General features: G+C 39.0%; 2 protein-coding genes across 4 annotated transcripts; both read right to left on the bottom strand.

Annotated features, from left to right (window-relative positions):
• Positions 1 to 2,587: 2,587 nt before the first annotated feature.
• Positions 2,588 to 9,965, bottom strand: ERMN (ermin). The gene is made up of 3 exons (XM_070422953.1): positions 9,486 to 9,965; positions 8,762 to 8,854; positions 2,588 to 5,886 (listed from the first exon to the last, which is right to left on the bottom strand). Exons 1-3 carry the CDS (start codon positions 9,724 to 9,726, stop codon positions 5,390 to 5,392), a joined length of 831 nt encoding a protein of 276 aa, XP_070279054.1. The 5' UTR covers positions 9,727 to 9,965; the 3' UTR covers positions 2,588 to 5,389.
• Positions 9,966 to 55,441: 45,476 nt separating this feature from the next.
• Positions 55,442 to 118,847, bottom strand: CYTIP (cytohesin 1 interacting protein). Of its 3 annotated transcripts, XM_070422951.1 has the most exons (10): positions 118,756 to 118,847; positions 117,267 to 117,520; positions 82,025 to 82,184; positions 75,069 to 75,118; positions 74,780 to 74,834; positions 70,288 to 70,390; positions 69,981 to 70,074; positions 66,819 to 66,888; positions 59,850 to 59,916; positions 55,442 to 56,975 (listed from the first exon to the last, which is right to left on the bottom strand). In XM_070422951.1, exons 3-10 carry the CDS (start codon positions 82,178 to 82,180, stop codon positions 56,512 to 56,514), a joined length of 1,059 nt encoding a protein of 352 aa, XP_070279052.1. In that variant the 5' UTR covers positions 82,181 to 82,184; positions 117,267 to 117,520; positions 118,756 to 118,847; the 3' UTR covers positions 55,442 to 56,511. The 3 variants fall into 3 exon arrangements, with proteins under 3 accessions (XP_070279052.1, XP_070279053.1, XP_070279051.1); XM_070422952.1 differs by lacking the exon at positions 82,025 to 82,184 and having other exon boundaries at positions 118,756 to 118,846; XM_070422950.1 differs by lacking the exons at positions 117,267 to 117,520; positions 118,756 to 118,847 and having other exon boundaries at positions 82,025 to 82,244.
• Between the last annotated feature and the right edge of the window lie 682 nt (positions 118,848 to 119,529).

Genomic DNA, 119,529 nt, shown 5'->3' with positions numbered 1-119,529 from the left:
ACAATTCCTACAAGCCAAAATGTCTTGCAACAAGAAAAGGAACACTAACCAAAGCTAATGTAGAAAATATTTATTTTTGGCAAATAGCCATCTCATGGACAGGTTTGAATAAACCAAGTAAAGTATTATATACTCCTGATGAGGTTTATTGGATGGTATTTCAGATGTTGGTGGTGCCTGTATCTAAAAAAAAAAGAAAAAAAATACCACTACACTAAGGAGACTCACTGCCTCTGTTTTCAACCTAATGAGTCAACTAATAATTATCACTCCAATTAAGGTCTCTTTGCAAGTTTAAGTGAATCTTTGCTTTGCAAAAACACATATGAAATTCTCATTTTCCAGCAAATAGAGCAACTCTGCTAATATGCTGAGTCCCTAATGATGACAGTTGCCATAGAATAAGTAACAAATAATTTCTTTAAAAACAGAGGCTTTCTATTTTATTATTGATTGATAGATATTTGCCAGTTTTAGATTATTAGTCATAATATATATATATATATATATATATATATGGCCTTTATATTAGATATGGAAACTAAAATTTTTGATAGCAGATCTTCACTTGACTATTGAAAAAATATTTATCTTTGTAAAGATATGTGCATGTTTGTACATATGAATATATACAAATATATGAATATATACAAATACACACATATATTTATTTTTATGCATATATATGTATATATGAATCTCTATATTTTATGCTTTGAATTGGGAGAAAGTAAAACCAAGAGTTTCTACTTAAAAAAAAGAAAATAAAAAAATAGGTTTTGATATTTTTAACTCTCTTTTTAAGTGCATAGCTCTGTCTGCATCTGGCTTTCTGCACAAAAGTGCAGGTGGACTTTCACTCTGGGTATTGTTTTTCATACTTGAAAGGAGTAATCAAACCCTAAATCTTCAAAATGTTTGTTATTCAGGTTAGGGTTATACATATGCCTTAACTCCTCTCCTTCAAAACAACTGCCCAAATGTTGCTGGTTTTATACACATTAAGCTATAAGAGGTGGTGATAAAAATGAGAGGAGGCAAAGGTCAAATTAGTGAATTTTGCTTTTAATGATCTGAAAACATTTGTCAATGGGGAGAACTAGATTAAAACTATGGAGTATACAGGAATTTGGAGTTAACTTGAATATTTTTAAGTACCCAGTGTTTCTGCCTCTGACCAACTGAAGTTATTATAAAGAAGGAAGCAAACATATAATGTTTGATTTTGAAGTATCTAAGTAAAAATCTAAATCACTTTCCAAATTCATTTTCAAAAATTTCCTTAGCTGGCAATTAATTACTAGACATTAACATTTGATTATGTAGTTTGCCATGTATCTGACTGATTCTTACTGCTGATTTCTACCCATGTCACTGAGTTTCTGTTGATTGTATGGTCTAGTCACCTCGTGTTCTTTATGAGCTGTATACACATTTTGAAATTCATATTTATTATGTTACTAGTGACCTGGTGCATGGATTTGTGCATGTTTAAATTAATTAAAAGGTGACTGATGGGGCGGGACTGGGCGAGATGGGCTGGGGACACCCTGGAGCAACCTCCCGCTGTCCCTCCCTGTGAAGTGAGCAGGGTCCCTCTGGCAGGTGGGGGTCCCTCAGTCTGGCCTGCTGGGATTGGGCCGAAACCAGCTTTCCGACATCCCCTGAGGGGTCCAGGAGTGCAAGAGGGCACTCTGCAAAGTTGCTGTTGTACAGGGTGTGGAACGCAAACACAAGTATGCAGTAAGCCATATTCGGGGCCAACAGTGCCCCAGCAACAACATAATCCATGGCAGAAGGTGGAATGACGTGGCCCCTTCGGACTCCCTCCTCTCTGGTTTCGGGGTGCTTCACCTGAGAACCGCCACTGCCAAGTCACTGCAGCTTGGCAGCTCCTGCATTGAGTGTCTTCCCACTGGTGGTCAGTGGGCAACATAGCAACAGGTCAGACACTTAGCATATTAGCCTTTTATATATATAGTCTGATATTGTAATATTGGCCAATGTTTGCTATACCTTTTTATCTTACTTTTTATAGCCCTTTTTGTTTTTATAGAACAATAAAAGTTCAAGCTTTAAAAAATGCAGTTGCCTTTCTCATATGGTCAAACATATTTCTTCTTTATTATACTAAAGTGCTTCATCTTTTCCCATAATTCTCTATTATTACTTATTTTAAATATTTTTCATATCACTTTGAAAAACTTAAATATCCATTTGCCATTTGTAAGTGTACCAAGAGTACTACCCCATGTAAATATGCAGAAACAATTACTATAAAAGCATTAGCATAGTTTACATATATTACCTTCATAACTACAAAGATTTTTTTTTTCAAGTTTTGGAGTTAAGATGCATCTAAAACAATAGCTCAGTTCCTGTAAAAATAATAGAAAATTTTCATGAACATTACATACTAGCCATTAAAAATGTTTGCAATCTCATATACAATCATTTGAAGACCTATAGAAATAAACAATGCAAATGAATTGAAATAGCATGTTCTCTTGATTTCTGAAGCAGCATTTATTGATCTTCTTAATAGCTGCTGATATGCAAGGTTTTCTTCTCAATTTTAAAGGGCAGGAAAGAAAAAAAAATCTAGACACCAAAAACAAGGATCCAAATTTTTATTGAGAACAAGTCAGACACAGGAGTTTTTTAATTAATTTGTTACTGGATGGATAGACTGTGACATATTCTGTGTCTTCAAAATTAGCCTTATATTAAAGGTACATTTTAAATTGACAGAGAAATAGAGCTGTTATTAATTCCTGTTCATCCAGCCACTGAAGAAAATGAAAAGTCAAGTAAGAAATATCAGCATTCTCACAATAATTCAACTCTCCCTCCTCCCGAATACCAGAGTCTTTCTTCCAACCTGGAACCTTGAATCACAAAAGTGGTAAACTTTCCTGTATAGTTACCAATTTGTATTCTAATGTGATAATATCCCTCATGCAATCTGAACCAGACCCTTGTCTCTCCTAGGTTACAAAGAATCAAACAACCAACCATCACTGTCATGTTACTTATGGTCACCTAATTCTGTGGCCTTAATGTAAAATGGCAGCAGCACAGGGCAATGTCAAAGAATAGTTTCAGCCCTGGCCAGTGTGACTCAGTTGGTTGAGCATCATCCCATGCATGAATAGGTTGCTGGTTTGATTCAAGACAGGGCACATGCCCAGGTTGTGCTCAATTCCCAGTGGGGGGTGTGCAGCAGGCAGCCAATAGATGTCTTGCTCTCACATTCATGTTTTTCTCTCTCCCTCTCTCTTCCCACCTCTCTAAAATCAATAAAAATACATTTTAAAACAAGAATAGTTTCAGTGCTCTTTTGCAACTACATTGCCTCATCCATGAGCATTAAGTATGTACTCATCAAATATGCCCTGAAGAATCTTTGTTGACAAAATCTTTCATGCTGCATTGTCTGGTAAAAGCACAAAGCTAAAAAGGCCAGGGTTACTATATACATGCGTTGGAGCTGCAAAAGAGCTAGTTGCTTGGCCATATCAAAAGGCCATACACCACATCATCATCTCCCTTGGAATAATTTAAAATATAGGCCCTGTTCATGGTAGATTAACAATATGATCCTGTTCCGTGATGGCTAACGCAACACTGAGGTTTGAAGTTAAATAGAAAATTGTAGGGGTCATCAGTAATCCAGAAAAGAAACTAGGTTGTCCTAGGTTTAGAGGATCTAAATAAACAGGAAGTAGATCTAGTGCATTCATTTTCTATCTACGTTTATTAATAAAGACCTGATTTTCTTAGCTTTATCTGAAAACTTGCTTTGTCAAGAATGAAAGCTACTGGTTCTACTGATGAAGGATGGCAGAACATTTATACATTCAGGTTGCAAAGTATCTGTTTGAAAGAATAAGAGGAACACTGCAATCTTATTTCAAAATTGAGCCTTGTAAACACTAACTAAAAGTACATGATACTATGGAAATATATTACATGACCAGGAAGAATTAAAGAAATTGCCATTAAAATGGGTAGGATTTGTTACACATAAATAAGCAATAATCTAAGAAGGGAGAAACCGGGTTTTTTTACAACATAAAAAAGAAAGAAACAAAGGGTTGACTAGTACAATGAAGACTGTATTACATTCAGACAATAAGGAATTGTCTTTTTATTTGCAGGGCCAAAAAATATCTTTATCTGTGGAGACAGAAAATACCAGATAATATATATGGAAGCGTGAAATAAAAAATTATGAAACTATCTAAGAAATCTATATAAATATAGACTCTCCTTTTTCATAAATATTCAATACATTATTTGACACATTGGTTTGATGAAACTCCATTTAAGCATCTCGATTTGGGCTGAAGTCCAGTGAATCATATTTTCCCAACAACTATCAGAGCTTTCTCACTAAAAATGCATGCTCACACTCTACTTTGAGCATATTCTAAGATAATTATTTCCATTTTCATAGTAACTAGTACAGTTATGACTAGAGTTGTCTCAGGTTTCTAAGGAAAGAAAATTATTCTGAGATATAATTAATAAGGAAAAGTGTGATAATAAAGAGGGGGTATTTTTTTAAGACGTACTAAGGCACTCATTTTCATTTTTAATGACTTTCACTTTGCTAGACAATATTTTATTTTGTCACAGAAATAAAACTATCCAATATAATTCTTTAGTCTGTTGCCCACCAATTGTGTAGCCCCTCCCTGTACCAACCTCACAATGGATTTAATTCATCTTGAGAGCATAAAAGCAACATTCAGTAAACAGAATTCTCTGGACTCACAATTGCTCAGCTCCTCTAGTGAGAAAATTCAGTGAATGGTAACAGTGAGGAAGAAGCCTGTACCAAATTTTCACTCTGCAGATGCCACGGAAACCACTTAAAATCTCTTTTGAAGGTAATAGGAAAGGCAAAGTCTTTTGAAAAGTTTACTGGCCGAGTCTATAAAATAGTGCTTAAAAGTTAATAAAGGGTTAACAACAGACTTTCCAGCAGCCTCGGGGTACAGGAAGAAAGACCCCAAAATAAATACAGGAATCATATCAAATAGGTCTCTGCACTGAATGACTGTATTTCCCAGCGCTGCTCCTTTTAAAGCCAAATCATGCCAGATTCCCCAGGGGTTCCAGCTGTTCAGGGCTTATCACATGTGCTATGTTAGTGAAGTTTTAAAAAGCAAATGTCCGTAAATAAATGTAAAGGTTTTTGATCTGAAGTTACCAGACTGAATTTTGCCTAGGGTTATTTCCACATTATTCTACAGTGAAACAGAAAGGAAGTTTCCACATCTTTAAAGAGGATAACTGACATAAGGGATACAAAGATGCATTTCAGGAAAACAGAATTAGCTTTTGCTTTAGTGCGGCTGAGAACTTCTCAGATCCAGTTAGTTTATAAATTCATCATAGACTCGAATTCATCAATTCTTTGCTTGGTATTCCCCTTCCTGATTTTCCGGTAGGATATTGTGTTGTATCTTGAATAAGCATTTCTGGAAATATCACTCTTCTTCCCAAAAGGTGGCTGCTCATCAGGGGTCACAGGTTGGGAACTGGGGCTGCTCAGCGGGGAGTCCTCACTTGGATCACCTTCCTCTTTGAAGTGAGAACCCTCTACGTGTTCTTCCTTAAATTCTATCACTCGAACTTCATCTTCATCATCATCTTCATTGTTAGTTTCTTCATCCCAAACCTCTTGCTCCTCGTCATGCAACACATCAACTTGGCCAGCTTTTCGAAATCCCAGCCATTCGATTTCAGTTGCCTGGTAAGCTTTGCTCTTCCTATCCCCAACTTCCCGTTCTTCTAGAGGTTGTTCAGCAATCCTCTCCTTTTGTCTACTTATTTCCTGGTTACTGCTGCTCAGAGGAATCTTCTTCCACGGATGCCCTGTAGCAAAATCAATTGATAGCTGAGATGTGCAGAGATTCCAAAAACTCAGATGTTGTTCTCCAAATTATTTTTCTGGACAATCATTTCCCCACATTTGTTTTATGAAATACTATTGTGTGGGTTACTAATATATTTTATACCATACAATCGGTAAGTCCATCAAATTCATTTGGAAAACATTGCATTTAACACTGTTAAGTGAGCTTCCTCATCCAAGCCCTTCAAATGCTAAAGAATATTGTAAATCTCCAAGAAAGTTAGCAACTCAACCTCACTTGACTATGGATTTGTTGTTGTTGCTGTGGACTATTGTATTGAGTGAGACTGGTATTTGCTGAGACACACTTCTAAAAACATCTCTAGCTTGTCATGACTAAATGTGAATATGTAAAATAAATATTTGGGCCTATATCTTACACACACACATCATTTTCCTCAGGGAAAATTAGAAAAATATCTCACAGGGAAATGAAGATGGCTTCCTTCCAATAGTAAAAACAAGGACGGCCCCTGTCTGTCATGCTCAGAGTAGCACATTCAGTATTTGCCCCTACGCTTCTCAGAGTTGCCCTAAGGCACCAGGTATAGAAGGAGGAGCAGAGGACCACAGATGGTCAGAAGTCAAGAACTGAGGCTAAACCAAACCCACAAAGCACACACACTTTAGTCTGATACCTGCTATGAATTTCTAGAGAGCCAAGATTTAAAAATAATGTTGAGTCATATATACATAGTGCTAGATTAGCCTATTGCTTTAGACATGTCCCTAATAACAACTAATTAATTCAAGTTGTTTGGTACCATGTCCTGATTTTTAAAAGGCTTAATTCATTGCAAACTTTACTTTGCAAACGGATCATATTAGGATACTCCCAACAATATTTATAGAGAATGCACAAAGAATGAATTATCAGAGAGTAGAGGTAGCTCTGTGAGCTTTCACCCCAGAGGACTTGTGTTGGAAGCGTCTGTCTGCAGTGCGCATGACTCAGAAATACAGCCTGTGTTGAGTCCTTGTCAGGCCTGGGTCCACTATTCCCTTTCAACACTCTAAGAACCTTGACCTAAAGTGAGAGATGAGGTTTCTCTTTGCCCTTCCCAGCCACAATTTTCTATTTTCACTGAAAGATGTTCACAAGTACATTTCCATCAAATATTTTTCATTCTCTTTTTATTCTTTTGTTTTCCAAACTAGAGGAGTCAAATGGTAAACTTACAAAAAGAGATAGAGTTGAAGTTGGATTTTTCACTTCTAACTCATTGAGCACAGATACCCAGCCCATGTTGTTTACTCTATAAATAAATGTGCATGAGAATATTGAACTTTGTTTTGTTTTATTTTTTCCATAAGAACCAAATAAAATGATCTTTTTGCTCATATTCATGACTCGGGCATGGAGTTGTCATGCATGAAATTACTTCTTGAATTTAAATTATAGTTTTTCTTCAATATTTTTAGCATCTTTCTATTTTTCTTTAACCCAGAAATATTCTCTTTGGAGACTTTATAGCTGCTTGTCATTGTGAACATAAAAGGCAATAAAACAACAAAACATATACCTCTAGCTTACAGGAAAAACATATGTTCCACCAAAAACAAAAGGATTCATTCAGGGAAGGAAAAATTCACCCTTAGACCCACTACTCTGAAAATCCAGACTGCTTTTGTTCTCTATATGATAAAAATGAAAGATCCTAGAAAAATGTTGTCTCCACTAGAATTCCTGATTAGAAATTTGAAAGGGGCTCTAGATGAAAATTAAGATCCCTGCTTTCAAAACCTACATTGGAAGCACAAAGATCAGGGCAAAGAGTGTTAGTTCATTGCACAGGGGCTTAAGTGACTGATTATCGGTGATAAGGTAAGAGCTTGAGAAGGCCTGTTGTTTACTACATTCTTCCTTATGTGTCTACACAGTGGACCACTGCTTGTGGTCAGTGGCAGTCTGAGAGGTGTCCAGGAAAAGTGGACAAACCCAGGAAACTGCCAATCACATCCATGTCTTCCCTGGCATCTATTATTTTACTAGTAAGTGATGTTTAAATTCAACTAATAATCTCATCAATATTTTTCCTGTTAAGGTCCTAACTAAACTAAATTGCTTAGGTCTAACAAGCTGACTTCAGTTTTGAAATAAGAGGCTTATGGCTGCAAGAGAGGACACACATTATTAATTAATAGGTTTTTATCCTTCTCTGTATTTGGAAATTTCTTGAATATAGATGTCTCCTTAGAAGAGAAGTCTAAAAGATTGTGTGTCTCTTAGTCTCTTTAGTTTATTTGAAATACAATATAGTCACTTAAAAATCAATGTTTGTTTGTTTTTTTATTCTCACAATGCTTTTATTCTGAAAAATACAATTAAAATTACCACCTGGGAGATTTCTTTGACAAGAATTAGGTAACCATTTTGTGTTTACCTCAGAGGCTTGGAATTTTCCTTTACACCAAATAAATTTATAAAATTATTTTAAACTGTATGTCAATGGTAAACTTTTAGGATAAACCCTTTTGAAAACATTTATATTTCACAAGTTGACTCACACAGATTTTGAGATACTAAATAAATTTAAAAAACATTGATTTAGTGGACTAACTTACTAAGAGACAGATGACAGACATATTGTCAGGTCAAATTGTGACAATCAGTTACACCAATCCACGTAGTCTGTCTTGAAGCTTCTAGAATACTTTCTAAGGTGGAACCCACAGATAATCAAGACTCCCTTATCTGCCTACAGCAGCGTTGAGCTTTGGAAGGCATCGCCTGGGTTGCTTTCTCAGCATTACACTCACACAACATCCCATGCCAAAACTGTCACCCACACCCAGTCAGGCAAATTGTGTACAAAATGGAGCAGTTCCTCTTACCTTCTCTGAATGACATTTCATCAACACTGGTTTCTTGGAGAGAAAGATCTGTGATGGCCTTATGAACAATGAAGAGATGCTCTTCTGGTTTTTCTGATGTGGGGGGAAGCACACTAGGTTAGTATTTTAAAGCTTAAGTAGTTCAGGGTTAAATAAATTATTAATTCAGACTCTAACAATTGATTTTTAACTGTGATTACTAAAAATAACTATTTCACTCTTCCCCCTCATTTTTTCATTGGTTCCTTTTATCTATAAACATAATGCTAATCTTCCTTTCATATCTAAGGTATATAACCACGATTCAAACACTTTATGGTATATTTAGAAGAAATATTGGAAATTCTGAATTCCTTTTGCTCAAATAATAATGGAGTTGTCCATAAGAATAATAAATAACAGTAGCTAACATTTAACCAATACTGAGTAATCCTCACAACAACCTGACAAATGTCATTATTCTGCCTTTTGAAAACTAAGTCTTCAGGAGGCTAGGAAAATTGTCCAGGATCACAGAGCTATCAAGTAGATAAGCCTGGATTTATCCCGAGGCACAAGTTTAGTCCTAATACTATGCAGCCCCAGTAGCAAAAGGGGCCACATCTGGACAGGGATGGGGGTGGGAGGATGTACATCACATTCCTGTCATGACAATTTATCAAAAGAATCCTGGATGAGTTTACAAATCAAATCAAACAAATTGAAAAGAAGGAAAATGTTTTACCTTTTGAAGTTTTCTCATCCTTGGGCCAGTTGAGCAGCATCTTCCCTTGTAATTTTTCACTTTTCTCCTGATTTCCTTCTGTGGGCAAATCTTCAAGACTCGGTTCCACCCTGTAGTATGGTGCGGTGCCATCCACATCTCTGACCTCATCATTGGTTTTGGGGATTGGTGGTTTACCGTTTTCAGGTGGTGTATCCCCATTACACTCAACCTGGCTAAATGTCACTGGAACATCCGTCATGATGTACAGTTGAGTCCAATTTAGAGAGAGCTTTGGGGAAACTGAGTAAACCGATCCTCAATAAGTCGTCTTGCCTTCAAGTCCTATAGTTCCAACTCCAACTCTAAGAATACAATTTTTTTTTTACTTTAGTACATAATAACAAGCTTCTTTTTCTAAAGGTGCCCAGAGAGCATTTAGAATAAAAGCAATAGGATTTGTCAGATTTGCCACCAGCCCATGAGCAAGATTCGGGCCAATCGCCACCTTCTTTGCTGCTTAGCAGTCCCACTAGCAGAATTAATGGTTGCCTTTGATTTACATAAACAAACAATTGGAGGCAATCAGGCTTTTGTGTTGGCGTGTAGAGGGGGACTTTCAGCTTGTCAGTCCCCCTCTGGGAACAGAGATTGTTGTCCCTTTTCATAATGGCCTTTTGTTATTTTCCTTGTAACAGGAGCTGCAATTGTTCCACAGCTTTAATCCAGAGAGAATGACCACCTTGAGGCATATTAGTCCTGTGAAACCAGCTTAACATTTCCAAACAGATTTTGTTCAAGTAAAGCCTGAGCTATTTTGTAGGGGACAATGGCATCGTTTCTTATTTATTCAAGAATAAAAACAGCTTATCAAAAACCTGTAAACAGGACAACTTTATTAGAAGCAGTTCTGGCAGCAGATTCCATGCTTTGCTTTCAGGAGCCCAGAGAAGGGACCTAGGAGAAAAACAAACAAAAAAATTCTGCCATCTTGCTAATAGCAACAATATTACAATTTTAGAGTAATGCGTTTGGTCTATAGCTTCTTATTCTCTAGTTTATTTACGTCTATTGAAGCCCAACCCATCCTTTAAACCCCTCACATAACTTCCTCCATGAAGTTTTACCTCCTCCAATCAGAAATCGTCTCTATATTCTCTATGGATGCTACGTGATGCTGGCATTAATGTAAAAACATTCAAACCTGTAAAGAATTTTTGTGAGTTTATTTTAGCCAAACTGTTGACAATTGCCAGGAAACAGAATCTCAACAGATTGGGATAATGCTCCAGAGAATGACGGTTTTTCACCTATTTTTATACCTTACAATCAAATCAAAGGAGGAGACATAAGTGTGTTATATGAAATCCTCTGGTGATAGATTAGGGAGGTGGGATAAAGCAAAGGGGGAGGGGAACCTCTGGGATTGGATAAAAAGTAAAATGATAGACACATACTTCTTTTACTTAGGTGGGTGTAGGATAGTTAACAGTCAACAATTAACACGATAATGATAACAATGAAGGAATTTGTGGTATCTGTCCTGGCACCCAGGGCATTTGGTTGTGCCCTGAGTAGTCCTGAAAAAAGGGAAGTTACAAGTTACCCTGGCATTACAAGGATATGTTATCATAGATGCAAAAAGACAATCAACTCAGTCAAGGTAAAGATTGACCTTGTCAGGGAAGATACCAGCCTAGGAGGTGATTACCCATTGTAACTGCTTTAGTTAAAGTTTAATTTCAGACCATCCTTTGTGGTTACTTTAGGTCTCTGAGTTTGCAAGACTGCCCTGCAGGCCTTCCCTGAGCTTGTCAGGCTAGCATGTGGCCCCTCTCATCCACACTGGTAAAATTATATAGCACCAACATAGCCTGCCCTTAGGGGAAACAGGTGATTATGTAAAACATCTGCTACACCACACCATCCTTTTCAAAGAAGACATCAATTATTTTTCTTTTTTGGATCTCATCTAGTGCAAAATGATCCCAGAGCCTTTGTCCATGTTGCCCCTCGCGCCTAGCCTTGGAATGCCTTCTCTTCCCAAGGCCAAACCCCTGTCCTCACTAGGTCCTGAAATATCTTTTCTTTCACGACACTTTCCCTGACCCACAGGATTAAAACAGGATTTCTACTACACATTATCTTTGTCCTTCAGAGTACCCTGCATATTGTGATTAAATTAGTAATTGCACAATTATCTTAACGTCACTTTCACCAGCTAGAATCTAATCTTTATCTGGGCAGGAACCATTTTAATTTCCTTACATGTGTCCTTACCATGTAGCATCTGCCTTGAACTAGGTAGGTACTCAATAAAATAATATATTATTGAATATTAGAGGCCCAGTGCATGAATTCGTGCATGGTGGGGTCCCTTGACCTGGCCAGTGATCAGGGTCAATAAGGGCTGATCAGGGCAGGCCAGCCAGCCAAGGGAAAGGATAGCGGGAGGTTGGCTGTGGGAGCACACTGACCACCTGGGGGCAGCTCCTGGATTGAGTGTCTTCCCCCTGGTGGTCAGTGCACATCATAGCTACTGGCAGGTCATCTGCTTGTAACAGTTGCTTAGGCTTTTATATATATAGATTATAAATGAATAAGTTTTACTCCCAAGAGAGTACATTTCAGGTCTTTTCTAAAGAGAAGAAGAGCCTTGGCCAGTTTGGCTCAGTCAATAGAGCTTCAGCCTGCAGACTGAAGGGTCCTGATTTCAGTCAGGGGCAGGTGCCCAGGTTGGGGGCTCAATCCCTAGTAGGGGGCATTGGGGAGGCTGCAGATTGATGATTCTCTGTCATCATTGATGTTTCTATCTTTCTCCCCCTCTCCCTTCCTCTCTGAAATCAATAAAAACAATTTTTTAAAAAAGAGAGAAGAAAGATTGGATAGTAGTTATAAGTGTAACACCTTGAAAATTACATCTGAGGCTAGGCACACTAAGATCTATGTCAGGAATGACAAATAACATGGCACTGGGCTCAACTTCTCCCAATGAAAGGAATTTTTAGGGGTGAAATAGGCTGGTTTAGGAAATTTTAGGAATTAAGGGGTTCATGGAACAAGCACAGAGCTACAGAGCTGCAAAGGGTACATTTCCATAAGACAAGGGAGCTGGGAGCAGCAGAAGTTGCATTTCCATAAGATAAGGGAACTAAGAGTAGCAAAAGGTACACATTTACAGAATAAAGGGAAGGAAGCCCCTCATTCGAAGAGGGAGGAAGAAAAACCCAGAGAGAATAAGAGAACAATAAGGGAGAAGAAGGAGGGAACCTCACTTACATGAGGCTTAAGCTCAGGAGTTGTTATAGTGGCCAAATCAAAGGGGAATAGTGACCAATAAGAGGGGTTATCAAGGCACAGAAAACTGCAGCCTTAAGAAGGGGGACTCGGTGGGACTCTTTCCTCTTCCCTACGTGGGAGTCTGTGCTTGTTTCTCAATAATTTCCACCTTTTGCTATACCACCTTTCATCTGTGGTTTCATTCTTTGACTCCACTGGACAAAGAACCCAGGAATCATCCTGCTCAGAGGAACACCACGTTCCAGTCCCATTTTCTCATATCACCACGTACATGAAGAAATCTCTACAGATCCTGGAATTCTCTCCCTGTCTTCATTCACTCTTCTCTACCTAATACACTAATTAATTGTTTGTGTAGGAGAGGAAAATATTTTTCACTCTTCTGAGTTATTGTCTGAGGCCTTGTAGTAAAAACAGATAAAAGGGAACAGATATTTATTAACAAGTGTATCTCAGGTATACCTAGGACAGTGGTCGGCAAACTGCAGCTCTCGAGCCACATGCGGCTCTTTGGCCCTTTGAGTGTGGCTCTTCCTAAGCCTTAGGAGTACCCTACTTAAGTTAATAACAATATACTACCTATATAGTTTAAGTTTAAAAAATTTGGCTCTCAAAAGAAATTTCAATCGTTGTACCGTTGATATTTGGCTCTGTTGACTAATGAGTTTGCCGACCACTGACCTAGGAGATACCCAGAGAAACTGAGTAATCCTCTGAGATGGCCAAAGTTACTTAAATATCACTTTCAGCTAAAGACACAAGAAAGAAAAGTGGGGGGGGGGAGCATTATGAGGGATTAGCAGGGAAGCACAGTAAAGGAGGGCAAGGTTTGTCCTGCAGTAGTTACGCCTTCTCCATCTTCTCCATTGATGAGCTTCTGTTGTGGTTTAGAGTCATTCTTTCCCCAGTACAAAGAGGGAGATACACTTACAGAGATTTTCTTTATGAATGTCCATTCCCCATCCCAAAGGGGAATGTTCCTACATCCTCTGCTTTGCTTTCGGAGATTCTCCAGTGTCTGCTGTTTCTGAAAAATAATTGGCTCACAGTAATTCTTAGGCCAAAGAGACATATTTTGGGGTGGCATGGTCAGTTATCCTTCATTTGTTTGATCTTATTTTGTTTGACAAACACTTATACAGCACTTACTATATGCCAGGCACTATTCAAATTGCTTCACAAATAGTACACATTTGATCTGCATAATAGCCCTGTAAAGTTGGCACTATTATTATCCCCTTTCAACAGACTAGAAAAGTGAAGCCCAGAGAGATTGAGGAACTTGTTCAAGGTCACACAGACAGCAAGCCTACAAATGAGAGTTTGCAGCATAGATGAAGCCGAGTGCCTTCCCTGGCCTGGGTGCTACTGTCTCCTTCAGCCATAAGTCCCACTGGGCTCCAGCTTGATGAATGACCCCACCTTGTAGCAAGATGTACAAGAAGTAGTTGTAGCCAGGAAAGGGCAGCAGAGAGCCTGAAGTGGACAAGCCCTCCCTAAGGTGGACACCCCAGCTGCTGAGGACAGTGTTGAAAGGGCCAGGGTGTTTCTCGCACCAGGAATAGCGGGGTTAATCACTCGATTCAAAAATCAGAATCTGGAGTTTGAGGGCTAGGTCAGTCCATCCCACTAACTTGGATTTTAAACAGCCCAGGATCTAAAGTAAGAAGGAAATAATGCATGAAATTCGATGAAAAAATACAAAAACCAACACCAAAGCTAGGGACACATGGGGACATACTAGATTGTGAGATCCTTAAGAGCAGGAAGTGACACTATTCTATGGAATGTCCTGCAATAAACATACAAACAGAGAAATTCTCATATTATCCTTGAAGACCGTCTTCAATCACTCTCCATTCCCTTGAGACTGTCAAACTCCTTCATCCAGGAGCACAGCAGAAAGTTGAGTTTATCTTTTCCACCCCTAGATTTCTATGACCCTATAGCAACCTGCAGTTCATACCTTTGGCTTAGTTTTTATGGAAGTTTAATTTTTTTAATATCTTCTTTTTCATGCCATGCTTTGACATTTTTTCCTGGCATTAGATTTCAGATTTTGAAAGATAGAGAAATGATCCAGAGTTCAGCCAACCAGTGTGTTCACCTCTAGAAAGAGCAGTGTTCGTATGCTGTGCTACAGAATAATGGAGGTCAGGTCATTGGTTTGCAGCATGTATTATGTTCCTACAAGTAGTTGGCAACATGAGATACATTTACGCCAAGATGAGTCTACCCAACTAAAAAATAAAACATATATCCTTAAAGAGGCAAGTTGCCACCCATTGTATGTAACAAACTATTACTTGTAAAGTATATTCAAATTTGCACTAATGATCCTTAATTCAAATGCTATTGCATAATCTCCACAGCATGAAATATGATTTTTTTAGATGATTTACTGAACTAGTTGTCTTTTCCCCTAGTTATTATGCTTTCTAGGAAAGGATATTATATAAATGCATATAAATGTATCAACTATTAAATCTATAACAAAATATGATGAGAGGTTCTTCACCTGGGTTTATAAAATATCGAAATAAAATTATGTAAATATCCACATTCCATTTGTCAAATGCCAAATGATTAACATTAAGGCTATATTAGGTCCAAAAACAAGATTTAAGGAAAAATCATAGCTCCTGACCTTTAATAACATTTGAAAAGCCAAGCCACAAGTTCATGTTATAGCTCCAACAACCAATAAGCACTGAATAAAAACAAGAAATAAATTTAAAAGATCAGTGTTTTATCCTGGCAGGTTGGAGACAATATTTATGCAAATCTCAGGTTGACATAACAACACCACTACTTTGGACTTTCAGCACCTTTCTGAACCAGAGTGGTACCATGTGCAAACTTTCAGCTCGAAATCCTATTAATAACCCACAGAATCTTCTGTAGAGAATAAAGTAATACCTCAAGGAAGTGTGCAACCCTGAAGGTCCCTGAGGAGATAGAATAATCTGACATGGTTCACCTAAGGAATTAACATTCCAAATTTATAAGACAGAAATATAAAATATCATAATACAATAAAATCAATCAGTTTCCAAATATTTTAGTTTAAAAAACAATAACTGCCTTCCACTGGGTATAAATTAAGTTGGCACCTTGTGTTTCTGTTTATGCCTAGTGTGAAGCAGCAGCTATCATTTTGGCAATACCAGATCTCAAGTAAAGGATGGCTTCTTCCAAGAAGCCAGTAAGGTAGTCTATGGATAGCACTTAAGTTTTAAGGATTTAATGTAACAGAATTTGAAAATTTAGTTGCATCTCATAAGAAGCATGCTTTCCAAACTTAGAGGTGAGTCACTTTGTGTGTGTGTGTGTGTGTGTGTGTGTGTGTGTGTGTGTGTGTGTGTTGGGGGGGGGGGGTGTTAATCATTTCTCTAAAAATTAAGCCTTTCTTATATCCCAGGGAAGGTGTACTTGTTTGTGGTCCTAGAATGCCCTGGCCTAGCTTACCAGTGAGTCATTGCATGTCAACAAAAGCACTGGAAGAAATAGGCTGGTATTTGGTGAGGATTAGTGGAGAGTATAGCTCTGAAAGAAGCCACAATGTAAGTCCCTGTGGCCCAGATAGGGGTTTGAGATGGGGAAGGATAGCACTAAACAAGAATTAAGAGGCCCCCTCAAATAGAGGACAAATGAGCATTATGATCAGTGACCCCTATAGTGGTCAAGACTTGGATAGATTCAGGTATCAGATGACCTGGAATGAAATCATGACTCTGCTGTTTTGTGACAATCGGCAAGGCCTGTTTGCATTGCAGAAAGTCCAGATTTGGCTTCATACTTATTTGGATCCACGGATTTCAACAATGTCACATAACATTTCCCAATTACAAGGAAGGTGAATATTGGGAGGTACTTGGGTGGACCTGAGGTTCAGTCTTATTTTGAGTTCCCTAATATCTCCAGCTGAGTGTGTTCATCTGAATGATGACCAGCCCAAGGGTGGCCACGTCCTAATTCCCGTAACCTGAGAATTTTACCTTAATATGGTGAAAGGGATTTTGCAGACATGATTAAAGTAAGGATGTTAAATGAGGAAATTATTAGATGGAATATAATGTAATACTTTCAAAGGAGGCAAAGTTAAAGAGAGTAGTATGGGTTGTAGGCAAGAGGTTGGAGTGATACAAGGAAGGGATCATGGGCTAAGAAACGTGGGCTGCCTATAAGAGCTGAAAAAGGCAAGAAATTGAATTCTCCTCTGAAGCCTCTTAATGGAATACAGCCTTATCAACACCTTGATTTTAGACTTCAAACCTCCTGAACCGAAAATATTAATTTGTACTGTTCAAGTCATTAAATGTGTGGTAATTTGTCAGTGCAGTAATTGGAGACTAATACACTAATTATCCTGTCTCTGACTTCATTTTCATTGACTGGCTAGGGGCAGAAAATTCAGCTCTTTCAACCATTGCGGGGCATATAATTTTGATACTCAACTATCTTGAATTGCTTCTTACTGGCCAAAAATGCTTCTCACAATCAAGTTGTATTCGCTTCTCTCTCATCTTTCTGACACAAGTTTGACTGAAGATTGTAGCAGTTTACAAAAAACTGTAAGAAAATTACAAACACTTAGCATCTGACATTTTTCTACCAAATCTCCTAAAATTCAGTCTTAAGTAGGAAATGGTCTAAATCAAGACTTAAGGGGACTGTTTAGAGCAATGATGGTCAGTTTGACAATCAGGCATGAGTGAATTCTCGCCGCTTCTCATTGCTCCTCCATGAAGTGTATGTATTATTTTTATTATTATTTGAGAAAGAAAGTTTCCTGAAAGAATAGGGCATATCTCATCTACATATGCATGGATTTTTTTTTAACAAGCCAGACTCTGAAATTTTATTTCTGAGGCCAGACTGGTGGAGTTTGGTAACTGAAAGGTTCTATTTACTCAGTAGAAGGCAATGTGGAGGCTGTGACATGCCTACTCTTGAGATTGGTGCACATACATGGAGTTTAGATCTAATGTGTCCTCAGTCCTATCCTTCCTGTAGTCCCCAGAAAACCTTCAGTCTTTGATTGACATCCTTTAGAATGGCTTGTTGTAGGATGTCACTACAAACAATGGTGGCATCTGTTCTATCTAATAACACATACTTTGGGTGAGTACCATGGTTTCATCTTCCTTACCTTGGATAGGGATTAGTGTGTGATTAGCCTATGGCCGCAACAAACACCCCAGTGCATTGACTTGGTGGAAACTGATCCTAAGAGAGTGTGAAATAGCAGGGTGTCCGTAGACCTTGATCCATAGATTCCTCTTCACATGAATCCATGCAGTAGAGAATGAATCATGTATGAAACCATTGCAGAGCAATCGCACAGATAAGGAAGGGGGAATCCCCACAAAATAAAATCATTTCCCTCTCTTGGTCATAATTTAGAGAGTCTGCTCTCCCAGATGCACAAGGGAGTGCCCCCAATGAGCTGGGCTCTCTGGAGCTTTAAGCTAAGCAACTATAATTTTGTCTACTTACAGTGAGATTTTTCTTAGTACGTTTTAATGGAAAGAATGGTTTCTCTGTTCACGGAGACTCTGTGTCAGCTACATAGAAATGGAATTTGTGCAGGTGTTTATAAAACCGCAGAGAGGGAATTTTGAATCATATATGCACACATGCTCTTTGGTAGTTTGAAAACATTTTATGATCCTCCTGGGGGAGCAGGACTGCCTGAAAGTAATGTCATTGTCAGCAGCCTCTCATTTTGAACGTCACCAGGAATTTAAGGCAATGTGTTGTTTTTCAGTGGAGAAATGCAACAAAATAATTAAACACATTTTTCCTTAAGGAACAAAGAAAAAAAAAACAAGTTGTCTCTGATTTTGCAAGAAGGTGAGAGTGATGTGATCATGAAAAAATACCGTTCCTCCTAGGATGCCTCTGATAACTTTGCTCAGTACACTGTCTGAAGGAAAGCAGGAAAATTCGCATGCTCTCGGGGTGTGAGATAAATCCGCATGTATATTAGAAGCTCTTGTAAAGCCTTTGTGTTGAATCCAAGAAAGGAATATTGGACAGCCGTACCACTGACCTTTAGATGAAGAGAGCTATGACTTTAAAGCTCTATTTATTGATTAGCTTACTCACCTCCAAGAACTTGAAGCCAGACAGGAAATGCACTTCAGGAGCTGTGCAACTCAGAGACACGTGGGAGCAGAGCAGCACATGGACTCAATGGAGGCCCTAGAGTAAAGTAAATTTAGCCTCTCAGAATTGCTCATGTGGGCTATTGTAATAGTCTTCAACCCAGTCTCCCAACTCATCTCCAAACCCCATGTAACCCACCTCCAAATTGGGATAATATTGGTAAATCACATAGTACATTATCTAGTCATAGTAAACATTCAATCAAAATTAACTTAAAAATATTCTATATTTGTCATAATATCCTACACACACACTCACACACACACACACACACACACACACACACACACCAGAAAACAAATGAAAAAAAACCTCAGCTTTTGCCATTGACCCACTGTTGTAGTATTAAGTACAAACTCCTTATAACATGATCCAGCTACTTTTCAGGTTTATCAGCCCACAGTGCCCAGTTCTTTTTTCACCCTTCCATAGAGAACTATTCCATAATACCAAACATAATTTCCTGTGTCCATTTCTTGGCTTATTCTTTCCCCCATATCTGGAACACCTGCCTCCTCAGAGCACAGCACCCAGCATCCTCCTCACTCTCTCTTCCAAAGCCAGAGCCTTGTGTCAAGCCCTATCTCAAGTATTACATCCACTAGGAAGTATTTTATGATACTTTTACCCAAAGGCTCTACTTGTGTTTTTCTTTGAGCCTCTTAGCAATTTATGTTGTTTCAGGTTGCCTTGCATATTTAGGCAATTGTCTTACCTCAGTACCAGAAAAGCTTATGTTGTAATGAAAAGACCCTGATTTAGATCTCAGTCCTGCCACTGAAAAGCTGTATGAACTTGGGCAAATTATTTATTTTTCAGAGTCTTTGAGCGTTAGGAGAATGAATGTCTTTCTCATGGAGGTTTTTATTAAATTTCAGGACAATATACATGAGAATCAACCACTACAGTGTCTGACACATAGTGAGATCTGAGCAATAGCAATAATGCTATTAATGTATTGTCAGGTCCTTGCAAATTTTGTGTGGTTCATTTTTGTACTTCTATAGAGACAAGCGTACCTCATTCAAAGTCTATGTTGTATAAATAGGATTTGAGTTGGCAACGGAGGTTTCTGGCATTAGAACGTGACAGGAAAATTCATTTGAACACATCTCCAACCCCATTTTTCATCCTTTCTTTATAAATCCATTTCTATCTATTTAAATTAAAAATGAGGGATTCAGGATCTAAGTGTTGTTTTTTCTGGTGTAGGATTGCGGTATGATTTAGAAGACGCCACCTACTGGCAGATAGGCGGCGTTTAAGTTAGGAAGTAAATGAACACAGCTCTATGGCCCCTCAGATGTTTATTCTCAATGTTCTGTTTTTCACCATCCTCCCGGCTGTAGAAAATGCTCTTGTTAATATACTCCTCATATGGAGGGGTTGCTGCATCAGCCCTGACTAATCTGGAGGTGAATATTCTGGGTCAGATTTGCCAGAACTGAAAGCCTCAGCAGAGAATTATGTGCTCAGACAGAATGTGACTTGTTCGACCTGTTTAGGAACACCTCAACAGCTAGACCTCATCCAATCCCTCGGTGTGCCCCTCTCCACCAGATTTTGGGAAAATCATTGAACCCATGAAAGCCATAATTCCTGATCTGAAAATTTTAAATCATGATAGAACCTGCCCTCCAAGGACCCTTGTGAGGGTTAAATAAGATCCAATTTAGAGAGCTTAGTGGCGGGTGTCTACTATATGCTCAAGAAATGGACCTATTGCTGTGATAAACAAAAGTAGGGTTTTGCTTGCTTTACTCAGTTGTCTTCAAACTTCAGTTGGCCTCGAATCTTCTGGATACCCATTTACAGCAAACAGGTTTCTAGACCACACTCACAGTTTGTTTTTGGTTGAGACACAGAATGTGCATTATCAATAAGAACCTGCGTGAGTCTGGTACACTGTCTCATAAGCAATGCTGTGCTTCCTAACTTCCAGCTCATGCCTACACAAGGGGAAGGAAAGGGTAGCAGCTCTCTCGGAGGACAAAACTTTTTTATTATTATTCATATTACTTAAGAACTTAAAGCCTTGGGACAAATAAACTTCTGGGAGTAACAGGAATAATAATAATAACCAACATACACTAACACTTATTATGCACCAAGATTGGTCAAAGACTTTTTAATACACTATCCCTTTAATCTTCCCAACAGCCCTTTGAGACAGGTAACTCCTGTTGTCATCATTTTACAGGTAAGAACAGTGAGGAACAGAAAAAGTTTACGCAACTTGCCAAAGTCACCCATCTAGGAAGGGACAGAGCCAGGAGCCACAATCTGAACCAAGAAAGACTGGCTCAAAGCCTCTGTGTTTAAAGCATAGTAATATTCACTACCAAATCAGTCATGTGCACTAAACAGTTGTTCTTCAAAATAAGGGCCAAGTTTCCTGTATGGCATTTCCATTTAATGGAGGCCACAGGGGATCAGGTAACTAATATATCAGTCACATGACACCTTTTAATGCTTTCAATCTTTTTTTTTTTCTTTATCCTAAATAGGATGGTCTCAACTTCTTTTACTTTTCAGAATCTCAGTGTTCAATTTCACACACTGTTAACATTCTTTAGTCTGGTGTTCATGGATAGACTTGCAACGATCTTTACACTTATCTGCATTTCTAATTTAGAATTCGAACTCTTCCTTACTAAAAGTCAAGGTTCACAGAGACTGGAGGGATGGAGAGGTCCTAGTAACCTCAAAGGCTTAGCATATTCTCTTTCTCTGCTCTTTTGCATCCCTTTTATAAGGATCCCTGTGATTTTATCAGGTATACCTGGATAACTCAGATAATCCACCTCAGCATCCTTAATTTAATCACTTCTGCAAAGTCCCTTTTGCCTTGTAAGGTAATATATTCACAGGTTTGGAGGATATGAACATGGACATCTTTGGGAGCCATTATTCAGTCCATCACAAGTAGAAAGTAGAGTGGAGTTTCTCAATGATACATTTTTTTTTCCAGTTTCATTGAGAAATAATTGACATATATCACTGTATAAATTTAAAGTGGACAGTATGGTGGTTTGATTTACATATATTGTGAAATGATTACCACAATAGGTTCAACTAAAATCTATTTTCTCATATAAATATAATAAACAGAAAAGAAAGAAAACAGGAAAAATGTTTTCCCTTGCAATGAGAACTCATAGGATTTACTGTCTTTACAATGTTCCTATGTATCATACAGACACATTAGTTGTTCTGGAATGAACTCTGCGGAGTCACACAGAACAAGTCTAGTCTGTGTTCTAACAATCCTTTAAATAGTTGAAGACAGCTTTCAGGCCCCTCTCCTTTCCACAAATCCTCACTTTTCATGCTTATGTGAATTCCCTCTGTATAAAAATTAAAATCTGATTTTTTTCCTCTTAATCTGTTACATGTCATTTGAATTATTAGCCGGCTAAAAGAACTTAGAAGGTAGGGAAACTTTTAGGGTTTTTTTCAGCCCCCACAGAAGAGATGAGAGAAATATCAAGATGATTGAAAGAAAAAACTTCACCAACCTATAATTCTATATCCTATGAAATTATCCTTCAAAAGTGAAGACTTTAATCAAACAAACAAAAACTGGGGGAATTTGTCACCAATAGACCTGTCATGCAAGAAATGTTAAATATGGAAAGATCTTGTGAGGCAACATAAGAACCTCCTTTTTGTATGATATTATTCTATCAAGCATCCCTGTTCATGCACATATGAAATTTCTTGCAATAGGGTATTGATCATAAAATTGAATCCTTTCCCCAGAAACTTTATTAAAGCAATTATTTTTAAAAATATATATTTCATTGATTTTTTACGGAGAGGAATGGAGTTAGAAGCAGTGATGAGAGAAAAACATCAATCAGCTGCCTCCTGCACACTCCCTACTGGGTATGTGCCCTCAACCAAGGTACATGCCCTTGACAGGAATCAAACCTGGGACCCTTGAGTCCACAGGTTGATGCTCTATCCACTGAGCCAAACCAGTTAGGGCATGAAAGCAATTTCAACATGCCTATTGAATATCAGACATACTCATAGAACAGACAAAGTTTCTGGCTAAAGAAGAAAATGATGTTATTTTGTCATGAATAGTGAACTTTTGCTTAATCCCCTTCTAAGATTTTATGAATCATCTCTTTAATAATTCATTCTGGAACATTGCCTAACATTCATTTAGAGTTCACTACTCTGGAATGGCAGAATATAATCTTTTTTTTGTTCCTCTTTTTTAAAATGTGAATCTACTTTTGCATTTTCCTATCTTCCATTTTTCCCTTTATCCTTCAAATTTCTTGACATATCACTGTCCTTATTTGCACCCTAGGATATGTCCACTCACCCAGACTATGAGGGGGTGGAATAACCTAATTGTGAAATAACCCCCTACTCTTAAGCCTGTTCATTTGATCATATTCTTGTCCTAAATGTTACTAAGATCTTTTGATCACCCTTGGTTTTATCATAAGTTCAACCCATTTCCAACCTCAGCCTTTCTAAGTCTGATCTGCAGATCTTTGCTTCTTTCTCTGCTGCCACTTTACATTTTTCAACATTAGGAGCTCTTATTTCCATCGCTTTAAATCTGAGCTCATTGGAGAGTTCAGTTGACTTTATCTACTGCCACCCATGTCAAATTCTTAGCATAGGTAGCTAGATATTAATAAAATAGAAGGGGAAAACTGGCTAAGCTTAATTATGTCAGAAGCTACAGCTCCACACAGTCCAGAGAATAGCCACACTGCCCTGCCAAGGGGATTAAAACCCTTCCGTGTCCCCATGTAGGGAGGAAGGACCAGCTTTTCAATCTCCCTTGGGTACAACCAGCCCACTCACCTGGACTATGAGGGGGTGGAATAAACAATAAAGAGGAAATTCCTCTGCTGGGCACATGCCAAGTAGAAGCCAAGATGGTGACCAGAAAGGGGATGTGTCTAATCGAGCTAAAAAAACAGATTGGTTAGGGTGAGGGCCCATGAAAAACCCATGAAGGATTGGAAAAGAGATTGGTCACTTTGAAAGCCCAATATAATATAATCAAAGCTTAACAAAGGCCTCTTGCTCAATAACACACGTCAGTTTGGCCCTTGGTTCGTGCATTTTCTCTCTGTAGCAGTCATGCATGCCTAGCAGCTGAGCAGGCCCAAGCACGGGTTCCAAACCCAGGTCCAAGCCCAGGCCTAGGAACTGCAAAGGCAGTGCTGGCCAGAGTGCAGCCGTGGACAGAAACTAAACTAGCCGAACTGAGAAAGACACTGAACTAGACTAAGCCTTGCATAGACTGAACTGATGGCACAGAATTTCTGGACCCTGGCCCTTCTTCTAGACTTGATGAAAACAAGGCTGGACTTTTCCACAGCAGAACAGAGCTGAACCACCTAGCCATGGATGAGACACAGATTTCGGGCACCGGTGGACAGTCCTTTGTGTTGCTCCAGCTTCAATAAGTCTTACCACTACACCTCATTTTCCCATGCATGGTCCCCAAAATGCTTTTCTTGTGACTCTGTGGAAGAACTCCATTTCTACCGGCAACAAAATCTCTTTTTTCTCCATATATCTATTACACTATATACAAATGCAGATGAATAAAATTTACTTACTAATCAAGTTCCCTGTTGAAATAAACCATGAGGAGATGCCAAATACCTCTCTAGTTAATAAAATGCTTATCATCAGGGTACTGAAATGAGGAAAATAAATGCCCTGTTTCTTGAAGAAAAACATATTTGATAATTTCCATTGTTACTTATTTGAGACTAGAGGCCCAGTGCATGAATTCATGCATGGGTGGGGTCGCTTGTCCTGGCTGGTAATTGGGGCCCATGGGGGCCATCTCGCCCAGTCCCAGGGCCGATCAAGGCTGGCCAGCCCGGGGGAGGGACTGTGGGTGGTTGGCCAGCCATGGGAGGTTGGCTATGGTAGCGCACTGACCACCACGGGACAGCTCCTGCTTTGAGCATCTGCACCCTGGTGCGTTCATAGTCACCAGTCAAATGGTCATTCAGTCATAACGCTTGCTTAGCCTTTTATATATATAGATATTTAATAATAAAGAGCTTTAAAAAAAAGTCAGACAGAGAAAGACAAATACTGCATAATATCACTTACATGTGGAATCTTAAAAAGCTAAACTCATAGAAACAGAGAGTAACATGGTAGGTGTCAAGGGCCGGGCAACAGGGGGTTATGGGGAGATGTTGGTCAAAGAGGTCAAATCCCCAGTGGTAAGATGAATAAGTTCTGGGGGGTCTAATGTACAGCATGGTAATTATAGTTAATAATACTGTGTTATGTACTTGAAAGTTGATAAGAGAGTGAATCTTAAATGTCCTCGCTACAAAAAAGAAATGGTAATTATGTGACGTGATGTAGGTGTTAGCTAACACTATGGTTGTAATCGTTTTGCAATGCATAAGTGTATCAAATCAACAAGATGTGCACCTTAACCCTTGCACAATGTTATAGTCAATTATAACAATTAAATGAAGCTGGGGGAGGAGAAAGAAGTTTGAGATGATAGTTGGGTAATGTATAATATAACAATAGTGTATAATATAATATTATATGTTGATTGTATAATGGAAAAGGGGTTTGGTTTTCAAAAATCTGGGCTTGTGTCTGTACCTAACACAGACTAAACAAAAGGTGGGACGGAGGTTGTGTGTCTTTTAATCTGTTTGTGCCTTTGCTTCCACATCTGTAAAATTGCGTAAATAATTGAATATGCTGTTAACACCAACCGCATAAGGTTCTTGTAAGGGTAAATGAAATACAGTACATCAACTTGATCTTGGAACCTCAGAACAGTGAATTCCAGAGTGTGAAACATGATGATTTTAGATGGCTATTGTACATGTATTAAATAACACTAAATCACATAGTAAAAATATTGCACTTCTCTTTTAATCCTTCTAAGTATGTAAAGGAGAAAATGTTTGGTGCTAGTATGGTTCCCCACCTTTCTTGTTAATCTCCCTTTGAAACAAAGGGACAATAGGTCACAGGCCTCCTTTTAGGAGGTAACAGCATTTGTCTAGAATTTAATTACATTATTTTGTTTTAACTGTACATATTTTTTCTTACCTTCTTTTTATAACAGGCAACATTTCCTCAATGACTCATTGTTTTTCAAGTGATTTAAACAAAAAGAAAATTGATTTCTATTAAATAAGCAAAAACTAACAGAGCCGTGGCCAGGTTACAGTGCTGCCCCAATACGCCAAGGTTGTGGGTTCGTTCCCCCTCGTTCAGGGCGTGTACAAGAATCAAGCAATGAATTCATAAATAAGTGGAACAAGAAATCTCTCTCTCTCTCTCTCTCTCTCTCCCCCCCTTCTTCTTTCTCTAAAACCAATAAATAAAATTAATTTAAAAAAACTAGTATAAGTGAGTTAAAGTTTGGCAAAAATCATGAATTTAGTATATAAAAGACGAAAAAATATTCTGTATACCTTTTTAATGTATTATACTGGTATTATCAATGAAGTTTTATTTGTATAAATTATTACTATAAAAATAATTCCTGGAAAAATTGGTGCATAGTTACAGATTCCTAAGCCTGTTTCCCAAAGCTTATTATGTAGAATTTTTAAAAGATTCACACATAAATGATAAAAATGCAACTGGCCTTTGATATCTGATTTTTATCTCCTTAAGTTAGGATCATACCCTACCTCCTTTGCATGTCCTACAGTAACAATTGGAGTACTGAGTGCACAATTGTTGCTAACTAAATATTCAGATGTGTTAAATTGACATTTAGGTGTATCGGGAAGTTTGTGTTTAAGATATCAGAGCACTCCCAACTCTTCTCAAAGTACCTCAGATATTAGCTACAACACAATTTTTATACCTAACTCCCACTCTCAAATTTGAAGTTATAGCTCAGATGATGTAGAGTACAACAGTCTAACTCACAGAACCTATAGCTATTTGTTGATTCTATAACGTCTGCCAGTACCCTGTAAGTAGGCTGTGTGATGTCCAAGACTAGATCCAGGAAGTATATTTTCCTCCAAAGTTTGTATTTACCAGCTCTTTTACTACACTTTAATGTCTTCTCTAATCCTTTCGCAATCCAGTCCCTGCTCCCCATCACCATGATAATACATGTTGCATAAAGAGAGTTTTATCAACAGTCAGAAGGTGAGACTTTTTGATGTATCTCTTCAGAGATCTCACCCACATTCATAGTCTACTTTTGGACTCCTGACATTTTAATGTCTGAAATACCTAAATCCTATATAACCAATAAGAAAAGGAAACTGGCACCTCTATATTCTCATCACAATGGTTTCTCAAAGTCCTGAGCCAAATGGAATGCAAATGTTTCCAGGAACCTCATCATGGACCATGTCTCAATATACATGAGAAGCATTATTTACAATTAAAATATCTAAAAGGAAAAACCAAAGGCTGCAGAGAAAGGCTGTCTAAAGTTAGATTTAAAATCCTCAGGGGTGGGAGCAAGGAGGAGGAGGTCAAAGGGGGGTTGGAGGGAGGAAATGTCTGTAATACTTTCAACAGTAACGATAAATTTAAAAAATAAATAAAGAGAAGAACCTATGTCAAATGGGGAAAATAAAATAAAATCCTCTGCCTTGGAAGCTGGGTAAGTAGAGCTGAGACCAGTTCCATTTGATTAGCTCCTTCTTTCAGCAGATGTAACCCTCTCAACTAGCACTCTGCTTTTCCTTTACTTCTGACTCTTGGTCTCTAGGTGCTTTTAAAAAAGCGACAAGGATGACTGCCCACAAAACACAATTGGCTAGAATCTGAAATTCTGGCATTTGTCTGGCATGCAAGGTTGCTCATGGGCACCTCGATTTCTGAACCTTCTGAAGGCTGGGCTGGCTGGCTGTTCGCTGATGATAGCATTCCACCATTATTCTTCTCATTTAGTGGGGCAGCTTACTACTACCACTCCTCAGTTTCATAGAGAACAGGCTTCCACATCTCTCTGAAGAGACATCAGTGGCCTAAGTCCTAGGGAGCCACTATGTTCCTCACAGTGGTTTTATTATCCTGACTGAGCCTTGACAGATATAACGACATCATTTAATAAGAAGTGAGGTTGAGAGCCTAGGCCACCTGGCTTTGAGCCTCATGCTCTAAGAAATAAATGGCACACTTGTGAGGGTAAGGAAATGTCTGTCTCCTTAGATACATAGACTACCTAGGCTACCTAAAGTTTAGCTTAGCTTTGCATGGCACCTTTGAAGTCATTCTAGTGCAATGCCCTCATTTTACAGATGAGAAAACTGAGGCCTAGAATTATTGAGAGACTTGCCAGAATCACCGTGACAGAAAGTAGTGCAGTGATAATATGAGTGCAAATATGTTGGGTCACAGGAAGAAATTTATTTGATTAACCCATTAATTTCTATGTCACCACACAGAGGGAAAGAATCCTATGACTAAACATAGAGGGAAAGAATCCTACGACTAAAGGGAGAAGGGAGCAGGTTGGGATCTTGCTAAGAAAGGGAGGACAAATCTGGATGGGCCTGCACTTTACCGAGAAAATTAGGAGTAGAAGAGGATGCTAAAGATTAATTCTGTCTCCTCAAAATTTTGCCAACATAATTCAAACACACACACACACACACACACACACACATCAGTTATTTCTCAAAACCATGTCTGTTCATGGGTATAAAATTATGAGTCTAGCACAGCTTCTTTCTTTAGGATTGAAGAAACAAGGCTGCTTTAAAGTGGCAAAGGAAACTGTGAGGCATGAAAAGGAGAGGGTACTAATTCCCCTCCAATGCTTGAGGAAGACCCGGATGACCTGCACCCACCACCTGGCAGGTGAAGGGCTGACCGGTGTTGTGCGCATATAAAATTCTCCAGAGCCGTTACTCCCAGGCTGGGGACTACGGATTCCCAAAGGAGAGGAAAGGGTGGGCTTTGCCCATACACACAGGTTCCTAACATAGCGCTTTCCATGGATTAATTATTATCGGGAGAAGGTTGCAGGGGGGGGGGGGGGTGCAAGAACAAATAAAGTAAAATGGATTGTAATATTCCAAATAATTAGGAGTTATTTTGAAGCAATTGTGCTGGCTTGGCCACATTTCCCTCACACTGGCTTCCTGCCCTTGGCCACCGCGCTCTTTTCTGGGTCACCGCATGCCACAGCTGAAAGAGGCAGCTGGGACTGCCCTAGATACCTGGTGGGGAGACTCAGGGCAGCACTTCTACTTGTATGTGAAGACAGGATCCAGCAAAACAGAGAAGTTGCAGGCATGTTTCTAGTCCCTCTGTCTTTATTTCCATGTGTTTATTTAATGCTTTTCCCCCCAATTTCTACCAGAGGCAAAATAGGAAGAAATAAACAAAACAAAAAAAACCTGAAAAAGTTGTGCAAATGTCATCCAAAGTCACTTTGAGATTTTCTCAATTGAAAGAATTATTTTATTGCAAATAGCAACTCATCTCGGTAGGCAAGAGCTGTGTGTCTGATTTAGAGGTTGGGTTGAGAGGGTGAAAGAAAATCTGAACCCAAAGCAATGGCACTCAGGGAAGTGAGAAAGGGGACAGAGAGGGGCATGATGCCTCACGATGCATGGCAACGAAGGCCAGCATCAACATGTTTGGCAAGAATTCCCAAGAAACGGCTGTTGAATTGAACTGAAACTAGATAACAAAGTGGAATTGTAATTTGGTATTTAAATAGAAATGAAAGTAATTCTAGATAAAAGTGCATACTGTGAAGAATAGAGAATCAGATAAGATATCTGGTAATTCCAGTGAAATATTAAAGACAAACACATACTTTTAAAAAATATATATTTTATTGATTTTTTACAGAGAGGAAGGGAGAGGGATAGAGAGTTAAAAACATCGATGAGAGAGAAACATCGATCAGCTGCCTCCTGCACATCTCCTACTGGGGATGTGCCCGCAACCCAGGTACATGCCCTTGACTAGAATCGAACCTGGAACCCTTCAGTCTGCATGCCGACACTCTATCCACTGAGCCAAACCATTAGGACCACATACTTTTTTTTTTATTCAGATGACTAAATAAGACAATATATCAACAAAAGTCATAAACAGTAAACTACAAATCTTAAAGGAGAATACAAAAGAGGAAATGCTGTGCCCGTTCTATGGGTCAAATACATCTCCTCCTTTAATAGTCATAATGACTGACCTTACAAGATAAATATTATTATCTCTGTGAGTTAAGAGGCCATGATTCTAGAAGATTCATACTATCCCTGAGGTCACAAAGACAGTTGTGTTCCTGCAAATGTTAATAGATATTCTACAAAAATAGTTACGTGGTCAAAAAAATTTTGAAGAATAGTTTATCCTATTTCTCTCTTTAGAGATTAGGTGCTGAGAGCTCATGCAGATATAAATCTTTTAGCCTCTTTTTTTTTTTTTTTTTTTGGAGGGAGGAGAGGAGTAATCCTCACCTGAGCATATTTTTTCCATTTCTTTTCAGAGAGAGTGGAAGGGAGGGGGAGAGAGAGAAACATTGATGTGAGAGAGACACAATGACTAGTTGCCCCATGCAGGCACCCCAATTGGGTGTAGGAAGCAAACCTGAAACCCAGGTACTTGCCTTTGACCGGAAATCAAACCTGAGACCCTTCAGTGCTCAGGCCGGTGCTCTAATCACCAAGAAACAACACCAGGGTAGTCTCTTTTTAACACTAAACTTCTCAAACTTATAACTTTATGAGGAGTGTGTTTGTTCTTACTATCTTCGTGATCACGTGAATGTTCCATGGGAAGCATTTTGGGAAAGACAGCAAAAAGTTATAATATGTAGAGCTAAACCAATAAGACTAAATTTAATAGAGATAAATTTAAATCTGGCATTTGATATTTTAAAAGCCTGATTATGCAAGAACAAAATTCAGTCCCACAGTGTCTTTTAAAATGCTCAAGAGAAGCACTACCATGAGTCAAAAGATGATGACAAAGTTAAAAGTTTATGAAATTCTAGGCTACATTAATAGAGGTATAATGTCTATATCAAGGGAGGTGAAGATGAATGTTTGGCTCTAGATCAGTGGTTCTCAACCTTGGCTGCACATTAGGATCACCTGGGAATCTTTTTAAAACCCTGATTTCTGGGCCTCATCCTCCAGAAATTGTTTCTTTGTTACTAATGTTGTGGCCTCACCCCATAACAAAGAAACAGAATTTCTGGAGGATGGGGCCCAGAAATCAGGATTTTAAAAAGATTCCCAGGTGATCCTAATGTGCAGCCAAGGTTGAGAACTACTGCTCGAGATGAAACCTTGAAATAGAATGTTTACAACTTAAAGGAGAGCCAGACATAGACAATGAAGTTGAAAGTGTGTGAACTATGTCATATGACATTACTGGGGAGTTTGGGGATATTTTAATTGATGTAATTTTGTGGCTGAAGTTCTGGGGTTGCTAAGATGTGGTAGTTAAAAGATTGTCATAAGGATAATGGTGTAGACTTAATTGGTGTTTTTCTAGAGTCCCGAACTAGGACTAACAAATAATAGTTATAAGCAATTAAGTTTAGGTGTAACATAAAGAAATGATTCAATAAGCTGTCTCAGAAGAAGATGGGCTGATGAAAGAGGCGGCTGATTAGATAGTGTCTTAGAACTTGCCAAGAAACAGGGGCGTTTTTCCAGTTACCTCACTTACAAGAGTTCACTCCGAAAATTCATTAGTGAAAACAGCAGTCTCAGAAATCGCACAGCTGTGTTTAAAAAAGAAATAGAAGTTTATTTACTGATGTCCACAATTTCATATTATCTTTGGTTATCAAATAACTGTTCTGTTGACCAAACACAGAGACGTGAGTCATTGTGCTCATGACTGTGCTTCTCCTCTTTGCTGCTCTACCTGCTTTGACCTGTCCCACAACCGTCTAATTTCTTTCCTTCTCATGGCTTCACCTACTCATGGCCTCTTACGTTTCAGGGCAAGCAAACCTGTCCCATGGCTTCTCCTCACTAGTTCCTTTCTCTGTTGTTTGACTTCTGATGTCTCTGCTATCTGATGATTTTCCTCTATGACTTACCTTAAAACCTCCTTGGAGATCATCTTCTTGGATTGGCCTGTTAGCCTCTAGTACAGTGCATTGCTGTCATAGTTCTCTCATGAGGCTGTCTTACAGATTGTATTCTCCAGGTAACTGCCTTTTAGACAGCTACCCAACCACATTGGCTCAGCTGGGACCAGAGTGATGTCTACATGATAGTCAACACTGCAACCTGTGTGAAACAAGCTCTTAAGAGAGGATATAAGTGGCAGACACTTTGATGGCCTATCCAATACCGCCACTCATAGGAATGCTTTAGAAGGTGCTTCCATTTTCTATGAGAAGTTAAATAAGATCTCCCCAATAATCCCTTGCAATAGTAGTCTTCTATTACATTAGAGCATAACTCGAAGCCAGTGTTTTTCTTCATATGGATAAACTAACTCTTAGGTCTCAGGATATAATAGGATGACCGGCATCATATTTAGTACAGAGCAAAATTGAACATAATATTACTTCTTTCAATACAAGCCTATAATCCAGATCCTTTATTAACATGTGAGACAAAAAAAGGAGAAATGAGAATAAGATATAAATATACACAGACACAAGAATTGATTTTACATATTCCACCCTGACTCTTGCTGAATTTAAGCATTATTTGAATCTCGGAGATTCCATTTCCTCATTTGAAAAATAGAGAGTCTATCACCTGACTTTCAGGGTGTGGAAATCAAATTTTATAATAAGTATTACAATTCTTTATACATTGGAAACATTTCTGTAACATCCTTAGGCCATAATCCAGAAATGAAATCACAGAACCTCAGTATCTTATGTGAACAAGGCAATTTCTCCCAAGGAACTACAGAGGATTTATTTGGTGCTCAGAAGAGAATCAGGAATTTTCAAAGGGGCAAACACTCAGGCATCCTTCTAGGTGATGAACTTAGTACCAACCAGCGGTGCTGCCTTGATTCTCATCTCTCCCTTCCCCACATTTCTATCATTTGATTCCCCTTAATGATTCATAAGTATAGAATCACCAATTGTTCTATATTTTATATTAAGCTCTACATGCAAATTGAGTTACAACTTATTCAATAAATCTTAGGGGGAAAACCCAAGAGACTGTCATTTTTTGTTCTTTAGCATAAGCAGAGATAATAATTAAGATCACGTGACATATCACTAAAAATAGATTTCCTGTGTGGTTTTTCTCATACACGCATCTATGCCTTTTTTTGTTAATGTTTATCTTAATGTACTACATTTTAGCCTCTGGGAATCATTTCACTGAGTAGCTGGGAAGCTGCAATACAGTCTTGGTTACTAAAATAACAAGTGGGCGAGTTATTTAAATACCTCTATGTTCGTAACAATACATGTGTTTGAGACCAACCTTTCTATTGTGACTAAGTTATAGGTAAGAGATGCCTTGCATCTTTTTTTCCCATGACTCTCTTTAGGCATTCACTCATTTATTCAACATTTATTGAACATCTACAGTGGACCAGGCATTGTTCCCGGGGCTGAAGACACTGCAGTCAGCAAGACCGATGAGTATCCTGCTCTCACAAACTCGCCCTTCTGTGTTAGGAAGGCAGACAGTAAACATGCCAATAAATTGACAGCTAATTCTAGATGGAAATGTGTTATAAAGAAAAGAAACTGGGTAATAAAATAAAGAAAAGCAACACAGGTGGGATGAGGAAGAACTTAGTTAGATCGGGTGACTGTGGTGGGCTCTCAGAAGTGAAAACCAGAGTGGCGAGAGCCTGCCACCAGAACACTGGAAGGAAGGATGGTTAAAGCCAAGGGAACCGCAATGATGAGCACGACGTGTTTAAGGAAGAGGCTGCAGCGTGGCAATCAGATGTGGCTGGAAATGTGGTCAGTGTGATAGACAACAGCCAGATTCTGCAAGGACACCTGAACCGTGAGTCGAGATGAGGAATTTGATTTTCATTGAAATTCAATGGGAAGAAGCAATTGGAGAGCTTTTAGAAATGGATGATAGGGTCTAATTTACATTTTAGGAGCTCACTTGGGTTATTCGGCAGATGGGAATGGAAGTGGGGAAATTATCTAGGCCTTTGAAACATTCAGTAATAGAGACAAAAACAGCTGATGACTTGGAGTACTGTTGCGGGCAGGAGGGGAGAAGAAATGGTGATTGTGAGAGGTGGTCAGATTCGGGTTATATTTTGGAGGCAAAGCCAAGGGTTATCTTTTTTTTATGTGACATGAAATGAAAAGGAAGAATCAAGGCAGCAATTTCTGTACTTTATTCCTCAATTCATTTTATACTGGTCTCTGCATTGCATGGTAAGAGTTAAAGCTGATATTAAAACAGAGTGTCCATTCTGTTACATGGCCATTCTATTACATGGACATTCTATGAGAATGAGGAATCATCTACTAGATATTAGAGAATTACAGAACAATGGGCTGGGAGACCTCCACAGAAACTAAAGTAAATACTGTCTGGTTCTGTGATCAATGTAGGAAGACCGGGGGTTCTGGGTTTGTGAAATTTTCCGCCTCCTTCCTCTATTTCAACAGGTTATCCTACTTCTGTCTTTGCAGTCTATATAAGACTAAATTTTGCACAATATTTCATTAAGCACCACAACCCTATTATGTAATTTCAATAAAATTTGGTCAGCATAAATGTGGACAAAAAGAAAAGAAAACATAATAAAAGTGAAAAAATGTAGAATCAAAGAGGATGAAAGGAATAAAGGGGAAAAGCCTTAAACACGCCTGGAAAATCAAAGAAAGTTCATTTCTAATCATCAGCTCCTGTGTACTTTTGAACTGAGGAAGTTTTGAACTGAGTGAGTTCAAAAGGTGGCCAAGACTGATAACGTGTCTTTGTTAATAGAAAAATTTAAACTGAGTACTTGAGGGAACCATATTTAGAAGTCTTCCAATGAGCTGCTCAGTGGGGGGAAAAATCTGAGTCTAATCTCTTGGTTTAATAAGTTAGTTCTCTTAAGTGAAAGAGGAGTTGAGGGAAGCAACTATTATGAAATGCTGAAATAAAAACTCTAAAAAAATATCTGGGCTGCCAACACTGCATTTCAAGCCTTTCCCCTCTATTTGCTTCATCCTCTTTGTTGGCTAATCTAGGAACTGTGTATCAGGATGCCAGGCAATGTAAAGGCCTGAGTTCTTTGTAATTTGAATTTGAAATAAATGTTATGTTTGTCAAAGCTTTGCATTTATGAAGGTAAACAGTAACAATGAAGAGAAAAGGTCCATGACCTGTATTTGTATTATAGAGATAATGTCCAGAACACTTTATTCTTAGTAGAAAAATAGTATGGGATCTCAGTCTAAGTCCTTGAAGTACAAATATGAATACACAAGGCCTTCTGTGGAAAGCTTCTGCCTTGAACTTCATGGTCCTTGGTATTTGGGTAAATCTAGATTCATAGCCTGATAAATGATGCAAGGGCATTTCAATAGAAACACCATAAAAGTAGACTTGGGTTGCAGAAAATTTTATTTTATAGAGCTTTACTTCTATAAGTCTCAAGATAATTTTACACATTCAACTTTACCAGCTCATTACAAGAAATAGTTCCTTTTAGCTACGGAATACAAAGCATAAGAAATTTAAAGTTTCAGAGCTCTGAACTTTTTAAAATTCATTTTCAAACACTTACAGAAGATATTTTGTCAACATGAATGAATAAATAAAACAAAGTGGTACTTGAGTTAAAATTGGAGGTCTTGCTTCACTAAGTATTTATATAGAACTTTTCATGGTAAAATGGCCAAGGTAAATTGGATAATGGGTCTGGAGGGAGGGACACATTATTTTTGGTGATATGAAAGCAGCGAATAAGTTTTCTTTTTTATTGGTAATCAGCAAGTACCAGTGAGCCCCTGTAGAAACAATATTTTCCATTAATGGAAGAAAAAGAACTAGTATATATGGATGATTGTACAAATCTGGAAAAAAATAATATCAAAAGCAAAATCGTGCATTATAGCTTAATTCATGTATCTAGGCTGCTTTATTGGAAAGCCAGATGATATTAGGAAAAAAAAGTGCAGAGGATCTCAGTAAAAAATGACATGTTTGTAGCCATACTCTGTCACTTACCAACCAGGTGATCTTGGGCCAGTTATTTCTCCTTTCTGAGCCTCAATGTCCTTAACTGTAAAGTTATGATTCAAAAATTAATCTCATGAAGCTGTTGTAAAACATAAATAAAACAGCACCTTTGAAGTACCTGACCTGTGGTAGATAATATCTAGAGGACTTTCACATCTAGTTCACAATGCCATTACTAGCATCAGTAGCAAAACTTTAACACTTTGTATTTAATGGCAATCAGACTCTATCTATAATAATAAAAGCCTGATATGCTAATTAGACAAGATGTCCTTCCGGATGTCCTTCCTTCCAGACAAAGCTGAGGCAGGTGGGGGCCAAGGCCCTTGCATGAATTTCATGCATTGAGCCTCTAGTTCAATAAATAAGAGAATGAAAATAATTCCATATTTCTTTTCTTTTTAAATTCTGCAGCCTCCTGTGTAATTACATTGAGCCATTTTACTAGGTGGCAATGAAATAACTGCCTCTTTACACAAGTGCACTTCTTCTTGTTGCCTTAGAAGCTCGGGACAGAAGATAATGGGAAACTTGCCCTTTTTTACAGGCTTAGGGATAGAGGGAATAAAGTAAGAGGCTGGCAAGACAGGCAATTTCTTCTCTCTCAAAAACACTTTTAGAGAAAGGATCAGAGTTTCTACAGAAGAGCAATAAATATGGATTTATTTAAGGTAAATTTTATTATTTGGAAAGTAATGGTCTGACATACAATATTAGTAACATAATATATTAGTAATATAATATTGCATGTCAACTTTAATTGAAAAATGTTTTAAATAGAAAAGAAATAGTCTGAGTTATAGAAACTCAGGTAGGCTTATTGATAAATAAAGAGAAATTTGAGAATTAATAAAATAACTTCTCAACTTTCAAGAGTTGGGGGATTAGATGATGAAGTGTGGCAGTTTCAAGCATAATTAACACTTATTGAATCTTTATTATGGACCAGGCACTATACTGAGAGTTTACATTAAGGATTTTATTTCATCATCCAACAATTCTGTGAGGATGCAACATTTTGATCTACAATTTAAAGATAAGGAAATAGGCCAAGATTGTACAATTATGAGACAGACAACACCATCATCTGGTTGCAAAGTCCAAGCTCTCAACTACTTCACTCCACTCATTAACAACACTGGGAGATCTCATGAGCTTCTGCCCGAACATTTCCACTCACCAATTGTAGCCTCCTGCTGTTTAGCCATACTTTATGACAGCGGTTCTCAACCTATGGGTCACGACCCCTTTGGCGGTCGAACGACCCTTTCACAGGGGTCACCTAAGACCATCCTGCATATCAGATATTTACATTACGATTCACAATAGTAGCAACATTACAGTTATAAAGTAGCAACGAAAAATAATTTTATGGTTGGGTCACAACATGAGGAACTGTATTTAAAGGGCCAGAAGGTTGAGAACCACTGCTTTATGAGATTGAACTCTTCAAAAGGAGCAGTATGATATGGGATATAGTCTCACAATCTATTGTCAGTTTCTTAACGAGCCCATGAAAGTCTCCATTTGGGCTTCCTATTTCTTTCAAGTGAATTTATAAACAAAACTATTCCATTTTCTTTTCCATTTGCAAATATCACTAGGCATGAATTTCAGTAAACTGTTGGATTGATTTGCAGGCATTTCCTCCTCTGATGTAACCTCTTGCTTTCAATAAAGATATAAATTATGTATTGTCTTTATAGCTAGCATTTATTGGAGTGCTTACTATGTGCTAGGCATTGTGCTAAACTCTATACTTAACTTATCCATTTAATCCTCACAGATCTCCACAGGTAGATGTTACTATCGCCTGCATGTATGGCTGAAGAAACTGAAATTTAGTCATATAAATGTACAAGTCATATCTTGTACAACATCACAAAGTTAGAAAAAAGGTGCAGGATTTGATTCCAGAGTTATGTGACGACAAACCCAAACTTTTAATCAGAAAATTGGATTGGATTAATGTCACACTTTACTAGCTATGTATACCTTGTGCAAGACATATAACCTCAGTGAGCCACAGTCTCCTCATATGAAAAATGGGAGTAATGATATAACTGACTCTAAGAGTTCGATCAGCAGATATGAAATATCATGTGTAAGAGTTTGAAGAGTGCTAGAGCATACATAGTAAACATTACATACATGTTAAATAAAAATGTGATTCTACCCAACAGTGTCCTCAGGAAGCACCATGTTGCAATAACGACAGGACAGAGAAGCTTCCTGGAAAGACCTCAAACTAAGTACATACTGTTAAAGCTCTCTGATTGGTGGTGGTGAATATTGCTTGGATTTGTCCATTGGCTCAAACTCCACCCTCCATATAAATTAGTATCTAAGTTCTATGAGAGAGGAGTATATTCGTGCAAGCTTATATAGTGTTTTGTACCCAAAAATATCTATAAGATTTTCTTGGATAGAAACAAAAATGCAAGGTGTCACTTTTTTATTCTAGAAGTAATGAGGGTGGGGGCTGGGGGGAGATTCTGCTAAAAATATTTTTCTGGGAAGAAGTTAATGGTGTATGCACTCTATATCTTGCTTGGCTGTTCAGATTGGCCACCTTAGATGACATCTCCTATCACACCACATCAAAGGACTATCCCATAGGCTTACATTGAAAAAGAAGCAGGCCTTGCATTCAGCCTTATTCTTTTTAAATTGTTTGGTTTGGAATTTCAGGAAACTATGTAAAATTAAAGGCGTATTTATATTATGCTTTTCCATGCAATCTATGCAAAGTACTGAAATTTTTTTAAATGGGGAAGAAGATTACAAGTTTAGAAAAGAACTACAAAACAAGCATACAAACAAAAAATCATGGGACACACACACAAAATCTGGCAATTCAGTAAAATGTGACCCAAACTGAGAAAGAAAGTTATAAACTTTTATGTCTAAAAGTAAGCCAGAGTATCACTAAAAACTCTTCCAATGGCATTTTATACAAAATAAGGAGGAATAGGGACATGGCAGGCCACAAAAGCCTTGGTGTATAGCTCTGAAAGTGTCAAAGCCAACACTTTGTAAATAGCATAGTAGGAACTACCACAGAAGCTGAATATTTGACCTCAAAACACCACCTGGAGGTAACATGAGGAGAAAAATAAAAGGGAAACAAAGCCCAGACTTGCATATGAAGACAAATGCAACTGAGCAGAAATAAATCCAGAATGATCACTTTTAAAACTACAGTAAACCAAGAGGCTCTACTGTAACCCAAGATAACCTCTGATGAGTTCACCTGCTCCCCTGAAATGAAATGGGCTGTGAGGTCAGGAAACAATGTTGAGTTGATGAGGACTTGTGAGGCAACATTCTGATCTGAAGCTGTCCATGGCCCCAGCTCCAGCCAGTGGTGCTTGTCCAACTGCTCTTAATCAAAGCACAGGCGCACATTAATCTCCTCATTCAATAAGGCTAATTAATAAACTAAGATTCCAACGTGAGACTCTCAACCAGAAGCTACAAAAAATTGTTAATAAATGAAAGTCAAGAAAAATTAAGTTAAACAATGTGCTAACAAATAAAAGAAAATTAAGCTATACCACTCTATGCTTTTATGAAATTAATGGGATTATGAACTCTGAGAAGGGACTCCATGAAGAGGAACAATTAGATACAGAATATAACATAGCTATATACTGGGTACTTTTAAAAATAAAAGATTGATTTTTTTTTTAAATGAGCAAGGAATGAAATAGTACTAAGAAATAATGAAAATTTTAAAAAGAACCAAGTAGAACATTTAGAGAACATAAGGATTGAAATTAAACATTTGATGAGTGTATTAAATAAGAGATTAGACACAGCTGAAAGAAAATATGAAAAATTGTCAAGAATTAGTTAAATGTGAAGAAAATAAAAAAAGAGCAAACACTACTTGGGTTGATCTTAAGGCTAGTTTTACCTTGATAGTCCACAGGGTCATAGTGAGGGAAAGTAGGATGATACAGTTAAGAGTAAGGATCTTCAGCAGTACTGGAAAGTTTGGATAACCTTAAACTTCAAATGGGATGGACAGGATGGAGTGGGGTGGGGTGATTGGATATCTGCAACTAACACAGACAAGGAATGAGAAAATCAGGAAATCATTAGCATGAGCAAGGGCAATCACAATGAACAGGGGACTCCTATTAAGATCACGTTGTTATGCTAATGAGAGGAAAAAATTAAAAACATAATTACCAATTTCAAGGTGATAGCATTAAAATTTTTAAGGTTTTAGATATTAAAAACCTGATTCCAAATTTTACAAAAATAAGTGGATTGCTGAAAGGAAAAAGAGTTCTTGATTTGTAAAGGAACACCTTTATAAACAAGGCAAAAAATGAAAAAAAGAGAAATCAGGAGGGAAAAGGTAAAAAGAGTTGGAAAAGAGAATAATCAGATTTTTAAACCTATAGAAGTGGGAATGTAAGGAAAAGAGAAAAAGAAGATGGAGCAGAGGCAATAAGCCCAGAAAAAAACAGAAGCAAACCATTATTGTGATAAAAAAGAAGATGAAATGTTTAAGATAAAAATATCAATTTAGACAAGTTTAATTAAAACATTTGCTATTCATGCTTCTGGTCTGATTTATAGGCAAAATTTTTAATTTTAAGGACAGGTGTTTCAAAAACCCTTCTCAAGGGGAATCAACTGCCTACGGAATGTTTACCTGCAGAAGTATAAACCAAAAAGCAAATAATATTTATTACCATCTTGAGAAAGGACTGTGATCCCACAATGCACCATGCTACCAGTACAGCATTCATCTAAGAAAGCAAACACTTTCATATATCAAAGGCTCAGAAAATACACTTCTATTGAAATTTAAAACTTCAAATAGCTGAGTATCACATCTGGTATAATTCAGTTTATATAAATATATTAAAGACTTCAGTATTAAAAGTACAATCCTATATAATAAAGAGCTAACATGCTAATTAGACCGGACAGCGGAATGACCTTCCAGAACGACTTGCCAGAGCAACCAGTGGGCGGCGGGGGGGTAGGGGGGGGGGGCAGCAAGCCTGCATTGCCAGGCCAGCCATGGTGGTCCCAGCACCCCCTTTTCCACAGAGGCAGTGGGAGAGAGGGCTGCTTGGTCCCTGTCCCAGCACCATGCCTTCTGCAGAGGTGGCCACAGGGGAGTGGCTTCAACAGCAGTCGGACATCCCCTGAGGGCTCCTGGGCTGGCAGGTGGACATTCCCTGAGGGATCCCTGACTGTGAGAGGGCACAGGCCAGGCTGAGGGACCCCCTGAGTGCACTAATTTTCGTTCACCAGGCCTCTAGTTAACATATAAATGACCAAACAAAGGCCTATAAGAAAACTCACTAAAGTGTTAACAATACCTCTGAGGAAATAAGAATAAACCAGGAACATTTTAAATTTGATTTAATAAAAACATAAAAATTATTTTTTCAATACTGGGCTCATAACCTTTCTTCATTGAGGGCATTCAAAGGAGACTGCTGTTAAGCATGTTCCCTGTCCTGGCACCTCACAAGGGGATTCTGCTCCCATAAACATGACACTTTCAAATTCTTTTTTGTTTCCAAAATAAGCCCAAAGGGCACACATATTTCTATTACTGTCTAACATGATAACCAAGTTTTTGTCTCTTCTATGCTTAGTGATACATATACAATATTTAAAAAATATTTTAAGGCAAAAATGTTTATCTTTTTTTAAAAATATATTTTATTGATTTTTTTACAGAGAGGAAGGGAGAGGGATAGAGAGTTAGAAACATCGATGAGAGAGAAACATCGATCAGCTGCCTCCTGCACACTCCTTACTGGGGATGTGCCTGCAACCAAGGTACATGCCCTTGACCGGAATCGAACCTGGGACCCTTGAGTCCACAGGCCAACGCTCTATCCACTGAGCCAAACCAGTCAGGGCCAAAAATGTTTATCTTTTGGACCATTTTGAATGTGAAAATTTTCCCCCTCAAATAGCAATAATAAAAAAAATCTCCAATTACACAGAAGTAAAGTACATGGATTTATTTTTTTATAATCCATCCAATTGTGAAATGAACACAGATACTATTGCAAACATTTAAACACCTAAAAATGCAAAGATTTTTCTAAAAGCAATGAACATCAACTCAGCACTGGCCTGCCGATATACCATTTCTAAATTCAGTGTATCTTTTTTCCAAGGGTTGGTCCATGTGCCATCTCTGATGTCAGAGAGGGAAGAACTCATTTGTTACACTTCCCTGCAAATTCTGAATCAGTCTAAGTCTCTTGAATAGAGTACAGTGAGTCCTCACTTAACGTCGTCGATAGGTCCTTAGAAATTGTGACTTTAAATGAAACAAAAAGTAAGGAAACCAGTTTCCCAGAGGCTAATTGATATAAACAAGAGCCAAGTTCCCACAGTATATTTCTGGTCACAAAAACATCACCAAACTTCTAAATTAAGACCCAAAACACTCCTGATATTAATACTTCTAACATTGAATATTGAAATAGATGTGAGCTATACATACATTTAAGAAAAATTAATAAAACAAGTAAAATGCTAATGCTTTTTCAACCTGCTTATTCCAGTTCAGGGTTGCAGGTGGCTATCCTGGCAGCTCACAGTGACAGGGAGGAACCCATCTAGACAGCTGGGCACACACACACAAATACTCAAACTGGGACTATATAGGCAAACCAAAAAATCTCTACAGACATGGGGCATACTACAAACTCCATAGAGACAGTGGCCCCTGCTGTAAATCAATTTTTTTCCTCATCAACATTATAACAAGATGACATTGAATAAAACAATGTCATTCAAGGACCTGCTGTGTTTAAATACAATCTATTCGAAACCTCTGGTTACCGCCTGACCGGAGTGGCTCAGTGGTTGAGTGTCAAATGAACCTGGAGGACACGGTTTGAGTCCTGGTCAGAACACATGCCAGGGTTGCAGGCTCAATCCCCATTAGGGGGCATGAAAGAAGCAGCCAATCAATGATTCTCTCTCATCATTGATGTTTCTATCTCTCTCTCTCCTTCTACCTTCCTTTCTGAAATCAATAAAATATATTTGAAAAAATTTCTGATTACCAACTGGTTTGAGCACCCAGGGGAGCTGGCCAGTCAGCATTATTTGATCCCAAGTAAGAGAAGAGAGGATTTGGGGACAGAACAAAGCATGTGAGTCTCAATAGTTCCCATGTGCACATGCAACACTAGGTACTAAGGGAAACATAGATGATTAAATAAAAAAATCTGTCTTCAGAAAATGTAGTATGTTTAGAGGCATAAGAACACAAATGACTATACAGCATCACAATGAGGAATATAACCAGTGCTATTAAGAAACAGAAGCCTAAAGACCAAGAATAGGTAAAGGAGGGAGAACTCATATTAAGGTGGACAAGTCAAGAGGAAAACTGTGGGTGTGGGAATGGCCACGCATGCATATGTATGTTTGCACATACCAGTATAAGGGGTGCTGGAGAATGTGGCATTTGAGTCAATTTACAATATTGAATTCAATTTCAAAAAATTAGAATGAGAAGGGGATATATAGACCCAGGGAACAGCATAAATAAAACAATAATGTCCAGAAAGCTTGAGGATGGAATGAGGCTGCAAAATATTAAATATAATATGAGATAATTTTGACACATAGTCAATAAATCTACAAAGTCTATTAAAGCAGATAAACTTAAAGATGTTATTTACCTGAATACATTTTATTTTAACCTAAAATATACAGGTGCAGATTCATTCACCAACATTGTGACCTAAGTTTAAGCACTCTTCTTTGACTATGGGTCCACTAATTGGAATTCCAAGGTCATCATTTTTGTATAGAGACTTATCCAAAATATCCAGTCCCAGTTTCTTAAAAGTGAAAGAAATGACAGACCCTTAGGAAGTAATCTAAGTGCAGAATGTTGGATTTTTATTAATTTCTTCCAATCTTTTATATCATCTTGCCCAACTTCAGCAACAATTTTTAAGTCACAAGTACAATTGCAAACAAAAACAACCAAACCTCACCTGGCTGGCGTGACTCAGTGGTTGAGCACTGACCTATAAACCAGGAGGTCACAGTTGGATTCAGGTCAGGGCATATGCCTGGGTTGTCGGCTCAATTCCCAGTGGGGGGTTGTGGGGTGTGTGTGCAGGAAGCAGCCAATCAATGATTCTCTCCCATCATTGATGTTTCTATCTTTTTCTCCCTCTCCCTTCCTCTCTGAAATCAATAAAATATAAATAAATAAATAAATAGATAAATAGATAAATAAATCCTATATAATAAAGAGGTAATATGCAAATTGACCCTCACACCCTTGCATCACAAGATGGCCGCCCCCATGTCCCATGTGGTCACAAGATGGCCACCCCCATGTCATCACAAGATGGCTGCCCCCCCTTTGTCACAAGATGACTGCCCCCACATCATCACAAGATGGCTGCAACACATTGTCACAAGATGGCCGCCCCCACATCATCACAAGATGGCCACCCCCACATTGTCACAAAATGGCTGGCAGGGGAGGGCAGTTGGGGGCTACCAGGCCTGCAGGGGAGTGCAGTTGGGGGTGATCAGGCCAACAGGGGAGCAAATTGGTGTCAATCAGGCCATCAGGGGAGCAGTTAGGGAGTGATCAGGCAGGCAGGCAGGCAAGCAGTTAGGAGTCAGCGACAGGAATTGAGCCTAAACCGGCAGGTGGACATCCCCCGAGGGGTCCCAGATTGGAGAAGGTACAGGCTGGGCTGAGGGACACTCCTCATCCCTAGTGCATGAATTTCATGCACCGGGCCTCTAGTGAATAAATAAATAAATAAATACAACCAAACCTTGAATAGCATACACCCCAACTTGAGGAAGTAGAGATGCGTGGCCACACCAAATGTGAATTAACTTGGTGCCACCACTCACTCTTGTCCTTACACTGAGGCTGAGTGTATGTTATAAAATGATTTGTCTTTCCCTGGCCCCCATACACATTTATGTGTTCTTAATCTTTGTAATCATAGAGAGAGAAAAGTTTGTTTATTCAAAAATTTGATATGCATGTAGGGAAGTGGGGAAAAGTAAAGCTGGAAAAGAAGATTATGACTATATTGAAGCGAGCATTTAGAGCTCTGCTAAGGTTTTAATACTCACTTTGATCAATAAGGGAATATATTATGTGGGAAATAACATGATCTGAAGTTCACTTTAGCCTTTGAAAGATTAATTTGGCCATCGAGTAGGGTGAGTGGGAATAGACAGAATCTGGAGTTAGAGAATGGATTGTGGAGGGCGTTTCCTCAATAACTGAGGTTTAGGTCAGAAGTTGCAAGCTGGTTGGCATTGGGTTAAATATGGCTGGAATGTATATTTTCTTAGGCTTGCACTGTATTTTCTAAACTTTAAAATTTAGTTATCTACATTTAGAAACCAGGGGACTATGTACAACTCAATTAAAAATAAAGACCAAAAACCTCGGGGAAAAAATCACTGGAGCTGAGTAGCAACTGGCCTTCTGGCCATGCACTCTCCTTTGCTGCCACCTCTCATTCTTGTCCTTACACTGAGCCTGAGTGTCTATTACAAAATGAGTTGTCTTTCCCTGGCCCACACCACTCATTTATTTATTCTCTTTAATCTTTGTAATCATAGAGACAGAAAAGTTTGTTTATTCAAATAATTGATATCCAGAGTATGTAGGAGAGACAGTGAGAGATAGGATCAGAAAATTGGATTAGGAGCAAGGAATTCTGGTCTGGAAAAATGGCTTAGGTACACAGACATGATATTTGAAGTTGAGAGTCCTGAAGAAAAGAGTGTAGGGAGGGTCAAGGAGAGAGTAGGGGACAGAAATGGAGACTACAACTTATTTTGTGTTAAGGAAAGAACTTAAGGAATGTCTCTATTTACATGGCTGAGAGACGAATTAGAAAAGGAATAATCAAGAAGACAGGAATAGAGTATTTCATAAAGAAAATAGTCTTATCGCAGATCCAAATATTACAAAGAAGTTGAAGAAGACAAGGTTTAATAAAAAGCCATGGCATTGTTCTTTAGAAGGTTGACAATGACAAGAATGTTTTATGCTTGAGTGATGGGGCATGATCCAACTAGTGATTGAATTAGAAGAAAGTGGAGATGGTAAATGGGTGGAGCACTTTTCCAAGAAGATCGATTGCTTAGACAGGGAGAGATACAATAGCAGCAGCAGATTCAAGGGAAAATCAGTGAAGAGAAGCTGCATAGATGCATAGATGTGTAGATTTACAAATGTGTGTGTATGCATTTATGTATATACTAGAGGCCCGATGCACAAAATTTGTGCAAAGGGCTCGGCCCTGGCAGCCCCAACTGTCTCATGACCCTGGTTGCCCTGTGGCCATGCGGCCCCACCAACTGGTCATTCTGGAAGGTCGTTCCACCATCCAGTCTTAATTAGCATATTAGCTCTTTATTATATAGGATGTACATATACTAGTATATCTGTAGATATACACGCATATTAAAGGCATGTAAAATTATGACAAATTTCCCCAAGTCTAGAAATGGAGACTACAACTTATTTTGTTGTTAAGGAAAGAATCACTAATGTGACTCTTCAATTAGCTAAATGTAACACACATGGCAATCTACTATCTTAGTTGTAAAGATACAATAGGACCTTTCATCAGCAAACAACTGATGTCCTTGGTATGCAGACCTGGACACCTTTGCACAAAACTTTAGAAGCCAGAAATGAACACCAATCACTCTCTTTAATCTCTAAAACTGGATTTCTAAGACCTCTGATGAATTGAGATTGTCCTTAATAAGGTCCACTAACAGGAAAACATCACGAAGGAGATTTCACCACAAGGTAAGTAGCCTTAACTGATGTTCTTTGCTCAATACCCGGGATCTGCATGTTAATGTCTCAGGTGATTCTTATGCAGCCAGCCAGCATTGTCTGAAGACTGTTGCTTCAGAACCACTTTCTTAGCTCATGTGTAGGCCAGTGAGCTTTATACATGACTATTCACCCACATCCTGTTTTGAATCAGTGGCTCTGTCTGTAGTTTTAAAACTAAACGAAAAGTGTTGCACACTGTGGTGAGGAAATGACAACTGTATCTTCAAGTACAGCTAGAAAGGATCAGACCCATACACGTTATCATCTTTCATCCTTCAAGAATGTTATATATATATATATATATATATATATATATATATATAACTTTTTCATTCTCCTCTCCCTGTTCTTCACTTGTTTTAATACTTTCTCTCTCTCTCTCTCTCTCTCCCCCGCACATTAAGGTAATTTTCTATATCTTTAAGTTCACAAATTTTCTCAGTATCTATGTGTTATATGCTATTCCACCCATCATTAAAATTTAATTTCAATGACAATGTTTATAGAATAAAAACGTATTATATGTATTTAAATCCTTCTAATTTATGTTAATAATTTTTACTCCACTATGGTTTCTATTCCTTATTTTTATTCTATCTTTAATCAACTTCAATGTCCTTAATTTTAATAATCTTTATTTTTTAGAAAAGTTATAGATTTACAGAAAATTGTACAGATAGTATAGAGGTTTTCATATACCTTGCACATATTATATTAATATGGCACATTTGTTATAATTAATGAAAAAATATTGATACATTACTGTTAGCTAAAGTCCATGCTTTATTAAGAATTTATTAAGTCATGCATGGGTATTTTTTTTACCTAATGTTCTTTTGTGTTCCAGTATGCCTTTCAGGACACTATATTATATTTAGTCATCATGTCTAGCTAGGCTTTTCTTGGCTATCACAGTTCTCAGATTTTACTTATTTTGATGACTTTGACAGTTTTAAGAAGCATTGGTTGGTATTTTGTAGAATATCTTTTAACTGTGATTTGTCTGATATTTTCTTATTATTAGACTCAAGTTATGAGTTTTGGGAGGAAGACTACAGAGATAAAATGCCATTCTCACTACATCATATCAAGCATACATGTTATCAACATGACCTGTCACTATTGATGTTGACCTCGATCACCTGGCTGAAGTAGTGTTTGCTGGTTGTCTCCACTGTGGAGTTACCTCTTTTCTTCACTTTCTATGCTGCACTCCATGGAAGGTAGACACCATGCTTAATGGAATGGGGAATTATGCTCCATCTCCTTAAGGGTGCAATATCTATATATCTGGTAACTTCCTTGGAATTGTTCTGCAAAGGAAATTTGTCTTTTCACCCCATTTATTATTTATTGTCATCTATTTATATTAGTATGGATGGGGTCATGCATGGATATTTATGTTATCTTTTGGGTTACAATCTAATACTCCTTTATTTATTTATTTATTGCTCAAACTGCTGCATACTTGGCCACTGGAAGCTCATTCAACTGGCTTCTGTGTCCCTTCACTATACCATCATTGTGAGATTTTGCTTTGTTTTTGTTTTTAAAAATTTCCTTATATTATGGTGCTACAAAATACTCCAAGCTCTTCCGCTACATTTTCTGTACCAGTCATAGAATCAGTTATTTGTCCAAGGAAGCCTGGTTTCTTTCATTGAAGAATGGAATTAGAAACCAAAATCTTAGTGTTAGATGTGCTCATTACTACTAAGGTATCATTACTCCCAGGATCTCTCAGGTGAGAGAGCAAGTTCATATATGTGTGTATACTATCTCATCAGTGTAACATATCTATAAATATTTTCTATATAATCTGTATTAAGCTAATATTGAGTGTACACTGATGTTTCTAACTCTAATCCTTTTACACATGGATTACTCTAGCCTCCTCCCTTGCTTGCTTATTTGTAAACTCCCACTCCAACAGTAAAAACCAGGCTCCCATAACCAGCCATTCATTTATCAACAGTTCAGTTCCAATATACTAGTACATGTATAGCAGGACCAGAATGGTTAACTGAAACCCCATGGAAAACAACTTTTCCAACTACAGAACAATGTTTGTGTTTAATTTGACAGATTACAATCATTTTCAAAGTTATATAGATCAGCCCCTTTTCCTCCCACTTTCTTAAGTAGGTTGTTACGTAATTAGTAATACGGTTAGATTGTGTTGTCACATCTGCTTTCTATCCTGGGATTCCTCCAACTTCCTAAATTTGTTTTCCTAATTTGCATACAGTAAGAGTCATTTTTTGTGCTATAAAGTTCTATAGGTTTTGACAAATGCATAGGTTCATGTATCCACAATTACAATATTATACAGAATAGTTTTACCACTCTTGTCTTAGTCTGCTCATGCTGCCATAACAAAATTCCATAGACCGGTTGGCTTAAACAACAAAAACTTATTTTCTTCCAGTTCTGGATGCTGGTTCCAGTCCCAGTCCAAGATTCAGGTTTAAGCTGGGTTTGGTTCCTGGTGAGAGCTCTCTTCCTGGCTTGCAAATGGCTGCTTTGTCCTCAAATGGCTATTCCTACGTCCAAGACTCTGCTAGGTAGTTAGTTTCCAAAATTGTGAGAAAATAAATTTCTGTTGGTTAAGCCACCCAGTCTGTGCTATTTTGTTTCTGTAACGCAAGCAAACTAAAATAACTCTGTAAAACTCACCAGTGTTCCATTTATTTAAACTTTTACACACACACACACACACACACACACACACACACACTACTCCACCCTACCCTCAAATCCATAGGACCACTTTTTGCCATTCTATAATATTGCCTCTTCCAGAATGTCATGAAAATGGAATCATAAAATATGTGGCCCTTTCAGACTAGCTTTTTAAACTTAGCAATAGTAATGTACGATTTGTCATGTCTTTGCCTGGCTTGATTGATTGCTCATTTTTTAATGGTTAAATAATCATCTATTGTATGGATATACCACAGTTTGTTTATCCACTAACTTATTATAGGACATTTTTGTTGCTTCCAATATTTGGTGATTATGAATAAAGCTGTTACATATATTTGTGTGTGGGTTTTGTGTGGACATTGTTTTCAAATCAGTCAGGTAAATACATAAGAGTGTGATTATTGTATCATATGGACCACATGGCTTTGTAAAAAACTGCCAAACTGTCTTTCAAAGTGGCTGTACTATTTTTATGTTCCTACCAGCAATGAAAATCATTGCTGTTGCCTGACATTTTTGCCAGCAATTGGTATTCACATTGTTTGTTTGTTTAGATTTTAGTTACCCAATAGCCATGTAGTAATATCTCATCCTTGTCTTAATTTTAAAATCCCAAATGACAAATGATACTGAACTCTTTTAATGCAAGTATTTGCCATGCATATACCATCTTTTGAGCTGTTTTTTCAGATCTTTTGAACATGTTTTAATTGGGTTGTTTGTGCTCTTATATTTTTTATTTTAAAAGCTCTTTTTATAGTTTAAATACAAGTCCTTTTACAAATACGTGTTTCGTAAATATTTCCTCTTAGTCTGTGACTTGTCTTTTGATTCTCTTAACAGTATCTTTCTCAAAACAGAAGTTTTAATTTTAATAAAGTCCAATGTATCAACTTTTTCTTTCATAAATCATACTTTTGATGTATTTAAAAATTCATCACCAAATTCATCTAGACTTTTTTCTATATTATCTTCTAGAAGTTTTAAAATTTTATGTTTTACATATATAAGTCTATGATGCAATTTTGAGTTAATTTTGCAAAATGTGTAAAGTTTTGCATATGGATGTCCAATTGTTCCAAAAACATTTGTTGCAAACACTGTCCTTTCTTCATTTAACTGTCTTTGCTCCTTTGTCAAAGGTCAGTGACTGACTATATTCATGTGGGTCTGTTTCTGAGCACGCTATTCTGTTTCATTGACCTATATATCTACTCTTTTGCCAATACCATGTTGTCCTAATTACTGTAGATTAAAAGTCTAGAAATTTGGGTATATGATTTCTCCAACATCCTCTTACTCTTTCTTCTCCCCCTCTGTTTCCTCCAATTTTACATCAGCTATTCTAGGTCTTTTGCCTTTCCATATAAAATTTAGAAGCAGTTTGTCAATGTCTACAGAACAGTTTGCTGGAAATTTCATTTAATCTATACTAAATCTATTATATAAGTTAAGAAGAACTTACATCTTAACACTACTGAGTCTTCTTATCCATGAACACAGAGTATCTCTGTTTATTTAGGTTTTCTTGTATTTTTTCATCAGAGTTTTAGAGTTTTCCCTATATAGATTCTGCATATATTTTGTTAGGTTTATATCTATTTCATTTTAGGGATAAATGGCATTATTTGTTTAATTTCAAGTCTTAGTTGTTTATTACTAGTGTATAAGAAATCAATTGACTTTTATATAATAACTAGAGGCCCAGTGCAATGAAATTCATGCACAGGTGTGTGTGTGTGTGTGTGTGTGTGTGTGTGTGTGTGTGTGTTTCCCTCAGCCAAGTCTGCACCCTCTCTAATCTGGGACCCCTCGAGGGATGTCCGACTGCCCCTTTAGGCCCGGTCCCCCCAACTGCCCTCCCATGCAGGCCTGGTCCCCCCAACTGCCCTTCCCTGCAGGCCTGTTCCCCCCCAACTGCCCTCCCTTGTAGGCCATCTTGTGGTGGCCATCTTTGACCACATGGGGGTGACCATCTTGTGTGTTGGAGTGATGGTCAATTTGCATACTGGTCATGACTAATTAGCATATCTGGGCTAATTAGCAAATGCCTCTCTTATAATATAGGATTTGTATCCTGTGACCTTGCTATATTTACTTATTAGTTCCAGAATTTCTGTTGTTGATTCTTTGGGATATTCCACATAGATAACCATGTCATTTGCAAACACACACAGTTTCATTTCTTCCTTCCCAATTTGTATACCTTTCCCTTTCTTTCCTTGTCTTGGTGTACTGGCTAGGACTTTTAGTACAATGGTGAATAGAAATAGTGAGAGAATATCCTTAGCAGGGAAAGCATCCAATTTCTTACTGCTATGATATTAGTTATATTTTTTGTTTGTTTTTAAATGTTTTATTGATTTTTTAAGAGAGAGAGAAAGGGAGAGGGAGAGAAAGAAATATCAATTGGCTGCCTCCTGCATACATACTACTGGATACCAAACCTGCAACACTGGCATGGGAATGGAACTGACTGGGAATGGAACCAGCAACCTCTTGGTGCATGGGATGATACTCAACCAACAGAACCATGTCAGGAGGGCTTAGCTGTAGGCTTCTTGGAGATATTCTTTATTAAGTTTAGGAACTTGTCCTCTTCCTGAGAGAAACATGTTTTATATTTGTTCAAACTGTTTTATTTTTTCATATGACAATTCTGCTGTTTGTGATATCTCCTGACCTCTGCTCATCATTGTTCCTTTCTTTTGTGCTTTGTAACTTTGATTATGAATTGTTTTGTTTTTCTGTAGAATCTTTATCCTCTGCTCATAAAGATGCACCAATATAGAAATGATAAAGTCAGCATGCCAATCACTGAATTCATTTAAATACATTCAGAATCCCCCAGCAAATTGGAAAGCAAGTAACCGTTTCAGTTCACTTTTTAATATTCTTTTAAAATTTTCTATCAGCCCAGCCAGCTTGGCTCAATGGTTGAGCATCGACCTATGAACCAGGAGGTCAGGGTTTGATTCTTGATCAGGGCACATGCCCCAAGTACGGGGCATGCAGGAGGCAGCAATGGATGATTCTCTCTCATCATTGATGTTTCTATCTCTCTCTCTTCTTCTCTGAAATCAATAAAAATATAATAACAATAATAATAATAATAATAATAATAAATATTCTATCATTTCATGCACCTCTGGACAAAGTTGAGAAGTTAGTAATAGATCTGGTTTCAGTTTCCTATACTCAGCTTTTTGGCTAGTTATATAATCTTGACCAGGTTCTTTAACTTCAAGGATCTTTAATCTTACCATTTACTTATAGAAAAATTAACGATGGTAACATTCACCACTTATTTTTACTCAGAATATTTTGGAGAAACTCATTATCTTTGTATTGTCAAATCTGTGTCCTCCTGAATGGTGCTGTGAAGACTCTAAGGTAGCACACTGATCTCCACCTCCTGATGTTCCTGCCTTTGCATATCCCTGCTTCTAGGGGGTGGGTGGGTCCTGTGACTGTGTCTAAGGAAGAGAATATAGCAGTTGATGGGATGTCCCTCTGCAATTCTGTTCAGCTGCATGGAAAAAGTGAGGGGATGCCACCCTTGTGCTTGCACTCCATTATTTAAGACTCTGACTTGCTTCAGTCTTTGTTTCCATTGTTGGTTTTTAATAAGCAAGCTGCTATGAATCTTATGCCCTCAAGGAACTGAATCTGACAACAACCTGAGGGAACTTGGTAGTAAATCCTTTCCCAGTTCAGCCTGCGGGCAAGAACTCCATCTCGGGTGACACTTTGATTGCAACCTTGTGAGACACTGAGCAGACCCAGCTACGCTTTGCCCAGACTTCTGACCTTCAGAAACTTTGAGATGATAAATATGTTTTAAGCCTCCAAGTTTGTAGTAATTTGTTAAAGAACAGAAAGCTAAAGTACAAGTGCAAAGCCTCAGTTAGTAGGTAATGCCTTTTAGGAACCTTAAGAGGTGTCAAGTGTTCACCCCAGATTTTTAAAAGTTTACACTCACAACAGCAATTTATTTCATTTAAAGTAGGTAAGGAAAGAAATTAGATAGGGATAGAGAAAAAGTTCTGACACTGAATAATGGCATCCTTTATTTCAAAAAATTATCAATTTTTTATTTTATTGCCCATAGTTCTGTAGAAAATGGATATAAAGTACCAATAATTTTGTTATCTGAAGGATTTGATAGTTATGTATTATTTAGTAGTACTTAGATTACATATGTCCATAAATACTTATACTTTATAATCAGAACACATAAACTGTGTCCATGTTTGATTTCTTTAGTACAAACTAGAATTTTTAATACTGTTTGCATCATGCAACTAAAATATAAAGGTGTTACAAAGTAGAAAGTGAAAATAAAGTTTTATTTCAAAAATATAATTTCTAACTTTTTGACATGGTGATGTGCTTTAATCACATAACAATGAAATTCCCAGTATGCTTGATTCAAATTATGGTTTATCAATGCGTACTAGAAAACGCGTTTTCATAACAAATTGTCAATTAATGCTAATCACCAATATTACGTATTTGACAAGTTTGGGGTTAAAAAAAACACTTTTCAACCATTTTCTTAGTAAATTACATCAACGTGAGTCATCTTGCATCTAAGCAGGGAAATGAAATCTAAAGCCCTCCTAAGGTCACACTCAGTCTGAAAAGCTATTACCCACATTTCCACTGAACAACAGCTAGTTTTCTTACAACTTGTGAACACACGTGTCATACCCTCCCTTCCTGTATTCTGGTTATAAAGTGCTTTTCTTTTTTTCCAGAACATAACTGACTCTTGACTCTAGTTCATCTTATCACAGACAACAGTGTGACTCGCTCTGTTCCTTCCCTGGGCCTTTTGTGAGGGGTTGGTGACTGCAAGAAGGGAGAATTGCACTATACTGAACACTTAAAGCCACAAGAAAAGTAAATGACCTGTGGTCTGCTTTCCCAGATGACCCATGGTGGTTCTCAAAACATTGCTCACATCGCAGATGACCAAAGTCATCTTTCCTCAAATAAATGTGATATTTCCTTCTGCTGAACTCTGAAATAGGATTCACAGGAAATGCATTTGTGTAAGCAGATCTCTGACAGGATAATTCTAGTCTATGATAAGCAGTAAGCTCTATCCGTTGAATCACAGCCCATTTGCTAGCCCTGGTTGAAAATAAATGTATTGCTAACCATGCAGTTAGAAATGTGCCAATATCTGAAAACTTGCTAATGCAGACAGGACAATCACCCAAAACCAGTCTCTTTGTCCATGCAGTAGCTACAAATGCACTTTTTATGTATTCTTGGAGGGAGAGTGTATCCTCCCGTGGCCTGTGGTGATAAAGTAACTACACAGAACCAGAAAAAGGGTAAACAACATCTAGGGAGACTGTAATGATAGGCGAGAGACAGGAAGCACTGGCTTCCAACTTCAGCCCTGCCACTGCCTATGGGGACGCCTGCAAATTCCTGCTTCTGAGGGCATGCCTAGCACCTATCTCCAGGGTTATGTCAGGGATCGCACAGAAACCATTTTTAACCTACTAGGCAGTCTGTAACTGTAGGCAGGATTGCTATCGTCTCTGTGAAACATGCTGCACTCTGCTTTTCCTATGAGTGATTCTCAAGTAGAGCCCACTGGATGCTTCTGAGTTCAAAGAATTAATAGAGAGCAGGTCTCAATTAGAAATCACTTTTATTGTTTTGTTCTTAACTTACAGGCTTTCTTACCCTCTTCTCTATTTTTTTCTCAAATGATTCATTCTTCCCTCAGTTTATTTGAGTGTAGATTTTCCACTTAAAGTCAACTATCAAATGACTCTATTTCTCCCAAACACACACACACACAAATCAGTAAGGGCTATTTATTATATTGTCAGGGTTATTTACTCTAGAATAGAGGCAGTGAGCAGCTGTATCACCAGAACAGAAAAATTATGGACTTCAATAGGCATTGAAAAAAATGCAATTGAGTGGCTAGACATAATATGATACTAACATAACTAATAGGCTCAAGAGTGCCAAGGCAATAACTATTTAAAATATATAACATAATGTAAGGAGTGATATGGAAAAAATCTAAAGGAGGAAAATCCTTTTCCTGAATCTAGTTTTTCACATTTTAGATTTGTTTAAAAAAATTAGAAAGCTATAAAATCTTGCCAGTTCAATATTTAGATAGAATAAAAAATGAATCAAGTAAGAATAACATTGCCACCCATTTTGTTTAGGCTGCCTATAAAAAAACAAAAAACAACCAAACTTACTATAATCTTCCTCAGTACCCACCTTAGACAATATCTTTCCATGGATCTCATGAAGCTTAAACCCTCATATTAAATCTTACATTTCCCGCTTTACTGTCACTGTAGATCTGAAAAATGGCTGATGGTCATCTTTGTTTATAATCCTTCAGAGATTTCAATAGAAACATTCAAAATTGCCTATTTTTAAGCCTCCCCAGAGGTTACTGAGCTTAAGTTAACATAAAGTTTTGATACCTACTTATTTACCTACAGAAGGTATTCCAAATAATTATATTGTCACTTTCTTATTTACACTGGACTCCAAAGTTCTCAGTTTTTCACATGGATAATCTACAAAATAAATATTACTCTTGCCTTCACAGGCAGCATTAGCATGAGCAAGCATTTGTGTTAATTTGTTATATTATCTAACTTACAACTTTATTTCCTTGCTGTCTGCTTAGAACTTCAACTGTTCTAGTTAAAACATTAGATGCAGAAAAAAAAAAAAAAAAACAAGATAGAAAAACTTTAAATAAAGGTCACTATTGCCTAAAATGGGATGTCAGTTTTGCAATTCATTTGCACTTTCCCACTAAGCTGGGTGGAGTTGATCTAAACAAGTCCAGAAGGTATTTATGAAATAAGCTCATAGGAAGGGGCATCGCAACCCATCAGAAGCGACTCTCTTCCTCTTCCACAGGGCGGTGAAGGCCAGGGATGAATTTCAAGAGTTGTTTCCGGACGCTCCCCCTTCTACTTTTTCGAGGCAGAGTCCCAAACATGCTTGAGAAGTTGCTCTCCCACATGGGAGACATGGACCCACTGCTGGCAGTACTGATGCTCCGGTTCCTGGAAGATGACTTCTTCAGAAAATCGTCCCCATCCTTGAGGACAAAGCACTCATCATCGGTGCTTGTCTGCCTGCTGAAGGCTCCCTTGCTCGAGTCCTCAGACACACATGTCTGGTAGCCGTCCTCGCTGTCCATTGTCATGGAGCTCAGCCAGCTCTTACAGCTGCTCTCACTGGATAATCGATTCCGGTCCTGGAGGGCTGAGCCTGCCCCCGGCAGGGTTCCAAACAAAATTGATTCATCTATGTCCATGTTTTCCAAACTTGGGCAGTTAGCTGCATCACCTAGAATACAGAAAACAAAGTCTACTGTGGAATGGATCTAAGCACCATCACTCCCTACAAGTAAATACACCAAAATTTCTCTTCCAAGGGTAAATAATATTTTTCACTGAGTCTTGACTTGCATGAATAAATGACTGGTTATAAGGTAATTTGATAAACCTTATTGTAGGATTTCCCAAACTAGTTGCCCATGGCCTACCTGCCATGTAAAAGGGTTCATGGTCATGAAAAAGGTAAGGCTAGATTAAACACATTTAAACCAGATTCTTAATATGAGAACAAGTACTATTCATTTGACAGCATGCCTGCATGACTTGAGAATTTTTGAAAGGATCATTTTTAAACTGAAGTGACCCTGCAATCTTTTATTAAAATTCTTGATAAAGAAATGGGGCTTTAAGGAATATACTTGGAGAAATGCTGTCTTATAGATTATCTCCATTTAGTTCCTCTTATGTTTAACTACTGTCCTTTTTAGTGATTATAAACTTATAATAACATTATTTGACATGTAGGGGAAACACAGTTATAAAACCTGCACCTGTAGGCATATTATAGAGAAGTCAAAGGTATTTAAGGCAAAAAGGATATTGTTGAGTCTCAATATTCCAAGTTTCATATTAGAATGCTATAATACTTAAATGCTCTGAAATGGTACTGTACCCAGAAAATAGCCCCGTCCTCAAATAAGTAACAATTCATTTGAAGGAATTGAGTTTTATCTGCTTAGCTGAATTTTTTCATCAATCTTTTATAACCTACACCTGGGGTCCCCAAACTCAAATTTTAATCACATACCAATATCCTGTCCCACCCTCCTTGCTTCTATACTGGCTGTATAATGCAAAAAGAAAGCAGATTATCTGTAATACCAGCCTGAGAAAGACATACATCCAGCCCCCTAGTTTCAACCAATCACTGATCTAAAATATTTGAGAAAAATAATAATAATTCCAGAAACTTTCAAAGAGCAAAACTTGAATTTGCCATGGCACCAAGCACTACACTGAATCCACATGAATGAAGTGAAATATAGCATACCATTCAGTAGCCTTGCATGTAAATATAAGTTGTATGAAAATACTATGGCATTTTATGGAATACACTTGGGCATCTTGAATTTTGGTATCCACAGGGTGTGTCCTAGAAACGATCTCCCATGGATGCCAAGGGATAACTGTAATTAGATGGTAAGTACTTCAAGAAAAACAAGAGAGCCTAGCTGGCATGGCTCAGTAGTTGAGCATCGACCTATGAACCAGAAGGTCAGGGTTCAATTCCTGGTCAAGGGTACATGCCTGGGTTGCATGCTCAATCCCCCGTGGGGGTGGAGGGGCATGCAGGAGGCAGCCAATCAATGATTCTCTCTCATCATTGATGTTTCTATCTCTCTCTCCCTCTCCCTTTCTCTCTGAAATGAATGAAAATACATATTTTAAAAGATTAAAAAAAAAAAGCAATAGAACATTGACATTCAGAAATAATTACACTTTGCGTTGATTATCTCTACTGCTGCTCTCCTTTGTCCTTTGTTGACAATATAAAAGGAGACTGTTTATTTTTCCTTTTGATCTGCAAGGTTAAGTATGGCCAGGCCTCAGTGAGTGATTAATCATAATTCTTTTCTTTTTGCTAATACAACCTACTTTATTTCATTTTGCAATGCTTTGATTAGAGAGCAATTGCTTTATAGAATTTCATGCCCTGAATATTTATTCTAGGTCTAGAAAAAGTAAAAAAGAACTCGTTCAACTCTCAAAAAATTTGTACAACAATGACCTTATGAGGATTCAGTCTCCTTCATTCTTACCTAAGGACCTTGTCTCCACAAGGCCATTGCTATAGAATCCCAGAACAAAGCCCATCTCTACTCCAGAATGCTCCAAAAGTGAAGGCAAAGGTTTCCCAAATCTTCAGGTCTACAGAAACCCAAAAGGTAGCTAAATTTTGTACCTGTCTTTCTAGTAATCTTCAGATCCCCAAAAAATCTGTTATGAATTTTTAAAAGATATTAAGTTAAATACATAAAAAATAGAAGTAACTCATACAAACTTTTTATCAAAAAACAACAACTTCAACATAATTTCTAAGCCATAAGTTAAGTGCCTAATTAAAAATTAAATGTACCTTTTTTCTGTAAAGAGGTTATCACTTTTGACAGATATCTAGGTTATAAATAGAGACTTTAGACTTAGTATTATTTGAAGGAAATATAACCTATCTTTCACACCCATTCTGCTAGTGGTTTCAATGAATTATTTATACATACAAGTTCTTCTTCAGGCCACACTAGTCACATAGCAAATCTCAAACTGACAAATTTTAAACTCATCCCTTTCCTTTAGAAGGTACACAATGGCAAGAACCACGACGTTACTATTATTATGATCATTCACATTTCAGTCTCAGTGGTCATGAAGGAGAATATCTCTGCACTAATGTAACCTATACAATTTGAACAAGTGTTAGGAGCTCTACACAAAAAGTGTGCTACCATTCCAGCCTCAGTAGTTTCTGGGAACCACACAGCCCCTGAGCCATGGACGTTCTCAGGAATTTCACTCATCTGCTGAAATCAGGCCATCGTTCCTACTGCTCTTCTAAAATCTCCAGGGGCCTCTTGCAAGCATGTGCATGCAGGAGCATATCTGCATGCTTTGATGTGCATATGTGTTATGTGTATGAAGGAGGGATGTGACTTGACTTATCCCTCCTCCAAATACATAGGTCACTCCAAAGAAATACAAACTGGTATTCATTATCCATGCTGCACAATATTTTCTTATAATGATGATAATCTTAATGCAACTTAGAGGCAGAAATACTAAAAGGGTGAAATGTTAGTGTGGTTTCTGAACAGGAAATCACATTTACCATGAAGCAGGCGCTGTTCCTGTAACTGCAGAGTTCTGAACTCCACCCATTTCTTCTTCAAGGTTTGCTGAGAAAAAAGAAAAAAAAGTGCCAATATTAGGAAACCCCAGTGAAATAGCAATTTACTTCTGGGTGTTGAGATTTGTCATTAATTTTTTTTTCTCTTCTTTCTGGCACTAACAACCTCTCTTGCTCATTTGAAAGATGTTTTTCTGTATAAAAGGCAGATATTGGGAAAACTACTTTCTCAATAAATAATTGAGTAGCACCAAGAAGTTGAAACCATGACATCATTTCAATAGGAACAATGAAAACAATAGAAACAATAAAAACAATATATAATAGAAACAATGACATTTGTATATTTTTATTTTAAATAAATATTATAGAACCAGATTGCTTAGGTTTGTGTCCATTTAGTATCTGTTTAGACAGGGACTTTCATCCTAGCCTTCTCCCATATGCAGGATGAAGATAATAATAGAACCTAAACACTAGGATTGTCATGAAGCTTAAATGAGTTAATAGATGTAAAATGATTAGAACAGTGACTAGATCGTAGTAATTGTTCAATAAATACCATCACCATTCTTTAAGCCTGGAGCACTAAAACTTTTTAGAAAATAAAAAGCTGTCTTTTCTGCTGGACAGCTTTTTTATTTTCTACACCAAAAAGAGGAAGTCTACCTGTTCTGAGAGGCTTCCTTGGAAGGCTAAACTTAAATATTGCACAGCACCCTGACTTCTCAACTGCTTCCTTCCCCTGCTGCCCAGCACCTGAGAGCTGTGGCCCAGGGTGGGAATGGAGTGGCTGATGTGATGATCAAGGTGGCAGGGGAGGCTTGGACTAGCCCATGACTGGGCTGAGGGGATGGGAATTGAAAGCCAACCAGGCAAAAAGCATCTGGCAAGGCACCATCACAGGCTCATTCTCTCTCCTGCTCTTTGTTCTCTACCCCACCCTTTTCTTTGCCATTTCAGGGCCCCACAACCAGCCCAGCAGGCAGACACAGCTCAGCTTTGCCTCTGGACACCTAGTGGGAAAGGGAACCTTCACTTAACGCAATCTGGGAAGGTCAGATAAAGTCTAAAAATGAAGAGAAAAAGAAGTACATTTGAAGGGGAAAGGCCTAAAGGAAAGAAAATAATAAAATACAAGAATGTCATTAAATGCTTAAGGGAAAATGGCTGATTCCTGAATTCTGGGACTAAACCAGTGATGGTGAACCTTTTGAGCTCGCCGTGTCGGCATTTTTGAAAAGCCCTAACTTAACTATGGTGCCGTGTCTCATATAGAAATTTTTTGATATTTGCAACCATAGTACAACAAAGATTTATATTTTTGATATTTATTTTATATATTTAAATGCCATTTAACAAAGAAAAATCAACCAAAAAAATGAGTTCGTGCCCTAGCCGATTTGGCTCACTGGATAGAGCATCAGCCTGGGGACTGAAGAGTCCCGGGTTTGATTCTGGTCAAGGGCATGTACCTTGGTTGCGGGCACAACCCCAGTGGGGGGTGTGCAGGAGGCAGCTGATCGCTGCTTCTCTCTCATCGATATTTCTGGCTCTCTATCCCTCTCCCTTCCTCTCTGTAAGAAAATCAATAAAATATATTTTTTTAAAAAATGAGTTCGTCACCTCTGACACGCGTGTCATAGGTTCGCCATCACTGGACTAAACAATCACTGGGCAGAATTTTCCAATCCCTGATAACATTTAGCAGCAATCCTATGGCTGCAAATATAATATTGCAAGTAATAAATTCAAGCCGTAAAACACCTGACCCCATCAAGTTCTTGCTCTCTGTATTATAATGTAGTCCATATGGCTATAGGACTGCTGGGCTACCTGAATCCCAGCTGTTATCTGTGTACACCTTTCATCAGTCACATGGAGGTCAGAATTAGGGAACCAAGGAGTATAGTAGAACTAAAAAGATCTGGCCTATATACCAACCCCTTTCTTCTTTCTTAAAGAGGCTTATCTCCTGTAAAGGAATAGAGTCTAGTAGGGGAGCATGAAGCTGGCTTGATAGTCAAAACTAAATAGAGAGAAGAGGAAGTTGTATTTCTGCACCTACTTATCCAGAAATACAAAGTCAGGACTTGCTACATACTGAATTCTTAAAAAAATAAAGGTTTTAAATATCTAATCTGTTAATCTGGCCCAGTCATCTAAGTATGTCATCACTTAAACCAAGGAAATACCAGTGTAAAGAGCAGATATGTCAAAATGACTAAGAGTTTTTAGTTCATATCTAAGCTTCTCTATTTTCCTCAGAGTCTGTTTCTGGCTGCTATTAAATCACAGTTGTATATTTGCACCAATTTAATCTTTCACCATTAGAAGACAAAGCACATGGGAGATTTAACTATACTGGGCCACATCCCCTCACTATGCCCAGGTCAGTGCTTGGCATAACAACAGCTCAATAAGTATTGATTGGATGAACATGTCAACTAATGGCTCCGTGAAACAATGCTCAACTACCACAGATTAAATATTTTGGATTGGACATATTTCTAATGTTTTCAGTCTACATGAGACACACAGGTAAGTTAACTATTTCCATGGCATTTTACTACTTTATAGTACTTTTGTGGATAACCTGCTATTTAATTTTCCTAACTGTCCAAAACTGTCCCAGATTAGAAAATAAAGGTTCAATATAGCAAAATATTTCCCAAGGTCTACAAACCCAGTCAATGACGGAACTAGATTAAAAAGTAATTCCCCCCGCTAGCCCATTGGATGTACTATTTTCATGTTAAACTGTGAATCATAGGTCATGAGAAAGGGAATCCCTGAAAACACAGAGTCTTTGACGAAACAGAATGCACCCTTCCATACTAAATGTCATTCTGTGAAGGGGAAGACAGCCTGACCCTGGTTATAGGTCACACCCAAGAAACTTCTGGCTCAAGAGATGAACTGGAAATTTTATCATTTCAAGATTAGAAAAGAAACAGACATGCAAGAAGTAAGCAGGAATGAACCCAAAGTCCTGCTGGACCTGAAGAAACAGAAAGAGGTCGCTAGGAACGTGGATCTTATGGTGATGTATAGTTTAAATACACTTATGTGGCTCAGGACAGAGACAAGTTTCCTGCTTGAGAAAAGAACCTTGGCTGAAGCTCCAGCACCATGCAAAGGAGGCTAGGGAAAGGGTCTAATGGTGGCGATGGCTCACGTAGAGCTTGCACCTAGAGGGGCAGGAGTACATAAACGCAGCCTCATGACCCGAGCCAAGCAGCACACTGACCCTCCAGGGAAGGCATCCTAGCGGCCAGACCTGGCTCTGGGTTGATATGTATCATGGAGGCAACCGCCCAACTATCACACTGAGCAGAAGGGAGAGGCCACCATGCAAGGGAAGGGGGCAATCTAAATTTCAAAACACCTGCTGAAGTTTAGTAACAAGGACAACAAAACTGATCATCAGTATATAGATTTTCTCCAAGTAAAATGAAAATAGAAAGTGTCCAAAAAGACTTTAAAATGAGAATATTTATAATCTTCTGAGAGATGAATGATATCAATGTTAATAAGAAGAAGACATTTGAAACAAAAAGGAACAAGAATGGATCTACATAAAAAAGAGCTATTTGAAAATAAAAAATTAACTTTTAATAGACAGAACACATTCTGTACTGAACACAGACACCATTACTGAAGCTATTACTAAGGAATTCAAAAAGAACATAAAAAGATAAAGGAATACAAAATATGAAAGGGCAGATAGGCAGCCTGGAAGGCAAATCAAGGGACTCAAAAATAAGGAACTCCACAAGATAATTCTGGGGATGGTATAAAAAGATAAGTTGACCCTTGAATACTGTGGGATCCCCCCCAACTTTACACAGAAAAGCATCTGCATATAACCATATAACGTTTGACACCCCAAACTTAATTACTGATAGTCTACTATTGACTGGAAGCCTTTCCAATAATATAAACAGTCAATTAACACTTGTTTTGTATGTTATATGTATCATATACTGTATTCTCACAATAAAGTAAACTAAAAAAAATTCAGAAAATCATAAGGAAGCTAAAATAAGTTTAAAGTACTGTGCTGTATTTACTGATGCCATAAGTTTACATAGCCTGATTATAAGATGAAAAATAATCCATGTGTAAGTGAATCCATGCAGTTCAAATCCATGTTGTTCAAGGGTCAACTATCTATTCAAAGATATCAAGCTGATAGTTTTCTAAAACTAAAGACAGTCACCAGTGTTTAGATGCAAAGGGCACTGAAGTTCTAAGTTCTATGCAGTATATATTTAGAAATGAATCCATATGCAATCACATTGAGGTGAAACTTTAGATTGGTAAAGACAAAAGAACAGCTGAAAAGCAATCAACAAAAGATAAAAAATTGGCACAAATTGAAATACTGTTTTTTAAAAGACTCAACAATCCTCTAGAGAGAATTATCAAGAAATAAAAAGATGAGAAGGCATAGAAAGTAGTACAAATAAAAATGGGGACATAATCAGTTGTGATAGAAAAGAAAAAAAAAACGAGAATAGAATTTTATTAAGAACTTCATGCAATTATTTAAAGACTTTATTAACAAAAAGATAATTTGACAAAGTTGGCTCCAGAAAAACCACAACACCCCATAAAACAGAAAGCCTACGTAACTTTATAACTAATAAAGAAACTGAAACAATTTAAAAGTATTTCCACCAAAAAAAACTTCCAGCCCTGATGGTTCAGATAGTGTTACAAATATTCTACAGAGAACAAAAAGGGAAATATTCCCTAGCTCACACTGGGAGGCCAGTAAATGTGATACCAAAACTAAAGAAAGACAGACTAAGGGGGAAAAAATATAGGCCATTCTATCTGAAAGTGAAGCTACCTTCAAATATCCTTAAGAAAATGTTAGCAAATCAAATCTATAAGTTTATTAAAAAAGATTGTAAATTATGGATCAGATTGGGTTTGTTTTAGAAATTCAAGGGTGACTTTACATTAGAAAACCTTTAAATGTCATTCACCATATTCAACAGATTTTTTTAAAATAAAAAAATGAGATGACCATCTCAACACATGCAAAAACAGATATTTGGTAAAGTTTAATATACAAGCCCTATAAAAACTACCAGCAAACTTGGTATAGAAGGGAGCCTCTTTAACCTGAAAAGTATATTCACAGAGATAGCTCATTGCTAACACGAAAGAGGCAAAAAATTCCCTTTTTAAAGTCAAGAACAAAACAAGGATCCCTACAATTACAGTTTCTAATCACCATTATATTGCAGGCCCTAGTTACTAAGAAAAAGAACTAAATGTCATTCTTAACAGATAGTTATTATCTTTATAGCAAGCTTCCAAATATCTATAGATAATTTATTAGAAATTATACAGTTTAGCAAGGTGTTTGAATATAGCGACAGCATAGAAAATGTTATTTTACATATCTGTACTTAAATCTCAATCAAAATATTAATTTTAAGTAAAGAAACTATAGAAATAAAATAATAAATTATAAAATAATAAATCTAACAAAGATTTATAGAATCTTTTATTTATTCCAAAAATATTTTATAATTTATTTATGCAATTATATATATATATATGCTATATTTATTCTTAAGTTCCTTCTAATTTTTCTTTCTTAATAAATATAATATTTTGATATTAAAAGATTTTTAACTTATTGTTACTGGTTTTTAAATACAATAGTCTTGCTGATCTCTCTTTATTTTAATAAAATGTTTATAGATTTCCTTAGATTTTTCTGTATAGTTATAATTTTATTTGTAGATAAAGTTTTGTCCCTTTACCTCCAATTATTCAACTGTGTTTGAAATAAGAAAAGCAAAACTATAAAGATGTCAATTGATTTTATTTATTCTATAAATGCAATTCAATTTCTATGAAAATCTAAATGAAATTTTTTCCAAAGAATTTTACAAATTGATTTAAAAAATAACAGGAATAAGCAAAATAGCAAGATGTTGGCAAAGAAGAAAACAGGTCTTGTTGATTAATTAGATGTGGGGGAAGTGAATACAAGATAAAATTTAAATACTGTATAGTAACTCCATCCTCAATGGAGTTAATACTAATTGATAATAATTAATGGGCTCAATAATTTAGAAGTACATACTTCATAAAGAAAACTAATAAATGGCAGCTATCGCTATACAAAACCCAAGTGCGCAGCCTGTCTACAGCAAACCCTGTGATCCTTGCTCAGAGGGGCTGCAGCCCCGGAATACAGAGTCCTTGGAACCAAGCAGGGGTCTGCAGGGCTCTGACCCAGGTGCACATGAGTGAGGTCTGAACTTCATGGCCTGGCAGAATCCCTCCAGTCTACTAAGACTTTAAGACCTTCAAAGAGCCATACCAGGATGTTCAATTTTCACTGAACATCCTACACTATGCACTTCTCCTAAAAGCTTTATTTTCTCCTCTTCAAAGTTGATAGTGTGCTTGCCAGTGAAAGCAGATTCAAGGACAGTCAAAGGAGTGCAGGGAGATTATTTTTGTGGTAAGAATGAGCCAGAATGGAAGGACACAGAGGAAGACAATAGGAAGCAAAACTTCCAGGCCCTCTGCACACACACACACACACACACACACACACAGCACTTGGGAAAATGACAGAGACCAGCTCCTCCTTCTTTGTTCCCCCTCACCTACCCCACACAAAATGTAAATCAAGAGAGAAAGGTGCATTAATGAAATGTTCTTCAATTGATGTGCCTTCCTGTTGCCTTTCTGAGCCTCATAGACACACAGAGAGAGGGAGGAAATGATTTGCGCTGGTTTGTGAAATTTAATATGCCTGCAAAGCCAATTGTCTGTCTCTTGATAACTCAGCAGTTTAGACTCATCATGACATTTCATCCTCAAGGGCTATCTCAATTCCTCAAATAGATCTTCATCCTACCACTCACACATTCAAGGATGAAAAATGTTCCTCACTGTATTAAATTAAATTACCTTTAAAACTTGCAGCTTTGCTTCAAGCTCGGCTTTCTTGAGAATTGCTGTTCCATTAAGAGTCTCTATCCTGTTTTAAGAAAAAAAGGAGGGGAGGAGAAGAGCATGAGTGATTCATTCAAACAAGTACCATCCTTATGAAGTACTACAATTTAAACTCAGGCTCCTTAAAAGGCAACATAAACATTAAGATTCTCCTGGCACTATAAGTATCTGGACCTACTTCAAATCTTCTAACAACATTCAGAGAAAGAAAATGGGGAAAAAAACAAACAAAAAACAACTCCCCTGCAGAGAGTGACTGAAAGAATTTGGTTAATTTGTAAATTGTAGCTCATTTTATAGAATCCCCTGTATGACAATGGTGGTTGTTCTCTACTAGAATCTATTCTTGTGGGGTCTGGCTGAATCACCTCATCCATTTGGTGAATATTTATTGGATATCTACTATGTACCAGACTTTGGACACCATGCTAAGCATGAGGAATATAGCAATAAGAATAACAATAAGAATTTCAAACAGTGGCATCAACATGCTATTCCTCGAAGGGAAAAAATCTTTTCCTCACTAACATGTCAGGAGCTTTTACATCTGTAAATTGTCTTCACTTTGGAACTAGAACAAAGAAAACCAGAACTACTATCAGTTAGTAACCTTCATATGACTCTCTCATCTCAAAACCTTTTAAGCTCATACACTTCAATCCTAGAATTATCTACTTAATAGTGTTCTTTCTCCCTATACCTTTCTAAAAATAAAAAGACTTGTTCTATCCTGAGTGATTTGATTTGTTTTGTGGGCACAAGTTAAGGCCTTTATTTTCACTGTTAAGCCATCAATCTGAATAAGATAAATTTTATGTGTGAGTCACACACCTAAACATTTTTAAAGTATTGGTTCAAATTCCTTCTATAACTCTCTAAAGATGCAAGAATTTTTCAAGTCATGGTAAAATATAAGCATTAAATGTGGAGATCAATTTTCCTCAATTTCTAATAGCATAATACCCAAGATAATGAAATGATAGCAAGCCAAGACATTATCTGCTTCCTCATTAGAGCAGTCTTGATTGTGAGCAATGGTGAGGATCCCTGCGAATCTGTTCCATTGGGATTTTTAATGTCAATCTGACCTGCCCAAGCAACAGATGTCTATGGGAAAAACCTCAGGCCTAGATTGGCTGCTCTCTTCAGTATTAGTATAGACTATCATTTTCCTGATCTCTGACTTTCCCACTGTCTCCAGCCATTACTCCTTAGATTTCTCCTGACGCTTACATGAGGTTTAGTTAAGAACAATCTTCTGGTGCTGTAAAGGACTGAGTCCAACTCTATGGATCCTATGAGTTCAGGTAAAGAGAAACTTGAATCTGCAAGGCAGAAACCATATAGAGTCCAAGAGAAAATGCTGGTAGTTGGACTCAGTCCTCTATCACCAGCAACCATCTTCCAAAACTACTAGACACACCCAAAACATCCTTTGAAGTTTTAGACCACAATCACTGAAGAGTGGCCAGTGGATTTTCTATTGGCAGCTTACAATGAGCAGCTGTGCTGTGGCTGAAAAGAAGAGATCTTGGCATCCGGAGCAGGTGGTCAAATCCCAGCCCTGTGACTTACTAGATGGTTGATCTTAACTAAACCTCGTTTCAGTCTCAGTCACTTCACCTATAAATAGGAATAAAACTAACCTCATGAGGTGGCTCTGAAGAAGAAATGAGAAAATATAGGATCTTACATAATCAGAATAAATCCTAAACTACCTAGCCTGGTTGATAGACCCATACTCTGCTCCCAGGCCAACTCCCTGTATTTGTTGTTGTTAATCTGCACCCAAAGAAATTTTTCCCATTGATTTTTAGAGAGAGTATAAGGGAGGGAGGGGAAGAGGGAGAGGAAGAGAGAGAGAGAGAAAGAGAGAGAGAGAGAGAGAGAGAGAGAGAGAGAGATGTGAGAGTGACATATCTATTGGTTGCCTCTGGCACAAGCCCCAACAGGGGCCAGGGACCAAACTTGCAACCCTTGACCAGGAATTGAATCCATGAAACTTCAATATATGAGCCAACTATCTAACCACTGAGCACACTGTCTAGGGCTCAATTCCCTGCCTTTATCCCTTATTATATTCCCCCTAATTCACCAACCACCAATTACACTGGCTTTCTTTCTCTTCCTTGGATGTGCCAAGCCCATTTTGAAACTTAGAGACCTCTCTCTTTACTTTAAATGCTCTCTCATGAAGAATTCATATAATCATCCTTCTCTTCATTTAGGTCTCAGCTCAAAGTCCACCTCTTCAGAGAGGGCCATTTTAAACACCTAGGCTAAAGTATCAGCCCTCTTACCAAATTTTCTAACCCATACCTTATTGTACTTGCTTCATAGCAATTATGGATAATTGCAATATCAACATTATTTATTTTTGCAGGTTTTTCTTATCCATCTCCTTTCATCTCCCCTGAGCCTATCACAGTGCTGGAAACATAATATTTGCTCAAGAAATACCATTTTAACAAACGAGTGAAATCCATCTTTTAACTAAATACTAAAGTTTTATTAGGTACTAGGGATGGTATAGTTGAAAAAATAAATCTCCAATAGGGGAGACCAGTGTCCCATTATTAAGTCTGAAATAGTAGCAGGGGTGAGTGCACATGCGTGTGTGTGTGTGTGTGTGTGTGTGTGTGTGTGTGTGCAGGGTGGGGAGGACTGTCAGACTTGGTTCTTCCTTCCAAATGGAACACTCGATGAGAAAAACTATTGGCTTGTGGTATAAGATGAAAAACTCAACCATTCTGACCTTTTGTTTGTTCTAACCACAAGTTTATATCAGCCATGGAAATTGGATCATTTTTTGTCTATCCAAAGAAAAGGAGTGCCAGTTTAATTGAATTTAATGTTATTTTTTAAAATACTCTCCCTCCCACTTGGGTGTTTGGTCTATCGATGTCCTCTGACTTCAGATGTTGACAACATGTTCAAGTTCGAGGAAACCTTGAGAAACAAAAGGAACTGATAAAAACACCTGTATCCAGTTCCAAAGCTATGGTGCACTGCCTCCCTCCTTAGGAACCTGAACAATAAGTCTATTCATTCACTCAACAGGCATTATGAGAGACTGTAGCATTTCTGAAGCCCCACGGGAAGCAGATGGATAGTTACGTTAGCAGGTTTCCTGACGATCTGATCAGGTCAACAACTTGCTTGTGGGTAAAGCCTTCTGTGCCCACACCATTGATATTTGCAAGGATATCACCTGGGAGATGCCAAGAAAAAAAATGAGTGTTAATGCGGTTCGTTAAATAATCCTTCCTGACATGCAAACGAAGAAAAACAAGTAAGCCTCAAACCTTAGCAACATAAAGGCACTATGAAAATCTAAAGCAACAATACTGTCCTGACCTTCACTATCAAAAAGTTTTCTCTTCTTGGTATTTCAATAATTCTTATGAGCAAAGCTATAAGTTACCGGCTTGCAGGCCAGCACAGTGTGCTGGGCTGTCCTCCTGGATTTTGCAGATCAGAGTGCACAGCTCTGTGGTGCAGGTGTTCTGGTTCTGGAGCCTGTAAGTCTGCAAAAATTCAAGTGGGACATAATTACTATTCCAAAAACTCAAAATCTATTTGTCAAAAAATAAAATGGTGTCAGTTGTGTAAGTGGTATAATGGTAGATGCAAAGAACAATTTGGAAAGGCTTTCCTGAATATAAACTGAATCAAATAGACCAGTGGTCTGCAAATTTATTAGTCAACATAGCCAAATATCAACAGTACAACGACTGAAATTTCTTTTGAGAGCCAAATTTTTTAAACTTAAACTATATAGGTAGGTACATTGTTATTAACTTAATTAGGGTACTCCTAAACTGGCCTTTGCTAAAAACGTCCTCAATCTGAGGGGTTGACCTCAGCGAATGTACCCCCACTTCTAACACCACTTCTTCAAAATAGACTCGCCCAGGCCAAAAACTGACTTCTGCACATGGGCCACGAAGTTTCAATTGCACTGTACGTGTGCGCCCGCACGTGGTATTTTGTGGAACAGCCACACTCAAGGGGCCAAAGAGCCGCATGTGGCTCACGAGTGGTGGTTGAGCCACTGGTGGTCTGCAAACTGCGGTTCACGAGCCACATGCGGCTCTTTGGCCCCTTGAGTGTGGCTCTCCCACAAAATACCACGTGCGGGCGCACGCATACAGTGCGATTGAAACTTGTGGCCCATGCGCAGAAGTCGGTATTTTGTGAAAGAGCCACACTCAAGGGGCCAAAGAGCCACATGTGGCTCGTGAGCCGCAGTTTGCCAACCACTGAAATAGACTGATTTTGCAATCCTACCAGATAATCTTCAACCAACCCCATTCATTAAAAAAAATCTGCCTAGAGAAAAAAAGTGGGATAATACTGGCTCAAGCTTTTATATTTTCAGGCCTAAGAGACCACCTGATGATCTCATTATGGCATATTTCTTGAGGAAAATTAAGTTTCTCATTTCCCAAATGGGATAAAAAAAATGGTGGCCAATAGCAAAGAGAAAGATGCCCCTGAGGATCTCCCATGCTAAAATACTCGCTACAGGAGACGACAAAATAGTCCATGTCCAGAAATGGAGACATGCCAACAATAATTCTTTTACACTAGGGTTCTGCAAATAATGACAATCTGCCCTGCATTCATTCAAAAGTACTATAATTGACTCAGCCACCTTCATTTCTGAGCACTTGCTGGTACACCTGTCTTGAATAATCACTGGTTCATTAGTCACCCAACCAAATCAGAAAATGTTATGCTTCACATCTTGCCTCAATTTGGCAAGAGCAGGTTGTTTTTGTTTTTGTTTTTTAAATTATACCAAGAGCACTGCATACGTGTTTGCTAGATTTCTTATAGCGCAACACAGGTAAGTTATGGGGTTTAGTTCCATTTAGACTCAAAATCACCATTCTGATTCCTAAAATTAAACCACATTCCAGAACTGCCACTTAATGAAGGAATTAATGTCTGATGAGCATTCCTTCTTATATTTTAATATGTTTTTATTGATTTTTTTAAGGAGAGAGGAAGGGAAAAGGATAGAGTGATGGAAACATCAATTGACTATTTCCTGCATGCCCCCTACTGGGGATCGAGCCTGCAACTCAGGCATGTGCCCTGAGTGGGAATCAAACCAGTGACCTCTTGGTTCATGGGTTGACACTCAACCACTGAGCCACACTAGCTGGACCCTTCTCATTTTTTTAAAAAAAAGATGTTGTTATTTTTATTGATTTTAAAAAGAGAGGAATGAAGAGGGAGGGAGAGAGTGAGAAACACTGATGTGAGAGAGAAACATCAATTGTTTGTCTCCCATACGCACTCCTACCTGGCATCAAACCTGCAATTTGGGTATGTGCCCTGACTGGGAATCAAACCAGTGACTATGCTTAACCAACTGAGTCACACTGGCCATGGCTCATTTCTTCTTATCTTACAGACTTACGAGCTCTAGAACCAGAAGGTAGTCATGTGCAAGCAACTTCTAGAAATTTGACTGTTAAAATGTAAGGTTCTAGTCACTCAAGAAGGCATTTAGAATCCCCATATCTTAAGGTAAAAGGGACTTTTAGAGGTCACATAATATATTTCCCGTCTCAGTAAGAGACCCTTTAGCAGTTTTTCTGCCAGGAAGTCTTGCCACAGCCAGACCTTTCCAGCCCAGACCTTTCTGGTACAAGAATTATAGCTATAACAGACACTCCATTTGGAAACCACTGTTATACCAACTCTATTAGCAGTGAAAATGTGCCCTCCAGGTCCAGGGATGAAAGTGAGTGCAGTGAAGGAGAAATGTTTGCCAACTGCTATAAAATTTGTGGATTAGAGATAGGAAGGAAAAGGTAAAGGCCCCAAAGTTATAGGAAGAAATAACTAGTTGAATCTCTCTCTCTCTCTCTCTCTCTCTCTCTCTCTCTCTCTCTCTCTCTTCTGCTTTCACATTTAATAACAAAACCAATCCTTAAAGACACAAAAGTCACATTGCCCTTTCTAATACCCAATGACCTTCATTCTAACACTTGTCATTTTCTGATCTTCTACTGGTACAGACACATTACTAAGTATTTTGTATGGGTTATTTCATTTGAAATTCCTAAAACCCCCATAAGGCAGGTGTACCTGAATCTAATGTCCGTGCTTCTATCATACCCTATGATTCTCACTAGCAGCATATGAGTAGCAACCCATGGAAAACCAGAGAGGACAGTGAAGTTGTTCTCTCCTAACCAACCCTTCCCTTGGTAGACCAGGACCCACATAGGTGTTAACATTATGAGCACATGAGGTTCTGTCTGGTCTTCAGAAAGTTCCCACAGCATTTCCTCTATTCAATGAATATGCAAATGTTGTAGGTACTAGAGAAGAGACACTGCACGGAGCTGATAATGGAAAGCATGCACCCAAAAAGAATGTCCAGAGGAGTGAGTTCCTGCAGTACTGAGATAACACATAGGTGCTCTGGTTCAGAAGTGAAGCCATTAGCTCATGCTGAGCTACAAAGGTTCATGGTGCTGTAGCCTGTGGTCTATTAGTGACCCTTGCTCCCCATGGAATGTGTGTTTATGGTATGGGGGAGACACATGGGGGGCAGTGACATGTCTTAGAAGCATGAGAAAAAACTCCTACTTGTCACTTTAAATAAGGGTACGTGAGCAGCCACGGATCCTGCTTTCAGTAGCAATGGCTGCACATCCTTGTGCATAATTCTCATTTAAAAATAAGCAATCACAAAACGTACAGTCTCTGCAATAGATCAGGGGTTGTTTTGTGTGAATGGGGAGACAGCATAGTACTGCTTTTAGAAGCATAGTACTGATGGAAGAATTATAGATTTCCCCAAATTTTAAAATAGACGAGGTCAGAAAACAGAAGGTATCTTCTGTTCTCCTATAGCCTCTCTATGTTCATTGAAGATAGAGTTCCATTTTGTTTCTTTATTCATAAAGCATGCTTTACTTAGCAGCTTCCTGTTCCTTATCTTAAAATACACGCTGACTTTCCAATTGTGGAAAGTCACCAACGTTTTCTGAAAGCAGCACCAAAGCTAAAACCTAAAAGATGATGTGTAGTATAAGAATGTGATTGTGCAAAATACATCTAAAAGAACCACAAAAGTGTAATGGAAAAAAAACACATAGTTAATACTTAAGCTACTACTGTACTTAATTGCATTAGACTTCATTTGCCCTAACTCATCATCTTTACAAACATGGCCATTTAAAAGCAGACAACAAATAAGAACTGAAATTCTTTGGCTATTACATGGAAACCTATAGACTGTTTTTAAAAAATTTCCCAGATTACGAAGCACTACGCAAATAGAGCAATGTTTTTAAGTGTTTCAAATAATTATAAAGTGTCATCATTAATATAAAAGGGCAAATTTGTCATAAAATAATTTTTTTTCCAAAATGTAGTAGGAATTATACATGAATGCAGTCCATATATACAAGTATATATGTTTTCAAGGATTTCTTAAATATCAGAGTATAGATTTAAAACCTGACATGTAGTATAAAATCATTAGGCAAACACAGCAGACAGGCAAATATTCAAAATACACATCTATGAAGAGTATTTCACTCTCTTCTTTAAGACCTGCCATGGAACATATGCAATACTTTCAACAATAAAGATAAAATAAAAAGACCTGGATGACATCAAGCATTTCTGATCGGTCTCAGACTTTCATGGAGACTGAAGCAACTAAGAACAAATAGTTGAGCAAGTCTCAGGGGTTTTATTTTATGTGTTTCAATGTTTTCTTTCCTAGATCATCCCAAAGACAGTAAAGAACTACCAAGATAACCACACATTGAATAAAAATCAGAGTCTCCATCATTCTCTAAACCCTTACTTCATTCTTGCATTGCAAATATCATGATACTACTAGTGCCACTATCTTTATGAAAAGTTTGAAAACTGCCCACCTGAATTTCAAATCCAAATGTTCCATTATCCTGCTTCTCCACAGTAACAAGCTTTCTGTAATAAAATATTTAAAAAATGTTTTAAAAAATGATGCATAAAGATCAAAGTATCATATTTGTCACATATTTATTGAAAATGAAAAACAGCCACAATTTAAAATAGCTGACATTTATGTAAATTGTAGTATTGTGAGTGTGTGTGTGTGTGTGTGTGTGTGTAAATAAGTCTGGAGAGCTGTGTTCCTAAATATGTTGATGAGAAACCAAAAAAACAAATAAATCTCTTTACCTTTGAGACCAGGCAAAATCACCTAAAGAACTTGATCTCGTCAAAGCAAGCTGAAAAATACAACAAACACACCATTACCAAAAAGTCCTTAAGACACATCTGTAAATGTTCTAAGTCACAAAGAATTTTGCTTTTTATCACCTTCTTTGGCTCAGCTCAAAGAAGGTAAAGGCAGTAATTTCCATTCCTTAGTGGTAGCAAAGGAGAGCTGGCAAAGGGAGACCCAGGCATCCTGTTTAAAAGATTTTAAAAAGCTCTGATAATAATACACTGTGGCAAGAGTCAATGTAATGTGGCAAAACTCCAAAGCTTCCCAAAAAGAACTTCATATCTTATCTGTATTAAAATAGACTCTGAGAGATTAACCATAGCAATTAAAAATAGACTCTGAGAGATTAACCATAGCAATTAAAAATAGACTCTGAGAGATTAACCATAGAGATTAATCACACTGAAATAAAAAAAAAAAACAACACCCAGAGAACGGCATGCAAAACCCAAATACTTAATTGTTTTTGGAGATGCTGATGAAATGACTGTGTTTATAGTAATAGTTACTTTAAAATGTTACTTTTTAAAAGCAGGTTAAAGTATTCTCTAAAGAACTGATTCATATGCAGAAATATAACCCAGGTAAAACCAAACACTCAAAACCTCAATTCTGTTTATGATTTATTTTTGTAATAGTTTTGGAAGAGTGCAGTGAGATTTCCAGCCAAGGAAGAAAAAGGAACCTCGGAATGGTCTAAATGGCATAAAGAACATCACCTTCACTTTATGTTTTGGAAGAAGATCATATACACAGAAAATTCCAAAATACAATCAACCATTGTCAATTGAGGAAAAGCTGACAAAAGGTGGCATCTAGATTTTTTAAAATGTATTTTATTGATTTCAGAGAGGAAGGGAGAGGGAGAGAGAGATAGAAACATCAATGATGAGAGAGAACCATTGATTGGCTGCCTTCTGCATGCCCCCCACTGGGGATCGAGCCCACAACCTGGGCATGTGCCCTTGACTGGAACCGAACCTGGGACCCTTCGGTCCGCCGGCTGCCACTTTATCCACTGAGCCAAACAGGCTAGGGCAAGCATCTAGATTTTTAGGTGTTTTTCTAAGTGATCAAAATGAGTTTCTGTGCGTGTTTTGTTTATTTGTAGAGGAATTAACAAATGTTAATTAGCCTTTTCTCAAGTGTTGGTCCTGGGGCCCTACACATAAACATTCATGCTCCAAGCTTACCCATGATGCTTCGCTGTCAACCTATCATAAATTGTCAGGAGATCCATGCATCCTGAGTCTAAACAAATACAAATAAAATAGAGGAGAAAAACTGGAAGGAGAAAAACTCATAGAAGGAATTAATGTACGAAAGAAATCCTCATTAAGGCATTTGTTAGGAGAGAAGCCCACAGCCCTGTAAGGAACTGGAATTACCTAGTACCGGATGCCAACATTCTGACACATTTTCTGGAACACTCAGTATTAGGGCAGAGTTTGGCTGCTGGTCAGTAAAGTTAATGTAATGGAGCACTGGTTTCTTCCCACCGAGTTGATGTAAATTAATTACATCTTTCTTTTGCGTGAGTTCTGGACCTCAAATCATTTATATCATCCTGTAGTAGCAATAGGAAGGCTCAGACACAAAAAGATTGTCTTGAGTTGCTGCAAAGTATTTATTTTCAACTTATAAAGACTGACTGTGGAAGAGCTACAACAATGTGCATGGTTTATTTCAGCCTGATTTTGTCCTGGGAAGTATCAATAACAAGAGTGGGGACCATTAAGCTGTGTAGTAGGCGAACTTTTGGGGGAAGAGAGCAGGAAACGATATTCCCAAGCATTCTCAATCTTTTCCTTACATTGTTACTCTCATTTTCTTAATCTGTTTTTATTATTTGCATCTCATTGGCTTTTTTATCCTTCTTTCAAGTTGTAAATTACTTAGGTAGGTCATATCTATGTTATCTATAACCATAACCAGGGTTTATATTTAAAAATATGACTCTTGCTTTTAGTTAGCAGATTAGTCATAGCATTGATCGGAACCTCAAGATTTCATCTGGTCCACCCTCATCCTACCTTCTAAATAAAAAAAAAATCATTCTAGATAGATCAAATCTAAGATTTTTTAAATCTACATGACAACTCCAAGACCTAAAGAAGAGGGACCATAAACTCAACCCCGGGCATCTTTCTATTAGTGGCTAGCAAGGGGTTAAAGAACTTTGGGTACTCAGCAGTCTCAATTGAATCGCCAAATTGCTAAACCTAGCATTCTCATATTAGATAATGTGTAATAAGAGAAGGAAATTTCCCCACCTCTCTCCTGCTACCCTTTCCATCTAGCTAATTGACTCATTGAAAATGAACATTTTTGCCTAGGACAACGTTAGGGGCATAGCGGCTACTCAGCTCCTGTGGACTGACTGATTCGGGTTATCAGTGACACACCCAAAAATCAGACTTAGCCAAATTATAAATAAGTTTCCACTCTGGGTTAGCAAGGAGCCTGCTTTAGGGACCTAACATTTAAATAAGAAAAACAATTTAAATATAGTGGCACCATCAAATTCCCTGACACATGCCACTTCTTGACACAAAGACTACTTGCTTTTGATCAGGGCTGTCAGACGCAGGTGATGTGGAAAGGAATGTTCTCAGGGTTCAAACTTGCTCTCACCCCGAACTACCTGCCTCGGTGAAGAGAAGTCTGCCTAAGGTCTTATCAGAGGTCTGACACTTGGGAAAAAGTTTTCCCTGCAGTCCTTTCCCAATGTGAGCAGCTCCTGTTCTAGGACCTAACTAGAGGAGTCTCTACTCCCAGCCTGCCCTCCGGTGTCGTTTCTCAGGGTGGTAGTGACGGCACCAAAACTCATGAATGAGGCACTGGTGTGGAATGAACAGCATATGCTGGCAACAGCTGTCTTTTATTACACATTATCTAATATGAGAACGCTAGGTTTAGCAATTTGGCAATTCCATTGCGACTGCCGAGTACACACAGCTCTTTAACCCCCTGCTAGCCACTAATGTAGAGATGTCTGGGGCTGGGTTTATGATCCCTCTTCTTTTGGTTTTAGTCAGATGAGTTAACAATCAGGCGTTAATATTCAAGATGTAATTTTCCTGCTAGCCAGCGATTTACAATGTCCCTTTTTAGTGGGAAACCAAGACCAAATGCTTCAGCTGTCAGCTTGCCAAAGAGAGATGATCTGTAGCTCAGTCAGATAGCCTGCCGGGCTCAGAGGAGCTCAAAGGTCAGTACTGCAGCCACTCCTGCTGTTAAGTAACAGAGCGCTACTTCCTGGTCCCCCGCTCTGTGTACTCACTTCCTGAAAGCGTTGAGAGAGGAGTGAGAGGGGAGGCACTCATCCATAGGTGAGGAGTGTTTTTGTTTGTTTGTCTGTTTCCAAAGTTCCAAATCATGTGCTCTGCGCCCTTTCCTGTCCCCTGCCTCACTCGCCCCAGTTCTTGCATGAATACAGCTCGCTTGCTTTTCCCTTTGAAAGCAGGATTCTTGGTATACCAAGGCTGTGCAGATGACTCTAAGATCCAGGGAAATAAAGGCATTGAACTCAATTGCTTGACTTGTAAGTGCCCTTAAGGAACCCAAAGAGGGTGGCAGCTCCCCAGGAAAGTCTCATGATGAGCTCAACAATCCCTTTTCTCAGGAAGAACTGTTGGAACTTGGCTCCCAGCATGCAACAATATGGATCGGAGAAGACTTTCCCAATTCTTTTGTGGTGAAATTAACAGTTTTCTACCTAAAATGATTCATTCAATGAGCAAAATACCTCCAACTTAGGAGGAGCACTTGGGAGTTTTGGTAACAGATGGGTGTGCGGCCACAAATAATGTAAAAGCTCCTCACAGGCAGGACCCATCCCAGAAATACACGCATTACAGAGTTGAGCACAATAGTCCGTATCTGAAGTTTTAAGTAAAATTACCCTCCCGGAAGTTGTCTGTTTAGTAATACAATTGACCCCGAACAACATGGGTTTGAACTGTGCAGACCCATTATATGTGGATTTTTAAAATAAATAGTGTAAATGTATTTTCTCTTCCTTATGATTTTTTAATATTTTCTTTTCTCTAGCTTACTTTATTATAAGAATACAGTATATAATACATATAACTTACAACAAGAGATGTGTTAATCTACTGTTTATGGTCTCAGTAAGACTTCTTATAAATAGTAGGCTCTTTAATAATTAAGATTTGGGGATCAAAACTTATGCACCAATATTCAACTGTTAGCACCCTTAACCCCCACATTGTTCAAGGGTCAACTGTCATTGGATAACCAAGAGAAAAGCAGGCCAAGAGGTTCAGACTGTGCACCACTAGTGCATATTCAAGCCTCTCACAGGTCAGGCCTCTGGCCTCACTACAGCGTTTGGTAAAAACTGTTTTCGAGGAGCAACCCTAGCCCTTGGGCATTCCAACATTTCTAAAGATTTGCCTTATGGTCTCCAGTCTCCTTTCTACAGTGTTTTCCATTGTAGGTATTTTTCCCCCTAACATTGTGTTCAGAAATAGAAATAGGAACTGCACCGGGGTGTCTGTCACCTCTTTCAAATACAGGTATTGAGGTAAATTTGCACACACAGAAATCTATTTTTAAGTAATTCTGAGTGTAAACACCCAAATGATTCTGAAGATGCATCTGAAACGACAGGCTAACCAGATACGGCTTTGCAGAAACCAAAGCCAACAATAACGAGAAGTGTGAATTGTTGACGTCAACCCTGAGAAGGTTGAGAATAACAGCGGGCAGAGAAACACCTGCTCTTGTGGTGGCCTCCCAGAGATCTTGTTGCCTGCAATCCAGTCAGAGCCAACCGGGTAATTATTCTCTAAAAACCAGTTCAAGGAAATGGACCTCCTTTTGGAAAATTGTGTAATGCTGGGATTAACTTGCAGCAAGTCTCATTGATGATAGTTGTATAGAATCAAAAGTATCATGTACAAGAGTTTTGTCTTGCCTTTTTTTAAAAAAAGGTAATTCTCATAACAGTAAGAAAAAGCTATTTGACTAGGAGGAAGGACCATGAGAAAAGGGAGAAGAAAAGACCTAGAAAAGATGAGAACATACAAATAATTTATTTGGGTGAGAATATATGTGGAAGTATATATATTATACACATTTAAACATATACACATACTTGTGTGCATCTCATATGCTGAAATCCCTCTCTTCTTCCAGTAACCTCCTACTGATTGCCCTTTTTTCAGTTCATGCTGTCTTCATTCAGGCTTAAAATCCAAAGGTCCCTCTTCCATCTTTATTGCCTTTGGTATTCAAAACTTTGGGTCTCCTGTCCATTCCCTCCATTTCTTCTTTTTCCAACGAGTGCAAGAGTTGCTCCATCACCACTAGTCTCTGCCCACTTATCCACAGACCACAGTTCCAGAATAAGATTCCTAAGTCCCTCTACTGCTCAAACACACTCAATAGCTCCCTGTGCTGCTCAGATTGCTGCTGCCTCAGGGAGAGTGTCCAAGTGTTTTGCAAAGCAGCCCATCTCTGAGGTCTCTCCTCACCTCCCACACAGACACTGGGTCCTCCTGACCCAATAATGTGTCCTTACCTAAACATTCCCTGAAGACCCGAAGATCTGTGCTTCAGCATTAATTATTCCCTTGTTCTGGAATTCCAATATCTGGAATATCTCTCCTTCAAAGTTGTATTCAAAAACACATAGTATTTGGATTCAAGTATTTACGCTGTTTACTTTGTATAACACCTACTCATTCTCCTGCTTCATTGTAAACCCAATAAAGACAGGAAACATGTTCTTCTCACCTATTATACCTCCTATACTGTTCTTTTTCTGAAAACTAAATGAAGATTTTGGTACTTCCAATAGTTGCTTTTTTTTCATACAGGTAGTAGATTGATGGACATGCTCATCATTATGTTAAATTTAACATCATAAAAGCACTTTTGCATTGAAAAGATTGATAATCCAAACCATGGCAAATGATACCCTTATCTTCATTGTGAAAAATCCCAAGGAATCAGCTACATACATCACTGAGAAAAGATCATGACTCCCACTATGTTCTACTCTCTAATTCCAAAATTAAAAGGCTTACATGGAGAACATGATACATTTGCAACATTTAAGGGCAAATTTTATGCTCTAAAACAATTGTAAGTATTTTCTGCACAGCTCTTATGGCTAAATTCAGATATGTACTTGGGGCATTATAGCAGGTTAAATAACTAAAGAGGTGTTATGGTTTTAATTTTTTTTAATTGGAAGTCAAAGAATAAAAAATTGTTTACAATAAATCCAGTTAAACATGGGTTTTTTCCTAATGTGTTTCCCTCTCTGGGGAAATACTTTGCAGTAAAAATAAAAATAATAGCATAATTATTGAGCATATACTGCATTTCAGTCTCGGTGTTAAGCGCTGCATATTTCTCACTTAAGCAGCTGAAGAGCCGCATGGGGTGGTTCTATTATTATCGTCACTTTAGGAAAAAGAAACCTGAATCTTAGGGAGGCAAGTGACTTGTCCAAGATCCCACAGCTCTTAAGTGACTGGACTGATGTGCCATCTGCACTCACTTATCTAATACAAATATTTTCCAGAGCATGAGGCATGTGCCCATGCCTCAAAGCTGAAGATAATTTAGTCCACAAAACTTGTCCTCCAAAAAAGCACTCTATAAATAGCATCTTCAAGTTTGATGAAGATTTGACACCTCTCCAAATGAGAAAAGCAATCTTCTCTTAAGTTTTGCCATAACAAAGGAAGTTTTGTTATGGTCTTAAATTTTTGGACCAGTATACTAGTACTGTCTGGGCTCCTCACCTCCTTCCTCACTCGTTCTCTTAGAAGCCTCTAAAATAACAATTTCTGTATGAAGTCGGACAGACATATCACTCTGCTCTCAAGAGAACACGAACCCTCTAAAAGTTACAAAATAGCAATCGTACCTGCTTTCGTCCCCGAGGCAAAGTGGCCACAGTGTCGGCCAGCATTTGAATCCGTCTATTATCATCCATGGAAAAGCTGCCTGTGAGTAGGGAGTATGAGCCGCATGCTGGGCCAGCACAGCCGTCCACCAAATTGCCATTGCTGCTCTGGTGCATGAGCCTTGGTAAAGACATGGTGCACAAAGATCACTCCAGCTGGCACATGGTTGAATGGCCTTGCAGGATGGGGGAAGCTAAAAGTATAACCCTCTGACAAGTAATCAGAAGTAGCAAAGCAGAAGGAGCCCATGTGACTTCTGTGGTTTGAGGTACTTGTTACAGAAACCCTATCTTGCAGTTCACTCCCATTTCTCAGTGGCTTTTTTCTTTGTGCTCCTGAGAGGAACCTATAGCTACTTTTTACCACTAAAAAAGAACCAACTTATTTCTCCCCCCTTCAAACAGCCAGGACTCTTATGCGTTCATGTTCTCTGACAAGTTGTGTTCAAAACACCATCTGCCTTTTTTTTTTTTAAAGGAAGAAAAATTTTCCCAAGTTCTGCCATTTGTTTCCCATCCATTTTCCTATTTAATATGAGCAAGGCGATGTAAAAGCCAGGATGTGCGAACATTCAGTTCTCGTGAATATAAGCAAGAATTACAGGGTCCGGTCATAATGTTCTCTCGCAAAGTCCTTGTAATGTACTTTCCCCAAGGTACACTGTAACCCATTAATGTTCATCAGAAAGACATTATATGTGCCACTTGGACTGTAACCATTCAGCATTCTCCTGGTTGTCCTTTAACTACGTTGTCCTGGCTGACATTATCCATCATCTTTACAAGGAACAAGGGGAGGGGAAGACCAGCATACGTAGAGCACAGAATTGGCTATATTTTAGAGTGGACTTTGCTGCAGCATCAGCAAGTGGGCCTTGGGAGGAATGGAGAGGGCAGGAAGGTGACAGGCCAACCAAAGTGGCACAAGAATGTTGCCAATGGCCCCTGCATGTGCATATGGGTCAAGGACACCATGGTGAAGTAGTCAAGATCACAGGTGCTTTTTTCAGCTGGGGTTGGGGACATGTAGATTTGAGAGAACTGGTTTCAGAGGAGGAGCAAGGGATGGAAATAGAAGGAAGAATCAAAACAAAAAATCAAAACGAGAAGTTTTACATAGTCTAAAAAGTCAACTACGATTTTGAAAATCATTTTTAGGGTCAAGAGTAGAATTTAGAAAGTCTTTCAACTAAAATGAAAGTCAAGGTGAATTCAGCTCAAGCAGAACCTGTGAAATGTAAAAACAGTAAAATCTTCAGAGTTAACAGTGCTTTATAATTGGCATAGTTAATTGCCAAAGTCGATACCACCCAGGATATGGTAATTGTCATTATGGTATTACTAGAGGCCCGATGCACGAAATTCGTGAAAAAGTAGGCCTTCCTTCCAGCACCAGATTCCCTCTGGCACTCAGGACCCAGGTTTCCCTCCAGCCTCAGGCAGGCTTCTGGGACCCAGGCTTCCCTTGCAGCCCAGGCTTCCCTGGGCTTCATCTGGAAGGTCATTTGGAAGGATGTCTGGTCTAAGTAGCATATTACACTTTTATTATTACAGATGGTATTAGTGTGAGCTAACTAATACACTCTCTGAACCTCAGTTTCCACATATCTAAAATAAAAATTTTTAGTGAGGAATAGATAAAATAGTCCACACATATCACTTCGTACAAAGTAAAGAATTACCATGGAGTTTTTGTGTCAAGTAATAAGAATTTAAAAGAAAAAACTTTCAAGAAAAATGATTTTTAATGCTCTATGAACTGCCCTATCCATTACCAAATACACCTCATGGCCTCATCCACCATAGAGTCTAAAGCAAGCATGTCAAACTCACAGCCTGTGGGCCACATGCCTCCTTTATTTGGCCTGTATTAGCCTTTGAGTTTGACACGCTTGGTCTAAACAAGGCTAAAATGCATGTGAAAATCTTTGCTGTCATTCACCAAGGCATGCTTGCAAAGCAGTCAGAGCCAGTGTCTGAAGTTTCTGGATTACCATTAGCCCGACTCCTCTATTCATTAGGGTAGACGTGGGAGTCAGTGGTTAGCTCAAAAAAATAAGGACACCTCTCTGTCCTTCTGATATTATGATAGTTATTGAGTTTTTGTTCATTTTCGTTTGGCTATTTGCCTTTATTTGCATAAGAAGACTTTATTCGGTTTCCTGGAATATTACAAGGTTTTGTTTTGTGGTTTGCTTATTCTGTTTATTTTGGCTTTTTGCCTTTATTTCCACAGAAAAACCTTTATTTAGCTACCTGGACTGATGTAGGAAATGGGGTAAAGTCATGGAGATAATGTTTGAATATTTTATGTTTGAATTTGTATAAGGTAGACTTAATTTATCCCAGAGAGCCCACTGACTGGGGTGACTGCTTGTCCTATTTTCACTTTATTTGAGTGATTGGCTGGTGGATGGGTGTCTCCATCTTCCCCACTCAGTATGGATTATTGAGACTCTCAGAGCAATTCCCAGAGAGGAGTAGTCTTTTAGAAAAAGGCAAACTAAACTCTATAATCAGGATTGGCTCTGAAAAATAGCCAGCACAGGAAAGGGCAATAAGGAAACAGAGGTTGTGCGGTCCCTGTATTAGAAATCCCAACGTAGATGCAAACCAAGTGTTAGTTTAGAATTGTGGCATACATATTTATTTATTTTTTAGTTTTTCCATTTGACCTTCCCCCCAGCCTCCTCTACCCCTCAGCACATGCCCTCGCCCCCCTCCCAGTGTCTTGCGTCCATTGGTTATGCTTATATGCATGCATACAAGTCCTTCGGTTGGGGGGGTGACATACATATTTAAAACAGCATACACACACAGCTTTAAACCTAATATAAATAATAGCTAACAATAAATCATATCCATATATTGATAACACATATACAAGGAAACAATTTTCTGAACTATTAAAGTTTAATGCAGTCAAATCATGACCTATGAGTAGATTACAATATCATCCAAGATCTTAAGAACTGACTTCATCTGGGGCCTTAAATAGATTATCTAGATTGGCTTTTCAGGAATCCACTTAGGTAATTTCAAGCCTTCTTTTATTTTTTTTTTAAATATATTTTATTGATTTTTTACAGAGAGGAAGGGAGAGAGATAGAGAGTTAGAAACATTGATGAGAGAGAAACATCGATCAGCTGCCTCCTGCACATCTCCCACCGGGGATGTGCCCGCAACCCAGGTATATGCCCTCGACTGGAATCGAACCTGGGATCCCTCAGTCCGCAGGCCGATGCTCTATCCACTGAGCCAAACCGGTCTCGGCTCAAGCCTTCTTTTAGATGTAAAACTAAATGTCTTGATACTTTCATGTTATGCACTTATCACATAGAATCATCATTAACTGTATTTTTAAAAATTTTACTTTTTAAAAATGTTTTTCTTTGCTTTGAACAATCCCAAATAAGCTAGGAATTGAAGGAAATATTTTTAACATAATAAAAGGTATCTGTCAGAAACACCCACCAAATATTGTCCTGAATTTTGAAATGTGTCTCCATTATAGTAGTGAGAAGGCAGGGATGACAATAACCCTCACCACCTGTCACTGTTTTGTTCTATATCATAAATAAGAGGTATAGAGTTTGGGAAACAAAAAAAGGGAAAGAAAAGGGAGAGAGAAAGAACTGTAAGGCTTGTTGATAATATGGTTGCATGACTAGAATATCCAAGACACTCCCCTGAAGAACAGACTTAGTAAGACAGTTTTTCTAAGTGTAGAATTCAAAGGACGCATATAAAAATAAATAAATTTCTCAAACACCAACAATGATGATAAGGAAGGAGTTATAATAATAGAGGAAAGGAATACTGTCAAAATAACCAAAAAGTCATAAAGCAGGAATAAACCTAGCAAGCATTTTTAAACCCTTTATAAGTACCACACGCTAACCGATTGCGCCACTGGAGCTCCATATCTTGCGCCTTTATAATAGGTCCTCATGCTTCTTTCTATGATTACTAATGATAATTGTTTGTCTATCGACTGGATGTTTGGTGTTTGTTTATAGCCAAAGATCTTGCTTAATGGGATTTTTAAATCCTTTTAGGTAATTCTTTCAGATCTCCCTATCATTTTCTTCCAACCAAGTAAAATTCCTCCTCAAAAAGGATTGCTGACGTGTCCACAAAATAGTATAGCAAAGAAGAGTAACACAATTACGGGCCACTAATTTTGTGGAGGTAAAAGACATTGGTTTGTCCTGTTGAAATCCACTGTTTCTAAAATAGCAGTTCTCAGCTGTTGAATTCTTTCTCGTTAGCCATTTATTACCCCTCCCCTCCCCCACCACACACACAGTTCCATTTCAAAATTCAAGTCTTTTATCAAAATTTAAGATAAACAAGTGACAGTGCTCCTTCCACTTCCCTTAGCTAACACCCTGCGTCACCCTCAGTGATCAGCTTTTACTGAACTTGCCCAGTGGGTCTGGGCAGTGCCACCGACAAAATTAGGAAGAGCTTCAGGACTTTGGAAAGAAACTTCTTAGAAAGCAAGAAACCTGTTTGAAACTGGAATTCTGTGTAATTACTTGGAACAACAAAACACCCACATGCTATCTAGGTGATTTCCCCCTGGCCTTTGAATAAAATCCAAACTCTTTACTTAGCCTATTGTTTGAGGTCCTGAATGTTCTAGTAGATCCTATGATATATCATACCACATCCTGGTCACACTGTCCTTCTTCATACCCCTAAGAAGTTTACAATCTAGATAAAGTGATATGATATGTATACATTTAACCTTAAGGAAAGGAATAGTGCTAATTATTTGGTTTCTATCTGTTAAGGCCTGAATTATGCCTCCCCCAAAATATGTTGCAGTCCTAATTCTTGACACCCATGATCTTGACCTTCCTTTGCAGGTGTAATCAAGTTGAGGTCTTAGGGGAAGTCCTAATCCAATATAATATATAATTGGTGTCCTTATAAGAAGAGGAAAACACCATATTGACAGGCACACAAGAATAGCACAAGGTAATGACAGGCAGATTTTGACTGTAAGCTTTGCAGAGGCACACCAAGGGACACCAAGGGTCGGTGGTCACCACTAGAAGCTGGGGAGAAACAAGGAAGGAGTCTACCTGAAACTCAGAGGGAGCGTGGCCCTGCTGAAACCTTGATTTCAGACTTCTGGCCTCTACAATGATGCGGGGGGGGGGGGTGTTGTTTTAAGATACTAAATTTGTAGTAATTTGTCATCGCAGCCCTATATCCATTCTTCCTTTCATTTAGAGGTCTTATGACAAAAATAAAGGTGGGAAGTGTTGTCAATCTCAAGAACAGATGATTATTCAGCACCTCTTTGGTCTGGTTATTAATTCAAAACACAGTGGAAGATCTGAAATAAGTATTGAAATTTTATGTACAAATACAGGATGTCCCAAAACACACTTTGACTAATTACTAATTCCAATGGGTTAAATATGGAAAGAAGGAAATATCAACTGAGCTATCAGCTGTTAAAGAGTGTATGCATGTTTGGGGACACCCTGTATATGACAAAGAATTGTGCTGAATTCAGAATCAGTGATACTTTCTCTTTAGCCCAGTGAACAGTCTATTTTACTAACAAACTGGGGAGGGCTGGGGAGATGGTGGAGCAAAAAGGTTGTGAAATGAAGGGTTTAACCTGAGGTAGTTTGACAGTCGGCCTACTTCCCAAAACAGAGGCCTGGGGAAATTGCCATGAGAGCTTCCAGAGGCAGCCAGCTAGGACTGCTCCCTCCTCACCAATGGAAAAGTACGGGAGCTACTCCCTCCCTGGGCAAGTACTTGACCGTGTGGTCCTGCCTATGCCAACCAGAGAATGGTCCATTGCTTTTGTCAGGCAAAAATTCTACCTAGAAGCATTGCTCTCCAGTGTTGAGCAAACCTAGCAATTACCATTTGTGTGGCCATTCACACGTCTGACTGCAAAGAGGAGTTAAGACAAAACCAGTAAAAGGAACAGAGGATTGAATAAAAGACAGGAGCAATGATCTAGACCCCAGGTCTTGTTTCCTTCCCCAGCTCTACACCTACCAGCCCTAGGGGTTTGTCAAAGTCAGTGCCCATTTAGGGTACATTTCTCCATATACAGGGAGAAATGCCACACCATTGTAAGGATCAAAATAGATAACATACAAAACAAAATCAAAATTAAGAATGTAAAGTATTATAAAAATTTAAGGGTTTTAAAAGATACCTATAGGATGCTATAATTGGACACACTACCTACACTCCTCAGGTACTATATTTCTAAAGACCATTATTATCCGATTCCATTATACACACTAAGAGGGTGGTGAAATCGCCTTCCAAATCCAGATAATGCTGTCATTTCAGCTACAGAATAAATTTCAGACTCCTTCACGGGGCGTGCAGCACCTCCCCTGACCTCTGTCCAGCCTCCTTTCACAGCTGCATATCCCTGTGTGTGCGCCTTTCCTTGGATACTGCTTGTGAAAGGAGCAAGGCAAACTGGTTCAGCTGAGCTTTTGGGCCCTTGATCAAGGAAATTAACTAATCTGTGCTTAGTTACAAAACAGGACCAATTATACTACATCTCACCAAGTAAAACATAACACTACTCAGCACCTAGTAATTGCTCAATAAATGCTTTCTGTAATCATTATTATTAGTCATACTTTGCCCTCCAGCACCCTTGGACGGTTGTTTCCTGAATACACATGGTCTTTTCCGACCTCTTACCTTTGTCCACACACATTGTTCACCTGGATTTACCTGCTCCACTTCTATCTGTAGACATCGTACCCATTCTCCCAGGCCCAACTTAAATGCCACATCATTCATGAAGCCTCGCCTGGTACCTCCAAGCAGATATGAGCATCACCTCCTCAGATCCTCCAAAGCCTATCTTGGGGCTCTCTCTTATGATGAATCATATTGTGCCTTGTTAAAATTACCTGTACCTGTCTTTTCCTCCTTAATAAATTGTGAGCTCACCTCCTCCACTCCCACCCCAAGACAGAATTCTTTGTCATTCATCTTCGTATCCCTCTAGCACTTTGACGAGTGACTTTCTCATAAAAGCTGCTCCGTAAGCATTTGATGAATGCATTCATAACCTGCCCAAAGCTCTGGAAGTTGATTTATTCTCCTAGTGATTCTGTACTTTGGGCAATGCAGGTGTTTGATGAATAATATTTATTGTGTTTTTAATATTTTAATGTAATTTATGTTTACTGGATTGTTTGGCTTAATTGTAAGTTGTACAAAATAATTTGTAGTTTGAAAGGAAAACTTAATACAATAATAATATACATTTTATACTTTAGTTATTTGATGATAAGGTGCCATCACAGCAACATGCACCATTAATTTACTAGCTACTACTTTTTTAAGGAAAACTTCCCCATTAAACGTACCCATAGGTCATAAGGAGCATCCCAATTTCAGAAATATAAAGTGGGAAGATGTGCATCAGAAGTGAAGAAATGCAGTCAGGGCTCTCATCTCCCAGGATAGCCCCTCCGTGTCCCCAGGTGGACACACATTAAACCAGGCTTGCCCAGCCACTCCTGTCAGGCAGAACACAGACTCCCTTCTTATTGTCTCAGGCTTCTCTTTTTCTATTTGATTGGACCTCACGTTTTGTTCCTTCTGCTTCTAGAACATCCCACATCTGGCTCCTCCTTTCCATGACCACTACATCTTCCAAGCCCCAGGGATGGCCCTCAACACAACACAACACAATTGCAGGCAACTGGTTTCCCTATATACAGACAACCCAACGCTTCCAATCTAACCATGCCATATGTCCTGCCTAGTGAATTACACTTAAACTTCTTAGTTTTGCATTCAAAATCACCCATAATGTAATTCATACCTAACTCTCCAGTCTTAGCTTTTAATCTAAGTAAATTGAGTTAGAGGCTTCTAGATATAATAGCCTTCCTCCTGAGAATATGCCTAACATTGTCAAACCTTTGCACCTTTGTTTCTTCCTAAAACCCCCACCCCAATTTCTATTCATTGAAATTCATCCATTGTTAAGACCTGAGCTCAAAGGCCACCTGCTCTGTGAGGCATTCCCTGACGACAGCAGCTGGAATGTCTCATTGCCACTACTGAACTCCTATCCAGTTTAGTATCTACCCCACTCATTAATCCCTTAACACATTGCCATATATCCTAGTTATTTTTGGGTATGGCATTCTCCTATTAGGCTGGGAACCCCATCTTATATATATTTGTGACCCTCATGGGCTTAAATAACATCTTGGTTTAGTAAAATATATATGTCAAGTAAATTAATATGATTTTGGGAGCAGATATTTCTGTCAATTGGATGTCACATGGAAGTTACTGAGTAACACAGAGGGGGCGAAAGCAGATAAAAATGACTGACATTAAGAATTTTATTTCAAACTCTTTCACATGCGCATTCAGTGGAACACTTCGGACACGGGGCATCTGTAGGGATGCACTAGAAGGTAAAACAGCCATTATCCCTGACCAACTTGCTTGGTTCAGACCAAGTAGAACAGGTGCAAAGTGGAAATGATCAAATGTTAAATATTCTTGGGGATAGGGAGGAGGATCACCAGAGTGCATGCAATCACCTAAACACCATGGTTTTAGGTTAGCAGTGTCAGAGAAAGGCAGCACCACCATTCTACAGGAAAGAGGGAAGGGGAAACATGCCATTCTACAGGAAGGGACAGGAAAATGTGTCACTCACTGGCTTCTAGCCACTAGCTAAGAAACTGAATGGAGGAAAAGCCAGATTGTATCGATCTGTCGCTCCAATCCATGATGTGATATCCCACTCCATCATCAGGGAGGTCTCCACTCACTGCCTGGGAAGCAGATTGTTAATATTCCCAAGTCTTTCTCAGGCTGCTGTATTTCATCTTTCTGAATAATAGCTAGCATAAGGGCAAAGTGTGTTTGTCACATATTTTATCTCACTCACACACCTGGCAAAACATTCTGTGCATATCACACACCAATTACGTAACCAACTAGGGAACGTTTCCTTGCCTCTTCACTCCAGAAAACAGGGTTTGCAACATGGTGGGGTTTTTTGTTTGTTTGTTTGTTATGTTTTGTTTTTGGCCAGGCTATTGACTCCCAACTCTCCCTGGCTGAGAGAGTCCATTTCCTAGCTGGCTTTTAGAGCAGATCTTTAAAAAGAAATGTTTTTGAAATAGTCTTTCTGAAATGCAGAGATAACATGAGCAATAGTGTTCACTACAGTTAACTTTGATTTGTATTTCAATTACTACAAACTGATGACTTATTATCCTCGTGCCTCTGAATTCCCTTAACTAGTAACAAATAGTTTACAAATGCATACCATTATGCACTTGCCACTCTCCACTGTATTCCTTACTTGCTGTTTGCTATCCTTTGCTTAATGGTTTAGCTTTTGGGATATGGTTCATTTTCTCAAGCAACTGAAAAAGCTAATTCAGGGGACTCCCCAGTGTATGGGATGCTGGGAGTGGTTAGACACACTAGGAGGTAAAATAGCTTTTGTCATTTTCAGGTGAACTACCTTGGCTTTGTGTAAATTTCCCTTTTCCTCCTCTCTTGAAATGTGATTTCCCTGCGGGCAGGAATCATGTCCTGGAATCTTGGACTGCATGGGACTTGGAAGATCATCGAGTCCTTGCTCAACAAACCCAAGGTCCTCTTTGTCATTCTCCAAGTGAGTCGTAGTTAATGTTTTACTTGATTCCATGGGCTCCTGAATGATTCGATGCAGACAGGAATGCAATTCTGTGTTATTTGCTTTTAAGTACTGGCAACCTGTCAATTTTATTTAGTTTTATCATTTTTATTTTTCTTCCTCTTTCTCCACTTATTTGCAACATCTCTAACAAGGTTTACAAAGAAACACACAAAATTGGCATGCAAACCAGGTGTTTTTGTGGTTTATTTTTTTTTAAGTAGGGCAGGCTGAGAGGAAACCAGTGGACTCCCTAGAAGAAATTGTACTTGGCACTGATTTTTCCATTTACACACTTGTTTTTCTTTTATGCAGCTGGTATTTGAACACTTGCTAAGAATAAGCAAGATACAATGGGCTTTGCAAAAAAAAAAAAAAGGAAAAGAAGATAAGAATTAAACCCAAATGTCAACAGTGTAGATTAAATAAAATTTCCCCCAATTCTGAATGGTTTATCCTTAGCTTAAAAAGTATTTTCTTTTTTTCTTACCAAGGTGAACTTGGTCCATACGCTGCACATTTTTTTTTTCTCATTCTGCATTGCTGGTAGATGAAAAGCTATTATAAAGTTTGAGCTGAAGGACCTTAATAATCACCCAATATAATGCCTTCATTTTGCTGATAGGGACAATTTGACACAAAGGACTGAAGCAACTTGCCTGGGGACACATGGTCATTGGGAGCAACTGTAAAATGTGCCACAGGCTTTCTATTTCCCAGGCCAATGATCTTCCCATCAAACCATGCTACCTTTTAGAAACCACTTTGCCTTTTTTTCATCTTGTGTCATAAATTCAGCCTTCAAAACTTTCCATCAGTTTTATGGTCTTTCAAGAAATCTCTAAAATTTCGACATGACTTATGCCAGATAACAGACAACTTTTCGACAAAATTTAAGATAATAAGTTCATTTGTCCATAATGATATCGAAAGTTCCAGCTCTCTAACCTTACTATTTTTCTGTTCATCCTTAGTAAACAGAATTTTTTTAATTTTTATTTTTATTGATTTAAGAGAGAGAAGAAAGGGGGGGGGGGGAGAGAGAGAGAGAGAGAGAGATCAATTTGTTGTTCCACTCATTGATGCATTCATTGGTTACTTTTTGTATGTGTCCTGACTGGGGATCGAACATGCAACATTGGCATATCAGGATGGCATGCTAAACAAACGGAGCTACCAGGCCAGCGACTAAAAATAATTCTTTGCTGCTATTTTCTTACTTAAGACCAAATTCTCATACATATTTCTGTTTTTGCTCTTTTCCTACTCCTTTTCATTGCTACAGATCACATTGCTAAGATTTCTGAAGCCTGACACAGAATTGTTTCGTACTCAATCCTTCTGCCTACTGCTGTCATCCATCCATCAATTCAAACATGAATATGTAGGAACGTTTTTCAGTCTTGGTAGGACAAATTTTTTAAAGACTCTGACTGATTTACAACATTTTACTAAATTGCTAGAAATATACTCTGACAAGAAAAAATCCTCAATACTAAAACATAATTATAGGAAAGCAAAAAAAAAAAAAAGGTTTCATTCTATAGGTATCTGAAAAAAGTCCGAGATAAAAGAACACTAGATGAAATACTGATTTTCTTTTTGTCTGTTCTAAATATAAGACACTTTTTTGTGTTTGATTATTTGAGGTAAGGTAGAAGAGGAGATAGAATACAGAGGCAATCACTGTAACTGGAATTTCAATGGGAAATCAAATTAATATATTAAAGCAATAAAAATCCATTGTACTAAATGTGCACACTGGATGAGCATGCCCTTTTCTCATGAGAAGGAAAAATATTATGGATATGGAAAGGACCTCACACTCCAATACGTATTCTCTCTCCTGAGCCCTTGCTGTCTCAGGTGGGAAACTAGGGAATTGCAAAGTTAATTTAGCATAAAAATAGCACAGTTTAAAAGCCACACGTGGACATTGCCACAGATTATTTTGTTCAATATCAGTCTACATTACAATAGGAATTTGGAGAAGTCATTACATAAACATCCTTAAAAATTGTCTTTTTTTCCTCTTGAAGAATCAAATGGAAAGAAAGAAGAGCATAAGAGGAAAGAGGAGAAAAATAAGGGGGAAAAGGAGAAGGAAAGCAGCAGGAGGAGAAGGTGGGAGACTCTTTCTGAGTTATGTGAAGACTCTCTCAGAGGGAGAAAGATGAATTTGACTCCAAATTTTTAAATTAAATTTATTGAACCAAATTTTATTAACTGTATAATTCATGTCTTTCTGTTAAATATCCCTTCAAGTCATCTTTATATCCACAACAAAGTTTATCTAGAATCACAAAAATTTAAAACTATGAGTAGAGTTAAAAACATGCTTGGGACAATCCCCTTCTTCTGCTTCATCTTACACACAAGGACATGTAGATAATTATTCTAAATGAATTAGAAGAAAAAAATTGACTCCAAAACAAAATTACTCTGGGGAACTGGGCAGGAGAATGGTCATTTAGATCAGTTTACCAATAATTCATAACTGAATATTTAGAAAAGATATACTGTCTGCCTCAAGTGTTCAATCCATGCTTATGAAAACACTCCAATTAAAGGCTAAGACTGTCCTTTCATTAAAACTAGTCAGAGGAGTAGTTCTTCCTGGTCCCTGAATTTCTTAACTAGAAGTAGAGCTGAACTGGTTGGTGAAAAGCAAACTTCCCCCACTGAGCTTATTTTATGTAGAAAAAGCTTAAATATGAGAACACACTTCAGAGTAAAGAAAGGCCCAACTTTAGCCTTTCATAAACTGTGGGTACCTGGAAGGAGGTTCAAAGAAGAAATCAGGAGGAAGCTAAGACTTGAATGACAGGGTGTGGCAGAGCATGAGGACCGATCTGATGTGTGTTTTATCTAAAAGAGGACGTGACTGACATCGTCAGAGGTCCAGACAAGAACAAGCTGGTTATTGTTCTTCAAGTGACTACTTGAGGTGGTGCTATCCAGAAAGGAAAGACCATTCAACGCTAGCATGTCTCATCAAGGGAATTTGTGGAGTGTCTTTTCCTGAAGTTTGACCAAGTTAGGCAAGGCATAGAGGCAAAGAGGGTTGGATGAATTCCAGTGACTGCACATAAGCACTGAGTGTATAACAATTTAGAATCATCAAGCGCCCCTCTAGCTCTAACAAGTCAAGCAAAGGACCAAGCATGTGTGGACAAAATAAACATATCAGATTCTTTTTAAAAATACAGGTGCTACAAAGAAAATTGCCTTACTCTGCCTCCCGACATTTGCAGAAGAGAACACATTGTTTGTATGTACAGGGACTGGAAGATACTATAAAAAATTATCAGTTTGTCGTGTCACAGTGCCTGCCAGAGTAACCTAATTGTCTTTGCTCACTTTTCATCTGGGTGGATGTGGTAAGAATGGCTGATGTTGCTTAACAGTAGAGTTGGTGTTAAATATAGAAAATTCACAAAGAGATTCTTATCTGCAGAGGAGTGGAAAACTTTGTTACACATGATGAAAGGGTCAGAGAGAGAGGAAGGTGGGAAACGGTTCCCTTCCTGCACATATTTCATCTGTGAACAAAGCTCCCACTGGCTTCAAAGGAAGATCTGTGCCCAAAAGAAGTAGTTAAATGTGTAGTGAGGACTGAAAAGCAAGTCCATTATGAATAACACCAGAAAAGGGGTATATATGACCTGAAGGTAGTGATGGAAAAATGACAGTATTCAAAACTGAAAACAGGATAACTAGATATTGTTACAAGGTGCAAAGAGAATCAGTTGTGAACACTACAACTTTTAATACAGAAGAACAATAATTTGGGGCAACAAATTACAAGAAGAAAAATTTTTTTTTTTGAATAGAGCAGTTTCATGTCTTTAATACCCAAATTTCTGTGACCCTAATTCTCAGACTGGCCTACACCTTAGTTGGATCTTGTTAGTACAGATGAAGATGGAAAAACACATTGGTGGTCTCACTTCTCATAAACGTACCACATAATAGAGCTTACCTCTAAAAAAGATGAGGAAAATAAAGGCATAGGTATATAAATTAAAATATTTAAAGATTTCTTATGGCAGTACATTGGGTAAACAGCCATTGGTGTTACTATTTGTGTGTATGCAGGCGGTTAGAATTGAGAAGCTCTAATACACAGATCAAGCACTGCACATCAAATTTTTTAAAATGTATCTTTATTGTTGAAAGTATCACAAGTGTCCCCTTTTCTCCACTACTGTCCCCCTTCACCCACCCACCCCCGCACTATTGTCTGTCCATGGGCTATACATATATGCATATAAGTTCTTTGGTTAATCTCTTCCTGCTCCAATTTTTGAGAAAAGAGTCCTAGTGTCCTTCAACAATTATATCTCTTAAACATAATAAATCACATTTAAAAATTTTTATTTAGAAAACATAATTAGAGTAATTAGACACCAAACCAATCATACATTTTCACCACACCAATTTTACACCCTTTACAGAAAACCTTGAGTTAATGGTTTGAGTTAAATGTAACCTTTTCCCAGAGAGAATCTGTAAAAATTAAATTCAAAACAATAACTATTACTAAAGCCCTACTACATATCTGGCTCTGGGCTAAGGGAAAGCAGTGCTGACGTTATTAAAACCTCATCTCTGCCCTGCATGAGTCTAGGAAGAGATCAGCCTGCCACTTCCACAGAGTACACGGAGGCCGGGGTCGGGGATGGGGTGAGGGAGGGGAGAGAATAACCAAAGAACTTACATGCATATATGCATAACCCATGGACACAGACAATAGTGGTGGAGGGGGTGGGGAACGACAGGTTCTGAGTAGAGAGGGTCAATAGGGAGAAAAAGGAGGACATATGTAATGCTTTCAACAATAAAGATACATTTTTTAAAAAGTGGAAAAAGGCCAAAACCGGTTTGGCTCAGTGGATAGAGCGTCGGCCTGCGGACTGAAAGGTCCCAGGTTCGATTCCGGTCAAGGGCATGTACCTGGGTTGCGGGCACATCCCCAGTAGGAGATGTGCAGGAGGCAGCTGATCGATGTTTCTGTCTCATTGATGTTTCTAACTATCTATCTCTCTCCCTTCCTCTCTGTGAAAAATCAATAAAATATATTAAAAAATAAATAAATAAATAACAAATAAAAAGTGGAAAAAGAAAAAAATCGCACAAAGCACTTCAAGAAGACAGAACACAGACTGATTTCTTCTTGGGATGGGGGCAAGAGTTGCCTTTGAAGGAGGGAGACAAGTTTAGAGAATCAGTAGAATTTCCACAGTTAGATATGGCAGCCAGTGGAGAATAAACATTTTAGATATGAATGAGTATAAGGAGAGTCATCAAGAGGAGAGAACACAAAGATAACTGATCAAAGATTGATTTTAAAATGCTGGTATTTCAGGAGGGTGGGGTATTTAGTAAAAGATAACTACCAAGCACCTTATTGGGGCTGGATGGGTAAGGGTCCCTATTTTCTCAATAACTTGGACATGATTAAATAATCACCAGGGTCAGGTGTATGGTGGCAGAAGATTTGAGTTTGGGTGGTGGGCACGCAAATCAATATACAGATGATGTATCATAGAATTGTACACTTAAAACCTATATAATTTTATTAACCAATGTCACCCCCAAAAATTTAATAAATAATAAAACTAAATTTTAAAAATATTCACAGGGCAATCACTAATATTTTGAGCAGTGACATATAAGTCACTAAATAAAAAAATTAGCAGTGGATTATAAGTAATTGTAGGGGAGAGAGCTACAGTTTACTAATGCCAGAAACTTATAAATAAGCAATGTTAGTGAGGAGAGGGGAAAAGGAAAGAAGAGAAACCAGAAGCACTGGACATGGCTAAGCAATCGGACTTGGTGACTCCTAGGTATAAGGAGAAATGGGAGACAGAGTTGATGATTCTGAACCATCCTGGGCAACAGACAGATGATGATATCATGGGCAATGATGGAAGGAAGCTATTTCACTACGACAACAGTAGTCAAGCTCGTGTTCAAACTCTAAGACCCCAAAATTAAACCACATTGGAAAATCTTATATTTTCTTTATTCCACACTACAGAAAACATTTACAATGGCAGGTTAATAAATACCAACATTCTGTAGCTTTCCAAAAATAACAGTTCTGAAAGTCACACTAAATGTACACCTTGAACTCGATTTGATAATTTAGTGTCTGACCATCCCTTCAGACCAATGTCCAGTAAGAGAATCTCACCTGAACACCAAAGGTTGTCATGAAAGTCATGTTTCAGCTGCTTACTCTTCCTATATTAGGCAACCCCCATTAGACGTCATACTCTACCAGTTAATCTTATCAGAAGGGGAGGAATATGGACAGTGATGGGTATTCAGCTAAAGGTTGACCTTTAATGACCTATTCAAAAGTAATGAGTTAAAGTAGTTTAAATGTGCCCTAGCCAGTTTGGCTCAGTGGATAGAGGGTTATCCTTCGGACTGAAGGGTCCCAGGTTTGATTCTGATGAAGGGCATATGCCAGTGTTGTTGGCTTGATCTCCAGTAGGGGGTATGCAGGAGGCAGCCAATCAATGATTCTCTCTCATCATTGATGTTTCTCTCTCTCTCTCCCTCTCCCTCCCCCTCTGAAATCAATAAAGCTATATTTTAAAAAAATAATATCTTTAAAAAAAATAAAGCAGCTTAAATGTTAAAAATAATAAACTAAATTAAAGGGAAAATGGAGTTAAGAAACACTATGAATACCCACTTGGGTGGAGAAGTCAGTATAGGCAATGTGACAGAAAGCTCCTACAAGTAGCCAGAAATATTAGCAAAAGATGTGCACACAAGCATTTTTAAAATTGTATCTCTGGTTCTAAGCTCTGTAAACACATCATCACTGAATCTTAATGAGTGTTTGCTCTAACTCTATCAGGACAAAATGGGAAGAAAAGCAGAGCAGTTGGAGCTTGAATGCCTCTTTTAAGACCCCTATGAAAGAAGACAAAGAGTATGCACATTGCAGTATGTGAACGTGGCGGGTTGAGGTGTGGTGGAGACTATTCCTTGGGCCAGTTGGCTTGATTCAGGGTTATCAGGTGTGTGTTTTTTAAATATGTTTTTATTGATATTTTAGAGAGAATAAGAGGAAGGGAGAGGGAGAGAGAGAGAGAGAGAGAGAGAGAGAGAGAGAAACATGTGAGAGTGAAACACTATGGGCTGTGTCCTGCATGCCCCCTACCGAGAATTGAGGCTGAAACTCTGGGCATGTGCCCTGACAGGGAATCAAACCAATGACCTTTTGGTGCATGGGACAATGTTCATCCAACTGAGCCACATAGGCTATGGCAAGGGTTATCAAGTTTAAGTGATGCAGTGCCATAGGAAAACAAGTGTTTCAATCAATGTCTAGTGAGCAGAGGAGCTTGAAAACTGACTCAGGAAACAAGAGAAACAAAACCAGAAAAAAAGACAAAACATAACAGGAATGAGTTCTGAGACAAGTCCTGTGAATAGGACCTTCCCTTCTGTCCCCACCTCACCTTTCCCTTATGTATAGCTTACTTTGCTTTGCTTGGCCAAGAGGTGAATTCTTCTATACCAAACCTCCACTGGTGCTAGAGACCTGGTCTCAGACCCAGAGGACCAACATCGATACTATCAGCCTTTCAGGCTCTGCTCTGATAGGAACCTATGATATGTATGCCCATAAAATCTAAGAGCACACAAAGTTCACACTCCACTTTCATCTTTTCTACCCAGACTTTCACCTTCATACTAACTTAACCACTGCCAAATACACAATAAAGGCGTGTGAGCAATTCAGGTGAGCTTCCCTAGAAAAGAGTAGGGCTTTAGCGCTGACTGTGGTTCTTAGAAGATGCAGTCTCAATGCACCTGCTCACATGAAACCCAGCATTGTGCTAGCCCATTTCCCCTTCGCAATCAAAATGGCACTTCTCAGAAACCTCTTGGACAGAGAAGAAAGCTCAAGGCATCTGCTAGCTACCCCAGGGCAATAGCTGTAAGGACACTTTTTATATCCACCCCTAGCAATTGTGCCCAGTGAGGTTTTATATCCTGCATCTTGTTTTTGAGATACCCAGCAACGTCTTCCCAAGCATGAGCCCCACCTCCCCTCCCTTGTTAGCCTAGCTCAGTACAGAAAGCCGCCTCCTTCTAACCCTCATTCAACAATTAATTGTCTTTGGGCATTAATTGGGCATCTACTCCATACAAAGCTATGAGATAAAGACCTAGACTGTAGAGACATGAGCCCAAGATGAAAAGATACTGTGGTAAATAGTATTTTCTAAAGATGGCCTCATCAATCTAGCCCAACCCACATGCTTTTCTTACCATATGATTTTTTGAGAGTTGGGATATACCTTCTCCCTATGGATTTCTCAGTAAGCCTGTGACCACTGCAGAAATAAGACTGTGACATCGAAGGGTAAGTTATAAAAGGCAATAGAGCTTCTGCCCAGTTCCATTGGGATGCTTGGAATCCAGTCACCATGCTCTGCGGAAGCCAAGCAACTACATGGACAGACCATGCATAGGTGTGCTAGGTGCTCTCTCACCAAGGTCCCCCTGAAAGCAGCATTGAACACCACAATGTGAACGATTGAACCTTCAGTCTCTGAGCCCCGACGGTTGCTTAGTAAAACAAAGATGAGATGTTCCCACTGAGCCCTATCCAAATTTCATGTCCTTGAGCAAAATAAACGTTCTCATTAGTTAAAGCCACTAAGTCTTGGGCTCATTTGTTACTTAATAATAGCTAACCAGAACAATATATGTAGCATGAACTCAGAGAACTTATGGTCAATTCAGGAAAATAAGCACGTTCACAAAATGACTATAATATGTCAATGTATAACAAGTCCTTAAGAGAACCACAAGCTAAAATAAATATGTATTCATATGTGTATATAGCCTGGTTTATGCATAGATTGTTTCTAAATACATTATAAACTGGTAATAGTTACACCTCTGTGGAGTAGACCTTGGGTATAGAAAAGGAAGAGTTCTGTCTACCTGTTTGTATGTTTTAATCCTTACCTTATACATGTACTTCTGTAACTTCAAAATCAGTTTAAATTTCTAAAATAATTATAGATTAAGAGGGAAAGAGCTAAAAAAGTGCTGCAGGTACCACATGAGGACTTACTTCAGGTGCCCTATGGGGACAGTATACCAGTTATTGAGTCTAGTGCATTGTCTCCCTCTGTGCCTGTTTTTGTCTTTTATAATAAAGAGGTAATATGCTAATTGACTGTCACAACCTCACAAAATGGTGGTGCCCACAGCCACAAGATGGTGGTGCCCAGTCCCCTCAGCTCCGCTGGGGGGTGGCAGGCACTGGAGTCCCCCAGTCTTCTCAACCCCATCGGCAGTGAATTTTCATGTGACCATTACCTTTTAAAAAAATCCTTACTCAAGGATATGATTATTTCTTTTAGATCATCTGTTTTTGGGGAGCAGGCCTAATCCAGCAGGTGGGAATCCCCCAAGGGCCCCAGACTGTGAGCAGGCACAGACTGGGCTGAGGGACCCCCCATGTGCATGAATTTTTATGCACCAGGCCTCTAGTATCTATATAAAAAACTAGAGGCCCGGTGCATGAATCTGTGCACAGGTGGGGTACAGCCGGCTGGCCCAATCGGGGCCAATGGGGATGGGGCCAGCTGGAGGGAGGGGCTGCGGGAGGTTGGCTGGCCGGCCCCATGCCCATCGGGCCAGTTGGCCAGCTGCAGTGCATGTCACAGTGACTGGTCATTCTGGTCGTTCTGGTTGCTTGGCTTTTATATATGTATATAGATAATACCAAGCTCAGAGAGTTTTTTGTGAAAATTAAAGTGCTTTAGAAGTACCTGAAAAATACTAAGTATTCAATAAATGTTAATTAAAATATCTAAGAAATCCCAAGCTCCTGAGCACTGGCATGGCATATGGACCCAGAGACCCAGGGGGCAGAAGTGGACTGTTGCTTTAGAAAGGGAAACATTCTCTCTCCTCCCTAGATTTAAGGATTAAAAGAAACCAGCATTTCTTAGGTAATGTTTCAAGAGAGGGTATATGACATCTTTGACAACATTGTGAGAACTTCTGCAAATACCACACTGACTTATATGTTCCAAAAGGCTACAAGACCACTAAATTAAAACCTTCATGCCTACTTCTCCATTCTGCTTCCCCTTCATGGTTTTCATTGGGCGTGACAGTGGTCTGCGTATTACACATGACTGCCATCCACAGGAGGCCAAAGAGATCAGTGTTTGCTTTTGCACATAATGTTTAGCTTGTCCCTGCATTTTGAGAAACTGAGCACTGTCTCTATTATGTCAAAGGAACACTTGTCTGTCCATTTGTTCCCATGTATAGTTTTCCCATTCAAATTATATAGAATGGGGTACATCATTCAAAAGATGGAATGAGGTTAAGCTGTCTTCCCCAAAGTGCCCCATCATCTAAAAAGTTGGTAAAAATATGATCTAGTTCTAGAGGTCTGAGGGGTTGGAGTGATCTAAAAAATGGATAAGGCAGTTGCTCATGGGATTCATGATGCAAGAGCATAGCCATAGGATTTTCATAATCGACAATGAGTTATCTTAAGTTTTGTAGATTTTAGGGTAATGGCATCATCATTCTGTCTGCAAAGTCAAATGAGTAATGAGCAGTTCCTCTCTGACTCAGGAACTTCTGTTTTTTCCTGTTTGGTTTAATTTACCCAAGTATCTTAGAAACGTGAAATATTTCAGCTCCTTAAAGGTGGCTATACCTGATGTTTGTGGGGGCTTTTTTTCTTATGTACCAGGCATTTCACCTCATCCAAATTTATGGCATTTTAAGAATAATCTTGCATCTCCATTTTCCCTTTTTTAACTTAGAGATGATACCAGTCTCTCAAATATAAGAGATCTATTTAAACTCACAATGACTTGAACAACAACAACAAAATGAAAGTATTCCAAAGACAAGAAGAATCATGCTAAATGTGGTCAAGAGCTAACTTGATGAATTTTACTAAAATTTAGCCTATTGATAGAAACTGGGTGACAATGAATAAACCAAGAGGTTGACTAAACAACAAACAAAATCTTGCTGATTCCACTTTGGGTGGTGAACACACAATGAACAGATGGTGTATTATACAATTGTACACTTGAAACCTGTACAATTTTATTAACCAACTAGAGGCCCGGTGCACAAAAATTTGTGCACTCAGGGGGGTCCCTCAGCCCGGCCTGTGCCCTCTTGCAGTCTGAGACCCTTCAGGGGATGTCCACCTGCTGGCTTAGGCCCGCTCCCAGGGGGATCAGGCCTAAGCTGGCAGTCAGACATCCCTCTGGCAGCCCAGGAGCCCACAGGGGATGTCCACTTGTCAGCGGGGAGGCAGGAGAGGCTCCCGCCACCACCTTTGTGCTGGCAGCCTTCAGCCTGGCTTGTGGCTGAGCAGAACTCCCCCTGTGGGAATACACTGACCACCAGGGGACAGCTCCTGCATTGAGCGTCTGCCCCCTGGTGGTCAGTGTGTGTCATAGTGACCAGTCATTCCCAGTGGTTCTGCTGTTAAGTTCAATTTGCATATTACCCTTTTATTATATAGGATAGAGGTCTGGTGCACGGGTGGGGGCCGGCTGATTTGTCCTGGATCAGGGTGGGGGTCCCACTGGGGTGCCTGGCCAGCCTGGGTGAGGGACTGAGGGCCATTTTCAGGCTGGCCACACCCCCTTCAGGGTGGGGTCTCCACTGGGGTGCCTGGCCAGCCTGGATGAGGGGCTGATTGCTGTTTGTAGGCTGGCCAAGCCCCCCAGCAGAGACCCTCACTCCATGGGGGTGTGGTCAGCCTGGGTGAGGGGCTGATGGCTGATTGCGGCTGGCCATAGCCCCTTCAGGGTGGGGGGTCCCCACTGGGGTTCCTGGCCAGCCTGGGTGAGGGGCTGAGGGCTGTTTTCAATCTGGCCACACCCCCTTCAGGGTGGGGGAGGTGTCCCACTGGGGTGCCTGGCCAGCCTGGGTGAGGGGCTGATGGCCGTTTTCAGGCTGGCCATGCCCCCTGGAGACCCAAGCTCCTAGCCTCTCCTTTTTTTCTTTTTTTTTCTTTTTTTTTTCTTTTTTTCAGTGCCTCCTTGAGTGGAGGCCAGGGCGGGTTGGAAGCAGGTATCTGGGATTTATTTATCTTCTATAATTGAAACCTTGTAGCCTTGAGCAGAGCCCAGGGCCAGCCAGGGTAGGCGGGAAGCTTGGCTTCCTCCATTGCTGGGGCAACCTAAGCCTCCTGCTTGCTCCAGCTCCGTGGCAGCCACCATCTTAGTTGTTTTAATTTGCATACTCACTCCTGATTGGCTGGTGGGTGTGGCTTGAGGGTGTAACAGAGTGGCAGAGTGATGGTTAATTTGCATGTTTCTCTTTTATTAGTGTAGATGTCACCCCAATAAACTCAATAAAAATTTTTCATGATGAAAAATCTTGTTGATTCCAAGATTCACTATGTAGTAAGTACGAACAAATGTGTATGTGAAGTGTAATGAATATGAAGTGCACAAATTGCATACTTGAATTTCCTACTGATACATTTGATAGAATTGTATAGGGGCATAAAGCATGCCTAATGAGCTGTATAGAAATGCTTATCTCTTGAAGGGGAAAAAATACCTACAACAATTTTATGACAACACTTAGCTGGGACTTCTGAAACTTGGTTAAAGCCACCAGAAAAAATAATTGTACACAGAATAATATGATGCAACAGTCAGTTCCAGCCCTCTTCCAGGCCACGTTCCCTCCTTTTCATTGTCTGTCTAGACTAGCAACATTCTGGAAAAGAAAGTGGAAGGCCATGTTCAGAAAAGACTTAGTCAATGATTCTCTTTGCTACCTTATAGTAGCCTTTGATCACAAACCATTAGCAAAAGAGTTGCTTCAACAAGAAGGCTACTCAGTATAAGAAGAATAAAGTACGAGGACATAATGTATAACATGTAAGTATAGTTGATAACACCATATTGTACAACTGAAATTTGCCAGGAAAATAGAACTTAAATGTCCTCACTGGGGAAAAAAAAAAGTAACTACATGAGGTGATGCATGTGTTAATTAACAAAATGAGGGGAATCATTTCACAATGTGTACATTTATCAAACCATCACATTGTATACTTTAAATATCTTACAATTTTGTCAATTGTATCTCAATGAAGCTGATGGGAAAAAGAGAAGTCCACTGAGGTTGGCATTACTTTACTTAAAAACAACAAGAAACAGAGCCCTACTACCCCATGGCCTGTGGCTAAATACACCTCCCATTCTTGGTCTCTCAGACCATAGCTCTCTCTCCACCACTCTAAGTGCCTCTTTAAAGATCTTATTAAAACTAATTCAACACCTGCTCTAACTTTATTCCCTCCAGATAAGGCATGTCTACACTTTCTTAACTGTTATCAAAGTACATGTGTGTGTATACACACACACACACACACACACATACACACACATGGCCCCTTACATAACAAAGAGTAAAATTTAAATTTGTTTTTATATGTTCTTTGTTGTTTTATGAATCTGATAATAAGTTGTAATAGTTTCATTAGAAGGTGAGTTTTTTAAAAAATAATAAAACTTCTGGAGCATGCCAAAGCATCAGTATATTTGCAGGGTTCCTTAGGAGCTGCTGATGTTAATAATGCTGATCTGATAATCCAAGCACCTTTCTCTCTGTCCCCAAGATGGGTGGTTTTAACTACAGTACTGAAGATAAATTTTTTGTGCCAAGAATTAATGGTTCTAAGCCCATAACTACCAATACCCAGCAGACAGTACAAGCAAAAACAAAACAAACAGAAAACGAATGCCTAGTGACACTTCTGCCCTAGGATGGAGTACTCTGTCCTCCTCACTACTCACTGACTATGAAGTCTGACAAACTGGGTTTCTCCTACATGGGACCCACCTGCCCTCAAGAAGACCCTTTGTTTGACTGTGTCCCTCAAAAATACATGTATTGTATCTTAATACACACTGTGGTGATATTTGGATATGAGGCCTTTGAGAGGTAATCAGGTCATAAAGGGGGAGCCCTAAAGATGGCATTAGTGCCCTTATAAGAAAAGACAAGAGGACTTGCCTCTCTCTCTGCTCTCTTTACCATGTGAGGACAAAACAAGAAGAAAGCAGAACTCAGTTTCTTAAATTCTTTGAGCCTCAGTAAACTCACCTGTGAAATGTAGATAATATCTCTGTGCAGGGTTGTTGTGAAGATATATGAAAAAATACCTAGGACAGTGCCTAGAATACAGTCACTAAAAAAAAAACACCCACATTAGTAGTAGTGGTAAAAGAAGAAAAAGAAAGTAAAAGAGGAGGAAGAGTAGGAGGAGGAGAAATGGTAGCAGTAAAAGTAGTAGTAGTTGTAATAGCCATAGAAGTAGTAGTAGTAGTTACAATAGCAGTAGTAGTAGTAGAATAATAACAACAAATAGTAGTAGTAGTAAGAATAGGAGTGGTAATAGTAGTAGTACTAGTAGTAGAAATAGTGATAGTAGTTAGTAGTGGTATTATTAGTAATAGTACAAGTGGTAGTATAAGTGGAAGTAAGATTATAGGTAAAAATGTCATTAGTGAAGCTATTTGGAATGCTATTAGAAGAATGATGAAAAGAGAGAAGCAAGTTGAGACCTGGGATATTACAGGCTGATCAAATTAAAGAATGATTGTGGAAGGCATTCAAATTCTAAGGTTCAAGAAATCTGAGTCAGTGAAGTTTGCTTCTGAGCAGAACAAAGAAGAACCTACAGAAGGCATCCTGGAGAGATGGCATCATCACTTCAGCGGTGCCCACACACATTCTCTCTAAGGAGGCTATTCACAGTGTGGATCCATTCTCAGAGGTCACTCTATGGCAGGGGTGGGCAAACTTTTTGACTCGAGAGCCACAATGGGTTCTTAAACTGGACCGGAGGGCCGGAACAAAAGCATGGATGGAGTGTTTGTGTGAACTAATATAAATTCAAAGTAAACATCATTACATAAAAGGGTACGGTCTTTTTTTTTTTTTAGTTTTATTCATTTCAAACAGGCCAGATCCGGCCCGCGGGCAATAGTTTGCCCACAGCTGCTCTATGGCCTTGAGCCAACCTCCAGGAAAGTTAGATCTGCAGTAAGATACTAGAAGGATCCCTGGACCCAGCAAAGCACATTCAGGATTTTGGTTCATAAAAAGAAATCACTATTTATATATTTTTATGTTTAACCTGTATTAAGTAACACAAAACACACCTCAAAAATTTAATGACCCAAAGCACCACCAGAAACATAAATTAGTGATTTTCATTGCTTGCCAGAGCCTGGCCAAGCTTGGTTTGGGTGATTTACTGCTGTGTTATCCTGGGGCTTCTGGAATCCCAATGTGTGCTTGTGTTACATGCATCATTCATGTGCTTCCCATGAGGCATCAGACTCACCCAGCCTTAGGCCTCTCTCCTTCAGGTTCTAGACTGCTTCTTCAGGCAACTTCCCCTGACCACCCTTTCCAAAAGCCTATCTAAGTGTCCCTCTTGAGGTCTATGTTCTGCCACACCACGAGGGGGTTTTCTTGTCCCGCCATATTGTAATTGGCTCTCCTTTTCTGTAGTTTCCAATAGAATGTAAGCTCCCTCAGGGCAGGCTCTCTGTCTTCGTTTTTTGCTTGTATCTCTAGCACCTAGCAGAATGCCTGGCAGTGGTTGGTGTTCTCTCTCTATTTGCTAACTGAATGAGTGAATGCAGAGGTAGAAGCAATGGTGACAATGTTTACAGCAGAGGTTCTTAGCAACAGGGTTTCCAAAAGGGAAGAGAGGGGCTTATGTGATGCAGAGTAAAATCCCAGGCTGACACAGCTCCACACTACTAAGGAGACTTAGTGACCCCGGAGGCATTTGAGCCTACCAAGGGGCCTTCCAATTTTACATGAGCATTACACAATTCTAGTTACGACGTCTACATTTACCATACAGAGCAGTGCCAAACTCAGTGCTGTACTACCAGTAGGTATGTACCCACTGAAAGATGAACTGGCCCAAGTGACAAGATGTTCCTGTAAATGGGAAAAACGCCATTTGCATTTGAAAATTTGGCACTTAGGGTACAGTATTTGGTGGCAGCCAAAACTGCCTTCAGAGAGAAAGTGGAGATGGGAGAGGAAAGGTAAGAGTGGGGGAGTGTGAATTCATATGCATCATCTCTTGGCTCAGCAGAGCAAAGCAGCAAAACAATGCAAATGCCATGATGATTAATGCCCTGGGACTCGGTGACATCGTGCTTTGTGGAGCCAACAACCAGAATCACATCTCTTGGTTGGATGGAGAACCCCATGGAGCCTTACTGAGACTGAGGGGTAAAAAAAAAATGCTCCTCTCTACATAAAACAGTTAGATGATGACTCAATGGAAAATACAGCTTTAATTACACTTTGTTTCTGTTCAAGTTTATTAGACATAAAAAGTTATGTTCATGATTTAACCAAAATACATTGATATCTCCTAAAAAGGAAGGAAATAAAATAATGTTATTTTCTATCATGCTTCCCTGAGGCCACTCACTGTTGGGGTATGGGATTAGGTGGTGGTAGGCAGGCTAGTACCAGGGAGGCCAGGAAGAGAGTAGAGTAAACAGTAAGTGAAAGAAGTCCATTTTTAAAGGCTACATACTGTATGATTCCAACTTGATGGCATTCTAGAAATGTTACTCTGGCACAACATGAAAAGATGGAAACTGAACATGTAAACTTGACCGTGTGGACCAGGGATCCAGTACCCTGAGAAGAAGTATGTATGGGTGTTTGTAACTAAATGTGAGAGAATAACAAAATAGGCAAATGCCAGTTTTGCTGAAGTAATTAAATTTCTCAGAACTATACCATGTCTAACTTGCCAGCTTCAATTCTGTCTTTCTCTGCTGCTTTTACCTGGTTTAAAGACAGACTAAAATTGTGAACAAAGAAAAGTGTGTTCTAAGAAGACAGAATCACAACTTTTGGGGATTCCTGTGTTTTAGGTAATAATGAGTCACCACAGAGTTGCATCACTCACAACAGTAAATGTGATGCAGAATTCTGTGCAGCCCTGAGGGAGCTACATTACCAAGGAGAAGGCTTCCAGGAAGAAGTTTCTCTGCTCACCCACCTGTGCTGCTGCCCAGTCATCTCAGGATCTGTATCTACGAGTATAAAATACAGAGAAGAGACAGAAGAACGAACCATGTCTATCATTTGACAGGCATTCCCCGTCCAAGGGATGGAGTCATATAACAAGACATCACTCGGTCCCAGGCAAAAAAGTAAAGCAATCTGTTATCCATTTAGAAAATAGATTTCTCTATTTTGGCTACGTTTGACTTTTTATAATATTTTAATATAAATTAATTTCTAATGCACTTTACTTTTTAGAACAGTTTTAGGTTTACAGCAAAATGGACCATAAAGTACCAAGTTTTCATCTACCTCTTGCCCCTACACATGCAAAACCCCTCCTACTATCACCATCCCAAATCAGTCAATTCATTTTAATCAAAGAACCTACCCTGCCACATCATAATCACCCAAGTCCATAGTTAACATCAGGTGCACTGTTGGTGTTGTTCAATCCATGGGTTTTGACAAGTGTATAATGACAGTATCCACCATCGTAATATACAGATTATGTACACTGCACTAAACATCTGTTCTCCGCCTGTTCATCCCTCACTCTCCCTAACCCCTGGCAACCTCTATTCTTTGGATTGTGTCCATAGTTTTGTCTTTTCTAGAATGCCATAAAGTTGGAATCATACAGTATGAAGCCTTTAAAAATGGACTTCTTTCACTTACTAATATGCATTTAAGGTTCTTCCATGTCTTTTCATGGCTTAACAGCTCATTTATTTTTAGTGCTGACTAATATTCCATTGCTTGTAGGTACCACAGTTTATCTATGCACCTACTTCAGGACACCGTGGCTGCTTTCAAGTTTTGGCAAATATGTTTTGGATAAGTCTTTGATCAGATACATCGTTCGCAAGTATTTTCTCCCAGCATGTCTTCTCATTATCTTAACAGTGTCTCTCACAAATAAGTTTTAAATTTCACATCAATTAACTCTGCCTCCCAAAGTGCACAAGTGTAACAGACTATTAAGTGCAAGTTTTCCTGTAACCCCAGAATTAGGCATTAGGGCCCCAATACTGGGGTAAAGAAGCTACAGAACTAACAGCTGGAACTGTCACCTCTTTCAGACTTACTATGGGGCAGGGAGCAGGCTGTGCTGCTCTCAATGGTCACCCAGACCATGCCCTTCCCTTCCCTTCCCGGGTGGAGTCTAAAAGGAGACGGCACCGGGGAAGAGAAGTGGGAAATCGGCAACACTGTGAGGTGGCCTTGGTGAGGGTGGAAGAGGGCGATGCTGCAGGTTTTCCATCCACTCCCCCAAGGACACACCTGTCACCACCGAGCCGGAGCAGAGCCAAGTATGGGGCCTGGGGGGCTTCCAAGAGAGCCCTTCTAAAAGCCAGGAGGGGTGCCTGCAGGAAGGGAATGCCACTATTTCTTTTCCAGCTTTGACCTCTGCATATGCAGTGGCCTTACCCTGTCCCCATCTGAATTAAGGAGAAAAAGAGACATGGGAAAGAAGTCACAACCATTGGGGCAACTCACAACCTTTGTCCGTGGGCTGAGCGAACTCAGGCACAGTGGCCGGGTTGGTGTTAACTTGCCATTTTCCATGCATGAGGGCAGGCTGCTGAATGAGCAGACCCAGGTGCAGGAGGTTGGGATGTTCACATGGATAAGATCTTTCTGGACTGGATCTCCCACATCCATGACTGCCTTGGGGATGCCCTCAGGGTGCTGAGAACTCATGCGAATGCCAACCACCGAGGACCTCGGCTTGCCAACCACCGAGGACCTCATGTGAACCAGGAAAAAGTCAAAATCTTACACAGAGGAAGGACTATTAAATGTGAGAGACTTGTCCTTTTCCCCCCTTTGTCCCTGTCCCAAATATCCCCAAACTGTAATAGCCAAAAGAGGAACATATCACACCCCTCTCCTTCTGATCCCCAAATCCTGCATCTAACCTATGATGTCAAGATAGTTTTAAATGGATTGAAATTGAGTTTTTATAACACAGAATTAGTTTTTTTTGTTAAAAAAAAAAAAAAGAACCAAAAGATTATTGTATCTGCCTAAGGAAAGGGAAATTTGACAAAGCTTAAGTAATTGAAGGAGAAAAAATAATTGTTACTCTCATGTATAAGCCCCAGGCAAGTTCAGACTAGTCAGCAAACTCATTACTCAAAGCAAACAAAATAATGTGATATTTCCATTAGGAAAAAGTGTTCCACTAAAGTGGTCACAAGTGAAAAGTTAAGGAGGAGGACACATTACATTGTAATTTGGATTAATACTTAGGAGACCCTGAACTAAAGAGCAAACTATACAGGATTATTCCTATGAATGCACTCAGCACAGCAGACTGAGGTCTTATTAGAGGTGGAGAAACATGGGTGTTGGATTTAGAAAGAGCTGGATTCAAATCCTGACTGCTATTTGCTACCTCTGTGACCTCTCAAAATCCTCATGGAAAAGGGCCACAAGAGTGCCTCCTAACAAGGTTAGTGTGAGGATTGCCGATGAAAAGTGGCAAGCCTACTACTGAGAGGAAACAGGATTTTGCCACCTTGAGTTTGCCATTTTGGGATGTTGATTTTTAAGTTGTTTGTTGGGAAGCGGAACTCAAAGGGAAACTTTGATCCTCCCCACTTTCCTGCCCAAGAGATTCAGATAGAAAAAAATTGCTCCAGAAACGGGATCTTAGGATGTTCAACTCAGACTAATTTGTGAATTAAGTATGTTAAACAGGAAGGCTTCAGGCAGGTGCCTATGAGCTAGATGCCACCCCCGTATCCCATTGTTGCTGAGTTGCCTTGTAAGAAATTTCTTGCATGTATGTCCCCCAATTCCTCAACTGCCTGTAAATTGCCCATTCTCACTTCTGAAATAAGACCCTATTCCCCTCCTCTTCTCCTTTGTCCAAAATGTCTTATATACCCAATGTGGCCTCACTGTCTTTGGAATTTTCATGCCTATGTGAATTCCCCATGTATATGTGTTATTGTCATAGTTAGCTAGTTTATTAATGTTAATAATAGGAAGAGGGTGAAGGGAAGGCCAGACATTATAAGCATGGTCATCGGGGCAGTTTCATCACGAAGCTATAGCTTCACGCTCCCCAGGGAACCTCCAGTCTATTCCCTGAAGATCACTGGGGGTAGGGATTGAACAAAGGGGGAGATGGGTGCGTGTGCAGTGAAGTCAGGGTGATATAGAGAAAGTGCTTGCCTGTCAATCTAGCCTGGGGAACAATGGATTGGCTAGGAGTGGAGCCCATCAAAAATGTGCAAAATCTTAGAAGGTTAAAATCCTGAGACAAAGAGTTCCCTCTCTCTTGCTCACTCCTGCTCCTGTGTGCTTTTTTCCTCTGGCTCTGTGACCTGCACTTGCCCATGTGTTCATATATTCTTTCTCCATAGTCATGTGGCCTTAAGCAGCTACATGGCCTAAAGCTGTGTCAACCCCTCACATAAATGACTGCAGCTGGGAACACAAGCTAAGCTAGCCAGATGCTGGACTGGGCATGACTTTACTATGGAACAGTAACTTTGGATACTGGTTTTTATTCTGGCCCTGCTGAAGACAAAATCAGACTTTTTCCATGGTGGAACAGACAGAGAAAGGAACTTGCAGGAAAACCACCTTAATTTAACAGCATCAATAAAGCTTTCCACCACACCCCATTCTCCCAAGAACTCCATTTCCACCAATATCACATATATTAAAACTGATTTTCTCCTGTTAATCTGCCTCTGTTAATTTGATGATTAGCCCTGTCAGAAAAATGTAGAAGGTGGGAGAAAAAGCATTAATATTTTTAACCCCCACAATACCTAGCAAATGATAGGTGCTCAGAAAATGGTGGCTACTATTATCAGCATTGTTTCTTTACCATTTATTTATTATTGGAGGCCTGGTGCACAAATTCGTGCATGGGTGTGGTTCCTCAGCCTGGCCAGTGATCGGGGCTGATTGGGTCTGTCTCACCCAGTCCCAATAGGGGCCGATTGAGGCTGGCCAGGCCAGGGAGACGGACTGAAGGAGGTTGGCTGTGGGAGCACACTTATCACCAGGGGGCAGCTCCTGTGTTGAGTGTCTGCCCCCTGGTGGTCAGTGCACATCATAGCAACAGGTTGACTGGTCGTTTGGTCTACTGGTTGTAACAGTCACTTAGGCTTTTATATATATAAATTGCCATCTATTATCATGGTTATTTATCCAGAGAATTAACAACTCTGGTAAAAATCTACTTAAGTTAAAATCAGGGTTTATGCAAAAAAACAAACAAACATATAAACCCATAGCACTAAAAAATTCATAGTTTGGGTAAATAAAACTCCTCAAAATAGTTAGCATTTGGCAATAACTTAGATACGCTAATGTAGGGAGAAAAATATAAAAGGGTTGGGATTCAGTCCACTTTCTGTACCTTACCACAATGTCTCAGGACTAGAAGGCGACTTAGGAAAGGAAAGCCCAAAGAAGCTACATGATTTGCCTAAGACAGTCTGATCCTACTACATCCCCACTCATCCTTCATACCCTCCAGCTTCTTCCACGCCCCCCCCCCCCCCACTCTTCCCCCACACACACATCTATACACTTGTTGGCTGTTTCAGTCGCAGCATTCAAGTGCTGCTCAATTTCATCTAATTTCATCTTTGTCTTTTAAGAAAGGCAGATAACTAAGGTGTCAGCCCCCTTTCCTCTGCTCTTCAGGCTTCATCTTGGGAAAGCACTTGGCAATAGCCACATGTAAGCTAGCCAGCAGATTCAGTACAACCTGACATTTACCAGACAAGGATTTCATTTAATTGCAGTCTATTTGATTCGTGGTCCCTGTTCCCTTCCTCCTTTGATCGTTTTTCTCTTCGTTCGTCACTCCACGTAGTGTGGGTGGCAGATATGAACAAATCACCAAATTTGATATATTCCACTTTGTTCCCTTTCAGAAGTTCTTATAGTTTTCCTGAGGAAAGTCAATTAAACTGTTGACTTAAATACTATTTGGGAATCAATTATAATTCCAATTAACTGTGCCATCTGGGTTGTTCATTACCACTCTTGGGGAAAATTTGTAATGGTGAGAAAGTATGTCTCCCATCCTCATGTATATTCATCTTCTGTTTCAGGACCTATGTTCAGACACTGGCCTTGGACCCTACATCCAAGAACTAACCTCCTGGTTAGTCACACCTTGGCTCTGCCTGCAACCATTTTCCTAGCTACAGAGGGCTTGTCACTGACATTATCCTTCTCTTCCCACCTTGAGTTAACATTTACTAAGTGCTTTATTATATGCCAATCACTCCGCTAAGTGCTTTGTATGCATTATTTCTTTCAATCCCATTGTTAGCATAGGTAGCTAGTTATTAATAAAGTAAGGGAGCAAAGGGAATTAGACATTAAGTATAATAAACTGGGGAGCTGAGTAGGACACCAAGCCTGACTTACGAGGGAGCTATGACATTCACAGGCTTCCCAGGGTCCACTGCATCCTGCCACAAGGGGACTTAATCCCCAAAGCAGGCTGTGGGGGCAGGACCAGCCATTATCCAGGATTACCCAGGGAGAGAAAATAATAAAGAGGAAATTCCTCTGCTGGGTGCATGTACAGTAGAAGCCAAGATGGCAACCAAAAAGGGGAGGAATCTAACCTGGGGAAAAGACTGGATTGGATAGGGGGAGGACCTAATACAAGCCTGCAAAGAGGCAGGAAAGAGATTGGTTAGTTTGAAAGCAAGCTTACTCCTTCCCAAGCCTAGGTAATATAATCAAAGCTTAACAAAGGCCCCTCAGTATCACCCCTTTGTTGGCCTGTTTGTGTGTTTTTTGTTCTCTCTCCATAGTAGCTGTGCAGTTCCAAATGCAGGTCCGTTGCAGCCATGAAGGCCTGGCAGCTGCACACACCCAAGCATGGGCTCCAAGCAGGGCTCCAAGCACAGGCTTCCATGCAACAGCTCAGCTCCAGCCAAGCACAGCCTGGAACAGAGACTAAGCTAGCCAGAAAGGGTTGGGGACAGAGACTGGCCTGGATTAAGCTTTGGCATGGACTAAACTGAACTACGACAGCTTCATATGCCCTGCTGATGCCAGGTAGTGGGACAACATCTCTGGACTCTGGTCCTTTTTCTGGGCTTGATGAAGACAAAGCTGGACTTCTTCCACAGCGGGATGGAGCTAAGCTACCTGGTGGTGGATGAAACCCCCAGCACCGGGGATGGTCCTTTGTGTTTGCTACACCCTGTCCTCCCATGCGTGGGTCCCTAAAATGCTTTTCTTGTGACTCCATGGAAGAACCCCATTTTCACTGGCAAAACACCATTAAGTAGCCAATATGGTTCTTCTCTCAGCATAAATGGACATGGAGAGTATTATGCTAAGCAAAATAAGCCAGTCAAAGAAAGATTAGTATCACATGATCTCACTCATATGTGGAATCTAAGGAAGAAAATAAACTGATGAACAAAATAGATCCAGAGACATAGAAGCATGGAACAGATTGATGAATCTCAGAGCGAAGGCATGGGTGGTGGTGGATGGGAGTGATTAACCTGGGAACTTATATGCATACTAGAGGCCCAGTGCACCACATTCATGCACTCAGGGCCGTGGGGGTCCCTCAGCCCAGCCTGCACCCTTTTGCAGTCTGGGAGCCCTCGGGAGATGTCCGACTGATGGCTTAGGCCCGCTCCCCACAGAGAGCGGGCCTAAGCTGGCAGTAGGACATCCTTAGCATTGCCATGGAGGCAGGAGAGGCTCCCACCACCACCACTGCACTCACCAGCTATCAGCCCAGCTTCTGGCTGAGCAGCACTCCCCCTGTGGGAACACACTGACCACCAGGGGGCAGCTCCTGCGTTGAGCGCCTGCCCTCTGGTGGTCAGTGCATATCATAGCAACCAATTGTTCCCCCATTCAGTCAATTTGCATATTACCCTTTTATTATATAGGACATGGACACAGACAATAGGGTTGTGAAGGTCTGTGAGGGGTGGTTGCGGGATGGAGGGCGTCAATGGGAAAAACAAATCAACAAAGGGGACACCTTAAATACTTTCAACAATAAAGAAAAATAAATAAATAAAAATAAAAAGGAGGAACCTGTCTCTTAGAAAAGTACTTTGTGCGAAGCCACAGGGAATCCAAACCCAGGTCTCTGTGACAGATCCTGCCTCTTCATCTAAGCTTATCTGAGTCTGAGGCCAGGCTCCTGGTGGGCTCCAAGCCTACAGTCCTCTCATGAGATAAACAAGCTAGAGAAAACCCACACATTTTCCTCAAAAGTGAGGTCCTCCAATACCTGCAGCTTTGACAAAATAAAGATTCCCAGGGACACTCCTCCCCCAACTTCTTGAATCAGAATCCCTAGCAATAAGTCTCAGGAACCAGTCCTGAGCACTTTTCATGCTTAAAAGTTTGAGATCCACTGCCCTAGGGTTTTTGTTTATTTGTTTGTTTTGTTTTGTTTTTTCTTCTTTGACACAGAAAGTGTCCTTTAATAAAACTTTCCTGGAAATAACGCGCTGACCCCTGGTGGTCTAACCCAAAAGTGTGACTCTGCCAAGATAGGGCTTTGAGAAAATACTCTGTGATAAGCTCATAGCTCACCTTTGGCTGCAATTTATTTGATTAAGTATCAGCTGCCTCTGGCTGAGTTCTGGCCTATCTCATAGAAAGCACATCAAAGCAATTAGTTTGATGACCTTAATTGGTAGCAGCTACAAAAAGAGATAGCTTTTTGATCAATAAATATTTATTAATTGTCTATTAGCAGGTAATGCAGAACTGAAAGGACAGGATTCCTAGTCTTAGAAATGTTAGTGTAGCTGTAGATAAGGAAAAAACCTATTCTAGAGAGAACGAGATCGAGAGAGAGAGAGAGAAAGAGAGAGTAAATTTCCACGAGCTGCTTTACCCTGTCTTCACTAGAATATCATGTTTGAGCTCTAGTGCTTAGCCAGTTTAAACTTTGCTTCTCACCAACTCCTTTTTTCTTGTACTAAGAAACCTTCACTTTCTTGACCAGTCTTTTTCCCCTCCTCCTTTCAATGATATCACATGCCTGTATTTATTGCACCTTTCTGGTTATTACCAAAAATTGTCTGGCTGTCACAAACCCAATATTCGACCTGATAGAAGAAATACCCATTATTAAATTCACTGATGCTATGATGTAAGAAGAGACCTAGTAACAAGAATAACTATAATAAAAGCACAAGTGGAAGTCCAGAACATTTGGGAGGGGGACCCTAAAAGCTAAACCAGCTTATTTCAAGAAACATTTGAATAATAAATTTCCAGCAATAATTCCATTAATATTTTATTGTTCTTAATATGCAATAGTACACTAGAACGTGTTCATGTCCTCCACTCCCCAACATCAAAGAAAATAACAATAATGCATAATGAGAACCAACCCATAGTTTCAAACCCACACTTACCATAGAACTTTAGTTGGCAAATGGAATTGAGTGGGCAAATCACCGACAGTGATCCCTAGTCACCCAGCCAGAAGGTATGAGGTTGTGCCTCTTCTGTGCTAAATGAATGTGCAGCGCCCTGCAATGCAACAGGACGCTGACCTTCTGGAAAGGAAATTCGATCTCACCCCAACTCATGCTGCCCTCCTCCCCTTTCCACGGGCGTTCCCATGTGTTTATTGCAGGACTTGGACAAACTGTCTGGTATCAAATACCTTAAAATAAAAGAGGGAAAAAAAGCAACAACAATTCAATAATGCCTATGTGATTCACAAGCCCTATACAGAGGTAAAATCAAGATTCCTCGTTCTATAATGAATCAAGTGGAAAAAGAAACCATTTCTTACCTGGAGTCACTCCCAAATCAATGTTTCACCTGTGGTTTTTATGGGGGTGCTAATCTTTCAGAGTTTCAATGTTGCTTACTATGATCTAACTACGAATTTCACTGTGCTTGATCTTGGTTTCAGATTAATAGCAAGTACAAAACAGACACCAGTTACATGGTCTATCTTTTTAACAGAAAACCATGTTAGCTTTTGTCCACAAAACATTCATTGCCAGTCTAGAAACAATTTATAGAAACAGCAAATTTGCCACATGTATAGCAACCAGCATATAAATATGTATCATGAAAAAGTCCACACACAGAAAGCCTCATGATTTGGTTTAGAAAACAAGTCACTTCAAAGTTGTGGAAAATAGGACCTGTTCCTGCCTTAAAGGCAAGATCTGCCACCGATAGTCATTTGCATGATTCCGCACCTGTAACCAGCTCTCTGCGCATTCCTTTGAGATAATTCTTAGGCATGATCCGTTGAAAGCTAATAGAACCTCAAAAGGAAAATTTTTTTCTTGAATTTGTTCATAAAGAACAGCCATTTTAAATAGAAAAACAGCTTTTATTTTTCTAAATCATATTTAAACTATTTAACTATTAAGTTCCTAAAAATAAAAGCAATTTTTATAGTAATAAATACATTGGAAAATTTGCAGCCTATGATTATTACAAGACAGAACCCCTTTATGTGCCATCATTAAATATTTTTTAAAAACTGTGGGGAATGTAATCACAGTAGTTAAAATGTTTGCCCATCTGAAAGAAATCTGGCTTGTCTTAGGAGTTTCTTCTAACAAAACTACAGTAGTTTCTGCCAGTTAGAGTCGAGGTTTTGTATTAGGGGTATATAACCATATGCACTTTAGAGACCAGCTGTTTGGGCACATCCTCACAATCACCCATATAACACCCGCTACCTCTCCTCCAGGATTTAGTTTGATGTGTCCTCACAGATCAGCCTGTCTGTCCCAATAGCTTCTTCTAGGCCTGGCCAAGAACCTGCCTTCCTCTCTACAGCAGTCACTCTAAGCATCATTAAGCTCTTCCTAAATTCCATTTCCCCAGCGTCTCTTGAGAAAGAAATCTGTCTGGCATGTACTTTGTCCTTACCTGTCCTGCAGGGCTGGAGAAGGCAGTGAGTGCGATGTGGCTGCCCTTTGGAAGATCCTGGCCCAGCACAGAGCTGGGGGAGGGCACAGTATGGGCAGCTGGAGGAAGAGAAGGAGGAGTAATGTCTGTGCCACTGCAAACATGATAGGGTGCCAACAAAAACACCATTCTTTTTCCCAAGGAGTTCAAAGCACTTTGCAAACATTAACTCATGAGGCCCAGTAGTCATAGAGCAATTATTACTTTATGACGCTCTTCAGATAACCATTGCAAGCAAAGTCACTAGGAAAGCAAGTCTATTCATTATTTTATAATTCCTCAGATATTTATTGAGCACCTACTATGTGCTGGATACTGCAGTTAAAAGAGCAAGCATAACAGACAAGGTCGGTGCTCCTACAGGCTCTCACACTAGGCCATGCCCACTTGCTCACCCCTTAGGCAGGGTACTAAGCACTTGGCTACACTGCTTACTACCCTCATTTACACTTTATTTTAGGCCAAATTGTTTAATGGAATGTGCCCTATTCTTTAGAATGTCTATAATGTGCTAAGTGCTGAGCAAACACACTGAAGAAAAAAATAAATATTTTGAAAGTGCTTTCTTTTAAGATGCTACAAACAAAGCTTGATTGTGAGCAATCCTGTCCCTTTGAAATGTTTGTGGAATTACTAGGCTGGACAAGGAGAGTTAAGATCAGAAATAACATGCCAAGCAGTTTACGTAAATAACCTCGCTTTAAAAAATGATTAATCAGACATGCTTATGTCTGG

Source organism: Myotis yumanensis, unplaced genomic scaffold, assembly GCF_028538775.1.
Source record: "Myotis yumanensis isolate MYYU_CA2020_CCGP unplaced genomic scaffold, mMyoYum1.0.hap1 SCAF_8, whole genome shotgun sequence".
Lineage (NCBI taxonomy): Eukaryota > Metazoa > Chordata > Mammalia > Chiroptera > Vespertilionidae > Myotis > Myotis yumanensis.
This window is presented reverse-complemented; position numbering and strand designations above follow the sequence as displayed.

Bases quoted from the DNA above. Each gene is read 5' to 3' on its own strand.
- CYTIP (XM_070422950.1), bottom strand. From the start codon at position 82,198: ATGTCTTTACCAAGGCTCATGCACCAGAGCAGCAATGGCAATTTGGTG. The intron at 74,835-75,068 runs GTAAAGAGATTT...ATTTTATTACAG, and splicing joins GATTTTGCCTGGTCTCAAAG to AAAGCTTGTTACTGTGGAGA. The intron at 70,391-74,779 runs GTGGGCAGTTTT...GAATTTTTGCAG, and splicing joins CATTTGGATTTGAAATTCAG to ACTTACAGGCTCCAGAACCA.
- ERMN (XM_070422953.1), bottom strand. From the start codon at position 9,726: ATGACGGATGTTCCAGTGACATTTAGCCAGGTTGAGTGTAATGGGGAT. The intron at 8,855-9,485 runs GTAAAACATTTT...CCCCCACATCAG, and splicing joins GGATGAGAAAACTTCAAAAG to AAAAACCAGAAGAGCATCTC. The intron at 5,887-8,761 runs GTAAGAGGAACT...ATTTTGCTACAG, and splicing joins TGAAATGTCATTCAGAGAAG to GGCATCCGTGGAAGAAGATT.